Source organism: Ahaetulla prasina, chromosome 2, assembly GCF_028640845.1.
Source record: "Ahaetulla prasina isolate Xishuangbanna chromosome 2, ASM2864084v1, whole genome shotgun sequence".
In the NCBI taxonomy this organism is placed as follows: Eukaryota; Metazoa; Chordata; class Lepidosauria; order Squamata; family Colubridae; genus Ahaetulla; species Ahaetulla prasina.
In genome coordinates, this window is record NC_080540.1 from 18399142 (window position 1) to 18543320 (window position 144179).

The 144179-nt window shown below is 41.6% G+C and overlaps 3 protein-coding genes across 4 annotated transcripts; 1 reads left to right on the plus strand and 2 right to left on the minus strand.

Moving 5' to 3' along the window:
- Positions 1-5379: 5379 nt before the first annotated feature.
- LOC131193218 (cholinesterase 1-like) lies at positions 5380-21609 on the minus strand. The gene is made up of 4 exons (XM_058173201.1): positions 20879-21609; positions 9497-11018; positions 7151-7305; positions 5380-6478 (listed from the first exon to the last, which is right to left on the minus strand). Exons 1-4 carry the CDS (start codon positions 21183-21185, stop codon positions 6444-6446), a joined length of 2019 nt encoding a protein of 672 aa, XP_058029184.1. The 5' UTR covers positions 21186-21609; the 3' UTR covers positions 5380-6443.
- A 3285-nt stretch (positions 21610-24894) lies between these two features.
- GTF2H4 (general transcription factor IIH subunit 4) lies at positions 24895-46112 on the minus strand. Of its 2 annotated transcripts, none has more exons than XM_058169690.1 (14): positions 45997-46112; positions 42920-43093; positions 41950-42054; positions 41215-41346; positions 40349-40445; positions 37071-37159; positions 35445-35556; positions 35256-35324; positions 33375-33458; positions 33042-33174; positions 31702-31832; positions 30565-30612; positions 29491-29569; positions 24895-26467 (listed from the first exon to the last, which is right to left on the minus strand). In XM_058169690.1, the coding sequence occupies exons 2-14, from the start codon at positions 43051-43053 to the stop codon at positions 26295-26297; spliced, it is 1386 nt and encodes a 461-aa protein (XP_058025673.1). In that variant the 5' UTR covers positions 43054-43093; positions 45997-46112; the 3' UTR covers positions 24895-26294. The 2 variants fall into 2 exon arrangements, with proteins under 2 accessions (XP_058025673.1, XP_058025672.1); XM_058169689.1 differs by lacking the exon at positions 45997-46112 and adding an exon at positions 45122-45207.
- VARS2 (valyl-tRNA synthetase 2, mitochondrial) lies at positions 46088-87817 on the plus strand. The gene is made up of 31 exons (XM_058167722.1): positions 46088-46173; positions 48412-48788; positions 49714-49717; positions 50006-50271; positions 51607-51688; positions 53764-53864; positions 55165-55286; positions 55797-55863; positions 56571-56668; positions 57758-57839; positions 59414-59533; positions 59616-59727; positions 59968-60056; positions 62229-62319; positions 62424-62551; positions 62721-62824; positions 63330-63411; positions 64437-64513; positions 65328-65415; positions 65526-65634; positions 73058-73128; positions 75826-75951; positions 77709-77813; positions 80152-80220; positions 80306-80384; positions 80732-80859; positions 83400-83645; positions 83795-83906; positions 85184-85365; positions 86926-87060; positions 87218-87817. Exons 2-31 carry the CDS (start codon positions 48540-48542, stop codon positions 87287-87289), a joined length of 3396 nt encoding a protein of 1131 aa, XP_058023705.1. The 5' UTR covers positions 46088-46173; positions 48412-48539; the 3' UTR covers positions 87290-87817.
- Positions 87818-144179: the final 56362 nt, after the last annotated feature.

Sequence of the window (144179 nt, forward strand, 5' to 3'; positions counted from 1 at the left end):
ATGGTTGCTAAATAAAGGACTATTTGTATCTTTTTAATTCCATTCATATGCAAAAACCCTGTAGGCATATTCAAGGAAACCAAGAATATAGATGAAATACAATAAGTCTTTAATACATTTAATATAATAAAATCCAATTTCAAAACTTTTTTCCAACTAGATTAACCAAATTTTTGTTTATATGTTGGTTGCAGAAAATATGATGGTGATGGTGGTAATGAGATCCTTTATTTAAGTAAACAGAATACTGTGTTCGAAGAAATATCTAGGTCCAGTTCCAAGCCAGGAGAAAGTCACTAGAGACAAAATGGAGGCTGATTGGAAAAAGAGTCCATTTATTGATGAAGCAGAACTACCAAGCACATGGTTCTGGGCAGCTGACCACATGGAATTGAGAGTGGGGGGTATTTATACCTTCTCTTGGGCTTTGCACTTGAACTTCCTGTTCAAGAACATGTATTCTACTGGCTGTTGTCAGACTCCCATGGGGCCATGTACAAATCCTAGGAGTTTGTCTGAGCTAAGCTTGGTTGAAGTTTCGTTGATACAATGAAGGGGCTTGTTGGGCAATTCCTATTGTGGCTGAGGGATAATCCTACCTTTGTTCAGACCTTGCTGCAGGGAATTTGCTTCTGAATAGAGCTACTAGGTATATCTTTATCTCTTAAGTGCTGACATCTGCTGTTTGCTATTAAGAAAGGTGTGGCTGTTTTCCAAGAGCATTGTTTGTCCATTTCTCATCCAGGGAAATATCTAGTATTCTGCCTTTGTAATATTTCCTAAAATATTTCATTCTTCCAGCAGAGGGGTGGGTGCTAACTTTCTACAACTGGAAACTGGAAAAGACAAAACTGGTTTGACATGTTATTTTTGACTGAATTGGCATATAACAATCTGCTCTCTTACTCAGACTTTCCAACTGCCAATGGCTTTTGTCTCATCTCTTCTTTCTCACTTTGATTCTATGAACACCCACTTTTTCACAAGTACTTCAAACAGTGCAGCTATTTCCTCAAAGAATAGAATAGAATAACAGGGTTGGAAGGGACATTAGAGGTCATCTAGTCCAACCCCCTGCTTAGGCAGGAAAGAGAAATAGTTATCTAATCTCTTCTTAAAAACTTCCAGTGTTGGAGCATTCACAACTTCTGGAGGCAAGTTGTTCCACTGATTAATTGTTCTAACTGTCAGGAAATTTCTCCTTAGTTCTAAGTTGCTTCTCTCCTTGATTAGGTTCCACCCATTGCTTTTTGTTCTACTCTCAGGTGCTTTGGAGCAGCGGTCACCAACTGGTGGTCCGTGGACCATTGGTGGTTCGTGAGAAAATTTTGGTGGTCCCCAGAAAAATTATTTGCATTTTTTATATTGCACTAAAGCAGGGGTCCTCAAACTACGGCCACTGGGCTGGATACATGCAATGAACGTTTGTTTGCTGCAGAGAGCCTCCCCCTTCGGGGTCTTTTTGTGTGGGTCGGAGGGGGGCAGAAATTCGAACTTGGGGTCTGCTTCAGCCTCCTGGTGCGGGGCTTGCGCGAAGGCTGGAGGGAAGCACTGCTGGTGGCGAAGAACCGGAGGGCCTTGTTTCAGTGGGACTGCCTCATGGCCTGGAACTGGCTGACCATCTCAGTCCACTGAGCTTCCAGGCACCGGTACCTGGCCTTGCACTCCCGCAGGTCTTCCCTCTGCTTGGAAAGCCTATGCTCGTAGTCCTCAGTAAGGTGCTTCTGCTGAGCCTCCTTCTCGGTTAGATCCAATTTGAACGGAGTCTGCTATTTTGCCAACTCTTTCTTATGGTGGCTGCTTAGCTCTAGAAAGTGCTTCCTGTTGGGGCCCTAAGGAACCCAGGCGGGCAGGTGAGGAGTGGTGAGTAGAGGCTGGCAAAGCGCCCCTCCACATGAGTGACATTGAGTTGGCCATGCCCACCCAGTCACATGGCCACCTTGCCACACCCACCCAACCAGTCATTAGGTAGATCAATGTGGTCAGCGGGATTTAAAATTATAAATTTAGTAGTCCCTGAAGTCCGAAAGGTTGGTGACCCCTGCTTTGGAGAATGGTTTTATTGATTAAATTAAAATTAATTAAATAAATAGTTTTATTAAAATGTATGTAGTTTTGTGGGTTGGCATTAGTCCTAAGGGCCCTGAGTGCCTCACTCTGTTAACTTGCAGGCTTTGGGATTAATAGAACAATGGTTTCAACCTTCTGTAGTTGCTGGAAATGTCTTTGGAGAGTTTTCCACCTTTTATCTGATAGTCACAGAGAGGTAGAATAATGTTGAGACATGGGAAGTCCTCCCAGGTCAGTCCCATTAGGACAAAACTGTGACATTGTTGAAAACATAGACTATGTGATGGGGCTTTTCTTCTGGCCTGACTAGCTGGCCAATCACGTTGACTTTAATAATGCAAAGGCTGGAGGTAGAAGCCCACCTGATGGACTTGCAAGGGCATGAAAGCTTATTCTTGTATAATATTCTCTCTCTGCATGAGTGCTGTGCTTCAAGCCTGTGCTGACCCCTAGCGACTGCCTCAAAATTCCTGCACTTTTCTCTGCAAGACTTTTTCACTAGAAGAAGACCCACTGGTGGCAGTAAAAATAACAATTGCAAATAAAAACTAAGGCGTCAAGAGTGTAGGAGGTGAAAACTGCCTGGTTTTTTTTAAAAAGCAGATTAACTTCATTAGAAATTAATATCAAATTATGAGGAGACATGGACATAGCAATAACACTTAGACTTAGATTCCACTTCACAGTGATTTACAGCCCTCTCTAAGCAGTTTACAGTGTCAGCCTATTGCCCCCAAACAATCTGGGCCATCATTTTACCAACCTTGGAAGGATAGAAGGCTGAATCAAGCCAGTCAGACTCAAATTGCCAAACTGCTGACAGCTGTTAGTCAGCAGAATTAGCCTGCAGTACTGCATTCTAACCACTGGGCCACCATGGCGCCAAATCCAATATAGTAGAGTACAGATTAATCCAGTATAGTATGTATGGTGTGTAATTGTATGGTGAGATGTATGTGTGGTGTGTGGTGTATGATGTGTGGTGTGCATAGTGTGGGTATAGTGTGTTGAGGTGTGAGTGTGGTATGTGTGGTGAGGTGTGTGTGTGGTGTAGTGCGGTGTGTGGAGAAACATTGGGAGTAGATAGTTGCTAAGAGGAAAAAAGAGTTGAAAAGCCCAACTCTTAATGCTATGAATTTCTGCTGGTTGGGCAACACGTGGGCCTATCTTTCCAAACCAGGACACATGGATTCCATTAACTAGTATCTGAAACTATCTGAGATCGAAACTGTTTTTACAGCACATGAGAAAAAAAATTCTAATTAAATGAATCATGTCCCAATGTAAGCATCCTGCCTAAACTGGTTTCTCCATTTCAGGATATATTTTGATACCCAGAATACCAAACCTGTCTGTTTATTAGATTTAAGGAGTTCAGCCCTATGAAAAAGATATGTGAGTCAGGTTATAGCAAAATTTGGCAGAATTCCTGTTTCCTTTATTTGTTTTCCAATATTGCATCACGTTCTGACATTCTTGTGAAAATAAAGGGATTTTTATGCTAGAATTCAGACAGTATTTATTAAGAGGTTCTTTTTGAGGGAGCTGGATTAATTAAAAGCCTGTCTCAAATCAAGGTATAACAAATTTACTCCTAGCAATTTATAATTTTAACAGCAAAAGTGATGTGGGTTTTAGTTGTCTCCTTATTTGTTTCCCAAATTCCCACCAGTTAGTCCCTGAAAGGACAATGGATGCTTCTGGAAGGTTTTATTTTATTTATTTTATTTTGTCACAACAATATATGTAGGTATCATACAAAAAGATTATATAGTATATAAACACTTATATGAGTAAATATAAGGAGGTATAAGCATATATATATATATAGGAAGAAGAAAAGAAAAACAATAGGACAGGAACGGTAGGCACGTTTGTGCGCTTATGCACGCCCCTTATGGTCCCCTTAGGAATGGTGTGAGGTCAATAGTAGAAAGTTTTTGGTTAAAGCTTTTAGGATTATGAGAAGAGACCACAGAGTCAGGTAAAGTATTCCAAGCACTGATGATTCTGTTACAGAAGTCATATTTTCTGCAATCTAGATTAAAGCGGTTGACATTAAGTTTAAATCTATTAGTTGCTCTAGTATTATTGCAATTAAAGCTGAAGTAGTCTTTGACAGGAAGGACATTACAATAGATGATTCTGTGAGTTAAACTTAGGTCTTGTCGAAGGCGACGGAGTTCCAAGTTTTCTAAGCCTAGGATTTCAAGTCTGGTGGGATAAGGTATTTTATTGTTTTCAGAGGAATGGAGAACTCTTCTTGTAAAATATTTCTGGACACGTTCAATTGTATTGATGTCAGAGATGTGGTGAGGGTTCCAAACAGGCGAGCTGTATTCTAGAATTGGTCTAGCAAATGTTTTATATGCTCTGGTTAGTAGTGTGGTGTTTTTCGAAAAGAAGCTACGCAAGATTAGGTTTACAACTCTTAGAGCTTTTTTTGCTATGTAGTTGCAGTGGGCTTTGGCACTTAGATCATTTGACATGAAAACTCCAAGGTCTTTAATGGGATGGGGGTCATCTGTAAGGTAATGTCCATCTAGTATGTACTTAGTGTTTGGGTTCTTTTTTCCTATATGTAAGGTTCTTTGGTGCAGCTTGTCATCATTTCCCCAGGCTGGTTGATTCCTGAGAGAAATAAACACACAACCGTTATTCTGAACCCAACAAAACTGCAGCTAGGTTTTCAAATGGTGCCTTTGAGATATGGGTGCCATTTTCAAAGAGGTTCAACCTAAGTGGCAGCCTTCATAGTAGGCCAGTTCAAGACACAGGCAGAGCAGAGATTCCAGGATGCTGTTCTCTTTAATTAGTTAGAATAAGAGAATTTGATTTATTTTTGTTTATTATATATATTTTGCCTTTATTATTTTTACAAATAACCCAAGGTGGAGAACATACCCCTCATTCCTTCCTCCTCCTATTTTCCCCAAAACAACAATCCTGTGAGGTGAGTTGGGCTGAGAGAGAGTGATTAGTCTAAAGTCAGCCTATTTAGTATAAAGGGAACACACAGCACCTTAGATGGGTTTTTGAGATTAAGGCACCAGACTAAACGTTATCAGACTTTGAGTTCTAATTCTACCTTTCTGACTTTCATGGCTAAGGTAGGATTAGAACTCACAGTCTCCTGATATCTAGCCTGGTGCCTTAATCTTAACCTTAAAAGTCCACCTAAGGTGCTCTGTATTCCCTTATACTAAACATGGAGAAGTTTATGGAATCAAAATGCAGGACCCAAAGCATATAATCAAGGTTCTCTGCAGTATTTACTGTTAACAGAGTCCAGTGGAGAAATTTCCTCGAGAAAATAGTGGGAGGAACTCCTGCAGAGGAAAGGATGCTGTCAGGCTTGTCCCAGCTTGGAAGATTAGGAAAGAAAGACGCTCAAATCCATTTGCAGCAAAAGGTATACTTTTACTAAACTCAAGTGGTTACAGTGCAAGAAAAGCTGGATCTGAGTATTCCTGTGCAAAGCCTGCCTTTTCCCCTTCTCCCAGGTCTTCCCATCATGACCAGGTTTAAGACTCCAATATTATTAGGAGTTTTGGTAACAGCTTTAAGGTTTGGTGCTGCTTTGGTGGAGTTTCGCATTCCATTCTCATGCTCATGATGTTGGATCAGCCAGCTTGTTGCAGATTGACACGTCTGGTTTCTGTCATCCTGTCATCCCCCTTCCCTAAGTCCCCATTCTCCTCCTCCCCACATTTTATGGCAGGCTGAAGCGATTACAATGGCAGACTTGACAGATTCACTCATATTTATATATTTCAAAATGGAGGGGGATTTTTATGCATGCATACACATTGGTAATTAATAACCTAACTGATCTCAAGTTACTTCCTGCCCTTCTGTTATCTAGAGAGGACAATGGTCTTCCTTAGAAGAAATATTTGTATCTTGAGATTTAGGGATGCCTATGGAAATATTCTGATAACATTTATCACTGGGCTACAAGGACACATTCCCAGTGTCTCCATCTGTCTATTAAATAGTCCCATTCCCCCACAGGCTGAATTTCATTCTTATGCTTTCTCTTTCGCAGCACTGCGTAATCTTCTCTGTAAGTTACTCTTGGTGGCTCCTTCTTTCTTTCCTTCCCTATGCCCAAGATCTGAATTTGTTTATGCTGAGATCTAGAGGTTTCTCCAGGTTCCTCTTCCACAAAGGCCATTGGCATCAGCTTGGAGAGCTTCCATTTCACACAGTGAAGCTGAGCCACAAAAGCGCTACTTAAAAATGGTTTGAAATACCAATGTGAAACTACTGTTTAGAAAGAAGTCTAGCCCCCTTCTGAAATCTTCCAACTTTATCCCAATTCAAGGCTGTTACTATAATCAAGCACTGGATTTCTACCTCCTGTCTTCTTCCTAGTCCGATGAAACAGAATCACCTTCAGACTTCTCTGCAGAACAAAGAAAAATGAAATATCAAAATAAGGTGTACATCTTATCACTAAAGAATCCGAATCTAGAAGTAGGATTCTGAGGATTCCATGATTCACAGCATAATATATATTTATATATATATATATTATATATTCACATGGTCAGCCAGATGTTTGGACTGGATATGACATTTTTTGTCCACCTACTTTGTCCTTCATAAAAAACTGGAATGGGCAGATGTTTTTTGATGGTGTTAAAGGTATCATTGCAGGATATAATCTGTTCCAACTAAAGCTGCCTTTTGCAATTGACTGAGAGGGATTTTGTCAACACTGATCATGGTCAAATGGTGAGATGTTTTGGGATTCGTTATTGTTGTTGTTGCTATTGTTGTTGTTATCTTTATGCGAGCAATTAAGGCTTACTTAGAGGATATTACCAGAGACCCAATTCATGGTACATCATGAAATATGCTTGCTCTACAAAATTTATCACTAACATTACAAAATTGCCCAGTGCAAAATCAAATGAGTATGTTTCAGCAAAGACTGGAAATAAAATCAATTTTTAGAAATTGCTCTATGAGTGAGATGGGTGATCTCTATATTTGATATATAAATGATTTTCAAAAACATCTTTTTCATCAACCATTACTCCCTTCCAAAGGCAGAACTAATAGCTGAACTTACGTGTCTCTTCAGCCTTTGAAAAATGGCTTTTTAAAAAATCACAGTGCTCTTTCACCCTTTCCTGGAATGGTTCAGTATTAAGAAGGAAGAAATTCTGCTCTGTGGCATTATAGACTAGCCACTCATCCTTGCTGGCTGCTAACCCAGTGGGATTCCTAAGGACGAAGAAAAGGACATTGATGGAAACTAATCAAGGGGAGAACCTTAAGGTCTGACTTAAGCATAGTACACAAAATTACTGTATCTGCTACAACATCCTACCTGTCAATGACTATTTCAGATTCAACCGCAATAATACAAGAGCACACAATAGGTACAAACTTAAGGTAAACCACTCCAAACTTGATTGCAGAAAATACAACTTCAGTAACAGAATGGTGAACGCCTGGAATGCACTACCTGACTCTGTGGTTACTTCCACAAACGCCCGTAACTTTAACCTTAGACCAGGGGTCACCAACCTTTCGGACTTCAGGGACCACTAAATTCATAATTTTAAATCCCCCGGACCACTAATATGATGTACCTAATGACTGGCTGGGTGAGTGTGGCAAGGTGGTCATGTGACTGGGTGGGTGTGGCCAACTCAATGTCACTCATGTCGAGGGGCACCTTGTCAGCCTCTACTCACCATTCCTCGCCTGCCCGCCTGGGTTCCTTAGGGCCCCAACAGGAAGCAGTTTCTAGAGCTAAACAGCCACCATGAGAAAGAGTTGGCAAAATAGCTGTCTCCGTTCAAATTGGATCTAACCGAGAAGGAGGCTCAGCAGAAGCACCTTACCGAGGACTACGAGCATAGGCTTTCCAAGCAGAGGGAAGACCTGCGGGAGTGCAAGGCCAGGTACCGGTGCCTGGAAGCTCAGTGGACTGAGATGGTCAGCCAGTTCCAGGCCATGAGGCAGTCCCACTGGAATGAGGCCCTCCGGTTCTTCGCCACCAGCAGTGCTTCCCTCCAGCCTTCGCGCAAGCCCCGCACCAGGAGGCTGAAGCAAACCCCAAGTTGGAATTTCTGCCCCCCTCCGACCCACACAAAAAGACCCCGAAGGGGAAGGCTCTCTGCAGCAACACAAACATTCATTGCATGTATCCAGCCCAGTGACCGTAGTTTGAGGACCCCTGGTTTAGTGCAATATAAAAAATGCAAATAATTTTTCTGGGGACCACAAAAATTTTGTCACGGACCACCAGTGGTCCACGGACCACCAGTTGGTGACTGCTGCCTTAGACTGTCTACTGTTCATCTCACCCCATTCCTAAGAGGTCTGTAAGTGGTGTGCATAAACGTACCATTGGGCCTACCGTCCCTGTCCTACTGTCCCCATTTATTCGTATCCTTATCCTGTATTCATAATCATGTTTATACAGTATTTATATCTGTTACATTATATGTGTCTGGCAAATAACGAAATAAATAAAAATAAAGAAATCAAAAATAAAGAAAGAATCAACCTAGAAATAAGGAGAAATTTCCTGACAGTGAGAACAATTGATCAGCGGAACAGCTTGCCTTCAGAAGCTATGTGAGCTTCATCGCTGGAGGTTTTTAAGAAGAGACAACCACTTGTCCAGAATGGAATAGGGTTGGATTAGAAGACCTCTTCTGTAGCTCTTTCCCAAAGAGACTTGTTTTGACTTGAGAAACTATAACCAAGGGGAACTCCCAAAGGGGACTTTGAGGGAGGGATGGAGTTTGGCTTGGTGAAATCTCTTGGGTCTCCTCCTTGCTGATCCAAACCCAGATCAGCTCCTTGTAGACTCTTGGATCTGCCAATCCCAATCCTCACACCCTGAGCACCCTCCACCTTGTGAGTTTCCCCTTCCCTACTTACTCCCTTGCAAGCCTTTGCTCGTTCTCTTAATGGAAGGGTAATGCTCTGTTTCTTATCTCCCTTTTGCCTCCTCTATTGCACTTGGAGAAATAATGTACCCTGGAATATATGTGATACTACTGAACTCATAAAAGAAAAATTATCTATGAGTGACATTATTAAGAATCCTTAAAAATTTCAGGGCTGTTTCCAGTACAGGTAGTCCTTGACTTACAACTATTCATTTAATGTCCATTCAAGGTTACAACAGCACTGAAAAAAGTGACTTACAACTGATCCTTGCACTTATGATTCACTTATGGTAACAACTGTTTTGCTTAGCAACAGAAATTCTAGTCCCAACTGTGGTCGTAAATCATGAACTACTTATATTAACACAACCTGTAAACATATGCAAAAGAATACCACGCAATTCTTTATGAGTGCATTAACTTAGACATAAAGTACATTTGTTGAATTGGGGGGGCTTTCTTTATATTTACAATACAAATTTATAGAAATAAAATGAACCACTTACCCAGTTCTGGCAAACTCCGCCCAGTAGTACATCATCTTACGGCTCAGCCTGGCTTCAGCCTCTGTGTATGTTTGATTGACAGGCAGCCCTGATTGAAGGGTTCCAAAAACGTAAGAAACCTCAGCACCGTGGGATGCTCCAATCCATTCAGGCCAAACTGACCCTGAAGAGCGATGCGCGAATAAATAGGCATATACAGGACTCCCAGTTTTCCTGATATTTCTTGTAGTTTCAATCAATGGACATGCGATGATCCGATCTGTATAGAAGTGGGACAGAGCGGAGCGGTATTGTGCTGGGCCATGATTTCCTTCACTGTACTTGAGCGCAATAGTCTCAATAAAATCTTCAGTTGCATTTGGCACCAACAGCTGTATCCCTTTCAGAAGCTGCTCCTGATCGATGAGATTGTCGGTGATGTTAGGGAAAACATAGTGGACAAATGAGGCTGCTTCATCAGAGGTTTCACCTATGAGGACTGGTTTGAACTGAATTTGCCCCTCCTCCATGAGCTTTTCTGGATCACCAAGCAAAAACTCCCCATCTGTGGTTGGCCTGAAGGGAAAATTTACAAGGAAGCCACCTTTGAAGAACAGAGATATTTCATGCCGAATAAATTCAGAAATATTTTTTGTTTGCAGACAATGCACTATGCTGATATTATTGTCCTCGGAGCAGCCTAGCAGATGAACAAATTCCAGTGATTTTTCTTTGGCTTCCTGAGAAGGCCTCCAAGCCCAGAAGGCATTGGCTGTTCCGCTCTGGATCACCGCTTGGGCAAAAAGATCCTGACTTTTTGGTGCAAGAAGATGGAAATTCACACAAGCTCCTCCAGCACTGTGGCCAAAAATGGTCACCCGAGAAGGATCTCCCCCAAAGGCAGCTGCATTCTCTTTTATCCACTTCAGGGCCAGCTGTTGGTCCCATAAGCCTAGGTTCCCTGGAGCAGCTGGTGGCAAGTACAGAAAGCCCAGGGCTCCCAAGCGATAATTGAGGGTGACTACAATGACATTCTCAGCGGCAGCCAAATGTGTCCCATTGAACAACTCCAGAGTAGAGGTGCCCATTAAATATCCCCCTCCGTGTATCCAGACCAAAACAGGGACTGGTGAAGAAGGTTGTGGATGTGGCACCCAGATGTTGAGGGAAAGGCAATCTTCTGACAGTGGTGTTTTAGGAGACCATATCTCTGCTTCGGGGACATCCCGGAAAATAAATTGAGGACAGGAATTGCCAAAACTGGTTGCTTCCAATGTTTGCTTCCATGGCTGATGTGGAAGAGGTTTCTGGAAACGCAACTTCCCCAGGGGAGGCTCAGCATAAGGAATGCCTAGATAGGCTGTCACAGATCCAAGGTCAGCCAGGAACTGCTTGCCCTTAATAGGGCCACTGCTGGTTATGACCACTGTGTCCTCATTAGAAGCAGAACTAGAAGCCAGTGGAAAGAAGAGGAGGAGGAGGCAGCACAAGAGAGACGGGCATAGCAGACAAGGCATTGCAACAGTAGGACGAGCTGGTGGACCTAGAAAAAGTTACAACCGATATGAAATTATTCCACTTACTGTATAAGCCCACCTAATGCCAATTCATCATTAATTTACTGTGATGGTGGGACTCTGTTCTTGTTGAGGACACCAATGGTGAGTGCAGGGACTGACCTAGTCACCTTTGCCCTTCTCCATGATGTGGTCTCCAAAGTTCCAGAAGAACCGCTTAGAACTCCTGGTTACCAATCCCTTTGCTCAGCGAATGGATAGTTTTGACGTAGAATTGCTAGTAGATTTTCTCCAGGGTTCCCAATACAATTTTGTTATATATTATTTTTGTTATGGATGTCTCTAATTTATTCCAAAATCCCATTCTGGAAATTAGTGTACTCATCCCTATCTAGTGGATTATGGCTAAGATTTAATTGAAATAAATAACAATGTAAAATGACCTGAAATCAACATTTTTCCTGTTCCAATCCTGTTTTAAATCAACAAATGTACAGTTGCATTTCTCTCTCACACACACACCTCCATATTTTTTTTTTAGTTTGGTATCAGATGTGATTTTTTATCTGGGATCAGCCTATTTGTAGACCATCATAATTTTGGGCAGTGCTCTTTAGTTTTCAACATCTCAAGAAATTTCCATATTTTTTTTTTTTACTGAGTCATAAAGCTGAAGTTGTTCAGTTGTAAACATTCCGAAAACCCTGTTAGCCTTTCAGAGGGCCCTGAAAATGTGGTTTTCCCAGCAACCTTGGGGAGCTCAGGGGGAGCCTGTGTAATAGTTATATTATGTTTAGATGGATGTTTTTCCTCCCACAAGGTTGGTTTTCTTTATTTCTTAAGCTTTTAATACCTGTGACGTTTAATTGTTGGTTGTACACATCATGTTCAGTGAGATGGATGGCCATATAAATGTGTTAAATAAAGACATTTTATTTTTATTTCTCACCTTTAAAAGGCCACCCAGCTCACAAAAAGTGACTCTGGGTGGCATATATCCATCAATAAAAATAAATGAAATAATTTCCAAAGTAGAGAAAGTAATTGAAAAACTGAGCTTTCAACTGCTATAGTCCCTTCACACATAAGTGCTAACTTCGATTTGTCTGAAATTCCCCTTTCCGGCCAGAGTTGGTCAAACCACTGAAAATGAATAAACTTCGGATATTTTATTTGGATTAGATGACACCAGTGAACCAGATATCACTAAGATTCATAACATCATTGGAAGCTATAATACACCGACCATCTCCCCTGACAAAATCATCAAAGTCTCCAGAGATGGACCAGAATACAAAAACAGTGATGGCTCAGTGGCCCCAAGATTCTGTAGAGTCATTTGCAAAAATGAGACCAGCAAACAAAAGTTCATTTATACTATAAATTCAATTGCCAGAACCAACCCCAACCACAGCAAACTTCGATCACGGCCTGATTTATCCTTACTGCAATGGATCCGCTCCTGTGAATTCCACACAGAACTCAAAAGATGCCTAGACGAAGGGGAATCTAACCTATACATCGACTACTGTGCTGACTGCATAAAAAGTAAAACCTACAATCAGTTGCCCAACATCCAACCCTCCGTCACCCAAAACATCCAACCATCCCTCGTACAGAACTTTCAATCAGGCCATCATCCAAAACTAGTTACGCACGCCCCTTATTTCCTCAATACCAACCACTACTGAACATAAATGCAAACTATTTCCCCTCTTAAATGTGCCCACAGTAGAGGGAGTCCTCAACTTATGACCCATAATTAAGCCCAAAATTTCCACTACTAAGCAGGACAATTGTTAAATGAGTTTTGCCCCATTTTATGACCTTTCTTGCTACAGTTCTTAAGTGAATCACTGCAGCATCTACCTAGCATCACTGAGAGTATATGCATCAAGACAAATTCCTTCTTTGTCCAATCACACTTGGCCAATAAATAAATTCTATTCTATTCAGAATATCCCATTGATTTTTTAATGGGTCTTATTGCTGGATAAAGATGGTGGAAATTTGCAAACACATATCTGAACCTGGACGAAATGGCAGCCCAGTATGGGCTTTCTCTTCACTGCTCTTCTTTTCCACTCTTGTTCTCTGTGTCTCAAACTCTATCAGGCATTTCCTATTATGGCTGAAGAAATGCTTGTCTCTTTATGTATGTTTAGCCTGGAATAGAACTAACTAGCCTAAATAGAGTTAACCAACCCGAAAAAAACAGGAAATTCGAGTCCCTTTCCTAAAAATCATCTTCTAATTTTCTGAAAAAAACCTGTTCTTTAAAAATTCTACAGACTTACTCACTTGTCAGATTTAACGGCACTATTTGTTATTTGGAAAGCAGCTTCAGAGATGACCAGGCTCAGAAAAAGACTGATCATGAAGAGAGCAACTTTATCTATTGCAGGAAGGTGCATTGACCAACTGGATTCTGCCCATAAAGGGGGAGGAAGCTGCAAGTATTGGGAAAAGGCTCCAATATCAAAGACATGGAAAAACAGAGAACTTCCTTCAAATGGGGTGAGAGAACTCTAGAGCAAAGGACAGTCTCTATCTCTGGTAGGCAGCCTTGAAAAGAGCCATTACAACATCTGTCCAGATTTCAAAGCAACTAAAGAACCTGAAAGCAAATAACAGATACCTGCGGTGACCCTAATTGGGATGACTCTAAAAATGTAGGACAGACAGCATCACCAGCAGATAGATTTTTGGTTGGCTGACCAAGTGCACTCAGCAGGTATCATGAACAATTGTGGGAGTTAGGTATGTCTAGTGGCTAGCCTATTAAAAAGAAGGATTAGAGGAGACATGATAGCTGTCTTCCAATACTTGAGGGACAGTCACAAAAAAAAGTGGGATTTACTCATTCTCTAGGGCACCAGAAGACGAGAAGAAATAAAAGGAGGAAGCTTTTTGAATAGAATAGAATAGAATAGAATAGAATAGAATAGAATAGAATAGAATAGAATAGAATAGAATAGAATAGAATAGAATAATAGTTGGAAGGGACCTTGGAGGTCTTCTAGTCAAACCACATGCTCAGGCAGGAAACCTATACCATTTTGGACAAATGGTTGTCCAATCTCTTCTTACAAACTTCCAGTTTTGGAGCATTCACAACTTCTGGAGGCAAGTTGTTCCACTGATTAATTGTTCTGTCAGGAAATGTCTCCTTAGTTCTAATTTGCTTCTCTTCTTGATTAGTTTCCATCCATTGCTCCTCAACCTGCCCTCAGGTACTTTGGAGAATAGCTTGACCCTCTCTTCTTTGTGGCACCCCTGAGATATCAGAACATTGCTATCATGTCACCCCTAGTCTGTCTTTTCATTAAACTAGACATGCCAATTTCAGCAACCGCTCTTCGTATGTTTTAGCCTCCAGTCCCCTAATCATCTTCTTTGCTCTTCTCTGCATTCTTTCTAGAGCCCCAACATTTTTTTTACCTCATGGTAACCACAACTGGATGCAGTATTTCAAGTGTGGTCTTACCAAGGCATTATAAAGTGGTACTAACAGTTCATGTGACCTTGATTCTATCCCTGTGTTAATGCAGTCTAGTAGTGTTTTGGGTTTTTTAGTAGCTGCAGCACACTGCTGGCTCATATTTAAGCAATTGTCCACTAGGACTATGGATATATCATTTACCCATCTTAAAAAATAAAAACAGAGGACATATGGATATATCATTGGTTCAGGTTTTCTTAGGCCTCACAGCCGGGAGAACTTGACTTGACCTTTTTCGGTGCTACATGACAGACATGATTTATAGTACCCATAGTTTTGATTTCCCTGAGTTAGGTTTCTATTCCGCTGAACTTTCCCTGCTTTCCCTGAGTTAGGTTTCTATTCAGGTAAAATGTATAATTTCCTGAAAAACACGTGGTATTTTGCTAATACGTATACTCTAAACGCTCGCTGATTGGTAGTATTAACTTTCTATATGCTAATTCCCTCCTTGCTGTAGTTACCCCTCCCTGCTAAAACTGCATAATAAAAGAGACTGTTGCGATCTAAGGGGATCTTTTTACAACCCTTTTTTCGTGCTCTCTCATCTTGAAAAACTCCTGGTGTGGTGTCTTTTATTTGGCTTCTTTTGTCCTTGCAAGGACCTCCTAAATTGTCTCAGCGAGGGCTGAGACTCGTTCCTGCGGGAACCCAGGACAACATCAACAGGGAACCTAGGACAACAAATACGTGTTGCAGACCAACAGCAACATCTGGGGGCTCGTCCTGTCCTGTTGTGTTGTCCAGAGGCGCGATCGTTGTCTAGCGGTGCGTCACCTTCACCCTCATTGCTTACCCGTCCGGACGCGACACGTGCACACGTAAGTAATGGGCTCCTCGAACTCGAAAGTCTCATCATTGATAGGAATGAGCTTTACTCTCTGGTGAAGAAGGCTAATTGTTTGCAAAAAGTTAATGGCACCACTGTCTATCCTCTTTCTAAGAAATCTCTTACCTCTTTTCTAGTCTCCTTCTGTCTCTGTAGCTGCCTCTGCTCCCCCTGCAGACACAGCTCTTTCTCCCCCTGCAGCGTCTCCCCCTCCGCCGGAGGATACAGACACGGCTGCAGGCACTCTTTCTGCCTTGGTTGCCTTTTCTTCTCTTTCTCTAAGAACTGAACCCCCGATATCGGCTTACCCTTTAAACCTCAATCCAGCAGGAGGGGGACAGCCGATACACGAGAACATCAATGTACGGGTGCTTAAAAATTTAAAAGAAGCTGTTACTTCCTACGGCATTCACTCTCCGTTCCTTCAGTTCCTATGCCTGCTCATTCCTTTCCCTCCTCCTCCCTTTCCCCCCACTCTGAACCTTCAAAGCATATTGAGCTAGAAAGCATATTGTACCAAATACCTGTTTCTTCCATCCCTGCTTTGAAAACTGCCTCCTTTCCCCTGCCTGCCTCCCTTCCCCCAGAGCACCCCTCTCTTTCCCCCATGGGTGCGATCGCTCACATTAACCAGCAATTGATTTGGTTTAATTGCTTCTCTATATCTGGAAACAATCTGGAAAAGAATTTGCTCACAGCGACTACATGGGAAACATTGGGAACTTTTTTCCATGAAAGTCCAAGAGCCCCTGCAAAAATTTTGTCCATCTGGCACATGATCTTTGAATGCCTCATTTTACTTGCAGACGTCACTTAGAGAATCAGGACCTCTGCCTTATCAAAAATGACTTAAAAGGATCCACAATCACAGTCATGATTTAAACTGCTGAGTTTTCTCAGACAAGTTCCCCAGGTCTGTAAATGTTGTTTGATGATGTGTGTGCTTGTGTATGTATGTATGTGATCATTTTCAGACCTGCATAAGAATTGTAGAGATAATTGTGATGCTTGATTTGCATGGAATGTGTGTATGTGCAAAACTCATTGAGAAGGTGTGAAATTTCTGTGTTGTCTTTTGGATTTGCAAGAAATGTATGCATGTGTGAGAAATTGTCTCTGCATGTGTGTGTGTCCAGTGTGTGTGTCTTTATGTGTATCTGTCTGCATAAATTCCGTATGCAAGCAGCCAGGTACTTTCGGAAAAATAAAAAAATGTATTTTTCCTTTTGCAAGCAAGTGAGTTACTTTTGGACATTTTTTTTTCTCTTCATATGCATGAGAGTGTCTTTCCAGTGAGTTACTTTTAACTTTTTTCTCTGCCCTCTGGCTTATCTTAACTACTCCCCCCTTTGTTCCTTGCTGTGCCAGGGAAAAGGGTGGGCTACGGGGGATAACCATCCACCCCCACTCCATTTTTTTTTCTCTCTTCTTTCTTGTCTGAGAAGGGAGGGACAATTAGGCTCTCTGGAAGCATTGCTTTTGTAAAAAGCTATGTAAAAAACTATGCAGATATATTTTCTTTTTCACCATGAAAACAATTTTGATTTTAATTTTTAATCATGCATACAATTTTGATTTTGCTTTTAATTTTAATTTTTTATCTTTTCTGGAACTTTTTGAGGTTTAACCTGCCTGATTAAACCTATACCTTTATAAATGTTTTCAAAGCACTGAGTTGACTAAAAATGTTTCATTTAGCTTTGTATTTTTGCAGCTGTTCACATACATCATAAGAGTTGGAAGGGACCCTTGGAGGTCTTCTAGTCCAACCCCCTGCCCAGGCAGGAAACCCTACAGCATTTCAGACACATGGCTATCTTCTTATGTATGATTTTTTTTAAGCCTGGATCTCTATTTTGGAAAATGTACACAGGTTTTCTACATAAACAGCCTCACCCAAAACCTTACATGTTTTTCTTTTTAATCAGACTCAGTGTGCCCCTTATTTGCTGTTTGTATTGTTTCTTTTTCTTTTTTAGCAGCACAATATGTGCCCTGTTTTAGGAACTATTTCAGAGATGAGTTAGAAAGTTATAGGATGTGATAAGTTAGAAGGTTACAGAATGTGAAGAGAGAGTTAAGAGGATACTAGTGCTGATGAGTAAAGTAAGACAGATGGTGATTTTGCTAAGAATGTGGTTTGTTTTTGGAAGTTTTTGATAGCATGGATTTGTTAGTGACCAACTTCCACACATGAATAAAAAGGGTGGGAGTTGGGTTTTTATTGATTGATTGTCTTTTTCTCTGTCTTCCACATAGTACCTTTCAACCTCATCTTAGACAGTCTATATGTTACTCAAATAGTAAAACTATTTTCAATCTTACTTGTCCCCTTCTCTTGATTCTACTCTCACTTCTCTTTTCACAACTTTACAGTCTCTCATTTACAAATGTACACATCCCTATTTTGTTATGTAGCAGACCCTGCGGCCTCCGCCTCCTCTCTTTTGTCACTTTCTCCTGTCTCTCCTTGGGACAGTCACTCCTATTTTCATCAAAACAAAAAGGCGCTCATGAAACAATTTGGCTTCACGGCTGCTGAGGCATCTGATCATACATCAATGCCCTACTTGCAGCCGCCAAGGTAACTCTCTTCCAATGGGGGTCAACCCCAGAGGAACAGTGCCCTGTCAACTATGGCAAATGGATGTAACTCAATATCCATCCTTTACCCCTTGGAAATCCATTGATACATATTCAGGTTTCATCATGGCAACCTTGCAAAGGGGTGAAACCGCAAAACAAGTTATTAATCATTGTATTCGGACTTTCGTAACGTTGGGATGTCCAAAAACTCTAAAAACTGACAATGGACCAGCCTATACGAGCTCTGCCTTTGCACAATTTTGCCATCGCTGGTCAATAATCCATAAATTCGGCATTCCTTTCAATAGCCAGGGCCAGGCCATTACTCTTAAACAGGCCTTGGACAGACACTTGGGGTCAAAAGGCATCAGCCCCCCGACACTCCCGGCGTTGCAAAATGTATTAAATGTTTGCTTGTATTCATTGAATTTTCTTAATCTAACTGGATCTCCTGCCTCCACTGCTGCCTCGAGACAGTTTTCCGCTCCTCCCCTCCCCTCTTCTCGTCCTCTGGTATATTATAGGCATCTTCCGGATCCAGCTTGGAAAGGTCCAGCTCAATTGATTACCTGGGGAAAAGGCTACGCTGCAGTTCAATTGCCTGATCGAGTCCTGTGGGTTCCGGCTCGCTGTGTTCGCCCCTGTCATCTCAATCAACCAAAAAAGAAAGATGAAGATCCTTCTGATTCTATCCCTGATCTCTCTTGCCTCTTCTGTCTCTAATGCCTCTTCCTCTCTTCCTAAATGTACATGAAAATTTCCCTTCTCTCTGCTACCCATTTCTCCTCTGGCGTATTTCGCTCCTTGCCCTCTTCCCACGTTTCTACCCCTGCAGCTCTCCGTTCGCAGCGCTCCTTATCCGGAGCACAGCAGAACCTGCATCGTCCCGCAAATTATACTTGGACTATTTTGGACTTCCAAGGAAGCGTCCTTCATTCCATCTCTAATCGAACTCTGTGGCCTTGGTTTCCTGCACTCTACTTTGACTTTGCTGAAATGCTGGTCGGCGCCCATGGATTTAAACATAAAACAAAATGTGATCCTTCCCCTCGGGACGTCTGGACAATTGGTCCAGGCCTGTATATCTGCCCAGGACATCTTTCTGATCTCTCCCACCTAGATGAATGTGGGACCATCTCTGATTGGTACTGCAAGTCCTGGCAATGTGTGTCAACCGGAAAGATTTGGTGGACTGCTCCCTATACTACTGACTATATCAAAGCTATACTAGGCCCTGATAACAATTTGCCTTGGAATTCCTGCTCCAATTGGGCCTGCTGCGGCGTTCGCCTCAATCCTATGACTGTTACTTTTACATCTCATGGAAGGAGTCTTCCGATTACTGAATGGCTTAAAGGGAAAAGATGGGGGGGAAGGTCGAACGATAATTCCGACTACAGACATCCAGGAAATATATTCATAATTCGTCTTACCATGTCCTTAGAAACATCCCCACCTGTGGGCCCAAACAAACAAGTCAATTCGCCCTTTTTACAGCCCTTGATTAAAAGCAACAATCCATTGGTGTCCCTGGTCTCCTCTGCGCATGATGCCCTTGTAGCAGCCCGTACTTTTCCTAACAATGATAGTAGATGTTGGCTGTGTCTGTCTTCTCAACCCCCTTTTTATGAGGCCATAGGTTCCGCCCTACCTTTTACCAATAGCACCTCAGATACTGGTTGCAGGTGGTCTAACTCTTCTATAACGGTATCCTCAATTGAAGGTCAAGGTTGTTGCCTTGGGTATGTACCCTCTAACTTTTCTCACTATTGTATCAATGCCTCCTCGGATGCCTATACTTCCTGCACAATATACTTGTCCAAAGAAAGGCTAGGACTTGACACTGGAGGGTGGACTATAATATACACTACTCTATCAACTGCAGATTGAAAGATAGAGAAAAAGAGCGTTCTCAATCCCACACGTGGTATCAGGGAATGTTTAATCTCTCTCCCTGGTTGACCACCCTCCTCTCTGCCCTAGTTGGTCCTCTGATTTTGTTGCTCCTTGCATGTACAATTGGCCCATGTGTCATGGGGAGAGTTCTAGCATTCTTGAAACAACGACTAAACAGTATTGGAGATGATGTCCTCTTGCTAAAGCACACTGTTGAAAATGAATATAAACAACCTCTTTTAGAATTAGCCTCTGAGGCTGATGAAGACTCTGAATCGGGAACCATTCCTTTGGAAAAGCGTACTGGCTCCCTGCGGGCTCTCCCGGAGGGGGGATCCACTGGGAATGTCATAGCTTTAGAAGAATATTACCCATCTTAAAAAATAAAAACAGAGGACATATGGATATATCATTTACCCATCTTAAAAAATAAAAACAGAGGACATATGGATATATCATTGGTTCAGGTTTTCTTAGGCCTCACAGCCGGGAGAACTTGACTTGACCTTTTTCGGTGCTACATGACAGACATGATTTATAGTACCCATAGTTTTGATTTCCCTGAGTTAGGTTTCTATTCCGCTGAACTTTCCCTGCTTTCCCTGAGTTAGGTTTCTATTCAGGTAAAATGTATAATTTCCTGAAAAACACGTGGTATTTTGCTAATACGTATACTCTAAACGCTCGCTGATTGGTAGTATTAACTTTCTATATGCTAATTCCCTCCTTGCTGTAGTTACCCCTCCCTGCTAAAACTGCATAATAAAAGAGACTGTTGCGATCGGAGGGGGATTCTTTTTACAACCCTTTTTTCGTGCTCTCTCATCTTGAAAAACTCCTGGTGTGGTGTCTTTTATTTGGCTTCTTTCGTCCTTGCGAGGACCCCCTCAAATTGTCGCAGCGAGGGCTGAGACCCGTTCCTGCGGGAACCCAGGACAACATCAACAGGGAACCTAGGACAACAAATACGTGTTGCAAACCAACAGCAACATCGGACTCCAAGATCCCTCTCACAATTACTACTGTTTATCCAGGTACCACATGGTTTTTATTGACTAAATATAGAACCTTACCTTTTTCACCACTGAATTTCATTTTGTTAGATAGCACCCAGTGTTCAGGTCTGTTAAGATCCTTCTGTATCTTAAGCCTATCTTCTGAAGTGTTGGTTATTCCTGCCAGATTGGTGTCGTCTGCAAATTTCATGAGTTCCCCATCTATCCCCTCATCCATATCATTGATGAAGATGTTGAAGAGTACTGGGTCTAAAACAGAGCCTTGAAATATCCCACTGGATCCTAGAAGTAAGGCGAATTTTTTTGATAGTGAGAATGATTTATCAATGGAATAGCTTGCTTCCCAGAGTTGTAGGTGCTCCATTAGTGAAGGTCTTCAAAAATAGATCGGAAAACCATTCAACTGGTTTGGTATGGTATAAGGTCCCCTGCCTTGAAGAGTGGTTGGACTAGAAGACCTCTAAGGACACTTCCAGGGAACATAGCTAACTGAACACATGCCCAGGGAGAGATCTCCGAAGGATTTTTCCCTGGAGTGCTGCTGTTCTGCCTTCTAACTGAAGGGACTGGCATTCCATCAGCTTTTATGACCTACTGTGGCCACTGTGTGTCAAAGAACTTCCCCTCGGAACTCTTCAGTATAGCTGTAAGCCAGCAAACAGTTTCTGGAGTTGAACTCCAAAGCTATCTGCATGCCAAAAGTTGGGAGGGGAAGGGCTGCAATCTGTTCGGGGTGGGTGGGTGGGTTTGAAGGAGCTGTTGTTTTGAAATTTACCTTTCAAACAAACAGTAAGTTTATGCCTTCCTCTTCTTAATCACCTTCAACGATTATTATTCTATTTTTAGTCAGCTTAAAAGAGGCTCTTTCTAGCAACAGCCTGCTATACCTGTTTGAAGACTCATGCCATTATAGGGATCTCTTTTTGCCTCAAAGAACAAGGAAGAAGACAGCTAAGGCAAGCCAAATAAGGAAGTATGCTGAGAAAAAAAAAAGCTGATGGAGAAAGATTGAAAATGTATTTGAGAGTACCTGTATTAAGAGAAAGTTAAAGAAAATGATGTACCACTTTAAAGAAAAACCCTGTATGTTAAAAAGGATATTTATAAAAGAAACAACATAATTCTATAACAGTAGTTTGGAAGGAGGGAGCTAAATGCAATACTGAAATTCAAAGCTTATATGTTAAGAAGTTAAAGAAAAAGATGTATTAGAAAGTTTTGATTTTTTTAAAAAGTGGTTTTTTGTTTTTTGTTTTTAAATTGTAGTAATTTGAAGGAAAAAAGGGATGGGGGGGAAAGGGTCCCTCCCCTTTTTTCCCCCAGTAAGGCCAAAGAATTTAAAAGAATAAAATACATTTTGTAAATAAAAATTGTGGCAGTTCAAAGATTCCTCGGTGGAAATAGAAATACACATTATTTCCATAGCAAGGAAGATAAAGCAGGAATGGCTAAATTGACTACTTTATTTAAAGAGGAAAATATGTTTGGATATCACTTCTGGAATTTGTGCTTGTGAAGAAAAGAATGAAACTTTGGTCTTGGTTTTGTTGGTTAGCAAGATTTGGGGTTATAGGAATGGCTAGTTATATATTAATGTGTAAAAGCAGAAGGTTGGAATGTGTTTATCTTGTACTGTGCCAGGAAAAATTGGACATTAATGCCCCCTTTTCTTTCTTTTTCTCTTCTCCCTTGTATCCCACACCCCCTTTTCCCCGCTCTCTTTCCCTCCCTTTTAATTTCCTGTTTTCTTTTCTTCTTTGTATTTTATATAATAAAATAAAAATGATAAATGTGATAGAAGACCTCGAAGGTCCTTTCTAGCCCTATGATTCTACGCTAATTGATTTGTTTTTAAAGGTCTTATGTACATAAGCGATGACACTCTTCAACTTGATAAAGAACTATTTAGGCTGATGCTCTGCATATGGTTCTCCATTCAATTGTGGACTCACCTTACAGCATTGCGATTCAAACCACATTTCAACAGCTGGTTAATTTGTCACATGCAGCCTGATGCATGATGCATTACTGAAATTGAGGTACATTCCAAGCCTTTTATCGATCAGACTAGTTACCTTGTCAAAGAAGGAGCCAAGGTTTGTTTCACACATCTGATCTGGGCTGTGTTTTATGAAATTAGCCAGAAAAGAGTTTACAGGGTTTGATGCCTTTCCAGAAGGTCAAAAGGTGGGAGCAGATCTCAATTCAGGTGGGGAGATAATCCATGGAGTGGGGCCTCCCCAGCCCAAGGACGTCTGAGGCTCCAGTTTGTAATATGCCTTCCGCAAAGAAATGTTATTATTATTATTCAAATTTCTATACCGCCCTATCTCCCGAAGGACTCAGGGCGGTTTACAGCCTTATAAAACATAAAGTATAAAATAAATACATGTTAAAACAACATTTAAAAAACTTATACCATTAGGCCAAATTTAAAACTATAGTTAAAAAATACAAAACCCCATTTAAAATTAATTTTAAAATTAAACCCTAGGCCAGCCCTGCACAAATAAATAGATGTGTCTTAAGCTCGCGGCGGAAGGTTCGAAGGTCAGGAAGTTGACGTAATCCTGGGGGGAGCTCGTTCCAGAGGGTGGGGACCCCCACAGAGAAGGCCCTTCCCCTGGGTGTCGCCAGTTGATTTATTGTTTGAGAGAAAGTAGTACCCTACAAATGCAACTCCGGCATGTATACAGCCAAGATTAGCTCAGTTGGATTTCCTGCCATGATAGTAATGTTTGCCAATAACAAGGTCAATGGCAGTAAATTGATCCTTATAAACCCCTTACATAAGCAATCTTGTGTGTTTGGGTGATTAGTGTTAAATTATGGCATTCCCTGTGACACTCTATGGAAGCAAAAGTTGGAATTTAAGGACGCAGGATAGGAAGTATGGACACTTTTGAACTTTATGTTGGAGAAGACTCCTGGGACCTGGGTCTACCATGGTCAACCAGGAAAAGAAACCAATGGATCTTCAAGCAAATCAACCCAGCATTCTCACTTGAGGTACAAGTGACCTGGGTCAAATTATTCTATTTCAAAGGAGAATAGTTGTAGCTCAGAATTGATATGAGTCGTCCTTGGTGTCCTCCGAACTTGGTTGTTTTCTTGCAGACAAATGGCCGGTTTGTCAGAGTGCCAGTCAGAGGACATGATGAAACCTCTTTAATTTCACAATTTATGGACTTAACCATAGTTTCAATTGAGAAATGGTGACCATCCTAGTCCAAGCCAAGTCCAAAAATACTAGAGAATTCCTGGGAGCCTGGCACTGTGACAAATCGGCCATCAGCAGACACGTAAGTAACTTCTACCTACTGTACAAAAGACAATCCGGTTGAAGGAGGGCTATTCAATTTTAATGTAGAAAGCCTCTTTGGCACCTCTTTCAAACCAGTGGTCCTCTCCATCCAGATTATGGACGTTGCTATCTTCAAAAGAGTGGCCTTTGTCTTTCAAATGCAGATGGACTGCTGAATCTTGTAAGGCAGATGGACTGCAAAATCAGTCATAACTGAAGCAGCGTCTGGGATGATTAGCTCAAGGTCACCCATCTGGTTTTCATGGCTAAGGTAGAATTCACAGTCTCCCGGTTTCTAGCCTGGTGCTTTAACCACTAGACCGAGCTGCCTTTTGTATCACCACCTTCCTTGCTTAATTTCCACAGGGCGGCCCATCTGTTTGGGAAGTTGATGCCTTTAAGCTCATTTCAGAAGGACTGGTGGACAGCAGAACACAATTCCTACATTCTGGCCAATCAAGGAAGTGAGGGGAGATTGACCTATCTGGAAACATTTCCCAAAGAAGATGGGCAGGGGAGTTTCTATAAAGTTATCGTAAATTTGTATCACAATAGGAAAAATTCATGAAAGCAATTTGGCAAACCTCAGATTGAGGAAGGAATTCCCTTTTTTCCGGGATATAAAACCTGTATCTATGAGAACCAGAGATAACTAAGAATTTTATTAGCTGTCTGGAATGAGAACTTCTGCATCATTCATCTCTAGCAATTGCTAACATTTGCTAGCCTTATTCTTTAGAATGACAGATCCTCTGCGTACAAGGATACGCCCAAGGTACTTTATTTCATTTTATTTTTTAAAAAAATCATTTTAATCTGTTTGATGTACATAAAAGATTCCCATTTCCTCTTTACAATCACCCATAAGCCACCTAGCGCAGCTACCCCAAATATAAAATACACGGTTTCCTCTGCAATGTTTGGAGATGCCAAATTTAGGATGAAGAATAAAAACCTGAAGATATTCCCACAATTTCTCAGCTAGTTTTAATTCAACATCTGAATTTCAGATAGAAGAGGTGGAATGAGGAACCTGTTGACTTGACCTGTCCAACTCAACAGAGGTTTCAACTGTGCGTACAGGATACAGCAAGTTCACCAACACAGGACAGATTGGTGAACAGGCAGAAGGGGAACAAGTAAAATCACAGCATCTTCATGCTGGAATTACAGCGTTGAGTGACGGTGAAACATCTGAGTATTTGGCACTGGTTTAAATGGCAACCCCATGATGGAATATCAAATTGGTATCAAATTAGATAAATCACCAGATCAAAATAGAGTGATTTGGTGTGCTAAAGGCATTATGTGAGGGCCAAACTAATCACAATATGGGTTAGTGCAATGTGTAAACCCAGCTTCTACATAGAGATCTGCCTACATTAACACATGGTTAGAAAAACACCTTGAATCCCCCCCTATAAAAACACACGTCTTATTAGAACAAGGCAATCTGAATGTAAGTTGTGCTTTGTTACTAATTAGCAGTTTCTATAAAACTAAAATGAAAAGCTATCTCTTCTTTCTGTACCCGTTGAGCTGAGAGGGCCAAGCCATTTAAAGAATAAAAATGATAAGTGCTTAACACTTTCTTTGGACATCCTTCTTAAAGTGTTTGCATTCCAGATGTACTGGGCTCCAATTTCTATCATTCAGATCCAGACAGGTCTCAGGAAGATGGCCGCAAGGAACTAAATAGTTGGATGGCACCAGGTTGTAGACAGTCTGATACTAGAACTCGTTTGCACCTTGTAGATTCAACCATGTAGGAAACATCCTCTCAACTTTAGGAATTTTCCACCAACAAACTTTTAGTTTGGTGCGATGGCTTTGCCCCTGCTATTTCTATTTTTTCAAAACATTTCATTGGACTTCTAACCTATTTCAATGCCAGTGTTATTCCAGTTAGGGTGTCATTCCTACCAGAGAGAGTTGATGGAAAGCTGACGCTTAGACTGAATCAATGACCATTTTTGTTCTTTTTTTAAAAACAAGTTTCGAATCTCTTTTTGGCTGAAAAGGGATAATCAGTCAGCCATCCCCATTTTCCCTCTCTCCGCATGTCTTGCATCCACTCAAAGTAAATGGGAGGAAAGATATTCCTGCCTTTCTGTTTGGTCCACTTTCCAACAAGCATGATCAGAAGAACACGGAGTGCGATCAGTGTCTTCAGGAACTATGTTTCTGACGCTTCCAGAAGCGTTTGACGTCCGAGTGGCCGGCAGGAGTCACCACCATGAGACGCTTGATTGGGTTCTCAAAAACGAGGACCCCAAGTTCCTTGGCATGGTCACGGAGCAGCTCAAAGTCCACCTGGGATAAGAACTGGTTGTACAGGACACCTGTGGGAAAAGAGTTGGAGAAACAGATGAACAGGAAGGCATGCAAGGAGAAGCTGCTGGAGGAAAAGAAAGAGACTGGTGTGGAAAGGAGGCGGGGGCAGCATTTCCACGTAGTCTGCACTGGCTACCTGTGGTCTTTCGGGTGCGCTTCAAGGTTCTGGTTACCACCTTCAAAGCGCTCCATGGCTTAGGGCCCGGGTACTTATGGGACCGCCTGCTGTTACCTTATGGTGAGATCATCAGTGGCTTCGGTGTGAGGTACCAGCTGTACGCTGATGACACCCAGCTGTACTTTTCCACACCGGGCCACCCCAATGAAGCTATCGAAGTGCTGTCCTGGTGTTTGGAAGCCGTACGGGTCTGGATGGGGAGAAACAGGCTCAGGCTCAATCCCTCCAAGACGGAGTGGCTGTGGATGCCGGCATCCCGGTACAGTCAGCTGAGTCCACGGCTGACTGTCGGGAGCGAGTCATTGGCCCCGATGGAGAGGGTGCGCAATTTGGGCGTTCTCCTGGATGAACGGCTGTCTTTTGAAGACCACTTGACGGCCGTCTCCAGGAGAGCTTTCCACCAGATTCGCCTGGTGCGCCAGTTGCGCCCCTTTCTAGACCGGGATGCCTTGTGCACAGTCACTCACGCCCTTGTGACGTCTCGTCTGGACTACTGCAATGCTCTCACATGGGGCTCCCTTGAGGGGCATCCGGAGGCTGCAGTTAGTCCAGAATGCAGCTGCGCTGGTGATAGAGGGAGCCCTCGTGGCTCCCGAGTGACACCTATCCTGCGCAGGCTGCACTGGCTACCTGTGGTCTTCGGTGCGCTTCAAGGTGTTGGTGAACGCCTTTAAAGCGCCCATGGCATAGGGCCGGGTTATCTACGGGACCGCCTGCTGCTACCGAATACCTCTCACTGACCGTGCGCTCTCACAGAGAGGGACTCTCAGGGTGCCGCCGGCGCGACAGTGTCGCCTGGCGACACCCAGGGAAGGGCCTTCTCTGTGGGGCTCCCGCCTCTGGAACGAACTCCCCAGGACTTCATCAACTTCCGGACCTCCGAACCTTTCATGAGCTTAAAACCCACTTATTCATCTGCACTGGACTGGGTTAGTTTTTTAAGCTTATGGGTTTTTTAATGGGTTTTTTATTTTTAAATTTTAATTATGGCCTATTTAATAAGTTTTTAAACTGTATTTTAATATTTATAGTGTATTGTGTATTTTTTACTTGGCTGTGAACCGCCCTGAGTCCTTCGGGAGAAGGGCGGTATACAAATTTAAATAATAAATAAATAAATAATAAATAAATAAATAATAAATATGCCTCCCATCGACCCGTACGCTCTCACAGAGAGGGTCTCCTCAGGGTGCCGTCGGCGCGACAGTGTCGTCTGGCGACACCCAGGGGAAGGGCCTTCTCTGTGGGGGCTCCCGCCCTCTGGAACGAACTCCCCCCAGGACTTCATCAACTTCCGGACCTCCGAACCTTTCGCCGCGAGCTTAAAACCCACTTATTCATCTGCACTGGACTGGGTTAGTTTTTTAAGCTTATGGGTTTTTTAATGGGTTTTTTATTTTTAAATTTTAATTATGGCCTATTTAATAAGTTTTTAAACTGTATTTTAATATTTATAGTGTATTGTGTATTTTTTACTTGGCTGTGAACCGCCCTGAGTCCTTCGGGAGAAGGGCGGTATACAAATTTAAATAATAAATAAATAAATAATAAATAAATAAATAATAAATATGCCTCCCATCGACCCGTACGCTCTCACAGAGAGGGTCTCCTCAGGGTGCCGTCCGCCAAGCAATGCCGGCTGGCGGCCCCCAGGGGAAGGGCCTTCTCTGTTGGAGCACCTACCCTCTGGAACGAACTTCCCCCCCGGTTTGCGCCAAATATCTGACCTTCGGACCTTTCGCCGGGAATTAAAAACTTACTTATTCATTCAAGCGGGACTGGCCTGATTTTTAAATTTTTTAAATTTTAAATTTTAATCTTTTGTAATTTTATATGGGGTATTTTAGATTAGGTCAATTCGATGGTTTTAATTCGGCCATTATTGAATATGTTTTTTAAACTGATATTTTAACTTTGTATACTTACTGTTTTTATCTTTGGCTGTACACCGCCCTGAGTCCTTCGGGAGAAGGGCGGTATAAAAATTTAAATAAATAAAAAAATAAAAAAATACGCCCACCCCAGCTTCCCAAGGTCAAACACAACCCTGATGAGGCCCTCAATGAAATTGAGTTTGACACCCCTGGGCTAAGGAAATATATTTGGACCATGGCAACTGTAAGATGTATGGACTTCAACTCCCAGAATTCCAAGCCAGAGAGGCTGGCTGTGGAATTGTAGGAGTTGAAATCCACACATCTTAGTTACTAAGGCTGAGAAACACCCATCTAAGTAAAGCTAAAGAAGTCAATGACCAAACCTGGTGCCCTTGATATATAGACGGTCCTTGATTTATAACCATTCGTTTAGTGACCATTTGAAGTTACAGCCGCACTGAAAAATGTGATTTAGGACTGGTCCTTACACTTATTGCTATCACAGCATCCCTATGGTCATATTATCAAAATTCAGGCACCTGGCAACCAGCATGTATTTGTGACAACGCAGCATTTCAGATTCATAGGATCTCCATTCGCAGGCTTCGGGCAAGCAAAGTCAATGGGGGAAACCAGGTTCGCTTAATGACCATATGATTCACTTTACAACTGCAGCGATTTGCTTTAAACATCGGGGCTTTAAAAAAGGTCATAAAATTGGCTGCAATTCACTTAATAACTGCCTTGTTCAGCAATGGAAATTACGGTCTCAATTGTGGTCGTAAGTTGAGGACTACATCTATACTGGACTAAAGATTAATGCCCGGACGGTCAGGCTAATGGCCGCATTGGGAGAGGAGACCAGGTTGTGGAACTTGCCAAACTATAATTGATCTAATTTGACATCCTATTAGATTCTTTTCATGATTATCGCTTCCTCTCCTGACCACCTGTCCCATCTCTTGGAGATGCTCACCCTCAGAAAAGCGCAGTCTGTCCCGTTCCAACTCCCACAGCCGGATCTGATCTGTGATTGTGGGGGGCAGCACAGGGGTCTGTGGGGAGAAGAGTGGAAAAGTTAGAGACCACAAAATATCTATTTCCTAAAGAGCAGGGAAACAATCTCCACACTGCATTTTTCTCTAGAACTGACAAACACCTACGTTACCTGAACCTTTTAATCCAGAGGTCCACAACCCCAGGGCTACGGCCCACTACTGAGTCACGGCCTGTTTGTAACCAGGCCGCGAAAAACATCAGACGACCGCATCTGTGTGCACAGCTTCCCTCACACGAGCGACGGGAGTTTGCATCCCCTCTCATGTTTGGTGGGTGTATGCACCCACTGCTTGCACAAATGGAGGTGAGCGCACACACGTCTCTCACACAGAACCATCCCCTCTCGCCCCCGTACAGGGCACCATGCCGGAAAGGTTCAAGACCGCTGTTTGAATCCACATTTCATATTTGGGATCAGGGTTAAGCCCCGTATTGGGCTTTCTCCCCATAAGGCTTAGCAATTTTCTTCTATACATACATAGTTTCATAAGTTCTCTACAGCAGGGGTCTCCAACCTTGATCACTTTAAGCCTTGTGGACTTCAACTCCCAGAGTTGAACTTCAACTTCTGGGAGTTGAAGTCCACAAGTCTTAAAGTGGCTAAGGTTGGAGACCGCTGCTCTACAGTGTTTTATTTATGTCTTTTAAGTTTTGCATAGTGTTTATTTTTTAAAGATTGTAAACCACCCAGATTTAACCTGTGGAAACATGGGTGGCCAATACATTTTACAGATAAAAAAATAATGGTTCAGGTGCCAACAACTTGTAATTTTTTAACTGACACTAGACCAATATATTTTTTGAAAACTTACCTTTGGGGCTCTGGGGAAGCTGGTTGGGATGGCTTGGGTGCTGCATTACTTAAACTAGCATAAATATTGCACCAGCTTTATTACACAGCAAATAAACTGTTACAAAGGGCAACGTTTTTCTTGGATGCCCTAATCCCCCAGGTGTCCTCTCCCTTCATCTCCTGTAGCCGTTTCCTCACCTGTTTCAGCATCACAGCATGAGCTCTTGTCCGTAGGAAGTGAATGATCTGTAGCAAAAGAGGATAATGAACCTTGGCACATTTGGGATTTCGTCCTTAAAAGTTTTAATCCCCACCCAAACAACCGAGAGAAGCAGAGCACGACTCCAAAGTCCCCTTTAAACTTATTCTCACGTAGGGCACTGGAAGATGAAGAAAAAAATAGTAACCATGAATATAAATAAATATAAAATTTAAATGATTTGTGAAATTAAAAATCAGTTTAAGAGGAGAGGTGAAGGGCTATCCAGAGAAGGGGAAAATAAAAAGGGAAATAGCACATAAAAGTTGAGGAGAGTAAATGGAAGAATACTGAAAACAAGAAGGGTAAAAAAATAATAATAAGGAGGGAAGGAAGAGACAAGGAAAGAAAGAAAGAAGGGAAGGGAAAAATACAAAGTCAAAGGACTACATAGGGACTAATAGAGAAAAACAAAAAATGGGGGAAGGAAAGTAAAGGATAATGGATAGAAATACAGGACAAGCAAAGAGAGCAAAGAATGTTAAGAAAAAAGAAAAGAAAGGAACTGAAATAAATGATGCGTTGAAATACTAATGAGATTTGAAATATATAAATATTGAGATTTTTTGAAAGGATGAAAATGTTTGAAGGTTATTATGTTTTTAGTAAGAAAAGGTAGAAGTTAATTTGGAAAAAAAATAGAGTTTTGCTTGCTTTTTATTTTCTTTATAGGATTATGGATAACAATTTAAAAACTGTCATTGAACTGTAAAGATATGATTGATGCTGATGTTATGCAGAAGATTTAAAAGAATGAAATTAGTAAATGGGAATATAAGGGTTTAACATAAACGGGAATAGAAAAAAAAGGGGGGGGAAGAGGGATAAATTTGATTAAAGATTAAAATTGGGGGTGGAGGGTAAGATTAGATCTTATAGAGAAATGCAAATAGGGAAATAAAAAAGGGAAGGAAAATATATTGATGAAAGCATATAAGAAGTGCTGGGAAAGACCAAACTGGATGTAAACATGTACCTGGCTGATATTTTTGTTCAGAAAAGATACAGTGTATGTTGTTGTTTATGTGAAAAAAAATAAAAAAAATATTAAAATAAATAAATAAACTTGTCCTCACCTGATCAGCCGTGATCCCATTGGCAATGGCCTGTTGTGTGCTCTCCCGGGTGACTTGTGCCACCACCAAATTAGGGAAGCGATACAGCATCTCAGAGAAGAGGGCAATTAGTGCAATCTGTAGTTCTGAATCTGGAAGTAAGCACAGAGAGAGGGAAAGGCAACATTTGAAAAAACGGTTTTTCAAACTCAGCCAGTTTAAAGGTGTGTGGACTTCAACTCCCAGATTTCCCCAGCCAACATGGTTTGGCTGAGGAATTCTGGGAGTTGAAGTTCACACATCCTAACATGGCTGAGCTTCAGGAACACTGTTTTAAAATATACGAGCAGCCTTCCCCAGCCTGGCGTCCTTTAAATATATTGGTGTTTCTCAACCTTGGCCATTTTAAGATGTATGGACTACAACTCCCAGCAATGCCCTCCCCCCCCCCAATCCAAGAGGGCAAATTAATACTTAATTTTGGATTACATCTTTTGGTACAAAATTTAATCTAAAAGATGCCTTTTAAAACAGAGGGATGGAAGGTAAGTTTTTTTTTCAAAGAATGGAAACTTCCCTGCTCTTAAAGACACAAACCTAGCAAGGGGGGGTGTATTTAATGTGTGTGGTCCCCACATTTTCTTTCAATTCATTTTTTGAATTACTGTATTTTTGGAGTATAAGACGCACCTTAGTTTTTGGGGAGGAAAATGGGGGTGGGGGGAATTCTGCCTACCAGATATTCATCTAGCTAGTCCTTAGCCTGATCAGCTTCACCAAATTAGTTCACTTGCTGGTTTTGAGGTTGGGGCTGGTTGGGGCTAAAAAACAGCTTCTAAAGCACAGCTGATCATCAGAGGGAGCAGCAATTAGAAAAGCAGGCAAAGCACGGAAGATCCCTTTGCTCATGTTGGGGCTGAAAAACAGCTTCAAAAGCACAGCTGATCTTGGAGGGAGTTCCAGTGACTAAAGCAGGCAAAGCATGGAAGGGGTAAGAAAAGGCAGCAGCTGTTCCAGGCAGCCATTCTGGACACCACACGCTGGGTTACATTCGGAGTATAAGATGCACCCAAATTTTCAGCCTCTTTTAGGAAGGGAAAAAGGTGTGTCTTATATACTCCGAAAAATAGGGTATATCATGATAGCAGACAATTTGAGAAATATTGTCCTATGTCACATAAAGAAAGCAATCCTGGCTAAATACGCTTTCCCCCAATCAGTAAAGCAAAATCTCAGCTGTCTTTTGTTATACAACCAAGAGATTTTTTTTTTAAAAAAGTGGGTTTATTCCTGATTCCCAGTTCTGAATTAGAAGAAGAAGGATGGGCCTTTGAAGAATAGAAATCGGTGCGGTTTCAGACCTGTGTATGCATAGATCCTGTAGTTGGTCTCCACCACGATGAAGCCTTGGTTATGGGTATCCACGGTGGTACCTGAGATGCCGGAGGAAAGATTAATAGCTAAGCGGGTAGGATAGTAACGCCTGGATTTTCTCTGTAAAGAAAGAAGGAAAGACATTAGCAAAAAGTTTGTGGCAAGTTCAGAGCTGTCTGACAATTCATCTTTCAGAAGACAAACCTACCATTTAAGCTCACAAGATCCTTGAAGAAGTCCTTAATACCTCTAACATCTGACAATTTGTGTTTTTTAAAAACTCTGGTTCAGCTCCTCATATAATCCCCCTACTGTTGTACCTTTCTTTGAAACACCAGGCCAAATTCCCGGAGATGCTGAAGGAAATTCAGGAGCGAATCACTCATTCCTTCCACAGAATAATCCTGGGAATAAAGAAATTGGAAAAAGAATTTATTCACAGACAAGTATGTTGCACAAACATCTTGATTGGTCAATGCTTAAGGACCAGTAGATGAATTGCTATGAATAGCCAATCAAATCACATTGAGAGGCCATGAAAGAATTCTTCTGCTGATTAACCTTTATCATCAGTGGAAGATGCACTTATTAAGAGGATGAATGCTCTGGGCACGTGTCATTCATGCTTTGTTTCTTGAACAATTAAGCTATGCTCATGATATGATCATAATTTAAATTGAGCATTTAGCTAATGCACCATTCCTGCACTGAACTAATGTCTTGTTTTCAACTATTTGCTCCAATTTTCTAGATTCTATGCTTGTAAGATCCTATGCCTCTCTCAACATCACCCCTCAAAGACTATTGTTTAACTTAGTAATTTAATAATGTGTAGATGTGAGACTTTAATTAGGGTTAGTTCAAGGACCACGCTTACCCCTAATCAAAGCCAGTATGCATGGTTTCGTGAATCAACACGAATCAACAACAATCCTTTAATTCATGGGAAGAAAGCCAGGTTTTCTGTTATATTCATAACATCTGCTTTCTTCATTTCTAAATTCTCACTTTTTCTTTGAAAGCTTTTGCTACACGAGTGACTTTCTTCTAATGTTACCCACACAACAAAAACCCTTTGATGTAGGGTTCAGGCTCAGCTTGAGTGATTGGTTCAGAGTGATCCAGTGGTTCTTTTATCAAGCAGGGACTTGAAACAAAATCTCCTTTAAGTCTAAGTCTCCTCTACTTAAGAGCTGTGGTGGTGCAATGGTGGGCCTCAGTGGCTCAGACTGGTAAGACAGTCTGTTATTAACAGCAGCTGCTTGCAATTACCGCAGGTTCAAGCCCCACCAGGCCCAAGGTTGACTCAGCCTTCCATCCTTTATAAGGTAGATAAAATGAGGACCCAGATTGTTGGGGGCAATAAGCTGACTTTGTATATAATATACAAATGGATGAAGACTATTGCTTGACATAGTGTAAGCCGCCCTGAGTCTTCGGAGAAGGACGGGATATAAATGCAAAAAAAAAATATGGTTAGAATGCAGCACTACAGGCTAATTCTGCTGACTGCTGGCTGCCAGCAGTTCAAATCCCACCAACTCAAGGTTGACTCAGCCTTCCATCCTTCCGAGGTGGGTAAAATGAAGACCCAAATTGTTGGGGGAAATAGGCTGACTCTGTAAACCACTTAGAGAGAGCTGTTAAAGCACTGTGAAGTGGTACGTAAGTCTAAGTGCTACTGCTATTAAGCCACTATAAATGGAGACTGCCAATCCCCATATTCAAGATTAAGCCTACTGTTCTGTTCTATAGAGGACCTTGCCCAACACTGATAAACTGATAATAAATACAAGCCATTTTATTGACATGACAAGTTGTCAAAAGTGATCTCTTGAATCTCAGTGCGAAGGGCTACGAAGCCTTCATAGATATCAAAGAAGCAGTTGCAATTGGAATATTTCATATTCTACTGGGATATTGCAAAGGTCACCCAAAATGATCAGAATGGCTTATTCAGGTTTTAAAAAATTACAAGGGATGATATTGTAAACAACATGGAAGGGGATGAATGGAGATATTTCCCCAAGAAGATGGTCCAATTATGGTCCATCTTTTCCATACTTTTCCTTTTCCACAGTGTTCTAAACTTCTTCAGAGCACCGCAATAGCAACAACTACTCTACTCAGTTATTGTCTTGATATGTAGCCCAACTTCTCACCAACGTATGTTGCTGATAGATAAAGAAGTTCCTTCTCACCTTGCCAAGTGTGGAGAAGCTGAGCTGAAAGAGGAAGGAAAGAATCTCCACCAAGTCCATGCCTCTGGTCTGTAGAGTGATGCAAAAAAAAAAGATGGGGGGTGGGAAGGGAATTAGAAGCAGAAAAAGGAAATGGACAGAATAACCAGAACTGAGATAGCAAGCAGTCAGGTCACTGTTTCTCCTTACCTCCGCTGATTGGAGATACTGGAGCATGAAGTACCACAGCTGTGATGAAGTATCCAGCAGCAAGAACTGGAAGCCAGAGGATGTGATACAGGGAGGTTCCCCGGGCTCACTACTAGGAAGAAGAGGGGTAACTCAAGAAAAAAAAATCCAGAAAAGAAACATTCGTTCTTAGTTTTGCAAAATTGTATCCGATTTCCACATAGTTCACACTGATGATGGCTGCTGTTCCCTGATGCTACAGGAGACTGATATGCTGTGTATCCTGCCACTATCTGAGTGTTCATGCCTGACAAAATAAAGAGTGTTGGAAGGGACCTTGGAGGTTTTCTAGTCCAACCCCCTGCTCAAGCAGGAGACCCTATGCCAGAGGTCTGCAACCTTAAACATTCAAAGAGCCATTTGGACCTGTTTCCCACAGAAAAGAAAACACCGGGAGCCACAAAACCTGGATGGGCCACAAAACCTGGCAGGCAAAACACCAGTCTTTACCTAGACCACGGGTCTCCAAATTCGTGGTTGGCTAGGGAACTGGCTTGATTTAAAAAATTTTAATTTGCTTTTATGGGTTTTAGATTTTTGTAAATTTTTATAGGGTGTTACTGTATTTTAAAATTTTTGGCCAATCGAATAAGTTTTTTAAGGGGTTGTTCTTAATATTATATGTACTGTTTTCTTTGTATTTTATTCTGGCTGTGCACCGCCCTGAGTCCTTCAGGAGAAGGGCGGTATACAAATTAAAATATTATTATTATTATTATTATTATTATTATTATTATTATTATTATTATTATTATTATTATTATTATTATTATTATTATTATTATTATTATTATTATTATTATTATTAATTCTGGAAGTGAAAGTCCACAAGTCTTAAAATTGCCAAGTTTGGAGATCCTTGATCCAGACAAGCCTGACCAGGATTTAAAAAATGATTCCTTTCTCTCAGTTGCTCAAAACCCCATGGCTAGGAAGGTCTTAACCCAGTGATCGCGAACCTTTTCAACACCGAGTGCCGAAAAGGTCGTGCGGAAATGTCACTTGCACTCGCCGAGGCTGCGCTCTCGAAAAGACGAACTTCCGGGTTCTAGCGCGCACGCGTGCCCAACAATCAGCTGGCTGGCATGCATGCGCATGCCGGTTTTTGCCACTGCCATGCGCGCAACAGCATCGTACTCCGGAAAATCCGAACTTCCGGGTTGCAGCGCACATGTGCACCCGACAATCAGCTGGCTGGTGCATGCGCACACTGGTTTTTGACACTGCCGCGCACGCAAAGGAAAGCTGATCGTCATGCACACATGCACACCAGAAATCTGGAAGACAAACAGGCAAGGCCGCGTGTCCCAGGCGACATGGCTTTGCGTGCCACTTTGGCACACATGCCATAGATTCGCCATCACTGTCCTAACCCATAGTTTGAGAACTTTTCCACTACATAATCAGAGGGTAAAAATGTTGTCTGAATGCTACCCCGGTCTTTCTGCATGGTAGTTCTTTTTCTCCTTATGTCAAATCTGAGGATTCTCAACAGTCCTTAAAACAGACAATGGACTTTTTTTTTTAAGGCTGGAAGAGATACTTTGGGAAGGTATCTGCACGTCTGTCTCTCCCTGAGACACCTACCTCTTCATCAGGCCAGCTTCAATCAGCAGTTGAGCCAGGTCCTGACTCACCGCTGCACTAGGAGATCCTACCATGAAATGCAGGATGACCTAAATGGAACAATGTGGAGAAAGGGAAGAAAATTGTGATCTCTGTGGAACTACGTCCACAATGGTGTTTGGTAAAGTCAATTCATTGTGTGCTACACACCATATGCAAAGGCCAACCAGTCACTGCAGACTCTACAAATGGTTGCAATCCCACTCATGATTCATCATCATGTCTATTGCTTTGATGGGCAGAATTCTAGGATAGAATTCTAGGAATTCATTGAGGGAACCTGGCTTGTAATGGCAACTATTCCCAGTTGAAGCAAGGAAGCAATAGACAATTGCACATGCTACTAAAAGACCATAAGACCCAGTGGTGGGTTTCAAATTTTTTTACTACTGGTTCTGTGGTTGTGGTTTAGTGGGCGTGGCATGGCTTGGTGGGTTTGGCTTGGTGGGCGTGGCAGCGGAAGGATACTGTAAAATCTCCATTCCCTCCACAATCCAGGGGAAGGATACTGCAAAATCCCCATTTCTTCCCGATCAGCTGGGTCTTGGGAGGCAGAGAATAAATGGGGGCGGGGCCAGTCAGAATTTTTACTACCGGTTCTTCGAACTACTTAAAATTTCCACTACCGGTTCTCCAGAACTGGTCAGAACCTGCTGACCACATTAGCTAAAGGAAGAGTTAGTAAGGAATTGAGAAACATAGATGCCCATCCTAGGCCTGGTGAAAAGAAAACGCAACAGAATTCCATCATGAATGAATTTAAACAGGAAGATTCGGGAGCTTAATCCTCCATAGAAGGAAACACACCATTTTAAATACTCTGATTCCAAGAACATTTAATTTTGTCAGCCACAAAATCTTCTTTTTGCATGATTAACCTGCTGTTTTCCCAAAAGGAAGGCTTTTGAACTAAATCCAAGCAAGGAAGGAGAGGAAGCAGCAGTCTTGCTGACTTTACTGGCAAGAGGTGGGAGAACACTGCAAGAAAGTGAGTCATTTGAAAATTAATACAGGCAGTTTTCCACTTATCATCACAATTGGGACCAGAATCCCTGTGGCTAAGCAAGGTGGTTGTTAATTGAGTCACACCCAATTTTTCGACTTCCTTTTAAGCGAATCACTGCAGCTAAATAAATCATACAGTCATTAAGTTAATCTGGCTTTCCCCCATTGACTTTGCATGCTGGAAGCCAGCTGGGGAGATTGCAAATGACAATCCTCTGATTGTGGGATGCTGTGCAACCATCTTAAATACATGCCAGATGCATGTATGTAATTTTTTTAACATAACATAACATCAGAGTTGGAAGGGACCTTGGAGGCCTTCTAGTCCAACCCCCTGCCCAGGCAGGAAACCCTACACCATCTCAGTCAGATGGTTATCCAACATTTTCTTAAAAATTTCCAGTGTTGGAGCATTCACAACTTCTGAAGGCAAGTCGTTCCACTTATTAATTGTTCTAACTGTCAGGAAATTTCTCCTTAGTTCTAAGTTGCTTCTTTCCTTGATCAGTTTCCACCCATTGCTTCTTGTTCTACCCTCAGGTGCTCTGGAGAACAGCCCAACTCCCACTTCTCTGTGGCAGCCCCTGAGATATTGGAACACTGCTATCATGTCTCCCTAGTCCTTCTTTTGTTAAACTAGACATACCCAGTTCCTGCAACCGTTCTTCATATGTTTTATCCTCCAGTCCCTAATCATCTTTGTTGCTCTTCTCTGCACTCTTTCTAGAGTCTCAACATCTTTTTACATCGTATGACCAAAACTGGATGCAATATTCCAAGTGTGGCCTTACCAAGGCATTATAAAGTGGTACTAGCACTTCACGTGATCTTGATTCTATCCTCTGTTTATGCAGCCCAGAACTGTGTTGGCTTTTTAACAGCTGCTGCACACTGCTGGCTCATATCTAGATGGTTATCCACTAGGACTCCAAGATCCCTCTCACAGGTACTACTATTGAGCAAGGTACCACATATACGGTACTGGTGCATTTTGTTTTTTGGCCTAAATGTAGAACCTTACTTTTTCACTGTTGAATTTCATTTTGTTAGATAGCGCCCAATGTTCAAGTCTGTCAAGATCTTTCTGTAACTTGAGCCTATCTTCTGGAGTGTTGGCTATTCCTGCCAGCTTGGTGTCATCTGCAAATTTGATGAGTTCCCCATCTATCCCTCGTCCAAGTCATTGATGAAGATGTTGAAGAGTACTGGGCCTAAAACAGAGCCTTGGGGTACTCCACTGCATACTTCCTCCATGTGGATGTAGTTCCGCTGAGGACTACACGTTGAGTGCGGTTGGTCAGCCAGTTACGAATCCATCTGGTGGTGGTGCTGTCTAACCCACATTTTTCTACTTTATCTAGTAGTAGGTTATGGTCTACTTTATCAAATGCTTTACTGAAGTCCAAGTAAATTATATCAACAGCATTCCTCTGGTCTACTAATTTTGTCATTTTGTCAAAGAATGCGATAAGATTAGTCTGGCATGATCTGTTTTTGACAAACCCATGTTGGCTTTTGGTTATTACTTTGTTTGCTTCTAGGTGTTCCGTGATTCGTTGCTTGATTATCTTTTCCAGAATCTTCCCCGGTATTGAGGTCAGACTGATAGGTCTGTAGTTTCCTGGATCTGTTTTTTTTCCTTTTTTGAAGATGGGAACTACATCAGCTCTTTTCCAGTCCTCTGGCAGCTCCCCTGTGCTCCAGGATCTTTGAAAGATATAGTTCAGTGGTTCTGAGATCACGTCTGCCAGTTCCTTCAGAACCTTGGGGTGTAATCCATCCGGTCCTGGTGATTTGAACTCGTCTAAGGTAGACAGGTGTTCACTTACCATTTTCTTCCCTATTTTAACTTGTGTTTCTAATCTGTTTTTTGTAGTGCTGTTTTTGATAGGTTGGATTGTTTTTTCCTTTTGTGTAAAGACAGATGCAAAATATGAGTTAAGTAGATCTGCTTTCTCCCTGTTGCTTGTCATCTTCTTGCCACTTTCTCCCAGCAATGGGCCAATTGTTTCCTTGACTTTTTTCTTGTTTTTAACATGTTGGAAGAATTTTAATTTTAATCATATGACCATTGGGCTGCTGCAACAGTCATACGTGTGAGAGCTGGTCATAAGCCACTTTTTTCAATGCCACTGTAACTTCAATCAGTCACCAAACAAAAGGTTATAAGTCAAGGACTACCTGTAAATACATCCATAAAAAATCAGGCTGCTTAGACAAGGCAAAATGCTCACCTCCCACCTTTCTTCTGCATACTTGTCCAAAGACGGGACATCTCGGGCATGCTTATCTGGGCCCAGTTGGCTGGTATCATCAGACCAGGCCTTACCTCTGTGGACACAGAATTGAGAAGTAAGAAACTCCATTACTATTTATAGGCTTTAACTTAAGGATAAAAAGGTAAAGGTAACGGTTCCCCTCACACATATGTCCTAGTCATTCTCGACTCTAGGGGGCGGTGCTCATCTCCATTTTAAAGCTGAACAGCCAGCACTGCCCGAAGACGTCTCTGTGGTCATGTGGCCGGCATGACTAAACACCAAAGGTGCACGGAACGCGGTTACCTTCCCACCAAAGGTGGTCCCTATTTTTCTACTTGCATTTTTTCCGTGCTTTCGAAACTGCTAGGTTGACAGAAGCTGGGACAAGTAACAGGAGCTCACAGGAGTTACGCGGCACTAGGGATTCGAACTGCTGAACTGCCGACCTTTTGATCAACAAGCTCAGCGTCTTAGCCACTGAGTCCCTATGTAACTTAAGGATAGCACTAACTAATGTCTTATTCAGGAGTAAGGATTCTTAAACCAGATAATAGGCCTTCTGTAGGTATTAAATGCAAAAGCAATTCCTATAAAGGAATTATTGAGCCTGTCATTTGCACCTCTTGACCTTTGGGACAACCATGACCTGGATGGTCGAGAATCTCCATAGACATTTGACCTATTAATAGATAGTTTTCTCCCTTTCTGTGAAGTGGCAGGATCCCAAAATCAACCCTTTCAGAGAACCGAAATTATCCTCATCTTCAGCCAGTGCAGTAGTTTCTATGAACTTCTGCCTTCACTCTCCAACCTTAAGAATCTGAATGGCCTTCACTCACCCTCCCAAGAGAGCAATCCGCAGGTTTTCTTTGAAGATGGGGTTCAAGACGATCCCTTCGAGGCCTCCTGGGAGCAGCTGCGTGTGCCAAAGTCGCAGTCCCAATAGGATATCCGAGCTCTCCTCTTGTTCCCTGAAACACCAGAGCCCATCATGAATTTAGGAAATGTAGTTCCTTGATTAAGGTAGTTACCGTAGTTAGTTAAGTTTAAGGCAACCAAGAGTAAATACGGTAGTTCCTTAATCAAAGAACTACGAAGAAGAAAACAACACTCCCACCAAGACTGACAGGGCAAGTGGATATAAACAGAGAGCAAATCCCATTCCTTTCTCGCACTGATGGTATTACCTAGTTGGGTAATGAAATGTTTGCAAGAAAAAAAACAAGCTCTGAGGGCACCAAAGACTCCACAGGTCAACACTCACCTACAAATATTCTCTTCTATTACTATGTTGCTACTGTTGTGGCTTTTGAGGTTTTTTTTCTTATTTTAATCCTAATATGTAAAACGTCTCAAGCTGTCATTGTAATTGAGGCTGTGAATAGGTTTATTAAATAAGTGAAAATGAACACGAGCTTTATTTATACCAGCCGGGCCACGTTTCTGCTTTATGGAATATCTCAATGCCACGTACACTTTCAATCTTACAATGTTCATTTGAGCAGTAATCGTATTGGAGTTTTTGGTTTTTTTTAAACTTTGCTAGACAATCAGGGCTCGAGCTATAAACTTACTTGACATATTCCTTCTTCACCCACAGGGCCACAGCTGCCTGACGAAGCGGCTGTTCCAGAAAAAGCATCCGCATGACATAATTTTTGGCTAACCCAGGCAGTTCCCTGCGAAGAGAAGAATGTAAGATCAGTGACACGCACAAGATATGTTTTTTCTTTTTTTCATAGCCAGGCATGGTCTGCCAAAGTCTGTGTCAGCTGCCACCTTAATGCTTGCTTGCACTTCGGTGACATACTGCTATGAACTATGGGGAGGGGGAAAAGCAAGGGGGAAACCGAAAGTGAACACTATATCTCTTTGAGACTATGCTTCAAGGTCACATGACATACCAGCTGCATATTGTCCTGAGCAGGGACTGGTCGTTATAAAAATATCCTTTCTGAACCTGCCCCCTTGCATGTGTGTGTGCGTGTTTGTGACACTGAGCTTGTCAATCGAAAGATCGGCGGATCAGCGGTTCAAATCCCTAGTGCCACGTAACGGGGTGAGCTCCCGTTACATGTCCCAGCTTCTGCCAACCTAGCAGTGCAAAAGCACTTTTGATGGGAAGGTAATAGCGTTCCATGCACCTTTGGCGCTGAGTCATGCCGGCCACATGACCATGGAGACGTCTTCTGACAGCACTGGCTCTTCGGCTTTGAAACAGAGATGAGCACCACCCCCTAGAGTCGGGAACGACTAGTACATATGTGTGAGGGGAACCTTTACCTTTACCTTTAATGGGAGTTAGCTAAGGGAGGGAAAAGTTGAATTTAGGGATTTTGGCAAGCGAAGCTCAGTTCTAGCTATGCACTACTGCAATGCACTTTTCTTCTAAGAAAACCATATTTTTCTCAACAAATGGAGTCAAGGGTCATTTCTATTTCAATACATGAGGTTAACCTACTTGCATTTTTATCCCCGGTCTGACCCTCACCTGATACAAGGCCTAAATTCTAATAGTTGAGGACAGGCGAGATTCTCACTTACCGAAGGACAGCAAGGCAAGTGGCAGGATGATTATACAGCCGATCCAAAATCCCAGGGCTGAGACCCCGCAGGTATTCATGAAGGTTCTTGCATTTCAGCTGAACTCTCTGGAGTTTCATCAGTGACTCTGTCATGACAGCTACCCTTCATCACTGGGACATATTTCTGAAAAGGCTGTGATAGTTGAAAGATAAAAACATCTGGTGAATTCAGTAACACAGTATGTTCACTGTGGATGGAACCAGCACCTGGATAAGCACAAAACCACATTTTTTAAGGAAAGTCTATGAATTAAAACACACAAGTAAAAATCTGTGGTATAATATTTAACATCGCCTGTAGTCTTCAGCTTATAACCATTTGTTTGATGAGCAAAGTTACAATGGTATGGAAAAAAGCGACTTGTGACCAGTCCTCACAGTTATGACAATGGCCACATCCCATGGTCCTGTGATCAGAATTTGAGTGCTTTGCAACCAGTATGTATTTACGATGGTTTCAGTATCCTGGGATCATGTGATCGTCATTTGCAAACCATTGTCAGCCAGCTTCTGACAAGCAAAGTTGATGAAAGAAACCAGATTTGCTTAACGACCATATGATTTATTTAACAATTGCAGTGATTCACTTAATAGCCAGAGCAAAAAGGCCATAAAACTGGACAGAACTCACTTAACAATCATCTTTCAATAGCAATGGAAATTCTAGTTCCAATTTTGGTCATAAATTGAGGACTAACTGTACAGCAAATTTGACACAGTGGTAATAAGAGGGAATCCATTTGCAACGTCCTGACAAACTTGACTTTTTCTGGGCTAATTTTCCATAATGAAAATGAAAATGTTTTGCTGCCTGACTGTTCTCCTTCTGGTCTTGCTTCCAGATGCATTATGGCAGGTGAAATCTTCCACCAACGAGGAGAAAGTTTTAATGTTTAAAACAGGCAGTTTAGAAAACACAAGCTACAATTTGTAGGCAAAAGCTCTCTGCCAACTTCTGGTTGTTGGGTTTTTTAATCTCTCAAGAAGAGAACTATACCTAAGGATCTGTTTGCAGATTTTCCTATTCTAAATGCTGTGACTTTAGATGCCATCATTTGGTCACCACACCATAAAAATATGTTGAGACTCTAGAAAGAGTGCAGAGAAGAGCAAACAAAGATGATTAGGGGACTGGAGGCTAAAACATATGAAGAACGGTTTCAGGAACTGGGCATGGCTAGTCTAGTGAAGAGAAGGACCAGGGGAGACATGATAGCAGTGTTCCAGTATTTGAGGGGCTGCCACAAAGAGAAAGGGGGTCAAGCTATTTTCCAAGGCACCCAAAGGCCAGATAAGGAATAATGGATGGAAACTGATCAAGGAGAGATTCAACCTAGAAATAAGGAGAAATTTTCTGACAGTGAGAACAATAAACCAATGGAACAGCTTGCCTTCAGAAGTTATGGGAGCTTCATCAGTGAAGGTTTTCAAGGGGAGATTGGAGTGCCATTTGTCAGGGAGGGTCTCCTACTTGGGCAGAGAGTTAGACTGGATAACTTACAAGGTTCCTTCCAACTCTGTTAATCTGTTAATCACCCATGATTTACCAGTTCAATAGCTTGGAGACTGTTTAACTCAGTGTATTTCACTGTTTGGGGAATTCTGGGCTTAGAAACCCCCACCACATCTTAAAGTAGCCGAGTTTGAAAAACACTGATTTAAAGTGATTTAAAAATTTAATGCCAGAATACCCCGTGCTTTGAAAAGCTATTAAGACTGACTCTTGGCATCTCTTCAAGACTTGACAGGTTAACAGGTTATTTATTGTAACCAAAACAATATTTCAACTTTCAAAAGAAAATAAAAAAAACTAAAAAACAAAGAAGGGAAAGAAAAGAAAAAAACCCCACTAATATCTTATACTTATCAATAGCCATTGGATTACCAATAAATTTGCTATTATAAGCTGAACAATGTATTATTATAAGAACACAGAATCTCTGCCATAGAAACACGTTGCTGCAACCTTCGATTAGTACAAAATATTGCCTTTTCCAAAACAGATAGATCACAACGCTTCATCTCTTGAATAATACCACTTTTCTAATTTCTCAATACAATTCTTTTGCATGTAGTCCTCAAATTACAAGTTCATTTAGTGACTGTTCGAAGTTACAACGGCACTGAAAAAAGACATTTGTGATCTTTTTTTCACACTTACAACGGTTGTAGCATCCCCATGGCCACATGATCAAAATTCAAGATGCTTGGCAACTGATACATATTTATGACGGTCGTAGTCTCCCGGAGCCAGGTCATCCCCTTTTGCAATCTTCTGACAAGGAAAGTCAGTGGAGACACCAGATTCACTGAACAACTGTGTCAGTCACTTAACAACTGAAGCAATTTACTTAACAACTGTGGCAAGAAGGGTCATAAAATGGGGCAAAATTCACTTCATATCTGTCTCACTTAGCAATAATTATATTGCTCAATTAAAGTCGTAACTTGAGAACTACTTGTACAGCCACAATGAGGGAATGGTTGGGTTAATTAAATGTGGTTACAATATGGGGAGCTACATAAATCGTTTAAGATAGATAGATGGATTTATGCATGAATAGATGACAGATAGATTACATGATTAGATAAAGACTAAACAAAGAGCCAGAGGTTAGACAATAGGCATAAAAGAGAGACTTACGGCGGGAAAAAAATCTGTATATGAATTGTTGCTAACGGTGCCTACTTGGTGCATTTTGGGATCATATATCTTTATACGTTTTCTTTTTCAATCGGATTGCTGCGTCGGGGATATCAGAACTTCATAGGACTGGAGCGACTTATCAAGCATAAATACATTCGGTTTGTGATCTTCCTACACTTTCCCACGCTGGCATAACAAAACGCGGCGCTCCCTTCATCAGGGTCTCCTTCTCCGGAGACCCCGGGATGATGCCCAGGGCTGCGAGAAGCTCCTCCAGGGCTTTATTCTTGGACAGGGCGGCGTTGCCAACCCGCTCAACCCCGGATCGCAAAGGTTTCTCCAACCCGGCTGCTGCGGGGCGCTTGCATGTTCCGACCCAAAGGACTCACCTTGACCAGGAGCGCATCGGGGACGGGGACAAGGATCCGCGGGGCAGCGGCTCTACACCAGCCGGCCCTCCCGGCGAGCAGGAAGCGATCGGCGCACTCCACCTCTCGGCGTCGGCTCCTTTTCCTGTGTGAGTTGCATGTCGGGAGCGCGGAAAAAAAAGGCCCGGGTTGCGAGGGGTAAGCTTGGTTTTGAATGTGTCCCCCATCGTGGTTTTGGGGAGGTCTAGATTAGGGGGAGGAGGTCGGAGTGGGAGGGAGGAAGGCAGTGCAGTGCATTCACAGTTACAGAGAGGAACGGGGCGTGCAAAACTAGTGCAAAACTGGGTTCTGGGAATCGCAAGAATGTAGTGTTGGGGGCGAGGGGGGAATGTGTGAACCTCTTAATTACCGGGTTTTCCAGATGTTGTGCTCAGACGCTACCATCCCTGGCTGTGTTGGCTAAGGGGCGTGCATAAGTGCACCTGCGTACCTATCGTCCCTGTCCTAATATTCCTTTTGACTTACTCTTTTCATGTATCCAAATTATGTTTATGCTTTTACCTGTTATTTTATATATGATTTACAAATAAAAGAAAAGAAAAGAAAGAAAGAAAGAAAGAAAGAAAGAAAGAAAGAAAGAAAGAAAGAAAGAAGGCGCATGGGATTTGGAGTAGTCCCTCCCCCCATTTTCTATTCCTATTCCTAATCCAATCCCTAATCCCAAAATTCTGTTTTTGGGACTTCCATTCCTTTGGCATACCATTGTTACTCCTTTTCTGCTCTCTGTGTTGCTTATTCAAAAGGGAATAGCAGTGCCTGTTTGTGTGTGTGTGTGTGTGTGCATATTTGTCAGTGGTGAAATCCAAATTTTCCAAGTTCTGTGAGCGTGGTTTGGTGGGCTTGGCAGAGGAAGGATACTGTAAAATCTCCATTCCCACCCCACTCTGGGATCGCCAGAAGTGGTATTTGCCGGTTCTCTGAACTACTCAAAATTTCCACTACCGGTTCTCTGAACTGCTCAAAATTTCCACTACCGGTTCTCCAGAACCTGTCAGAACCTGGTGGATTTCACCCCTGATATTTGTAAATATGTACATGCACATAAAATGATTGCCGTAGGATAGTGTGGTCCGAGAACCCCTGCCTGGAGGTCCCCGGACTGCACTCAGCGATCTGGAAAATCAAAATTATTTGGCAGCCTAGGTTAGAAAATAACACAATATTGAAGTCTCATCAAATAATCCTGAGAAGTGGTAGCGGCAGCAAATGTGTCAGTTTTAAATTTTAACCCGGTCAATATCAATTAACCAGTACAAATAAAAGTTTATTTTGAAGTCCTCTGAAATTTTTAAAAGTGGAAAGGGGTCCTGACAGAATAAAGTTTAAGAAATGCTGTCTGAAGGTAAGAAAGTAATGCATGATAATTCCATATAATTATAGTTACAAGCCTCAGATCATGCAGCTATTTACTGTGGCTACCTGACACAGACCAATAGATTTTGAAGGGACGAAAAATCTCTCCCTCCCTCTCTCTCTCTCTCCCCTTCCCTCCGTCCCTCTTTCTGTTTCTTTCACACAACTAAATTGTATTATTGCAAAAGTGCTTTTTCAAGAGGCAGCTGGACTTTCTGGTTTTTCTTTGAAGACGTTTTGCTTCCCATCCAAGTAGTTTCTTCAGCTCTGACTGGATGGTGGGGAACGGAAGGATTTATACTCCTTGCAGACAGCTGGTCATTTGCAGTCTTTTTAAGGAGTCTTCAAGGCCACCCATATGACAAGTGGAACATTTAGTAGAGAGGTGATACAGGAACAGTAGTAGAAAGAGGTGATACAGGATGTATTTTCCATTGATGTAGGGAGCCATGGAGATGGTCTTGAGCAGGGGTGTCAAACTCAAGGCCCGGGGCACGGATCCGGCCTGCGGGGTGTTTAGATCTGGCCCCCGGGGCAGCCCTGGAAACAGTAAAGGACCGGCCCATGGTGTCTCTGCCAGGGAAAACATAGCTCAGAAGCCCATTTTCACTGACAGTGCTCCGGCCATCACAGGCGCCCCTGACACTAGTGACGTCGAGCTGGCCACGCCCATCTTGCCCCCCTCCCAAGGTCGAACAAAACGCTGATGAAATTGAGTTTGATATCCCTGGTCTTGAGGGAGCTATTCAAAAGTGACTGCAAAATGAAAAAGGACAGAAGTCTGCTTTAAGCCCTGGGAAAGGAAAAAATACATTTAGGCTGGTTCCCCCCTAACTCTCTAGGAGTGTAAGAGGATGGGAAGAGAAAATATCAATAGACTTGCAAGATTGTGTTCCTAAGTCTTAATTCAATAAACCATGGGTTTTTAAAAACTTGTAGGGTCTGTTTCCTGATCTGGACCAGTGGCCCCCAACCTTTTGAGTAACCTTATTCATATGATTTCTTCGGTATTTATTTCTGTAGGCCCCATCAGCAATATAAGGGATGGAAAAGTGACTATTGGAAACATGTGCGTTTGGAACCAAAGGGAGAAAAGTGGTGTGCTTTTTTCTACCCGGGTGCAAGGGGACTAAGCACACCTACATTCAAACATGCCTTCAGCCCATCTTAATTCTGCCTCCCACTGGAATATGTCCCTTCTTTGCCGTCTGCTTCTCTGGGCAGAGAAAAAGCACTGGGGTGGATTTGGTGGATGGGGGAGGAGTTATTCCCAAGGAAGTAAGCCCGATCTTAATAAGCAAGTGGGTAAAATGGACCATCTAAAAAATAAGGAACAAAGACAAAAGCGGTTGTGGAAGAAGATGGAGGCTATTGAAGCTCAAATGGCTGCTGGGCCCAAGGTAAGACTGCTTTATTTTATTTTATTTTATTTATTAAATTTTTTAACGGGAACTTGCTTAACGGGAACTGATGTTTGGTTATTAATTTGGTGAAAACCAATGGCCTGATTTTTTTTAAAAAACTTCAACATCTCCCTATCAAGGCTAGGGTGAATTCTGCTTTGTTGTTTGTAGAACTTGCTATGATTTTATCATACTGATGGTACAATGGTGGCATTCTGGTGACTGGCTGCTACAAATATTGTTTGTCAGCTGTTATTCAGATCCGCCTGTACTAGACCTACACAGAATCCCTGGTAAATGCAAAGATGTAGAAAGAGAAAATGAGCAGCAATTCATTCCCTCAGTAACTTTACAATGTGGGGAATGGAAGGATTTATACTCCTTGCAGACAGCTGGTCATTTGCAGTCTTTTTAAGGAGTCTTCAAGGCCACCCATATGACAAGTGGAACATTTAGTAGAGAGGTGATACAGGAACAGTAGTAGAAAGAGGTGATACAGGATGTATTTTCCATTGATGTAGGGAGCCATGGAGATGGTCTTGAGCAGGGGAGTCAAACTCAAGGCCCGGGGCACGGATCCGGCCTGCGGGGTGTTTAGATCTGGCCCCCGGGGCAGCCCTGGAAACAGTAAAGGACCGGCCCACGGTGTCTCTGCCAGGAAAACATAGCTCAGAAGCCCATTTTCACTGACAGAGTGCTCCGGCCATCACAGGCGCCCCTGACACTAGTGACATCGAGCTGGCCACGCCCATCTTGCCCCCCTCCCAAGGTCGAACAAAACGCTGATGAAATTGAGTTTGATATCCCTGGTCTTGAGGGAACTATTCAAAAGTGATTGCAAAATGAAAAAGGACAGAAGTCTGCTTTAAGCCCTGGGAAAGGAAAAAAATATATTTAGGCTGGTTCCCCCCTAACTCTCTAGGAGTGTAAGAGGATGGGAAGAGAAAATATCAATAGACTTGCAAGATTGTGTTCCTAAGTCTTAATTCAATAAACCATGGTTTTTTTAAAACTTGTAGGGTCTGTTTCCTGATCTGGACCAGTGGCCCCCAACCTTTTGAGTAACCTTATTCATATGATTTCTTTGGTATTTATTTCTGTAGGCCCCATCAGCAATATAAGGGATGGAAAAGTGACTATTGGAAGCATGTGCGTTTGGAACCAAAGGGAGAAAAGTGGTGTGCTTTTTTCTACCCGTGTGCAAGGGGACTAAGCACACCTACATTCAAACATGCGTTCAGCCCATCTTAATTCTGCCTTCAACTGGAATATGTCCCTTCTTTGCCGTCTGCTTCTCTGGGCAGAGAAAAAGCACTGGGATGGATTTGGTGGATGGAGGAGGAGTTATTCCCAAGGAAGTAAGCCCGATCTTAATAAGCAAGTGGGTAAAATGGACCATCTAAAAAATAAGGAACAAAGACAAAAGCGGTTGTGGAAGAAGATGGAGGCTATTGAAGCTCAAATGGCTGCTGGGCCCAAGGTAAGACTGCTTTATTTTATTTTATTTTATTTATTAAATTTTTTAACGGGAACTTGCTTAACGGGAACTGATGTTTGGTTATTAATTTGGTGAAAACCAATGGCCTGATTTTTTTTAAAAAACTTCAACATCTCCCTATCAAGGCTAGGGTGAATTCTGCTTTGTTGTTTGTAGAACTTGCTATGATTTTATCATACTGATGGTACAATGGTGGCATTCTGGTGACTGGCTGCTACAAATATTGTTTGTCAGCTGTTATTCAGATCCGTCTGTACTAGACCTACACAGAATCCCTGGTAAATGCAAAGATGTAGAAAGAGAAAAATGAGCAGCAATTCATTCCCCTCAGTAACTTTACAATGTGGGGAATGGAAGGATTCTACCATCCAGTCAGAGCTGAAGAAGCTTCTTGGATGAGAAGTGAAACGTCTTCAAAGAAAAGCCAGAATGTTCAGTTGCCTCTTGAAAAAGCATCTTTGGGACAACCATGATCTGGATGACCAAAAATCTCCAAAGTTATCTCAACTTTGCTGTCTCTTGGTCCTCTGGGATGCAGCCCCTCCCTCCTGAGAATCTACCACCACCTACCACTGATCTCCAATATTTCCTATGGTCCAGCTTGTCTTATGGTCCATGATGGATGCCATCATGATCTGAATACGTTATGGGGCAATACATTTGTGTTAGATTGATGGTTACATTATTTTTAGGATTTTACAATTATCACAATGACTTAAAAGTGATATTTTAGTGTTTCATTATTTACCATGGGTGACTTAATACATCACGGTTAACTGCCATGTGTCCTTCAGGACTTGGCATTATACAAGCCAAATAAATATGAACCCAGGTAGTCCTCGGCTTGCAAAAGTTCATTTAGTGACCATTTGAAGGAACAGCAGAACTGAAAATAGTGACTTATGACCATTTTTCACACTTACGATCATTGCAGCATTCTTGTGCTCATGTGATCAAAATTCAGACCCTTGGCAAGTGACTCATATTTATGACAGCGTGTCGGGGTGTGTGTGTGTGTTTGTGATGTGATCACTGTTTGCAACCTTCTGACAAGCAAGGTCAGTGGGGAAGCCAGATTCACTTTACAGCCATGTTACTAAATTAACAACTGCAGTGATTCACTTAACAAGTGTGGCAAGAAAAGTTTTAAAATGGGGCAAGACTCACTTAGCAACTGTCTCACTTAATGACAGAAATTTTGGGCTCAATTATGGCTCTAAGTCGAAGACTACCTGGAGATAAATAAGAAAAAAACTGCTTCCTCTTCTAAAAACTTTTTTATACTCCCCCCCTTCCTTTTTCCCTTCCTCTTTGAAGGAACCTTCAAATCAAAACAAGACCCTTTCCTCAAGAAACATCACGGAATATGACATCCCAACTATAGCCGGACAGAAAAAAGGTAGGATGGGAATCGCTTGGTTCAAATGGGCTTCCAGGATTTTCCTTTTTTTTAAATGTTGTTGAAAAGAAATTTAGCTTGTATTTCTTTGTGGAAGAGGTAACTTGGTGGCTAGCATGGAATTCTGGCTTCTTCATGGGCTCGTAAGAGAAAAGGAATAGACGAGAAAGGAATGGAGCTGTGGTATAGCCAGGATTGGATCTAATGTTGAGATTTGTTCCATTTTTACGGTCTCCATATATTTGTATTAAATTCCTCTCTGTATGTTTGGCTGTCAGAAAGATTATTAGGCAGTTGATTAGAAAAATATCACTTTTCCTGCTCCTATTTTATCTACGCTACTTTGGGAAAGCAGTTGATTTGATACCCCCATTCTAAACTCATAGTGGTATACAGAAAACAAAAACAAGATTAATGTTTAAAAAAATAATTTTTATTAGACTTTTAAAAACAAAATAAGAAAAATACAACAAAAAACAAAACACATTAAAAACACATAACAGACATATGTCTGTTACGTGTTATATCTTATGAATGTGTCCTTTTTAATGTTTCATTAATTTATTTTGTTTTCAGAGAAATGTTTATTTCAAAGAGTGTGTCAAATGAGTAAGAGAATTTTTAGAAGAAAATGGCAATCAACCTTAAAACCTGACTCTGTTCCCACATCTGGAATTAATTTCTTCATTAATATATCTGTGGTGTCCTGGTCATATGGTTTATCACTTTGGTTGTTTTAGTCCAGGTTGCCTATTTCTCTGTAGTTAATTGTATTTCTAGACTTTGTATTTTATCTAGAATCTAATAGAGTGGGCAACTACAACAAATTTAATAATTTGATTAACTTAAATTCGAACTTCTAATGACATCAACCCCACACTGAGTTAGAAAATCAAGGAGTATATGAAACCGCCTGCCCCACCACATACATTGGACAAACCAACAGAAGAATAAGTGCACGCATTGAAGAACACAAGAACTCAGTCAAAAAAGAGAAACCAATTTCTTCCCTGGTCCAACACCTTAAAGCCACAGGACACGATATTGACTTTAAAAAGACCAGAACTATCGCCAAAACTGAACACTTTAACAACAGAATAATCAGAGAAGCCATCGAGATAGAAAAACGCCCACACAGCATGAACAAACGAGATGATACCTCCCGCCTACCAGCCATTTGGAAACCCGCCCTTATTGACAAACGAGTCCCTAACACGAGGAATGACACCAGACCCACACTCACGAGGTCCATACAGGATGTCACCACCACACATCCACCCAGAAAGCAGACCCAAATCCACACTAATCATGAAGCACGACCAAGGACCAGAAGCCAGACTGCAGCTGCAACATTAGCCATTTCAAACCCCTCCAATCCATACATGCAGCAGACTGACACCCACTATGAAGATGTAGCACCACCACAAAGCCAAACAACAGCTATGCAGCTCACCAGCTCAAATCCCCCTGCAGCACAGACTAGACTGAGCACAACCAAGCCCCCACCAACACAGGACACACCCCCATCCAATCAGAGCACAAAAAACCCCCCCATCCAATCAGAGCACAGCCAAGCTCCACCCAATCAGTTCAAACCCCCACTAGCAGTTAAACAGGAAGAAACAGCTGCAATCACACATTGCTCCCAGAAGCACGAAGCACGAAGCTGAAGCCTGAAGATGACGAATGAGACTTCGTCGAAACGTCGCCAAGACACTTCCAATCTTACACGGGAGAAAACCCGAACAACCAAAGACCTATATACAAACACCCGTGAAAACCTCAGAAAACCAATATATATATATATATATATATATTAGCATATTTGTATGCTCAATTAGCATACTTTTGCATGGAGTTGTGCTTCTATTTTGTCATGCTGTTAAAGATCTGAGATTCTATCCACATTTTCTCCAGATGCTCTTGTCTTGATCATCCTTATTAACATCCATGAGAATTTTAAAATGGTGGTTTCAGGGTCCCGTGCTCAGTTTTGCTGCACTCATTTTGGACGTACAGATTACACAGGTGCGTGTTTTAATTATGGGATCTTAGTGTGACTTTCTTTCCCATAGATACCTCAGCCCCTTTGCCCGCCTCCTATAGTCCACGCTATGTTGAAGCTGCTTGGTATCCTTGGTGGGTGAAAGAAGGTTTTTTTAAACCAGAATGCCAGGTAAAAAATTGTTTCTGTAAAATTATTAATTTTAGACTTTGTCATGAACAAATGTTCCAACTTTTGATAGATGAAAAAGTTGGTAAAAGTTTTTTCTTCCTTTTCTCATAATAGTAACTATTTGAGTCCTCCAATCCAATTGACTGAGGATAGAAGAAGCATTTCACACGATTTCTCATGCATCTGTGGCATTCCTTAGATATGATGAGTTCAAACAGATTCTCTTTGCGGTCATGTGATTTGCATTTTGGTTATCCAGCAACCGGACCACATTTATGTCCATTTGCAGCATCCCACAGTCATAAGACTGCAATTTACGACATTTTTGTGCCAGAAACCAACTTCTATTTCCAGTTTCCAGCAAAAAACACCCATTGTGGACTTGCTTAACAACTGCTCCAATAAAGTGTTATAAAATTGGATTGCTACTAGCATGATTTATGACGTAGCTACTAGCATGATAATTCCTGGCTCAATTACAGTCGCTAAATCAAGGACTAACCGTACAAATTGGAATTAAATGAGTTAAGAATGGAGTTTGTTCTTCACCCAGGAATTGCTTGTATTTCTCTGTGAATACTATTTTCTGTGGGAAATGCTAGTCAAACTCTTTTTATGCTTAGTGGCAGCATGGAAGCTTCCGGACTAATATGGCTTCCAAAGCTGACAGCTGTCTCAAGATGGGACGGATGGTGATTGGAGCATGTGATCGACTGAGGAGTGAGGGGATGGTTTTGGGGGTTTTGATTTACTGAGGGAAAACACGGACCTCTTTTTTTTTTTTTACATTTATATCCCGCCCTTCTCCGAAGACTCAGGGCGGCTTACATTGTGTAAGGCAATAGTCTCATTCTATTTGTATATTTATATACAAAGTCAACTTTTATTGCCCCCAACAATCTGGGTCCTCATTTTACCTACCTTATAAAGGATGGAAGGCTGAGTCAACCTTGGGCCTGGTGGGACTAGAACCTGCAGTAATTGCAGGCAGCTGTGTTTAATAACAGGCTTCTTACAGCCTGAGCCACACCGCGGCTCTTAGATTTGGGTTTTCCCAGATGTGCCAGTTTACCTATTCTAGTAGATGGAACTTTGAAAAATGCTTGCTTCAGAGTTTTTACATGGAGTTGGGGGGTTTTCTGGAACGCTGACACTCTGTTTATGAACTAACTGGAGAAGAAGGGTCCTTCCCTCACATTTTTAAGAGTTTCAAGATTTGTAATACCAGCATGGAACCTCAATAGGGATGGTATGGAGGCGAACTAGGACCGATGCTAAATCCCGTTCCTCTTTTTGACAGCAACACCTGCCCCACAGGAAGCCAGAAACGTTTTCTATCTCTCTTCCACCACCTAATGTCACAGGATCCCTTCACCTGGGGCATGCCTTGACTGTGGCTATTGAAGATGCTTTGGTACGATGGTAAGTGTGTTTCTGGAGACTTGGGAAATGGCTGTGCAGATTTTCTAGCATTAATAGTGATGGACATCACAGACTTTAAATTCATTAGTGATGCATTTAGTCATGCCGTATCACTGAGAACTATAGATAGCTACAAAAAGACTGGCAAAAACCAAAAAATGGCATTACTCCTGAGAAATTAGAGTCATGTGGTTGAATTGCTTTTATTGGCAATGATTTGGCCTCAATTTCAAGTGAGGGACAACCCATTCCTTAATTTAGTGTTTCTCGACCTTGCCAAGTTTAAGATGGGTTTATTTCAACTCCCAGAATTCCCTAGCCAGAATTGAAGTTTACCCGTCTTAAATCTAAGTTTGAGAAACATTGCCTTAGCTGACAGCAGTACTTTTCCCTTCCTGTTCCTCTGCATTTTGGGCATTTCTGTTTGAATCTGGAAGCCATCTAAGGATTTGGAACTTTTAAAGAAGAGGGTTGAATTCTAGATTTGTTTTCCTTCTTGATGTGTTCCAGGAGACGAATGCAAGGCTATCGAGTTCTATGGCTCCCAGGTTCTGATCATGCTGGAATTGCAACTCAGGTGAGAATCAGCAGTCCAAAGCTGAATCTTTTAATCCTGAATAACCATGGAGCAGTCTTCTGCTTCCTGTAAGGAATTAACTGGAAGAATTCTTGAAATGGAAAACGGTGTGGATGTGAATTAATTTGCATATTTTAACATGACATTTTGCCCCAAGAGGAAGACTCCTCATTCTGCCAAAGCGGCTCTGAATCAAAGCAGAAAACATAAAAAGAAATCTCAGCACATTTAAATATACAGGTAATCCTCGACTTACAACCATTTTTTTAGTGACTGAAATTATAACATCACTGCAAAAAGTGCCTTATGTGTTGTGTTTTTTTCACACTTATGACTGTTACAGCATCCCTATATTCACATGATCAAAATTGCCAAGACGCTTGGTAACTGACATGTATTTATGATGGTTGCAGGATCCCGGGATCATGCGATCACCTTTTGTGAGCTTCTGACAAGTGAAGTCAATGGGAAAGCCAGATTCACTTTACAAGTGTGTTACTAACTTAACAAATGCAGTGATTCACTTAACAACTGTGGCAAGAAGTGTCGTAAAATGGAGCAAAATTCACTTGTCTTGCTTAGCAATGGGAAATTTTGGGCTCAACTGTGATCGTAAGTTGAGGACTACTTGTATACTCTTTGGATAGATTCTTTATTTCCCTTGTGAGTCTCTCACAAGTTTTTATGTTCTTCCTTCACCTGACCAGGCGGTGGTAGAAAAAAAGATCTGGAAAGAACGGGGAGTTTTGCGGCAAGATCTCTCACGTGATGAATTTCTCCAAGAAGTTTGGAAGTGGATCGAGGAGTGAGTATTTAGAGGTGAAGAGCCTGCAATGTTTGGATGGAAGTAGTGGTGACAATTTTCTGAAATAACAGTAGTCGGAGTCTCTTGAAGCAGGTGTCCCCAACCTGTGGGCTGCAGCCCACTGCTGGGCTCTGGCCTATTGGCCACTGGGCAGTGTGAGTGGCTGGCCTGTGTGTGTGCTTGTATGCTTGCACTGCCCACATGTGCTAGCATTGCGAGCATCACACAACTGTGGCTGATTTGCATTGAGCCCATTCATGCGTTTGCATGTGTGTGTAAAGGCATCTGATCCTTCCCCCACCCCCGGGCTACCAATCCAGAAAGGTTTGGGAACTTCATCTTAAAGGTTTAAGAGAGCCAGTTTGGTGTTGTGGTGAAGGTGCTGGTCTAGAAACCAGGAGAGTGTGAGTTCTAGTCCCACCTTAGTCATGAAAGCCGACTTGGGCCAATTACTCTCTCTCTCAGTCCAATCCACCTCACAGGGTTGTTGTGGGGAAAATAGAAGGAAAAAGGAGTATTGTAAATGTTTGCTTCCTGGATAAATAAATATATCTCTTTTTTGTGCTTATTTGAGGAAAAATATTTTTTAAAATGTTAACAAAACTTTAGCATTTTACTTTTTTGTATATTGTTTTATATTTTGAAGTTTTATAGAGTCCTGCTGTGAGGGAAGATGGGCAGTTTAGAAGTGTGAAATAAAAATAAATAATACTGTGGAAACTTCCTTCTGGCCTCTTGGGGCTGCATAAGGTCAGTGGGGAGGAGGACTATCTGTATCTGGCAGGTGGCTAATTCTGGTTTAAGGATAGAATAGATAGAAATGATTTAATGTTAAAGTTACATAGATGAATAAATTAGTGGTTTTCACCTTGAGTAATTTTAAGGTGTGTGGACTTCATACTGGCTGGTGAATTCTGGGAGCTGAAGTCCAGACCTCTTAAAGTTGCTAAACTTGAAAAATACTGAAATAGATTATTAAACGTAGGAACTGAGCAATTTATCTCTGAACAGTTAACGCTGTCAAATGCTTTGTGTTTTTCTTTGTATTTCTAACCGAAAAAGATTTATTTTGTTTTTCTGAAATATCAGGAAAGGGAATGAAATATTCAAACAGCTGAAAGAGATGGGAGCATCTTTGGACTGGGACAGAGCCTGTTTTACTATGGACTCAGTGAGTAGTTGATATCTTCACAGGCAATTTTTTTCTATATTCTTTCCTCCCCTTCAGAGAGCAAACACAGCCAACCCTCGATTTAAAACTTAGCAGATTTAATATGCAGCAGACAAAATTGTATCTGTCCGTGGTAAGCTTTGCAGTATATAAAATACACATGCACGCAAATAGTTTGATTTACAACCATAAAAGGGATGTGGTGGCTCAGTGGCTAAGATGCTGAGCTTGTCGATCGAAAGGTCGGCAATTCAGTGGTTCGAATCCCTAGTGCCGTGTAATGGGGTGAGCTCCTGTAACTTGTCCCAGCTTCTGCCAACCTAGCAGTTGGAAAGCATGTAAAAAATGCAAGTAGAAAAATAGGGACCACCTTTGGTGGGAAGGTAATAGCGTTCCGTGCACCTTTGGCGTTTAGTCATGCTGGCCACACCCTGGAGACGTCTTCGGACAGCGCTGGCTCTTCGGCTTTGAAACAGAGATGAGCACCGCCCCCTAGAGTTGGGAACGACTAGCACATATATGTGCGACGGGAACCTTTACCTTTACCATAATGGAGTCTGTCTGTTATGATCATAATTTATGATGGTTATAAAGTAGGTGATCTACATGCTGCAGTTGTTAAGACAACCTGTTGTGCACTATGGTGTGGTTTTGCCAAGCCCTGGAAGTAAATGCCGGTTTTAGACAAAAAAAAAATGTAATAAATTGTGGTCACATTACCTCAGAGTGCTGTAAAAGGTCACAAATGCGGGACGGTTGCCAAGTGTCTGGAAGGTGGTCATGTGATGTGACTGCAGGCTGTCAGAACTGAATACCTCATGGGGGTGTCCATCCTAACTTCAAATGGTCATTAAATGGTCATTAAACAGCCAGTCATAAGTCAAGGGCTATCTGTAAATGTCCATTCTCATTTTGCATAGGCCCAAAGTGTAAAAACAACATAGTTAAATGTCTATGGAGATTCTCAGTCACCCAGGTCATGGTTGTCCCAAAGGTGCTTTTTTCAAGAGGCAACTGGACTTTCTTGTTTTTCTTGGAAGACATTTCGCTTCTCATCCAATAAGCTTCTTCAGCTCTGACTGGATGGTAGAATCCTTCCATTCTCCACCATCTAGTTGGAGTTGAAGAAGCTTCTTGGATAAGAAGTGGAACGTCTTCAAAGAAAGACCAGAAAGTCCAGTTGCCTCTTGAAAAAAAGAACCTTTGGGACAATATAGTTAATTTCTCCTTTTCCCCACTTGAACCACTGAACCCATTGTCCACCAATCTGACTTGTTTTGGGAAAACAGTCTGCGCCTTTGGAAGGTTCTCATCAGAACAGCTTTGAAGTACCAGGATCTTCTCGGGCTGCAAACGGCTCACATAAATTCCTCATTTCCCTCCCAGCTACCAATACATTTCAACCATTCCTTTCCCCTGCTCCCTTCGTTTTTGTTGTCAAGTTGCAAGTAGAAGTGCCTTACGACTCAGCCTTGGCATGAATTCTGGGAGTTGAACTCCACACGTCTTAAAAGTTGCTAAGTTTTGAAAAAGACTGGGTTTATTGTAACAACCCTCCTCCTCTTCTTGTCCAGAGTTTCTCTCAAGCCGTGACAGAGGCCTTTGTGCAGCTCCACGAACAAGGCCTGATATATCGAGACAGGCGCCTGGTGAACTGGTCTTGCGCCTTGCAGTCGGCCATTTCTGACATTGAGGTACGTGGTTGGAGTAGAGCCCCAAATAAACACTTTTGGTACTATTTAGAGACTAGAAACCGATAGACTGTATTCTTGGCAGGTGGAAAATAGACAGATAAAAGGACGGACAAAACTCTCTGTGCCCGGACTTGAGGACAAAGTGCTGTTTGGAATATTGGAGACATTTGCTTACAAAGTAGAAGGAGAGGAAGGTGAGTTGGCCTCCCTGAGGCATGATGATAAACTTAAGCATTGCTGAAGGCCACAGGCAAATACTCAGAATAATATTTGTGTTTGTTTATTTATTCGGCTTTTATAGCCAGCCATTTCAAAGAAGTAACTTTGAGTAGCAAACAATCAGGGAAAACAATCAGTTACAATAATGCTGGACGACTCTTTTAATTTATTTATTTTTCATTCTGATGACATTTATTTTTCTTCGATGAAAACAGGCATGGAACTTCCTGTGTCTACCACCCGTCCCGAGACCATGTTTGGTGATGTGGCCGTCGCCATTCACCCAGATGACTCGCGCTATTTGGTAAGGCTCCTCTGCTCAGGTCCTCCTTTCTGGGTAAAAGGAAGCTTTGGTCCATCCTGAGACCAGATTTAATGTTACTCTTATCTTGTAACTGTAATGGCTTGGATCCTTTTCTTTCTTTCTTAAGGAAAGACAGAAAAATAAAGGAAGCCATCTTGAATTATACAGTTAAGGGGTTCTTTCTGACTCAGATCCTTGACCAGGAAGGACATAAGTAGGAGGACTTCTATCCCCCCACTCCCAAGATTACAAGAGATTGGGGAGATACATGGCGTCTCTCTTCTGCCAACTTAGCAGCTTGAAAGCACGTAAAAAATGCAAGTAGAAAAATAGGGACCACCTTTGATGGGAAGGTAACAGCGTTCCGTGCACCTTTGGTGTTTAGTCATGCCGGCCACATGACCACGGAGACGTCTTCGGACAGTGCTGGCTCTTAGGTTTTGAAACGGAGAAGAGCACCGCCCCCTAGAGTCGGGAACAATTAGCACATATGTGTGAGGGGAACCTTTTACCATATGGCATCTCTGGAGGGAGAAAAGCTGGAATATTGGTGTGGGACTGTCAGAAAGGAAGTACTAAAGCAATGATGGTGAACCTTTTTGGCACTGGATGCCCAAACCGGAAGGTGCGTGGGCGCATGTTCATGGAACCCCAGAGTTCCGGAGTCCCGGAAACTTGAAGACCAGCTGGCCTGTGCGCATGCAAATGCCAGCTACCTGGTCTTCTGGTTTCCTGCGCTCTGGCCAACAGGTTTTCACATGTGCCAGAGCATGTGTGCGTTGGAAACCAGAAGAGCAGCTGGTGATAGCACACATGCCCACAGAGAGGGCTCTGCGTGCCACCTCTGGCACATGTACCATAGGTTTGCCATCGCAGTACTAAAGTGCTAAACCTTTGGGAGCAAAACTTACCATTTTTATACTTTTTTAAAAAAAACCTGTATGGTGTAATGTAGTGATTTGTCCTGAAATTTTGCCCTGTGATTTTGGAACATATAAAAACTGCCAAAAGTGGTTCAGGAAGCCATATATAAACTCTGGATTTCAGTTGATCCATCCTTACTCTAAAGCAGGGTTTACCAACCTTTCAGACCTCAGGGACCACTAAATTCATAATCCCACGGACCACTAATCCCACGGACCACTAATATCTGCCTAATGACTGGCTGGGTGGGCGTGGCTAGATGGTTATGTGATTGAGTGGGTGTGGTCAACTCGATGTCACTCACATCGAGGAGCGCCTCGCCAGCCTCTACTTGCCCCTCCCCACCCAGCTACTCCTCGCCTCCTCACCTGAGCTCCTTAGGCCCCAACAGGAAGCAGTTGTTGGAGCTAAGCAGCCACCATGAGAAAGAGTTGGCAAAACAGCTGGCTCAGTTCAAATTGGATCTGACCGAAAAGGAGGCTCAGTAGAAGCACCTCACTGAGGACTATGAGCATAGGCTTTCCAAGCAGAGGGAAGACCTGCAGGAGTGCAAGGCCAGATGCCAGCTCCTGGAGGCTCATTGGGCTGAGATGGTCAGCAAGTTCCAGGCCAGGATGCAGTCTCAATGGAACAAGGCCTTCCGGCTCTTCACCACCAGCGGTGCTTCCCTCCAGTCTTCATCCAAAGCCCTGCACCAGGAGGCTGAAGCAGACCCCAAGTCGGAATTTCTGTTCCCCTCCGACTCCCACAAGAAGACCCCAAAGGGGGAGACTCTCTGCAGCAACACAAGCATTCATTGCATGTATTTAGCCCAGTGCAATATAAAAAATGCAAATAATTTTTCTGTGGACCACCAACATTTTCTCACGGACCACCAGTGGTCCACGGACCACCAGTTGGTGACTGCTGCTCTAAAGCAATGTTTTTCAACCTTGGCAACATTATGATGCATGGATGTCTACTCCCAGAATGCTTCAGCCAGGAAGATGCTGAGTATTCTGGGCGTTGAAGTCCATGCATCTTAAAGTTGTCCAGGTTGAGGGAGATCCTGAAAAACCAGTGCCCATAATACTGGCCTTTATCACTTTATACCCTAGAAGGGGATAAAGCAGCTTTGCGTATTCTACCCTGTTGAGTCCATGGGAGGCCATATTGTCACAAAGTTTTGCCCATCTATTTATTTCAGGCAGAACCCCTTGACCCTACACATATATGACTTGAACTGTCTTTCTGGCATGTTTTTGGCAGCACTTGCATGGCAAGAGTGTGTGCCATCCATTCACCGGACGTCTCCTTCCTATCATTACGGATCCAGCAGTGGAGCTGCAGATGGGCACAGGTGAGAAACACATCTCTTTCCCACCTGGCAGAAGCCAGATGTTGGTGAGGTGAATGCTTGCCTCGAGGGATGCCTCTCAACTTGGGCTTCACACCATCTTTCAGGGGCTGTGAAGGTCACTCCAGCACACAACCATGTTGACTACAAACTGGCCCAGAGGCACAATTTGCCGCTCATTTCAGTTATTGCAGAAAATGGCACGATGACCGCAGAATGTGGAGAATGGGTGCAGGTAAGACCATTTTTGGTGTTTATAATGTTTCTGTTATGACTCAAGACAGCTGAACATGTGTTTGGGGTGGGTGGGTGAGGTTGCCCCTTTTGAAGAGGCAGCACAACCAATTGCCATAGTAAAATAGATGCCGCTGAGTTGGTTTGGACATGGGTGGTTCCTTTTTCAGGGACTGCATCGATTCCTGGCTCGAGAGAAAGTGTTGGCTGCTTTGAAGGAGAAAGGACTCTATCGGGGTGCTAAAGACCATTGTTTAGTCCTTCCTATTTGCAGGTAATGGGACCCTGAAATGTCCCCCTTTGCCTCCCTCCCTTCAGGGTCATGGGACAGATTTTGTGGGAAGCTGCCAAGAGTCACAGGAGGTCAGACAGGGTAAAAAATTGACAAATATACATATTATATTACATCATATGTTAGCACTGATGATATTGCCTAGTTTGGTAATGAAACGTCTGCAAGAAAACCATCAAGCTCAGAGAGCACCAAGGACCCCATAGGTATCTTAAATGTACTTTTCAAAGGTCTTCCAATGCCATACTTAACTTTAATTGTACAATTCAAGCATCCTTTTAGAAGTTGTACTGATAATGTAAGCTTCTCTCCACCTTAATTTTAAAGGTTTAACTCCTCTACTTCCTAGCTTTGTATCGTTAACTCTATTCTGTTTTCATGTCTAAATTGTAGCTGCCTCACATGCTTATCCAAATGGAAAGATGGGGCCTAAATAAAATTAAAAGGGACAAATAGATTGCTTTTGGTTTATTTTTTTCTCCCACAGCCGCTCTGGAGATGTGATTGAAATCGTCTTGAAGAACCAGTGGTTTGTCCGAAGTGAAGCTATTGCTCAAAGCGCCTTAGAGGTAACGCTCCAATTCAAGGATGGACAACTATGGCAACTTGATGATCTGTGGACTCCAACTCCCAGAATTCCTGAGCCAGCTGTGGTAGGCTCAGGAAATCTGGGAGTTGGAGTCCACAGGTCATCAAGTTGCCATAGTTACCAACCCCTGCTCCATTTTTTTTGGTCTGTTTGAAGAATTGATGGGCCTGTCAATATCTTTTTATTTTGAGAATGAATCTGCAGGCAGTCCTCGAATTATGACCATAATGGCGCCTGCCTGTTACCATCGTAAATCATAACAGTCAGAAAATAGGTTGGTCACAATCATTTAGCAAACACGATCATTGTTAAGTGAACCCATCGTTTGCTATGGCATGTTTTTTGGGAAAACTGGAAGGAAGTGCTGGTTTTTGGCAAAACTTGTAAAATGCAGTCATGTGACTGTGGGATGCTGCAAACAGCTATAAATGTGGTTGTGTTGCTGAACTCAAAGTGCGGTGACGTGACCACAAGGAGGGGTGACTGTCAGAACTTCGAATCCAGAACATAAATCCCCTATTTTTAGATCCATTGTAACTTTGAACTTGGTTATAAATTGAGGACTACCTGTAATAAATATTTATACATGGCAGCCATGTTAAATGTTTTATCTATGGTCTGCTGGAAAACGTCTGTGGTCTGATTCTAAAAATTATTGCTACTATCATAGCAATCAAGTCCACATATATTTCTAAGCTAAAATAAAACAAATGCTATTATGGCTTCTTGTGACCTCTGATTCCAGTCATAGAAATGAAAGCTTTGCTGTAGAACAGGGGTCTTCAAACTTGTCAGCTTTAAGACTTGTGGACTTCAACTCCCAGAATTCTCCAGCCAGCATATAATTCTGGGAATTGAAGTCCACAAGTCTTAAAACTGACAAGTTTGAAGACCTCTGCTGTAGAGGTATATGACAATGTTAAATTGTATGGCTCATAAATGCATTTATGAAGAAGATAAACAATAGGTTCTATAAGAATTCACCTCTCCTGTTTATCTCCCAAGGCTGTGGAATCTGGATCTTTGAAGCTCATCCCCCAATTTTATGAGAAAAGCTGGAGGACTTGGCTCTTGAGCATCAAGTAAGACAAGGGAAATTTCCCATGAATGGTTTGCGTGTTCTTTTTATTATCCTCTGCTTGGCTGGGTGGGATTCACATTTTTGAAGATTGGCTCAGCATTGTAACCTCCGTGTCCCTTGTAGGTTAAAAAAAATGGCCTTTATTAAATAGTTTATTGGCTTATTCTGCGTTTGGTCACCGGAGTCCACAGGTCATCAAATTGCCATAGTTACCAACCCCTGCTCCATTTTTTTTTGGTCTGTTTGAAGAATTGATGGGCCTGTCAAGATCTTTTTATTTTGAGAATGAATCTGCAGGCAGTCCTCGAATTATGACCATAATGGCGCCTGCCTGTTACCATCGTACATCATAACAGTTGTTGGTGGTAGCATTGCATGGTCTCTTGAGCTGAGCTTTTGTAGATGTTTAGAGATTGCAACTCCAAGGAAATTATGTAAAAGAATTATCTTAGTTTAAGGAATTAAGGGCTGTAATAGCTCAGGCTGTAAGGAGCCTGTTATTAGAACACAGTAGCCTGCAATTACTGCAGGTTCAAGCCCGGCCCAAGGTTGACTCAGCCTTCCATCCTTTATAAGGTAGGTAAAATGAGGACTCAGATTGTTGGGGGGGCAATAAGTTGACTTTGTAAATATACAAATAGAATGAGACTATTGCCTTATACACTGTAAGCCGCCCTGAGTCTTCGGAGAAGGGCGGGATATAAATGTAAATAAAAAAAAAAAAAGGAAGATCCAGCTAGATGACCTAACATGATGCAGCAGAGTCTCTTATCTTCTTAAACTCCTCATGCTGTCTTTCTGGTGTCCTTGCTTAGTGACTGGTGTATTTCTCGACAACTGTGGTGGGGTCATCAGATTCCAGCCTATCGGGTCATGCTTCCTGGATCACCTGGCCTAGAAGAGGTAAGCATCAACCTTTCTGACTGAATGAATACTTGGGTGAGGGGGAAGGGAGACATGTCTGCTTCTCTCAGCCACCGTGCAGCTTATATTCCTCTGTGTATGCATTTCAGCGGAAGGAGAACGATGGGTTATGGGTAGTGGGCAGGACGGAAGCAGAAGCTCGGACAAAGGCAGCTGGCATGCTGGGAAAAGCTGAAGAGCAGCTGGAGCTGGTGAGAGGTAAAGTAACAATATCGGAGCTTCTAGGTAGTCCTCGACTTACGACAGTTTGTTTAGCACTGAAAAAAGTGACTTATGAGCATTTTTCACACTTACGACCATTGCAGCATCCCTGTGCTCAAGTGATCAAAAATTGGATGCTTGGCAACTGGTTCATATTTATGAAGGTTGTAGCGTCCCAGGATCATGTGATCATGTTTTGCAAATCTTTTTTTTTATTTATTTAAAAAATATTAACATAATAATCATATATTTACTTGTCTCTCTTAAAATATCTTCTTTATTTCATCATCTTTTTCTTGTTTCCCTGTTTTTAACTTCCATTTTTGTTATCTAACCATTGATAAAATAAGTCTCATGTCATATAATACTCAATTTGTTCTTTCTTCTTAATTGCAAGCGTTAATTTATTCATTTCTGCACATTCTAGTATTTTCCTGATCACACTCTCATTTGTGGGGAATGCTTTGCAAATCTTCTGACAAAGTCAATGGGAAAGCAAATTCCCTTAAAAACTGTGTTACTAACTTAATAACTGCAGTGATTCACTTAACACCTCTGGCAAGATAGTTCATAAAACAGGGAAAAACTCTTGGAGATCGCATGTTTTTTGGCAAGATTAGAGGAGCTGAAACAGAGTTTTTCTTAATGGCTCCAATTATGTGAATGTCAGGCTTTGCCGCAATATGATGGCCTTTGTCAGTGTTCCGAATAACGATCCGCCAAAAGCAGAACTCCAAGGCAGGTAGATTCCTGAAAGAACATATTTATTGGATACATCATATTGGCACAGCTAGTGAAAACCAACTCTAAAAGTTCCGTGGTTTTCCCAAGAGCAAATTCCCTTAAAAACTGTGTTACTAACTTAATAACTACAGTGATTCACTTAACACCTCTGGCAAGATAGTTCATAAAACAGGGAAAAACTCACAACAGTTGTCTCACTTAGCAACATGAAAATTGGGGCTCAACTATGGTCATAAATTGAGGATTACTTGTACATTTCTGTGAGGAAAAGAGATATTTGCATTCCCAGGAAGACATTTTAATGAGTATTCGCAAGAGGCCTCTGAGAGCGAAAAGGAGGCCAGAGGCAACGCATGCAAGTGAGGTGAGTCAGTGGATGACATCCCTCCCCACAAAAATAAGCCCTGGTGCCTTTTTTGGTGGGGAAAAAATATAAGACGGGGTCTTATTTTCGGGTAAACACGGTATTTCTATGAAATGTTTTCCACAGACATCTGAGTCTTTTAGAATCAAAGGGGCTGTGAGGTGTTTTTAAAGGCAAAATTTCCATTTGTTCCATCTCTTCTCTAGATTCTGATGTCTTGGATACTTGGTTCTCCTCCAGCCTCTTTCCTTATTTCTGTCTTACATTAGAGAGATTCATTAACTTTTTAATTCCAATGTGTTATGTCCAGATCATCCTATTTTTGTGCCCTCCATCTGACTGAATGAATACTTGGGTGAGGGGGAAGGGGGACATGTCTGCTTCTCTCAGCCACCGTGCAGCTTATATTTCTCTGTGTATGCATTTCAGCAGGAGAACGATGGGTTATGGGTAGTGGGCAGGACGGAAGCAGAAGCTCGGACAAAGGCAGCTGGCATGCTGGGAAAAGCTGAAGAGCAGCTGGAGCTGGTGAGAGGTAAAGTAACAATATCGGACCTTCTAGGTAGTCCTCGACTTACGACAGTTTGTTTAGCACTGAAAAAAGTGACTTATGAGCATTTTTCACACTTACGACCATTGCAGCATCCCTGTGCTCAAGTGATCAAAAATTGGATGCTTGGTAACTGGTTCATATTTATGAAGGTTGTAGCGTCCCAGGATCACGTGATCATGTTTTGCAAATCTTTTTTTTTTTATTTAAAAAATATTAATATAATAATCATATATTTACTTGTCTCTCTTAAAATATCTTCTTTATTTCATCATCTTTTTCTTGTTTCCCTGTTTTTAACTTCCATTTTTGTTATCTAACCATTGATAAAATAAGTCTCATTCATATAATACTCAATTTGTTCTTTCTTAAGGAAAGACAGAAAATAAAGGAAGCCATCTTGAATTATACAGTTAAGGGGTTCTTTCTGACTGAATGAATACTTGGGTGAGGGGGAAGGGAGACATGTCTGCTTCTCTCAGCCACCGTGCAGCTTATATTCCTCTGTGTATGCATTTCAGCGGAAGGAGAACGATGGGTTATGGGTAGTGGGCAGGACGGAAGCAGAAGCTCGGACAAAGGCAGCTGGCATGCTGGGAAAAGCTGAAGAGCAGCTGGAGCTGGTGAGAGGTAAAGTAACAATATCGGACCTTCTAGGTAGTCCTCGACTTACGACAGTTTGTTTAGCACTGAAAAAAGTGACTTATGAGCATTTTTCACACTTACGACCATTGCAGCATCCCTGTGCTCAAGTGATCAAAAATTGGATGCTTGGTAACTGGTTCATATTTATGAAGGTTGTAGCGTCCCAGGATCACGTGATCATGTTTTGCAAATCTTCTGACAAAGTCAATGGGAAAGCAAATTCCCCCTCCCCCAGGTGTCACAGGTCACATTGTTCAATGAAAGTAGCTGCCAGGCTGCTTGGTCACACCTCTCCTCCTTCACTTGCCACCTGTTGGGATGACCTTGGTTCCCACAAGAAAACTTTTGTTTTGACTGGTAGCTGGTCTATCTACTTTCCCCCTCCCTTCCCCCTTTCAAAATTTGTGGCAACTATGAGGCAGGAAAAGATGGCTTTAGCCAGGTTCGCTTCAGAGTTGACAGGCCTGTAGAGAACAAGGAAGATGATCTTGATGAAGACCTACAGGAGCTGTTACCTAGGCAAAAAAGGGGCCGACTCATAGTTTAACTCCAGAACAGCCATTCAGAAGTAACTTGGACAGATATCTCCCTAATTCATCAAATGATAAGGAGGAGGTACAGCCCAATCAGACTTTTAAGATCCTGCCATTATTATTGCCAGTCTGAATAATAGTATTTTTAGTCTTCTTGTCGACTTGGTTTCTTGGTCTGGTCTAGCTGCTGACATGGCCTTCTGAAAAACATTGTACGAATAATTGCTTTGGTGATGATTGATTGATTTAAAAATATTAAACATAATAATCATAATATTTACTTGTCTCTCTTAAAATATCTTCTTTATTTCATCATCTTTTTCTTGTTTCCCTGTTTTTAACTTCCATTTTTGTTATCTAACCATTGATAAAATAAGTCTCATGTCATATAATACTCAATTTGTTCTTTCTTCTTAATTGCAAGCGTTAATTTATTCATTTCTGCACATTCTAGTATTTTCCTGATCACACTCTCATTTGTGGGGAATGCTTTGCAAATCTTTTTTTATTTAAAAATATTAAACATAATAATCATATATTTACTTGTCTCTCTTAAAATATCTTCTTTATTTCATCATCTTTTTCTTGTTTCCCTGTTTTTAACTTCCATTTTTGTTATCTAACCATTGATAAAATAAGTCTCATTCATATAATACTCAATTTGTTCTTTCTTCTTAATTGCAAGCGTTAATCTATTCATTTCTGCACATTCTAGTATTTTCCTGATCACACTCTCATTTGTGGGGAATGCTTTGCAAATCTTCTGACAAAGTCAATGGGAAAGCAAATTCCCTTAAAAACTGTGTTACTAACTTAATAACTACAGTGATTCACTTAACACCTCTGGCAAGATAGTTCATAAAACAGGGAAAAACTCTTGGAGATCGCATGTTTTTTGGCAAGATTAGAGGAGCTGAAACAGAGTTTTTCTTAATGGCTCCAATTATGTGAATGTCAGGCTTTGCCGCAATATGATGGCCTTTGTCAGTGTTCCGAATAACGCATCCGCCAAAAGCAGAACTCCAAGGCAGGTAGATTCCTGAAAGAACATGTTTATTGGATACATCATATTGGCACAGCTAGTGAAAACCAACTCTAAAAGTTCCCGTGGTTTTCCCCAAGAGCAAATTCCCCCTCCCCCAGGTGTCACAGGTCACATTGTTCAATGAAAGTAGCTGGCAGGCTGCTTGGTCACACCTCTCCTCCTTCACTTGCCACCTGTTGGGATGACCTTGGTTCCCACAAGAAAACTTTTGTTTTGACTGGAGCTGCCAAGAGACCCTGCCCATATAAATCCCACATCCAAGTCTGTCCTCTTTTCTCTTCAGAATCAAGCCAAGAGTTGAATTGCTGATCTTTCCATTTCACAGTTTGGGCATGGAGATTTAGGCTGGATTCACCCATCATTGGAAAACCATAAATTGGTTTAGCTACAGTAGTTTAATGACTGAGCTGGAGATGACTGGGATGATCAAGAATGTGAAGGCATCAATGTGCAGAAATGGATAAGATGACGCTGGAAATTAAGGAAAGGGAAGAGTCGGAATACTATAAAGTGTGGAACAAATTATATGATTGGTTAGAAAAAAGAAATCAAAATAATAAATTGGAATATTAATCTAATTAAGTTAAAACTAGGAAGTGTAAGTTACTGAATAGTGTTAACCGGATAACGACAGTTCTGTAAATAGACACCAATGTAAATATAAAGCACGTAGAGGAACGATTGAATAAGAACAAAGATTATAGGCGATTGCGTTCCTGTTGGTGAGGGTGGCCTGATTTGCACGGTAAGTGGGAGGGGCAGATATGGCGGAAGGGGGGGATCATATCGTTCTGGGGGGGCGCGCTCGGTGGTTGCAGGCGTTCGCGCGCCCGATCCTCGCCCTTTCCTGCTCCCCGGATGGTCAAGACCTCAGAGCCTGGGCCTCGGCTGATGTTATGCAACGCACGGTCCGTAGTAATACAAGGCCCCTAATATACGATCTTATTCAGGGGCGCCATGGACCTTATAGGCGCACGGAAACCTGGCTGGGCACGGAAGGGGTGTGCCCTTGTTGAGATGTGCCCGCCGGTTTGCATTCCATCAGCCGAGGGCTCAGGTAGGGGTGGGGGTGGCGGTTGTGATTAGAGAGAGTCTAGAGCCGAGGGAGACCACTGTACCTCAGATTGCCGGGTGCGAATCCTCTTGTGAGATGGGGTCATAGGTGTCAGATGGGTTTGCTGATCACGTACCTGGCTCCTTGCTGCGTGACAGCTGCCCTGCCCGAGCTCCTGGAGGTGCTGGCTGGGTGGTAGTTGAGACCCCAGACTTTTAGTCATGGGGACTTTAACTTGCCATCTTCCGCTCGCCATCGACGGCAGCTCGGGAGTTCACGGCTTCCATGACGGCCTTGGACCTGACCCAAGTAGTTGATGGCCCTACTCACATTGGGGTGGCACTCTGGACCTGATTTTGTCTCTGGTCAGTGGTTGAGAGATCTGGACTTGAAGGAAATAGTCATTGAACCTTTGTCATGGTCAGATCACTCTTCTTCGCCTGGACTTTCTGACCGCCATTCACCACCGCAGGGAGACGGAGCCGACACGCTGGTTCCGGCCCCAGGCGCCTGATGGACCCGGAGGGGTTCCGGACGGAGCTTGGTCAATGAAAGTAGCTGGCAGGCTGCTTGGTCACACCTCTCCTCCTTCACTTGCCACCTGTTGGGATGACCTTGGTTCCCACAAGAAAACTTTTGTTTTGACTGGGAGCTGGTCTATCTACTTTCCCCCTCCCTTCCCCCTTTCAAAATTTGTGGCAACTATGAGGCAGGAAAAGATGGCTTTAGCCAGGTTCGCTTCAGAGTTGTCAGGCCTGTAGAGAACAAGGAAGATGATCTTGATGAAGACCTACAGGAGCTGTTACCTAGGCAAAAAAAGGGGCTGACTCATAGTTTAACTCCAGAACAGCCAGAGAACATTCAGAAGTAACTTGGACAGATATCTCCCTAATTCATCAAATGATAAGAAGGAGGAGGAGGTACAGCCCAATCAGACTTTTAAGATCCTGCCATTATTATTGCCAGTCTGAATAATATTTTGGTTTCTTGGTCTGGCCTAGCTGCTGACATGGCCTTCTGAAAAACATTGTACGAATAATTGCTTTGGTGATGATTTATTTATTTAATCGGTTTAATATCGGGGGTCAGACTCAAGGCCCGGGGACCGGATCTGGCCCGCGGGATATTTAGATCTGGCCCATGGGGCCGCCCTGGAAACAGTGAAGGACTGGCCCGCGGTGCTTCTGCCAGTGAAAATGGGCTCCCAAGCTCCGGTTTTCAGCTCCCATGGCCTCCTGCACACGGCCCTCCCAAGCTCCATTTTCACTTGCAGGGGGTTGCAGGAGGCCGAAGGCAGCTGAAAACAGAGCTCTGGAGCCTGTTCACGCTGGCAGAGCGCTGAGGCCACGACAGGAGTGAAGTTGAGCTGGCCGCGCCCACCCTGGCCACGCCCCCACCCACCCCTGAGGTCAAACGCAACCCGGATGCAGCCCTCAATAAAATCGAATTTGATACCCGTGGTTTATATGATGCTGTCTTATTGGCCTTGGCTGGTATCTAATTGTGTGGTTTTCCTTTTATGGTATGCTATGTGACGGGTATAGTGATATTGATTATAATTTAAGTACAATAGGGATTTGCTCTTCCCATTGATGGTTTAATCTGGTGGCGCTGATGTGGTTTAGACTTTTCATGCCCCTATTATTTATATATTTATATTCTCTCATAGCTGCTTTCATTAAAACATTTAGTTGAATCCTGATGAGACTTTCTCCCAAGACTTTTAAAGACTGGGGGAGGCAGCTAGAAAGAGCACTTAAGAGAAATGGGAGACTTTTCAGAACCGGCCCCTGTTGCCTTCCTGAAGATATATTGATATATCTTATGGATATATGTGTTTCCCCGAAAATACAACCTACTCAGAAAGTAAGTCCTAGCTTTATTTTTACACATGCGTCCAATATAAGCCCTACCCCCCAAATAAGCCCTAATTAAGACCCCAGCCACTCCAGAGTGCACGGGTAAAAATTAAGGTAGGGTGGGGATGTGGGTGTGAAGGTGCCTTACTATTTACCTTCAGATTGTTGCAGCCATGCCTTGCACACCTTGGCCCATTTCATCTGTGGCCAGCAAGGCTTTCCTGAAGGCCTCTGTAGCCAATAATGAAGCTCTGTTATCGGCTACAGAGGCCTTCAGGAAAGCCTTGCTGGCTGCAGATGAAACGGGCCGAGGTGTGCGAGGCCTGGCTGCAACAATCCGAAGCCCAAGAAGTTCCTGAAGGCCTCTGAGAGCGAAAAGGAGGCCAGAGGCGACGCATGCAAGTGAGGTGAGTCAGTGGATGACATCCCCTCCCCCACAAAAAATAAGCCCTGGTGCCTTTTTTGGTGGGGAAAAAAATATAAGACGGGGTCTTATTTTCGGGTAAACACGGTATTTCTATGAAATGTTTTCCACAGACATCTGGCTACACTGAGTCTTTTAGAATCAAAGGGGCTGTGAGGTGTTTTTAAAGGCAAAATTTCCATTTGTTCCATCTCTTCTCTAGATTCTGATGTCTTGGATACTTGGTTCTCCTCCAGCCTCTTTCCTTTTGCTGCCTTGGGCTGGCCCCACAAGGTTAGTAATCTTTGGAGAAACTGTTGGCTTGCATTGACCATATTTGTGGTAATCTGGACAGGAAACCAAAGCCATAAGTAGTAAGAATATCTTTATTTATTATTTATTAATCTTCTCATCATTCCCATCACCCATTTCCTTCCACTTATGACTGTATGACTGTAACTTTGTTGCTTGTACCCTTACAATTTATATTGATATTGATTGTTTCCTGATTGCTTATTTGTAACCCATGACTATCATTATAGGGTACCGTTATAAGGTTGTACCTTAGGATTCTTGATTAGGATTCTTTTCTTTTCTTTTATGTACACTGAGAGTGTATGCACCAAGACAAATTCCTTGTGTGTCCAATCACACTTGGCCAATAAAAAATTCTATTCTAGTCTATTCTAGTCTATTCTATGGTTATGGTAACAATCTTGCAAGCCTTTGCTTTCCAGAGAATTAAGGAGGGTCCCTTCTGAGCAGCTTTGTCCATCAGCCATGTGGGCTGAGATGTCTGTTATGTGACCATTGCCCAAGCTGTAGCTTTTGCTCCTGTCTCCCAAAGTTATTCTCACTAGACTACATTCAGCTTTCCTACATATTGGATCCAAACACCCATCATCCCTGACTCTTGTTCAGGCTTACTGGAAATCATACGTGCAAATCAAACTTCCTCTCTTATTGTCCATGGCTGTTGGCATTTCTGGATGCAATGTGTGAATTGCAATCCACAATCCAGGATAAGCCTGTTTTGGCCGCAACATGTTCTACTACCGGCTGTTTCTGATAAGTCCTTCCCAGAAATGATAAGAGAGTCAGAATGTTTGAAGAGGGTGGCATTTGGGTACTTGACAGCTTTCTTGTGAAAATTGTCACAATAGAAAAAAAAAGCATGTTTTTAAAAACTTTGGTTGACAAGGATTTTGCAGCTTTCGACACAACCTGGTCCCCTCCAGATCTGATGAGACTGGAGCTGCCAAGAGACCCTGCCCATATAAATCCCACATCCAAGTCTGTCCTCTTTTCTCTTCAGAATCAAGCCAAGAGTTGAATTGCTGATCTTTCCATTTCACAGTTTGGGCATGGAGATTTAGGCTGGATTCACCCATCATTGGAAAACCATAAATTGGTTTAGCTACAGTAGTTTAATGACTGAGCTGGAGATGACTGGGATGATCAAGAATGTGAAGGCATCAGTGTGCAGAAATGGATAAGATGACGCGGGAAATTAAGGAAAGGGAAGAGTCGGAATACTATAAAGTGTGGAACAAATTATATGATTGGTTAGAAAAAAGAAATCAAAATAATAAATTGGAATATTAATCTAATTAAGTTAAAACTAGGAAGTGTAAGTTACTGAATAGTGTTAACTGGATAATGACAGTTCTGTAAATAGACACCAATGTAAATACAAAGCACGTAGAGGAACGATTGAATAAGAACAAAGAATATATATCTATGTCGATACAGCAAGTTGTAAAATAATATATATGATGTAATGTTAGGTTTTTAATGTGTTTTTGTTTTTTGTTGTATTTTTTTATCTTGTTTTTAAAAGTCAAAAGTTTAATAAAAATTATTTTTTTTAAAAAAATGTAAAGGCATCAGCACTGACTTGCAAAAACCACAGTGGCCCTTTCCACCCAAAATGCTAAAATAATACAAAAATTATATTATGGTTTAGAACAGGGGTGTCAAACTGGATTTCTTCAAGGGCCGGATCAGCATTGTAGTTGTCCTCCATGGGCTGGGGGGAGGGGAGATCAGGGGATGGGACAGATGTCAGACGGGGCGGATGTCTCCTGCAGGACCCTGCCAGCCAAAATGGGGCACGGGGGGGCTGCGCAGCCCCCCTGTGCCCCGTTTTGGCTGGCAGGGTGCTGCAGGAGGCCTTCCAGGCCGAAAATGGGGCATGGGGAAGCTGCCTGTACCCCGTTTTGGCTGACAGAGGCACCAGGGCCAGTCCTTTGCTATTTCCAGGCCCCGTGAGTCAGATCTAAGCACCTTGAGTTTTGACACCCCTGGTATAGTATATTCTGTGGATTAATCATTTTCCTACCAGAGGTTCCTGGGATGAATAAACAAAAAAGAGAAAAATGCCCGTTTGGTTTCTAAAATGTGTTTTATTTTACAGATTAGCTGTACCACCTACTCAAAAGAACTCTGAAAAAATATGCAGTGTAAAATAATGTAAAACACAATCCCTAAATAATATCCTGTATCTTGTATCCAGTCAGCCCCAATATAAAAACAACAGCAAGATGTCACTCAGCGGCTGCCCATCCATTACCTGATTATGTATTCAGAGTGTGCTAAAAAAATGAAGTGTCTTCTTTCTCCAGTCTGGATTTTTACAATTCGTGGACAATTGTATCAGTGGGAGCAACAAGTTTCACAACATCGGGGCAATCACCCCAAAGTCTTGCTCCTGGGTTCACTCTTTTCACCTCTTGTGAACATGGGACCTTCAGCACACACTCTCTAGATCAGGGGTCTCCAACCTTGGCAACTTTAAGCCCGGCGGACTGCAAGTCTCAGAATTCCTCTGAGACTTCCTCTGAATTCTGGGAGTTGCAGTCCTCTGGGCTTATAGTTGCCACGGTTGGAGACCCCTGCTCTAGATGATTTCCCAAGATAGATAGGAACCTTGTGAATAAGGTGTTCCCTAATGGTGATGGTGATCTCAGAGGCATCTCTTGTTTCCCTCAGGTGGAAGATCTCCAGCAATTCTTTCCCAACAATCTTTTGGAAACTGGGAGTGACCTTCTGTTCTTTTGGGTCGCCCGGATGGTGATGCTGGGAAAACAACTAACTGGAGAACTGCCTTTCTCTCAGGTAAGGGCTGGAAACCAAGTGCCTTGCCTTTTGGAGCTCTTGGGTTTCAGGGACCTGAGGGCACAGTAGGAAATAGCCAACAGAAATAGGAGCCAAAGTATCCATTAACACTGAGAAGTTTTGCTTAGTCTTAGCTAGGTTCTTCGTTAGTTAATACTGTGTTCTCCCTCACCGTCTGCATTTTCCCCGTTGAATTCCATTGCTTAATTTTTCTGTCATCCTGAAATCATTCCGGTTTGGGCTGTTACATTGATTGACATCCATTGTATTTGTCACACTGAATTCAGCTTAGATTGTTATTTAGACAGTCCTTGGCCTATCACTGGTCGCATAGTAGTTGTTTGAAGTTTGAAGGCTCCCTTCATGATCATGTGACCAAACTTTAGACACTCGGCAACATGGCTGGATGACTGAAATTTAAACACTTGGCAACATGGTTGCATTTACAGCCATGTGCAGCATCCCATTATTACATGACTGCAGTTTATGATGCTTTTTGCCAAAAACCAGCAGTCCTGGTTTTCAGCAAAACTGTGCACATAACAAACCATTTTAAACAAGTTTTTTTTTTAATGAAAGCAATGTTTGCATAAAAACCATAGCATCTGCTTTATGACTGCCACATTCATTTAATGGCTGCTAAAAAAATAATAAAATCAGATTGGCCATGTGACCAACCTGTTTTGTGACCATGGGAACATATGACCATAGTGGGCACACTCCATCATGGTCCTTTGTCAAGAATGACCTGTGTTGTACTTTGTCACTCTGGATCATAACTAGGGGGCTATCATGACTTTTTGTTGTCTTCCCAGTTATATGGTGTAAATTAGAAATAAAGAATTCAGCTTGATTGCATTCCACCAGCTACAGCCAAAGTCAGTGAAGTGAAGTGAAGAATTATTAAAACCATAGCATCCGCTTTACGACTGCCACATTCATTTAATGGCTGCTAAAAGAAAATAATAAAATCAGATTGGCCATGTGACCAACCTGTTTTGTCACCATGGGAACATATGACCATAGTGGGCAGACTCCATCATGGTCCTTTGTCAAGAATGACCTGTGTTGTACTTTGTCACTCTGGATCATAATTAGGGGGCTATCATGACCTTTTATTGTCTTCCCAGTTATATGGTGTAAATTAGAAATAAAGAATTCAGCTTGATTGCATTCCACCAGCTACAGCCAAAGTCAGTGAAGTGAAGTGAAGAATTATAAAAACCATAGCCTAAAATAGGGAACATCATATCGTTTACCTCAGTTTTTGTTGAAGAACCATAATATATCCACCACAGGATAGGCAGTTTAGTTGGGGCTTTACATATCCAGAATGTAGCTGATGACAAGGAGTCATAGTTATACAAATAATTTAGAGGAAGTCATGTTCCTGTCTACTGTTCAAGCACTCCCACACTCCTAGAGTCGAGGATGTGATCTTAAGTTGCAGGAGGACAGTTCTTCCTCTTATGTCAGAAGGGTTTTCTTAAAGTATTTGTTCATCAGGGCAACTAATTAGGTAGAAAGCTGATGGGCTTCTCTCTTGGATGTCCTTGATATACAGAAGACACACAGCCGTTGATTAGAGAAGCTTGAACTTGGATTGAGGAGAAGGTAGGACTTAAGTTACCTAACTAAGCTTGGTTACATCTTAGTTCTAGGATTTTACGAATTCCGTGTCTGAGAAAAAAGAAACCAAGGTGAAGATTTTTAGTACAGTTTTGTGCTTCATCCTGTCTTCTTTCTCTCTGCTTCAGGTGTTCCTTCACTCCCTAATCCATGATGCTCATGGCAGGAAAATGAGCAAATCTCTTGGGAACGTGATTGACCCTTTGGATGTTATTCATGGGGCCTCTTTGCAGGTATTTTGCTTTTATTTATTTAGATTTAAAGGAAATGTAAAAAAAGTCAGAAGAATAACGAAACCAACAATTTATTATTGACTTGGCCATTGGTCAAACTCTCGGTAGTTGGCCAACCAAGGAGGCTAGAATGATACAGATTTTGGAAAAAGTCTCTTTCATGCTGGTCTGATTGAAAATATAACCTTGAAAATTGTAAGAGTCAAATCCCATTGAGACTTACATTGAATTCATTAAGGTGACCCTCCTTCCCTCCCTTTCTTCCTCCCTCCCTCCCTTCCTCTACTCTCAGAATATCAGCACTAGATTTGGTCTCCTCCACAGCTGAATACTGCGCCCCTGTTTGGCTTAATAACTGTCACACTAGCAAGATCAATGCTAGACTAAATGATACATTGAGGATCAAAAGCAGCTGCATAAAATCTACTCCTACTTGCTGTCTCCCCATCTTGAATCACATTGCACCACCAGCTCTATGAAGGCAGGAAGCCTTAGTGAAAGAGTATGACAAAATTATGAGAAACCCACTTCTTCCTGTGCACGCTGATCTTCCTCATCTATCAATTGGCAGGCTTAAATCCAAGAAGCCCCCTCTGGCACTCGCTCAACAGCTGTCTAACAACTTTGAAATGCCCAGATACAGGCAGTTACATAGATGACCCTACGCAAAAGGTGCCAGGTTTTGACCTTCCTTGCTAGCATTGGTCAACTCTGAACAGGATCCGTACCCAACATGTTGTCTGCCAAGACTCATTGTTTAAGTGGGGTCTTGTCTCTACCCCTCAGTGTGACTGTGGTGCTCCTCCACAAAATAACCATCTCATTGTGTCCGAATGTCCATCAAACGCTTACACCAGCCCAATGTCTGATTTTTTCAACATAGACCACCCTGTCCTTGAATGGCTGGATGGACTGGATATTAACATTTGAACCACTATAAATTCATGTATTTGCCATACTCTTGCCATTATGACTGTAACTTTATTGCTGGCAATCCTTATGATTTATATTGATATATTGACCATCATTTGTGTTGTAAATGTTGTACCTTGATGAACGTATCTTTTCTTTTAGGTACACTGAGAGCATCTGCACCAAGACAAATTCCTTGTGTGTCCAATCACACTTGGCCAATAAAAAAAATTCTATTCTATTCTATTCTAATTCTACATAAAATAAAAATCCCTTTTTAAAAAATGCTTTTAAAAGGTTAAAAAAAAGGCTCTGACGATCCCAGCTTAGTTGCCTGATCGTCAGAGCCTTTTTTTTTACTTTACCCACCAGGTGTATCTCCCTCAGGGATGGGACCTGCAGCATTCCCTACCTCCCTGCTCTGATGGGTCAGGTAGATATGAGGATATTTAAATGTTTCCTTTGTAGTTTTCGCTTGAGTTTTAAAAATCCTCCCAACTGGGCTTATTTCTGCAACATGTAGAATGTAGGATAATAGCCTGGAGACTCAGAAACTTCTTAGAGAAGGGAATAAGGAGTGCTTCATCTTAAAGTACCTTTAAAAATGCTTTTAAAAGGTTAAAAAAAAGGCTCTGAGGATCCCAGCTTAGTTGCCTGATCGTCAGAGCCTTTTTTTTTACTTTACCCACCAGGTGTATCTCCCTCAGGGATGGGACCTGCAGCATTCCCTACCTCCCTGCTCTGATGGGTCAGGTAGATATGAGGATATTTAAATGTTTCCTTTGTAGTTTTCGCTTTGAGTTTTAAAAAATCCTCCCAACTGGGCTTATTTCTGCAACATGTAGAATGTAGGATAATAGCCTGGAGACTCAGAAACTTCTTAGAGAAGGGAATAAGGAGTGCTTCATCTTAAAGTACCTTTAAAAATGCTTTTAAAAGGTTAAAAAAAAGGCTCTGACGATCCCAGCTTAGTTGCTTGATCGTCAGAGCCTTTTTTTTTACTTTACCCACCAGGTGTATCTCCCTCAGGGATGGGACCTGCTGCATTCCCTATCTCCCTGCTCTGATGGGTCAGGTAGATATGAGGATATTTAAATGTTTCCTTTGTAGTTTTCGCTTTGAGTTTTAAAAAATCCTCCCAACTGGGCTTATTTCTGCAACATGTAGAATGTAGGATAATAGCCTGGAGACTCAGAAACTTCTTAGAGAAGGGAATAAGGAGTGCTTCATCTTAAAGTACCTTTAAAATGCCTGGTGGCTTATATATGTAGATGGGGGCTTATATCTTGAAAAACATGAGAAAAATGTTGCCAAAATTTGGGTGCTATGATTTTGGGGAAAGGTTTTGGGTAGGCTGTAACAATGGCTTTGGGTTGCATGGAGGTGGCTTCCTGTCAGTCATTGGCTGTTTTTATTCCTGTTTCAGGTCCTACAGCAGAAGCTAAAGGACAGCACTGTGAGTCCACGAGAGCTTGTCATTGGTTCAGAAGGCCTGGTAAGCCCTTTTCCTTTTTGCCCCCACCCCTCTCTATTCTCATGGCCCTTGTGATCTCACTGCTCTCCTCTCTGCTCCCTTTCAGCTGCAGAATTTTCCTCAAGGAATTGCTGAAAGTGGCTCTGATGCTCTAAGGTTTGCTCTCTGCCGTTACGATGCCCACGGTGAGAAATCCATTCATTCAGTCCTTCTCTCATGATGTTGAACTCTTGCTGGCCCTTTAAGAACTCCTAACAAGAATAACGAAACCAACAATTTATTATTGACTTGGCCATTGGTCAAACTCTCAATAGTTGGCCAACCAAGAAGGCTAGAATGATACCGATTTTGGAAAAGTCAGAAGAACTAGGAAATCTGGGGTGTCAGGAGAGATATTATGGGAGGAATCAATAAGCACCAGTTAGTCCTGACTTCATGATAAAATACAACTACTGGTTGTATAAATTAATGATAACTGTCTATCATAGGTGTGCTTGAAAATTTAGACTCTGCTTAATTTATATTCCAACAGGCACCAGTATTAATCTAGACATGGCGGACATGGAAAAAGCCTCCCATTTCTGTAATAAGGTGTGGAATGCCCTAAAGTTCACTTTTGCAGCTTTGGGAGAAGAGTTTGCCCCACTGGATCCAGAGCAGGTAACTGGGTGTGACAACTGTGATAAAATTGTGGGAAGATGTTAAAAAATGGCACTGTTTTTTATTGTGTGGGTTGAAAACACTGTTGAGACATAGCGGTCATGTGACCACAGGGCACTGTAAACGGCAGAAAATGCACTCACATGACCATGTAGGACAAGGGGATGGCCATTGGAACTTCAAAACCAGGTCATAAATACCTTTGGATGGTCTGTCATAACTTTGAGCAACCAGTCATAAGTTGAGGATGTCAGTGCTCCAAGTAATGCACCCATTGAAAAATAGATCCTCAGCGGCAGGTAGATCCTTCAAAGAACAATTTATTGGATACATTATATTGGCACAACTGGTGAAAACGGACACTGAAAGTTCCCGTGGTTGTCACCTGATTAAAAACTGAAAGTTTTCCCCTTCACCCAAGTCATCAGTCACATGGTCCAATCAGTGCACCGTCCCAACTGGAGATGCCTCCCAGTCACAGCACTCCAGGTGCAGGCCAGCATGTCCTTGACTCTCAAAGAAAAGAATGTTATTATGGCTAGATATCACTCCACTCCATACCATCCCCCCTCCCAGTTTCCTATAGTACTAAATGTGGCAGCCCTGAAGATCCAAAGTAAAAGATGGGCTCCAGGCCTCCAAGAATATGGGGGATTTGATTTTTTTTTCATCTGAGATTGCTCATTGGAAGCCCACATGGAGTAAAGGTAGTCCTCCATTTACAACCGCAATTGAGCCCAACATTTCTGTTGCTAAGCGGGACAGTGGTTAAGTGAGTTTTGCCCCATTTTATGACCTTTATTGCCGCAGTTGTAAAGTGAATCGCTGCTGTTGTTAGGTTAGTAACACGGTTGTTAAGTGAATCTGGTTCCCCCATTGACTTTGTCAGAAGGTCGCCAAAGGGGATCACATGACCCCGGGACACTGCAACCATCATAAATATGAACCAGTTGCTTAGCGTCTGAATTTTGATCACGTGGCCATAGGGATGCTGCAATGGTTGTAAGTGTGAAAAATGATCCTAAGTCACTTTTTTTAGTGTCATTGTAATTTCAGGCGGTCACTAAATGAAAGGTTGTATGTCGAGCACTACCTGTAAGTAGGTTATTCTATGTTGGGCTCTTTTTATGTGTATTTACTGAAAGACCTGGATGTGTTGGATTACAGCGCCCAGAAGGTATGCCTTATGTTAAAATGGGCTTCTCTAAGCTGATGCCAATTCTAGGAGTTGTGATCTAACTCCTGCAGAGCTCATTGGGGTGTGTGTGCTAAACCTTTCATGGCCCCTCAAGTTTTAGAGCTCCATGTAATGACCCTGGGCCTGGTATGGAAGCAACATAGCCAGAGAACAGATCTAACTCCCCTTTATTGCTCCAACGTTGCCCCCAAATGTCCCCACATTTACTACAAGTCCTGGAGCAAAGCTCTCACATGCCCCTTCAACAGCCTCTGGCTGCGAGTAGTCCAGTAAGCAAGGTTTGCTAACCAGTAGCCAGGGCCAGCAGTCCAGTTAGCATGGTTAGCAAAAGAGTAACCCAGAGCCAGAAGTTCAGCAAAGTAGGCAAACTGGGCAAGCCCCACAAGACAGAGCACAATAATCTCCAGACTTCGGCAAATGCACACAAGCCTCCACAGATTCAACGCTTGTTCCCGACAAATGCCCCTCCCGCCGGCATCTCCTTACATCTCAGTCTCCAGGTGTGCCTTACGAAAGAGTGGGGGGCAGGGCACTCTCCTCCCTCATAGCCTGCTCAGTCTGTGTTGTTCCCACCTTCTCTCTTCTTGCTCTAGGATCAGGAGGGACTAGTCCCTGCTCATCGCCTGAGTTCTGTCTCTCCTGCTCCTCCCTGTCTACAATCCTTTCTGATCCTGAAAAGCCCTTCCCCAATTTCCTCCTAAAGCCAACGGAGCCGCTCTGTTGATCTCTGTCGGCTCCTATTTCAGCTCATTTTATTGTGATCCAGGCCCAAGTAGGTAGTAACAAACTTAGTCCGTAGAAAAATAAACTTTATTCAAACAGCTGAGAATTACTTCATTCCCAGCACTGTTCAACTGAAAGTAAAACAAATGCCTCCCAAACACAAATTCTTCAATTATCTCACAAACCTTAGTCCAATTAGGCAAACTGCCAAAGGCCCTTCCTGGTAAATGTCCAGAAGTCACAAAAACAAAGATATTCATGAAGCAGAGGACGCAGCTACAACGTTATTTTCCGGCAAGCTGAAACACCGGTGCTGGTCTGTTTTAAGCCTTATGGGAGGGGACAATCACCTCTTGGCCCTACTCCCGAGTCGTCCTCTGCTTGAGCTACTCTTGCCTTTTGGAAGCTCTTCTCATGTGTGTATTAGGAACAGGCTCCTCCTGTTCCTCTGCCTCACTACTATCAGTCTCTGGAGGCTCTAGAGTCCGCACATCACTCCCTGATAGCCCTGGCCCCATCTCAGCCTCATCGCTGTCCGACTCCGTTGCCAGTTCCGCAGGCTGCTGACGGACCACAACATATCTTCCCCCGCAGATTCAGGCTCCGACGGGGGGCATGACACTCCATCACTAATGTGTTGCCTCTCTCTTCCAAGGAATCTGTTAAGCCCATCCTGAGGAGTGGAGATCCAGTTCGTCTTTTGTCTACTCGGCAGACTTTGTACAGTTGTGTAGACCTGGCTCTGCGCCTCCTGTCTCCCTTCATGCCTTTTGTCACTGAGGAGCTGTGGCAGCGGCTTCCCAAGACAGACCTGGAGACATCTCCTAGTATCTGTGTGGCCAGGTATCCAAGCCCTGAACGTCTGGTGAGTACAACTTTCACATGGAAGCTCCCTTGGTGACCTCCATTACATGGGGTAAACCTAGTTCTTCCTCGAATAAATGACAGTGAAGTTCCAGAATTTGACAGCACGAAAAAGATATCTTTTCAAGAGCAATTTTCTTCCACTTCTAGAGACATTGGTGTAATCCCGAGGAAGAGGCTAACTTCTTGTTAGTGCAGCAAATTATCCAAGTGATACGCTCCATGAGGGCAACTTACCAGCTGACCAAAGCTCGACCAACAGGTGAGTCTGAATTCTCTTATTTTCTATCAAACCTTGTAGATACATGGGGTTCCTTCTAACAGGGTATCACACGGGTAATACTTCATGGGTAGCACATAATCATAAATAATAAATAGAGTGTACAACTTAATGCATGTACAGCTCTGGGGCAGAAGTAACAAATGAGAGCCCTGAGGATGGTAGACTCAGGTAAAATACTATCTAAAGCAGGGGTCTCCAACCTTGGCAACTTTAAGACTTGTGGACTTCAACTCCCAGAATCCCTCAGCCAGCAAAGCTGGCTGAGGGATTCTGGGAGTTGAAATCCACAAGTCTTAAAGTTGCCAAGGTTGGAGACCCCTGATCTAAAGACCCCTGATCTAAAGTAAGCCACAAACCTAGGTTGCATCTTAGCAAATTGAATAATCAACCATTATAAAAAGAATCTAAAAAACAAAATTCAAGGAGCCCTGACACAGCAAAGAAAGCGTAGATATTATCTAGAACAGGGGTCTCCAACCTTGGCCACTTTAAGACTTGTGGACTTCAACTTCCAGAGTTCCTCAGCCAGCAAAGCAAAGCTGGCTGAGGAATTCTGGGAGTTGAAGTCCATAAGTCTTAAAGTGGCCAAGGTTGGAGACCCCGGATCTAGGAAGAGCAATAAAATGCCTCAGAGTTTAAAACATTTCTAGGGTATCACCAGGAGTGCATATGGCATTTAGTACACTATAGTGAAAATGAATAGCAGAACCTTAAAACTAGAACCTAAGTGCTAAAACCAAAATGACAACATTAATTAAGCCATAGGTGTAAGGATTGTAACACCTGCACCAGCAGATGGGGTCCGTTCTGTCTGTTCTGCATTTTCAAGAGATACTTTAAAGCCACTTCAATTCCAAAGATATTTGAACAAATACAGGCATATTTTGTTTTATTCACTTTTCTTGATAGTGCTTCACAGAAATCGCAATTTTTTTTACAAGATTTTCCACCAAAAAGGTAACAATTCGCTGAAGCTCAAATGATGATTAACATTTTTATCCCTAGAGTATTGTTAATTAAAAGTATATAATTGTGGGTTTTGTTAAACATAAGAGATGTTTGTTGACTTATGTTTATTTGAGGAGGAAAGTTTCTCCTTGCAAAGTTTATTAGACATTTATTTATAGACTTTATAAAATATATCCAACTGAGAGTAATAACAAGGTTCCCAATCAAAAGTATGTTGGTTTCTTCTTTTCTTGGGGTCTTGACTTGAAAAGTGGCAGTTATAGTTATTTCTTTCTATTTGTTCCCAGTGTATCTGGCTTGCTCAGAAACAGCCCCCTGGGCTGCCTATGAGAAATATCAGGAGCCATTACAGACATTGTCTTTCTCTGGATCTGTGAATCTTCTCCCCAATTCTGAGGAAATGGAGCTACCTCTGAATTGCCTGGCTGTGAAAGCCAATGGTCATACTAGCGTTTACATGGATCTGCAGGTGGGTTACAATTTAGCATATTACTAGCTTCAAGATTTATGGGGAGTCAAAAAAAGGAGGTGATTGAAAGGACTGTGGAAAGTTTATGGTCTCTCATCAGGGAACATGTATAGGCCAGTGCCTCATAGATAGATGATAGAAGGATGGTGTTGTGTCTTGTCCGCTCTCACAGGATGGATGGATGGATGGATGGATGGATGGAGAGATATATAGCCCTGGCTCCATGCCCAAGCAGGCTGCAGAGGAGGAGCATCCTGGCCCCAGCCCTGGCTCCATGCCCAGGCAACTGTGGTAGACCCCTCCCTCCTCCACAGCATGTGAGCCTGAGGAAAGTTTACTTCCAACAGCTGCTGATTGGAGTGACCCTCGCATCAGAAGACTGGATAGGCGGAGGCAACAGAAGGAAGGGAGGGGCAGGCCTTAATGAGTGCTGAGTCATGGAGCCACACCCCATGGCCTATATAAAGGATCTGCTTTCTGGCAGTCTCTGAGTCAGGCAAAGTCGAACTTATCTTGCTGAAGTCACTTTCTGGTCTCCTGCCTGCTCTGAGGACTTTGCTAGGACTTTGGGCAGAGGTGCAGAGGCAAGCCTGATTCGGATTTCCCTGACCCGGCCGTCAGCGGAGGAGTGGGACACGACAGATGGAAGGCTGAGTTAACCTTGAGGATGGATGGATGGATGGATGGATGGAGAGAGATATATATATATATATCGTAGAGAGCAGAGGTGGTATTCAGCTGGCGAACCGGTAGCGGCAACTGTGGGTCCCCCCCCTCCCGGTTTAATGCTGTCCTGCTTAGCCACGTTTAGGCCGGCGCATGCATGGAAGGCCGGGCGCATGCGTGGAAGGTGTGCTGGGCGAACCGGTGGTAAGAATATGTGAAACCCACTGTTGTGCCTCGCTCGCTCCCCCCGCCGCAGCCGGGCCCCTCTTATCTCCTGCCAGACGCTGATAGTGCTGAAGAATGTCCTGGCATGCCTCCAGCCCCCAGCCCTGGCACCATGCCTGGACAAACCGAACAAACAAACCTCCCTCCGATAGCATGTGCGCCTGAAGCCAGCCACGAGCTGGGATTACCAACAGCTGGAGACAAAACGATGCAATGGATAGATCCACGCTTCCGGAGAACGGAGAGGCGATGTCACCAAAAGGAAGGGAGGGGCAGGCCTGGATAAGTGCTGAGTCATGGAGCCACACCCCATGACCTATATAAAGGATCTGCTTTCTGGCATTCTCTTGAGTCAGGCAAAGTCTAATCTGGATTGCTGAAGTCACATCTTGGATTCCTGCCTGCCCTGAGGACTCTGATAGGACTTTGGCAGAGCTGCAGAGGCACGCTTGATACGGACTTCCCCGACCCGGCCGTCAGAGGAGGAGTGGGACACGACAGATGGAAGGCTGAGTTAACCTTGAGGATGGATGGATGGATGGATGGATAGACAGACAGACAGACAGACAGACAGACAGATAGATGGACCATAGATGGAGAATAGAGTGTTTAGAAGCTGGGTTATATCTTCCACTACAGTTTTTTTTTCTGATCCCCCCCCCATCCTAGGATTTGGTGGATCCTCACAAAGAACTCCTCAAACTGACATCTCGGCAACAGAAATTGAAGCAACAGCTGGCAAACCTCACAGAAAAACTTCAGAAGCAAAACTCCTTAAAAGCCAAAATGAATCACGAGCAAAAGGTATCAAGAGCTTCATGCTGAGATTTCTGACGGTTTCGTTCCACTGGCCCGGTTGACGTTTTGAAAGCATGTCATATAGGGCTCAAAGAAAGCCATTGCCATGAGGATGGCAAGGCATGGCCCACCTACTTACTTAACACTCTCTTTTTCTCCACAGATTTCCTTGCTTCGTTCAGAGCTGCAGCACATAGAACAAGCGTTTGCCACTTTTCAGAAAATGGCCAAATAGCAGGATGCTCAACTGACTAAGGAGACCTAGTGGATTTACCCTGTTCCAGATAGCAGAATTAACTCCAAGGCAGAGGATGTTGAGCTTTAGGGCAGATCCTGGAAGGTTCACCAGAGTTTAGGCATCACCTTCTATGGTGGGAATTGATTTTAGAGTTATTACTCAGGATTTGTTGGCACCAGCTCAATTTTAGAAGCATCAGTAATGATGGCGGCTGAAAAAAATATTAGACCCATCATGGTGGCATCTGCCATGAAACCTCTCTTCCATATGAATGATTTGCTTAGAAATTGTTGGGGCAAGGATATGAATGTCTGAAATATGTCATGGTTTATTGCTCTAATTCTTTAATAAAGAGGAAATGGGCATTGTATTTTCCCCCTAAGGATAATTTCCTTTCCATTAGCAGGGATCATCAAAAGGGTAATATTTTTGGTCCTTTTGACTACGCAGTTCAGATTGCTTCACTTGGCTTGTAGTATAATATTGTTTGGTACCCTAATAAAATATTTATCTTTTTAAAACTTGTTATACTTTTTTTTTTTAATTAAAGGGCTGGTTCTCCAAGTTTGAGTCTATGGAGATCCTTTGTTGAAGGGCAAAGGAGTTCAGGACCATGGACAGAATTCACGCCAGCTGGTCATAAAGCCAAGCTGTAGTTGGAGAGTTGCCCTAATAAGGTAGTCCTTGACTTAAGTGACAGTTTGAAGTTCTGATGGACCTGCCTGAGGAGTGCTTACGACCTGGATTTAAAATTCTGGTGGTTGGTGCCCCCTCACGGTCACATGACCACATTAGGTACTCAGAAGTCAAGCCACATTTTCAACTGTTTTCAGTGTTCCGTGGTCACATGACCTCATTTTATGAAAGAAAAAAATAGTGTAAAGTATATAATTATAACTTTATAATCTAGATGTGTATGTATGACCCTTCAAGTCAGTTTTGATTTCTGGCTTCACAAAATTTATAGGCCTATGTAATTTTTCCTGTATGTCTTTGTTGCCATCTAGTGGACACCTGGAATATTATAGCCCAGATCCAATAATTCAGACTCTTTATTATTACTGCTTTGGTAAATTTGTAATTTTACCAGCAGGAGGCCTGGTTGTCTCAACAGAGAAGCAAAAGAGTCTTGTCAAAAGAACCATTTCTAAATTGCTGGCTTATTTCCACCAAGATGTCAATCTTCCATTAGATTGACATCTTGCAATTTGTCCTGTCCATGATGAGCTGATGCATTGACTATAGAATCAAATCCGGCCATATTGATGACACATTCCTACTTTCTGTTGGCCTCAATTGCCTTGCGATATACAAGTAAATCCATCCTGGTTCATTGTACAGGATCACTTGGTAATGAACGACTTCATCAAAAGCCATAGTCAAGAAAGCTGCTGCTGATTTTTAAGGATGCCTGACTCACTACATCAGTGCCTTGCAAACTTTTTTCTTCATTACCCAAAACCACTTATCAAAAGTCTTATCAAACTTCAAACTTCCTTTCTTTCAGCACTGGTGTAACCTTGAATGATCGTTGAATGAATGAACATAACCCAAGGATTATCTTGAATTTTATCAAACAATAGCATAGATGCAGGGGTGAAATGCTCCCGGTTCGGACCGGATTGCCCGATATGGTAGTGATGGCGGTGGGTGGTTCAGAGAACTGGTAGCAAAAATCCCTGCCCCCCACCCCACGCTGAGTTGTGCAATCATCAGAGTTTTGGGGTTTTTTTTTACTTGTAAAAGCATTTTTTCTTTGGCTGAAAAAATGCTTTTAAAAGTAAAAAAAAAAAAGCTTCTGATGATTGCGTGCCTCAGCTGGGATCCTAGTTTAAACTCTTTAAAAGCATTCGGCTGAAGAGGTTGTAGAAAAAATGCTTTTAAAAGGCTCCTCTGGCAATCCCAGCTGAGTTGCCTGATCATCAGAAGCTTTTAAAAGCATTTTTTTACAACCTCTTGCCTCAGTTTGCAAGAGTTTTATTTCTGTGATAACAAATCCATACCTTATTCCATAAAAGCTACACACACACACACACACACTTCCAACGCAACTCATGGGATTGATATTGATTCACGGGGGTCATTTAAGGTGAATTACTCCTTGTCGTTCAATCATGCTTCATTTCAGTGCAAACAGAAATTGCCTGCAATCCAGATGCTTAAAAGATGGAAATCTGTTTGGCTCAAGTGAAAATGTAGGATTGTGGAAATCGTCTCACCAGGACTGCTTCTGACAACCCAAGAAACAAGCATTGTTTACTTATTTACTTATTAATCACCTTTATGAATGGGTGAATGGGTGGGTCCCCAACCCCCCTACACCCCCTACATTATTATACTTCCTTAGATACTATCCTCTTTTTCCTCAGATTCCCTACTGCATCAAAATCAGACAACCTTCTGCCATCTCATGTAGTTCATTACCTCGATGTTTCATCTAGACTAGAGTGATACTTCTCTGAAATTCCAGAATAAATTGTCTCTAGTGATGACCAACTTGCTGTCTTTCATTACATTCTTTGCAGCTGCCCACATTGGGTGTATAATTTGTTTCTATCTAAACAGAATAGCTTGAAGGAAATAAAATATAATTTTTACAGATCTAAAAAGTTAGCAGGTAATGGTTCTTTTCCCTCAAATCACATTGGATGGAAACAGGAAATCCAATAAACTTCAATTGGATTCATTTCTAATTCCTCCCTCCTTGATTTTAAGTCCATGTTCTCTTGTATTTTGCGCATCATTATGTGAAATTGTTTTAAAAGCTGCCTGAAAAATTGTCTGCATTTAAGCCTGGCAATTTGTGATAAAAATTATCAGCTAATTGTTACCTAAGTTGGTCATTACACATATTAATGATAAAGCAGCTTGTTTCCACATACCATATAGCACTTTTCAAAAAATCAAAAGAAAATAATCTGAAAACTATGGGGACTAATATCTTAATTAGCAGTGGTATTAATTAGGCATTGCTTGCCTGCCACTGGCTGAACTGGATTTCTAATTGAAGCAAAAAAATAATAAAAGAATTCATGTCTTTTGGAGAGAACATTTTTACATTATAAAAAATCGGAGACTAAAGCTTTTATACCTGTTGTCCCACATTATACCCTGTTTCCCCCAAAATAAGACATTCCCTGATAATAAGCCCAATCAGGCTTTTGAGTGGATGGCAATAAGGCCAAGCTTATTTCAGGGTTCAAAAAAAGATAAGACAGGGTCTTATTTTCGGGAAAACATGGTATACAGCTTCAATTATCTTAAACTGGTCTAATTTTCTTTAAGGGTTTGTTGTAGAGAAAAATAGGATAAAGAAGTTCTCAGCCTGGAGTTATTTGCAAAAACAATAAAAATGTGATACAAACCAACAAACAGTCCTTGACTTACAACAGTTTGTTTAGTGACCGTTCAAAGTTACAACAGCACCGAAAAAAGTATCAAGACTTTTTTTCACACTTACAACTGTTGTAGCATCCCCATGGTCACGTGATCAAAATTCGGATGCTTGGCAACTGGTTCATGTTTAGGACGGTTGCCATTTCCTGGGGTCATGTGATCACCTTCTGTGACCTGACAAGCAAAGTCAATGGGCAAGATGGATTCACTTCACAACCGTGTTACTAACTAACTTAAGTGGTGATTCACTTAACAACTGTGGTAAGAAAGGTCGTAAAATGGGGCAAAACTCACTTAAGAAATGTCTCACTTAGCAAGATAAATTTTGGGCTCCATTGTGGTCTACCTCAGGGGTCTCCAACCTTGGTCCCTTTAAGACTTGTGGACTTCAACTCCCAGAGTTCCTCAGCCAGCTTTACTGGCTGAGGGACTCTGGGAGTTGAAGTCCACAAGTCTTAAAGGGACCAAGGTTGGAGACCCCTGGTCTACCTGTATCCTGGGTTGGGAAATTTTGATCTCTGCTGCCATCTAGTGATCACCTGAATTTTTATAGCTCAGATCTGAGGTTTTCATATCTGTGTGCATGTCATTGTTGACCCGGGGCAGAGGCCTGAAAAAATCCCTGCAGTTTTCCAGGTGAGACTTCAGAAGTGGCTTGCCATTCCTAGGGCTGAGAGAGAGTGACTGGCCCAAGGGCACCCTGATGACTTCATGCCTAATCTAAACTCATGGTCTTCCAGTTTCCAGCCTGGCACATTAACTACATCATCAAACTGGCTCTTAGATCGGGTAGCCCTGTTCTAAAATACAAGTAATGTCACCCTTCCCAGGGATGAAATCCAGTAGGTTCTGAAGAACCGGTAGCAGAAATTTTGAGTAGTTCGGAGAATCAGCAAATACCATCTCTGGCTGGCCCCAGAGTGGGGTGGGAATGGAGATTTTGCAATATCCTTCCCCCAGGAGTGGGGAGAGAATGGAGATTTTGCAGTATCCTTCCCCTGGAGTGGGGTAGGAATGGAGATTTTGCAGTATCCTTCCGCTGGCACGCCCACCAAGCCACACCACGCCCACCAAGCCATGGCCACAGAACTGGTAGTAAAAAAAAATGAATTTCACACTGACCCTCCCCTTCATCACATTTGTGCTACATTTAATCAAAATGATGTTAACTAATTGCGGGGTAGTTCGTTTATTTCTTTATTAGACTTTTAACCCTGCCTTTGTTACGTTATTGGGTATGTTTCAAATCCAGAGACACCAATAACCGCCGTAATATTCCTTTGCATCTTTCCAATTGGCCAACGAAGGGTTTGATGTCACAATTCTTTGTATTTGCATATAGGTAGGAAGGATGGACGCCTCATAGATACATATTATGAAGCTCTCCGGCTGCTACGTCACAAGGCAGTTGCATTTCTCTAGCCAGCCAATCACACCTGTCCTTCACCGAATCCAATTCCCAGAGGTGGCAAGAGGACAAGACGCCTGTGTCCCTAAGCCCCAGAGCTGGCAGCGAGAAAAGGAGAAGGAAAATGGCTGCTGCTGCTGCCCAAAAGGGAAAGAAGAAGTCTCATTCTCAGAAGAAAGCACAACAGCTTCCAGGAGGGAAGGCCCCGTGTAAGATAATACAACCCAAGGAGAAGAAACCAGAGCTCAGACAAAGCAAACGGGACCAAAAAACACCAACTGTGAGGCCGGGGAATAAGAGGAAGGAGATGGCGGAGGCTTCCGGTTTGCCTGCACCTAAGACGTCTCGAATGGTCCACCAAAGGAAAGCTCGCTTGCCCGCAAAGGGCAATGGGAAGACAGCTTCCTCCACCAGGAGCGGTGCCACCCGACGGGCCTCCTCCAAAGCTAAAAGGACAAACATTGGCAGGAATCTCTGCTTCTTCAGTTCCAAAGACCTTCAGTACGAAGTGAACGAGTTGATGCGCAAGGAACTGACCGCACGCATGTTTTCCAGCAACCCGCATGGCCATCACTGACCAAGCCGTACCCCTTTCTTCTTGGGGCCCGTTGAAGCAGACACTCAAGGCGGGGAGGAAGAGAAGCATCAACTGGCCAGAGCAAAATCCCATCTGACATTTCGATTTAAGGTGCCTAGAAACCCAATCATCTCTTAAGTCTCTAGAAATTATTTTGTCATGCTGCAGCCATCCTTAGAACTCACAGTAATCTTCCCTTAAATGCAAGAGAAGCACATACTTACCCAAATAACTTCAGAGAAAAACATTCCACGTATAGAGAAGTTCCTTCTTTTCATGGAAAAAAAAACCCTTTTGCTTTATGGACGCTTTTTCAAGCGTTATATAATTTTTTTCAAGAAAGGAAACTGTGAGTTATTTTCACGCTAATAAAATGGGATTTTAGAATGAGTCCGTTTACGTCTTTATTTAGCTTTCCACCAAGAAAATGTTTCAAGAAATATCCTTCTGGGTTCGGTTCCAAGTGGGGAGAAAGACACTGGAAGCATGGTGGCTGCTTGGAAAGATGGTTTTAATGGTGGACAGGATCATGATGTTGGGTGAAGAAGAAAAGGGGCAGAGATGCTGAGAGTGCCTGAGTTTTATACTCTCCCTAGGCTTTTGAATTACAGGGGGGCGGGGGGTTTTCTACTTACCTTTACTACCGGTTCGCATCGTGCCCGCGCGCATCATGCCCACGCGCATGCACAGAAGCTTCTGCACATGTGCAGATCGTTTTTGATGACGTTCGGGTCAGTGGGTGGAGCCTCTTGCTGGTTTTACTACTGGTTCTATAGAACTGGTCCAAACCAGGGGCAACCCACCACTGGGGGTGGGGGTGGGCTGAGTTTCTGCCTCCCTTTTAGGGGAAATATTCTGTCCTTTTAATATCTCCTAACATATTTCATTTTTCTAGGAGAGAGGTGGGTGCTAACTTCCTACAAAAATATATGAGTTTTTGCTGCAGACATGGCATATGGTTTATCATATTCTTTCTCTCATCTCCTAAGAAAATATTCAGGGTAATTCATTGTGCATAGTGAGAATGTAATTAAAAATAGGCTGACAGTTATTTCTAACTATATTAAGACTTTCTATTACTAAATAATCTTGTCCCGGACTCTAAAGTATACATTGTGAATAGGACTACTAAGTTTGTAATTAAGGCAATTGAGCTAAGAACCTGTTATAACAACAGACTGGGGTCTCCTGTAGAGGTAACACATTTATTCTTTTTATTTATCACATATGAATTTTATTACTGTATTTTCTTTTATCTATTTACCCTGGAATTAGATTCTCTATTTTATTTTTATTTTTTAATATAGTTGTAGCTATTATATCAATTAATAAACTATCTATTAAGTAGGTAAATAAAATTTATTATAAAATGCTAAAACCCTAAAGTAGCTTCAGGACAAACTGTTTAACAAAACAGAACATTTTAGCAACAGTTCAGCTTTTCTTTTATAAACAGCCACGGTATAATTTTACAAAACAAATGATTTCAGATATGTGCATTCTCTCCTATACATGGCTGAAATAGTACAAGATCTCCAAATCTTGGAGAATTTATGTAATCTCTGTTTCCATCTTTTATACATTCTCAAGACAATACACCAAGAGCTCACCCAATCTCACCTCTAACTTTGCAAGATCTTTTACAGGAATTGTGGTATCTCCTGAGATTTAGTAATCTTGCCACATTTCTGCCATTTCTTTTATTTTTGAAGATCATGTACCGTCATTCTGGGAGTCCATACGTGTCATCTTGGAGCATTGTGAAGGACTGAGCAAATACATTCTATATGGTTGTCTCCTGATTTTTGTCACAATCATCTGGTTTTTAATGTGCTGTAGAGGTTTTTGCCACTCTTTGACCAAGATCTGGACTGAGACCAACAATAGCCAATGACTTACCCACCCCAGGATGATATTCAGTGTTTCTCAACTTTGGTTGTATTAAGATATGTGGACTTCAACTCCCAGAATTCTCCACCCAGCAAGTCTACATATGTTAAGCAGCCAAAGTCAATCAATCAGAATAGAGCTGGAAAAGGGACCTTGGAGGTTTTCTAGTCTCTTGCTCAAGCAAGAGACCCTATATAGTTTGAGATGAGGTTGAGAAACACTGTTGTATATAAAAACTACAAAGAGGACAAATCAGGTTGTGTCCTGAATCAAATAATCTTCATCATCCTTGCCTCTGTAAAGGTAAAGGTAAAGGTTCCCCTCGCACATATGTGCTAGTTGTTCCCGACTCTAGGGGGCGGTGCTCATCTCCATTTCAAAGCCGAAGAGCCAGCACTGTCTGAAGACGTCTCTGTGGTCATGTGGCCGGCATGACTAAACACCAAAGGCACATGGAACGCTGTTACCTTCCCACCAAAGGTGTCCCTATTTTTCTACATTTTGTACTTGCTTTCGAACTGCTAGGTTGGCAGAAGCTGGGACAAGTAACGGGAGCTCACTCCATTACACGGCACTAGGGATTCAAACCGCTGAACTGCCAACCTTTTGAACTTGCCTCTGTATTGAGCAATAAAGATCTATTCACAACAAATTGTGCTATTTGCTGGGTTATTTTCTGACACTCAGAATCTTGATGTTTATAGCAGAACCAGACCTGATGGGGGCTACCAAAGAGGTGAATGGACTTTATCCTTCCATTTGTAGCTTCAGGTGTTTATGACTGTTGTTAAGTTGTTCCTGCAGCAAATACCAGCTTTGAAATCATGATATTCAATGGAACTATAACATGGAGGGTAGAATTAAACATGCATTTCCCCACACAATGGATCTAACATGGATGGGAAGAAAGGATGTTTGTTCTTTAAAACACATCTTAAATACAATGTGGCCTTTGTGCTATTAGCACAAAGTGTCACATCCATCATACACAGCATCATCTCTCATATGCTCCAGTTATTCTAAACGGCTGAAGTATGGTGACACATGGACTTCCCTATCTAATAAGCAGTTACATGGAAGACTGGGCTTGCCAGACATGAAGCAAACAAAATAAATACCAACTTTTAAAAAATGATAATTAGATCTTATCTCAATGGGATTTATCTTAAAACATAAATTATTATATTAACTAGTTAAGGGAAATGCATACAATGGCCAGGGTTAGCCATATGTTATAACTTCAAAATAGAATGAAAGAGGGAAGGGAAGGGAAGGGAAGGGAAGGGAAGGAAGGAAGGAAGGAAGGAAGGAAGGAAGGAAGGAAGGAAGGAAGGAAGGAAGGAAGGAAGGCTGGCTTGGAAATGATCCCAAACATTCCAAGAAGTTTGATATATTATTATATTAAATATTATATTCAATATATAATTTATATGCCTTTTGGTCATAGACCCTGGGCAACTCACAGCAATCAAGATAAAACAAGCATAAAGGCAGAAACATAAAATTCAACAACAGCAAAATCTGTCAATAAACATAACATGAACATACATACAATTAAAATATAGCTCAACATCTCCTCCTTTGACTTTTTCTTTAAAAAAAAAAGGTCGACAGACAAAATGAGCAGCCTACTGATGGCTGTCAGAAATGGAATATGTCTTCCAGTGTTGGCCATCCTTTGAGTGAAAACGTCACAACTGTTAATTTTTCCCCCCCAGTAAAATCCAGACACTGGAAATGTATCCAAACTTAATATATCTATTCTTACATTATGGTGCCCCTGGTGTAGGCTTATGTTCATACTCTGTGAATTTCAGTCCAAACCGCACTCATAATAAGACACACCTACAAAGAATGTTCCAGCTCCAGAGTTACTTTTCCACAAACAGGATGACTGCGTGACAGGATGGCACTTCCTAAACATTGTGGAGGTGTTGCAATAATAGTTTATAAATACAAGCTTATATGGGAGTTTGCTGAAGAAGAGGTAAGATGTTTTCCTATTGTCACTTGTGAAAAAGTTCCACAACTTTAAGAAGGGAGCGTAAGTTAATGGTCAGCATATGATTTCTATGCAGAAGGACCAATTCAGATATTCAGTTTTCAACATCTCCAGATTGGCCTTGAAAAACTTCCAAATGACTTCACTGGAGTCATTGAAAACACGGAGAACATGGAGTACATCACTAGAGGTTTTTAAGAATAGATACAGACAGCCATTTATTGGAAATAGTATAGGATCTCCTGGTTGAACAGAACAGGGGTCCCTGAGCCGTGGGCCGTGGGCCACTACTGGGCCTGTTTGGAACCGGGCCATGCGAGTTTCTCTTTTCTCTTGTGTGAGTGGAGCTGTGCACACCTGCACAGCCCAGTTTCCCTCTCTCCCTCCCCCCCCCACCAAACCAGCTTGCCAAGCCACAAAGTTTGCGGACCGCTGAACTAGAAGATGTCCAAGGCCCCTTTCAACTGTGTTATTCTATGTTCACAGATTACATCCTCCAAGTCAGGTGGAAAGCTTGACTTCCTCTTTTCTTTTCTTTTCGATTTGTGTGTGTGTGTGTGTGTGTGTGTGTGTGTGTGTGTGTGTATATGTAGGTCTTTGGTTATTCGGGTTTTCTCCCCCGTAAAATTGGAAGTGTCTTGGCGACGTTTCGACGAAGTCTCATTCAGGCTTCAGCTTCGTGCTTCTGGGAGCAAATATATATATATATTTGTTTTCTGAAGTTTTTGTGGGTGTTTGTATGTAGGTCTTTGGTTATTCGGGTTTTCTCTTGCGTAAAATTGGAAGTGTCTTGGCGACGTTTCGACGAAGTCTCATTCGTCATCTTCAGGCTTCAGCTTCGTGCTTCTAGGAGCAATGTGTGATCACAGCTGTTTCTTCCAAAGGATCACACATTGCTCCTAGAAGCACGAAGCTAAAGCCTGAAGATGACGAATGAGACTTCGTTGAAACGTCGCCAAGACACTTCCAATTTTACGCGGGAGAAAACCCGAATAACCAAAGACCTACATATACACACACACACACACACACACACACACACACACACACATACATTATATATACATGATATATAAGTAAGTAATTGTTTCACATCATTTACAAAGAGTTCTATAAGAAAACAATTCTAAAGAGTGAATTGAGGCCAACCATAGCCAATGTCTTATCCACCCCAGGTTCAGTGTTTCTCAACTTTGGTTATATTAAGATGTGTGCACTTCAACTCCCAGAATTCTCCACCCAGCACGGCTGGTGGAGGAATTTTGGGAGTTGAAGTCCACGTATGTTAAAACAGTCAAGTTAATCAATCAATCAGAACGGAGCTGGAAGGGACCTTGGAGGTCTTCTAGTTTTTTGCTCAAGCAAAAAATTGTTCTTCATTGTTTCACATCATTTATAGATTCCAAAGTAATTCCTCAGTACATCACCATAAGGATTTCACATTAAGTGGGATAGAGAAAAGAAGAAATAAGAACACCAAGAAAGAAAGAAAAAAGATTGGCTGAAGATGGACCAGGTCACCAGGTCTATTTAGAATGGGAATTTGCAATGTTCTCTTAGTTTTAAAATAAAAAAAAATTGCATATTGTGGGAACGATTGTGTCAGTGCTGATAGAATTGTGGAATTATTCCAGACACGGATTATTAAAACATTCTTTGGGTGAATTATTCATTGGGTAACCTATGTGATCAAGCCAAAATATTTAGCAAAGACTATGGACAGTGCAATGGTCTGTTAAATTAAGAACCACTGGCTCAATACACACCTAGAGAATGCATGCTATTTCCTATGTAAATATATGGATGCCCTGTAATTAAAACAGAAGAATTATTGTAAATAACTACAAAAACAAAAGATGAATCTCCTTCTTCTTGCTAGACTTCTAAAATACCAGAAAGGTACAGAAAAGCTTTCTGTAGGGATGATGGGATGATGATGAGCTCAGATGATGTTGGATATTCCTGTATTATGGTGCTCTCTGAGTTTGGTTGTTTTCTTTTTGATGTTTCATTACCGGTACTTATCACCACTGATGATGCTACCTAGTTTGGTACTGAAACGTCAATAAAGCAATCAAGCTCAGAGAGCATCAAGGACTCCACAGTTCAACCCTGAGTTACAAATATCCTCTTCTGATCAATATTCCTGTATATTTGGAGTTTCTCTGGAAATACTCTGCATAAAATGAGGACCCAGATTGTTGGGGGCAATAAGCTGACTCTGTAAACTGCTTAGAGAGGGCTGGCCCCCATCTTCACCAATATTTTCAATAAATCACTAGAGATGTGTTATGTTCCTTCTTGCTTCAAATGTTCTACCATCATCCCAGTGCCGAAGAAGCCCACCATCAAGGAACTGAATGACTACAGACCAGTTGCTTTAACATCTGTAGTCATGAAAACCTTTGAAAGGCTAGTGCTTTCCTACTTGAAAACCATCACGGATCCGCTGTTAAACCCCTTGCAATTTGCATACCGAGCAAATAGATCAACAGATGATGCTGTTAATATGGCTCTGCACTACATCCTATAGCATCTTGAGTCTCCAAAGACTTATGCAAGGGTCCTTTTTGTAGACTTTAGTTCAGCATTCAATACCATCATTCCAGACATTCTTCTAACTAAGCTAAACCAGCTACAGGTACCGGAACAGACTTGTAAGTGGATCACAAGCTTCCTAACAAACAGGAAGCAGCAGGTGAAGCTAAGCAAGATCACATCAAATACCTGTACAATTAGCACAGGGGCCCCCCAAGGCTGTGTGCTCTCCCCACTTCTCTTCTCTCTGTATACCAATGACTGCATCTCCAATGATCCATCTGTTAAGCTACTGAAGTTCACAGATGACACAACAGTGATTGGTCTCATTCGAGACAATGCCGAATCGCATATAGACGAGAGGTCGAATGACTAGCCTTGTGGTGCAACCAAAACAATCTGGAACTGAACACACTCAAAACCGTAGAAATGGTGGTAGACTTTAGGAGAAACCCTTCCATACTTCCACCTCTCACAATACTTGACAACACAGTATCAACAGTAGAAACCTTCAAATTTCTAGGTTCTATCATATCGCAAGATCTCAAATGGACAGCTAACATCAAAAACATCATTAAAAAAGGACAACAAAGAATGTTCTTTCTGTGCCAACTCAGTAAGCTCAAACTGCCCAAGGAGCTGCTGATTCAGTTCTACAGAGGAATTATTGAGTCTGTCATTTGCACCTCTATAACTGTCTGGTTTGGTTCTGCAACCCAACAAGAAAAACACAGACTTCAGAGGATAATTAGAACTGCAGAAAAAATAATTGCTACCAACCTGCCTTCCATTGAGGACCTGTATACTGCACGAATCAAGAAGAGGGCCGTGAAAATATTTACAGATCCCTCGCATCCTGGACATAAACTGTTTCAACTCCTACCCTCAAAACGACGCTATAGAGCACAGCACACCAGAACAACTAGACACAAGAACAGTTTTTCCCGAAGGCCATCACTCTGCTAAACAAATAATTCCATCAACACTGTCAGACTATTTACTGAATCTGCACTACTATTAATCTTCTCATAGTTCCCATCACCAATCTCTTTCCATTTATGACTGTATGACTATAACTTGTTGCTGGCAATCCTTATGATTTATATTGATATATTGACCATCAATTGTGTTGTAAATGTTGTACCTTGATGAACGTATCTTTTCTTTTATGTACACTGAGAGCATATGCACCAAGACAAATTCCTTGTGTGTCCAATCACACTTGGCCAATAAAAATTCTATTCTATTCTATTCTATTCTATTCTATTCTATTCTATTCTATTCTATTCTATTCTATTCTATTCTATTCTATTCTATTCTATTCTAAAAGCACAATGAAGCGGTATATAAGTCTAAATGCTATTGCTATTATTAGCAGCCCCAAATGGGTTATCAGCACTAAAATACATGTGATCCAAATAATTGTGTGCATAAATCTGTCCTAACCAAGAAGGAATCAGATCAGTCAAATATGATGTGCTTCCTGACTTCCAAATCTACAATTCTAATATAAGGATATGTACATATGGACAATTTAATGCTACAGAGGGCATGTAAATCTATCTCCCATTTCTCCTATCCATACATGGCTGTGATGCCATCTTTATCAATAGCTGAGGAATATTGGAAGTGTAATCATGATGCATTGGAAGGTGCTAGGTTGGTCTGAGTTGAGTCGGTCTTATTTCTTTCTTTGAGGGGGTTTATTGATTGCCTCCGTCCAGAGGGATTTTAGGTTGAGAGGTGCATCCTTGCCTCTTCAAGCATTGACATCTCAGTGCCTTCTCACCAAGACTGAAGTGAAGCCACCTGGGAAGAAATCTCATTCCCTGCCCTTGTTATCCTAGGCATTCTTGAGGTAGCAGGTAATAAGGTAGTGGTGAGTTTTTATAAAGACCGGGGCTATATACAGAAAAATAATAATAGGACACTTCAGGAAAAGGTTGGTCATTTCCAGAAACACCCATAATTCAGTTAAACTTGGGTTCATTCCAGCTTGGTTATTAATCACACTGTTAATTTTTGCCTCTGTAATTAACTGCATGGGGCTAACCTACACTGCAATTTAATGCATCTAGACAATATTTCTTTCTCTCTCTCTTTTTTTTCCAGCTCTATCTTTTCCATTAACTGAAGGAAGATGACAAAAAAAAATATCCAGATTTACAAGTGAGTTATAGGTCCTTTCCTGTTTTAATGCGCACACATATATGCATATTTTGATAAAATGTGACAAATGTTTCACGCATTAGACACTTATTTTCTTGAAGAAGTATTGCTAAATTAGGAAAGACTTGGCTGTTGCAATCGCTTATATATAAAAGGGTTGCAAATATTACAGGACACTTGCCAGAAACTGACCGCTGCACCCAAAACGTCTGCTCTCTGCACTACTGTGCTACTATGGAGAAGAAATGGAAATGCTTCAAGGGCCCTCCCTGGATTTTCTGTATATTTACTATCTCGTTCCTCTGTGTAGCAGGTGAGCATCTTTGCCCCACGTTATTTGGATCAAGCCATCTGGAGATCAGACTTTGCCAACAGTTGAAGAACATTTCAATGTTTCAATATCGTTAGGCAAAATTACTTGTGATGCTTGAGTTTTCACTCTCAATAGTGAAAATAGTGTCCTTTCATTGTTGGCAAGATCCAATATTTCTTCACTGGGAGTCAGAATCTGGAAGAAGATACAGCTGGGGAAGGGTGGGAGGTTGGGAATTTCCAGCAGAAAATCAAAGGTTCAGTGGTAAGTTGAGCTGCCATGTTGCCTGAATCTTTCCCTGCCTGAATGGACAACAATTAATATTGTATTAGCTTGGCAAAATGGATGAGAGAAAGTTTGATGAAAGGTGCATTTCTACTTCAGAACTTACAGAACAGGGCCTTCTGAGTTGGCAAAAGGGCTATTTTATTGGAACTAGCCGAAGTGCAGAATTTCCTTCCTCAGCCTCTAGTGCCATATGAAATAATGGGAGGTATTTGGAGAAGGATAGACGGTCAGAAGCAGCCACCACAGAGTCTCAGTTTATTTATTTTATTTTATTTATTTGTCAAACATATATAAGATAACAAATAAAAGTATAAACATAATTTGGATACATGAAAAGAGTAGGTAAAAAAAGGAATATTAGGACAGGGACGGTAGGCACATGGGTGTACTTATGCACCCTTACAGACCTCTTAGGAATGGGGTGAGATCAACAGTAGACAGTTTAACCTTAAAGTTTTGGGGGTTTGGGGAAGAAACTACAGAGTCAGGTAGTGCATTACAGGCATCAACCACTCTGTTACTGAAGTCATATTTTCTGCAATCAAGTTTGGAGCGGTTTACCTTGAGTTTGTATCTATTATTTGCTCGTGTATTGTTGTGGCTGAAGCTGAAGTAGTCACTGACAGGTAGGACATTGTGGTAGATAATTTTAACTACTATGCTTAGGTCAGATTGAAGTCTGCGTAGTTCTAAGTTATCTAAGCCCAAAATTTGGAGTCTGGTGGCATAAGGTATTTTATTGTGAGCAGAGGAATGGAGGACTCTTCTTGTGAAATATCTCTGGACTCTCTCGATTGTCCCATATGCAGTGCGGGTTCCAAACAGATGAGCTGTATTCAAGGATTGGTCTAGCAAATGTTTTGTATACTCTAATTAGTAGTACAATATCACCAGAGAAGAAGCTACGCAAGATTAGGTTAACAACTCTTAGTGACTTTTTGGCAATGTTGTTACAGTGGGCTCTGGCACTTAGGGAGAGGTTGCTAATGGAGAAACTCTCTTTCCTTAGTGCCTATCTGTAGATCTGTGCAGAAGAGCCCTCGCCTCATCTTCAAGCACCCTAAACTCTAAAAAGCAGAGGCTGTTCATTTCTTTAAAGTTATCATTGCCAAGGGGCCCTCTGGTGGCGCAGCAGACTAAGTCTGTCTGTTATTAACACAGCTGCTTGCAATTACTGCAAGTTCAAGTCCCACCAGGCCCAAGGTTGACTCAGCCTTCCATCCTTTATAAGGTAGGTAAAATGAGGACCCAGATTGTTGGGGGCAATAAAGTTGACTTTGTATATAATATACAAATGGATGAAGACTATTGCTTAACACATTGTAAGCTGCCCTGAGTCTTCGGAGAAGGGCGGGATATAAATTCAAATTTAAAAAAAAAGGGCTTCTGGTAATTCGATATTTTCTCAGCTCTCTTGGATGTTGACATTTGTGTGGTAGGACTCATCTCCAGGGGGGATGAGTCTGCCTATTGAGATGAGGTGGACCAGTTGCTTTCGTGATGTGGAGACAATAACTTGGTCCTTAACATCGATAAGACCAAGGAGCTTATAGTGGACGATAGAAGGAATAGATCCAGCCCTTATTTATCAATGGAGACTAAGTGGAGCAAGTGGCCAGTTTTAAGTTTCTGGGTGTTATCATAAAAGAGGACCTGAACTGGGGCGCTCACATTGCAACACTGGTCAAAAAGGCCCAGCAGAGATTATACTACCTGAGATTTCTCAGGAAACAGCAACAGAATGAAAAAAGGCTAATGACCTTCTACTGCTGCACCATAGAGCAGCGGTCACCAGCTGGTGGTCTGTGAACCACTGTTGGTCCATGAGAAAATTTTGGTGGTCCCCAGAAAAATTATTTGCATTTTTTTATATTGCACGAAATCAGGGGTCCTCAAACTACGGCCCCTGGGATGGATACATGCAATGAATGTTTGTGTTGCTACAGAGAGTCTCCCCCTTCGGGATCTTTTTGTGTGGGTTGGAGTGGGGCAGACATTTCAACTTGGGGTTTGCTTCAGCCTCCTGGTTTGGGGGTTTGGGCAAAGGATGGTGGCAAAGAGCCGGAGGGCCTTGTTCCAGTGGGATTTCATTATGGCCTGGAACTGGCTGACCATCCCGGCCCACTGAACCGCCAGGCGCTGGTACCTGACCTTGCATTCCTGCAGGTCTTACCTCTACTTGAAAAGCTTATGCTCCTAGTCCTCGGTGAGGTGCTTCTGCTGAGCCTCCTTCCCACTCAATCCAATTTGAACTGAGCCAGCTCTTTCTCGTGGTGGCTGCTTAGCTCCAGCAACTGCTTCCTGTTGGGGCCCTAAAAGGCCCGGGTGGGCAGGCGAGGAGTAGCGAGTAGAGGTTGGCAAGGTGCCCCTTGGTGTGAGTGACATTGAGTTGTCCACACCCACACAGTCACACGACCACCTTGCCACACCAACCCAGCTGGTCATTAGGGAGATCATATTAGTGGTCCACAGGATTTAAAATTATGAATTTAGTGGTCCCTGAGATCCAAAAGGTTGGTGACCCCTGCCATAGAGAGTATTTAAACTTACTGCATCTGTGTATGGTTTGCCAATTGCACAATGGCAGATAGGACAGCACTCCAGAGGATTAACATGATTGCCCAGAGGATCATTGGTTGCCCTCTCCCCATTTTGGAAGACCTTTATAGCTCCCACTGCTTTAAGAAATTTCAAAACGTTCTTAAAGATCCATCTCATCCTGGGCACCCCCTCCTTTGTTTTTTTTTGAATTATTACCATCTGGCAGACGGTACAGGACAATAAAAACAAGGACAAATAGGCTGAAAAACAGCTTCTATCCCCGGGCAATAACTATATTGAATTCTACTGTATAGTGCAATATTAATGCAATATCAGGTTTTCAATTCAATTGTATAGAATGTGAAGAATGTGTGTTAGTGTTTTATTTTTATGGCATTTAATTTCATTGCACGAGCTGCAGTGACAATAAAGTAAACATTTCTGCTATACAAAAAGTTCAATTAGGTCCCTCCATCTTTGGTCTTCTTTGAACTAGTGGCTCCCAGGGATAACACCTTACCAATAAACCAAAATCAAGAGGCTTAAAATCAGGGGTGAAATCCACCAGGTTCTGACAGGTTCTGGAGAACCGGTAGTGGAAATTTTGAGCAGTTCGGAGAACTGGCAAATACCACCTCTGGCTGGCCCCAGAGTGGGCAGAGAATGGAGATTTTGCAGTATCCTTACCCTGCCCATGCCCAAAGAACCGGTAGAAAAAATTTTGGATTTCACCACTGCTTAAAATCAAACCAAAATTTTATTTATAGTCCGAGACCAAACACAAAGCTTAAAAACAGTCTTCAATGCTTGAAAACACAATAATGATGAGTAATGTTGATTTAGGACAAATGATATCAATCCCATTTTTTTTCTTTTCCATTTGCCAGGATCTCACCACCCACACACAACCACAGGCTGTGAGGACAATCCTCCTCAGGAGTTTTTTGGGCTTCAGAAGATTAATGCCACGGCTGCAACTTTGACTCCAGAAGCCATCCATAAAAAGATAACTTGCCCAACAACCAGCCCCAGTTCAATAGCTACAATAAATGCCAATGAAACTTACAATGCCACAGAAAATGCACCAGAAGCCACTAATTTACCCTTCTACACGTCACCTAATAGCACTGGTAAGTCACTCAAATGGGTCTTTGTTGGAATTGTCATTTAAAATCCATATTTGAAAGTGGTGCAAATAATATTTGGTAGTATTCTCCTTCTCCTTAGGAGTATGGCCTTCCAAGTAGATAAATTTGTAGACTTCTGTAGAATATTTATCATAGAGGAACATGGATGTAGAAAATTTAAGATGCAGAAATTCTGGTAGAAAGTTTATAATTGAAAGAAGCAAAATAAAAATACGCTTCTATTCAGTTATATGGAAGTCAAAAATGGGTATGTGAAAAAAATTAAAAAGTACATGAAGTAAAAATGGGGAACTTAGAATGAGTGTTCTGAAACGAGAATAACCCTAGATCAAATAGGAAAAAAGAAGGAATTAGTCAACAGTATTTGTAGAGAAGACAAAGTTTGACTGGATATTGTTGATAAGAATTCGAAAGGACTGGTGAGAAGCTTAAAGAACATAAAGTATGAAGCAGTGTATGAATATGCTTGAAAACGGTAGAAAGGTAGGGAGAGGTTTAAGGACTGAAATTGATATAAAATAGTTTCAGTTTTATTTCTTTTCTATATGCATTTAATTTGCTTTGCTTACTATTTATGATTTTTTTGCACTTCACATATCACTGATAGATTATAAATGATATCACCCATTGTATTCCAGAAGTGATGGGTATGTATTCTATTCCAGCAATTTGTGCATTATTTTTTAGATGCTCATAGAGTGACTACTACATAACCTGGTGCAGAATCTTGCCTAATCTTGGCATGTATTGACTATATTCACCTGTCCATCTCCAATCATTTTGGCTCTCCCCAAGCAGTTGTTTTAAATATTGCAAGCAGAGGTTGTGAAAAGCTCAAACTCATCTGGGTCTCAAAATTCAATATTCTGGTATTCTCATTTATTCTGGCTAGAGATTCCTTCACCTGTTGCTTGGTCCATTTGGCCATGGTTGAACAGTCAACCAGTCAGAGGGTTTCAAACTGAGCTGAAACATGAACTGAGCTCTGCTTTTTCTCTGTGATTGGTTAACATTTTGGTAAGCAGAAGAACTTCCTTGATCTTCTCCTTCTATAGATATCCTACAAAGTTCTTATTTTTAGCCTCCTATAGAAATCCCACAGCTCAGCAGTTAAGATGCTGGGCTTTATTGGTTGGAAAGCTGGCAGCCCAAGTTCGAGACCCCAGCACCATGCGGCTGGGGTGAGCTCCTGCCAACCTAGCAGTTTGAAAGCATGAAAATCAGCGGTGGGATTCACTTACCTTCCCAACTCACACTTCGCTTGCATGTGCCTTATCTGTGCATGCGCACAACCTTCTGCACATGCCCAGTGCTCACACATTACAGCTGGGCGGGTGGGGGGAGCCTCCCGCAATCGCCGCTATCGATTCGCCCAATCTGGAGAGAACCGGCTGAATCCCACCACTGATGCAAATGCAAGTAGATAAATGGGTACCATTTTGTTGTGAAGGTAACAGTGCTCCATGAAGTCATGCTGGCCACATGACCATGGAAATGGTTTTGGATGGCTTTGACCTTGAAATAGCCTTGAAACGGAGATGAGCATGGCCCCTTATAGTCAGCAATGAATAGTGGAGTAAAATCTGCAGGAACCCCTTGACTTCTTTTATTTATAGAAATCACAACATACCAATGATTCTTCACCTGCTTGTCTCCTTCCTTTTTGAAGCTATTCTAATTTATTAATATAGTACATATTATTAATATCTACTGGGTTAATATCTTCCGCTTCCCCCCTCTAAATTTGCTCTTTTAAAGTTCTACCTTAGTTATTCCACTGAGCACTTCACCATTATTGAGTAATTCTGTGAAAATTGGAAGAAGCACAGTCCCCTTGTAGGCGAGATGGCAGCATTTAAAATAAACAAACAAACAATGATTTGATAACTATTGCTAGATAGTTGACGTGGCTACCAAAATCATAGATCATAGAGTAACTATGTTGTGCAGGTGGGTGGTTCCTAGATTTCAAGAAGTAAAAAAAAAAAAAGAATGAACGATTTTTAAAATACATTGTTTTATTTCATTCTTTCTTCCCTACAGACATCAGTGGGCCATCCAATCCCACCTGTCTGCAAGGCTGGGCCATTTTTCTTATCTTCTTATCTGCCCTATTGGCAATGGTCCTCCTAGCTGGTCTCCCAATTATGGTAAGTTACCCACAAACACCTGCTCAAGAATATGCCTGGCTAGGTGGCTCAGGGGCTAAGATGCTGAGGTTGTCGATCAGAAAGGTTGGCAGTTCGGCGGTTTGAATCCCTAGTATAGGTCTCCTGCATGAGCAGGGGTTTGGACTAGATGACCTCCAAGGTCCCTTCCAACTCTGTTACTGTTATAATTTATTTATTAAATGTCTACACCGGGGTAGTCAACCTTTCTATACCTACCACCTACTTTTGTATCTCTGTTAGTAGTAAAATTTTCTAACCGCCCACCGGTTCTACAGTAATGCGCCATGTATCATTGTCTGCACAGGCCTCTCGTGCATCGTGGATTGGGTTGGGGGCGGGCGCCGGCTACCAGCTCCGCTTGTCTGTTACACCTGGGTGGTGTGGGAGGAGATGCGCGAGCTATTCAGGGACGAGGCTCTTTTGTTTATGGTCGCACTATAGCGCTATTTAGTTTCATGTAACGTGAACAAAACTTATGCGCGGGCGATACAAATAGTATATTTTCAGAAATTTAAATTGTCACAGGGAATTTTATGAAAACCTAATGAAAATGTTTTTAAATAATGCTATGAAATTTTTTTTTAAAGTCAATTAAATTAAAAAAAAGAAGGTGCTTCAGTATCGGACAAAATTCCTACCACCCACCATGAAAGCTGGAACGCCCAATAGTGGACGGTAGGGACCAGGTTGACTACCACTGGTCTACACCATCCATCTCACTTGGGTGGTTTACAACAGCATCACAAAACAATATATAAGCACCTGAATAAAAATGGAGTTAAAAAAAGAAGTCAAAACATACAAGTTAGAAGTAAATGTCAAAGTTAAAAATTCAGAAGGCTAAAAAGAAGATTAACAAGGGAGCAGGAGTGCCCTCAAACTACCAGCCATTCCAGCCATTCCAGCCATTACCTCATACCCTTAGATCCTCATGCTAATTGGTAGAGCCAGATTTTAATTTTTGTAATTTTAAATTTTAATAATTTTTTATCATTTATCATTTTAAATTTTAATAATATTTTATCATTTTAAATTTGAGTATTTTTTATCATTTTAAATTTTAATAATTTTTTATCATTTATCATTTTAAATTTGAATAATTTCTTGCTGCTGAGGTTAATGACTTCCCACCATCATAATAAAACAAATTAAAACTCTTTGTATTTGTGTTCTCCAGCTCTGGTACTTCTTTCACCGCCGACACTTACGGGCTCAGGAACCGTGTGTCCGATATAACCATAATGTCTATGTGGCTCCAGAGGAACAAAGCCTACCGCTAGAATGAATAGAGATGAAGAAGAAGATCCAATCCCAAGGTCTCCAGTGCTCCAACTATTTTCTGACACAAACTAGACATTTGTTTTCAATTCATTGTTTGCAAGGCAACAACAACAAGAGATGGAAGCTCAGGAAAGTAGACATGTTTTTGCAGAAAGCTGATGTGGAGAAGTCTTCAAGCAATTGGCATTTTGACTGTTGATGGAACATCAAGTACCAACCTATCTTCTGCTCCCTGTATTTAATCTAAGTGAACATACAGGAAAAATCCATCCTAGTGTACCTATACATGAACTTTATCTTTATTTAAGATAAAAAAAAATTCAGAAGATGCCTCCCCTTTTTCTTCTTCTTGATGATGGAATCAGGAGATCATGGCCAGCTTGCTGGGAAATGAGGCTGGAGGCTGGGTGGAGAAGAAGAAACCTTAAATTTTGGGAGATCAAAAGATAAACATTATTAGGCAGATGGAGAAAGAAGCATCTACGGCATTTCTCCCCCAAATGCAGTTATGTAAAGGGTAGGAATTTAGGATTAAAATGCATTATTATTAGATAATAATATTAATTAATTCCGTGCACCTTTGGCATTGAGTCATGCCGGCCACATGACCGCTGAGACGTCTTTGGGCAGCGCTGGCTCTTCGGCTTTGTAATGAAGATGAGCACCGCCCCCTAGAGTCGGCAACGACTAGCACGTATGTGCGAGGGGAACCTTTACCTTTACCTTTACTATTAGATACTCTAGGGGAGTATAACTGGGGAATGGGTAATCCTGTTCTTTTGCACCTTGGAATTGGAGTTAATTGGACTTACCCCCAAAAGCATGTGCTGCTTTACAAGGCAAATGGAGCATCAACAATATATTTTGACCCTAATAAATCAATGTAAGAATTCTTTCCTCGATTAGAGGGATTTCACATCATTCCACCTAAAGCAAAGGCCAGCAGATTAAACCCAACACCAAAGCAAATCTACACTAATGTTTCAAATTTAAAGATTTTCCTCTTCCAGGAAATCTGGTAGGATGGGATACAGAATGGGACAATAAAAAGGGGGTTTTATTAAATTGAGTTTAATCCACCAAAAGACAAATAAACAACACAGGATGTTATAAAGAAAGAAAGAAAATTAAACAAAAGAGAATTCTCTGTTGGTTGGATGGGCAGTTATTATTGGCAATGGCAGATCCTGTAACTTGTCAATGATTCATACCAGTGCTGGGGTTCAAATTTTTTTACTACCGGTTCTGTGGGTGTGGCTTGGTGGGCATGGCTTGGTGGGCATGGCAGGGGAAGGTTACTGCAAAATCCTCATTTCCTCCTAATCATCTGGCACTCGGGAAGCAGAAAATAGATGGGGGCGGGCCAGTCAGAATTTTTACTACTGTTTCTCTGAACTACTCAAAATTTCCGCTACTGGTTCTCCAGAACTGGTCAGAACCTGCTGAAATCCACTTCTGATTCATACACTTGGATGGCATGTCCGTGATTCCATTAAAGGGTGCCTTGTTGTTGTTTTTTTCAACCCCTCTAAAATGTGCCTTGAAACATACAAGATTCTGTTCCATTAACTTTACAATAAAAGTAATATTGACCTACATAACTTTGGTTTCCTAGTTTGGTCTGCTTTGAAGGGCCGACAAAAACCCATCTGTGAGAGGCCTGTGATAGGTTTTTGCTTTCACCGCATGAGTGAAATGGGTAAAGAAACAGGAGAATCCACCAATCAATCTGAACATTGCTGAACTTGGACACTGCTGTGGTCAAAATAGAGGAAGAGTTTGAAATACAAAATAGATTTCTTCAACCAGATTCATGCCTATCTACTGGGCCCACAAAAGTCCATCAGCTTTGAGCTGCAGTGCAGAAGGGCCTTCCATTTCTCACTGAAATATCCTATCAGATTGATACAAATCAAGAAATTCAGCAAAGCAGATCAATCAATCAATCAAACAATAATCAATTACTGGCATAAGGCTAGACAAAATAAAATATCTAATAATAGAACTGTTAATGCTATATACAAGTGTCCTCAACTTATAACCATGATGGAGCCTGTCTATTATGGTCATATGTCATGATTATTGTAAAACGGGGTCATCATGTGACCAACCCAATGTTACAAGCTTTTATTGTGGAGGTTGTTAAGCAAATCACCAGGGTGATTCAGTGAATGTGCGGTTGTTAAATGAAGCTATGGTTTGCTATGGGGCATTTTTGCCAAAAATTAGAAGTAAACACCAGTTTTCATCAAAAACGTCATGAATCACAGTCACTATGGACCATGTGACTATGGAATGCTGCAAAGGGGCGTGCATAAGCGCACAAACGTGCCTACCGTTCCTGTCCTATTGTTTTTCTTTTCTTCTTCATATATATATATATATATATATATATATATGTGTTTTCTGAGGTTTTCACGGGTGTTTGTATATAGGTCTTTGGTTGTTCGGGTTTGCTCCCAGAAGCACGAAGCTGAAGCCTGAAGATGACGAATGAGACTTCGTCGAAACATCGCCAAGACACTTCCAATTTTACACGGGAGAAAACCCGAACAACCAAAGACCTATATACAAACACCCGTGAAAACCTCAGAAAACAAATATATATATATGCTTATACCTCCTAATATTTACTCATATATATGTTTATATACTGTATAATCTTTTTGTATGATACTTATATATATTGTTGTGATAAAATAAAATAAATAAATAAAAAATGGCAGTACATGCACACAAAATACAGTCACGTGGCTCAGGAGGTCCATCATAACTTTAGAACCAGGTCACAATGTCGACTGGCGACTCCCAGGAGGAGGGCCTTCTCTGTGGGGGCTCCTGCCCTCTGGAATGAGCTGCCTTCGGGGCTTCGCCAACTCCCCGACCTTCGGACTTTCCACCGTGAGCTGAAGACCCTTTTATTTCATCGAGCTGAGCTAGCCTGAATAAGTAATTTTAAATGGGGTTTTAGTTTTATATTGTTTAGTTTTTAATATTCTGGCCATTATGTATATACATTTTAGTCTGTTCTTAATTTGTATTTATTGTACTTTTTAACTGGCTGTGAACCGCCCTGAGTCCTTCGGGAGAAGGGCGATATACAAATGTAATAGATAAATAAATAAATAAATAAAATAAGTACCTTTGTGGAGGGCCTGTCATAACTTTGAACAGTCACTAAGTGGTCAATCCTACATTGAGGACTAACTCTATATAACATTGCTTCTCAGCCTTTTGGCTAAGATCAAGAATAGCATCAGCAAAACAATCAATATTAAGAGAGAATTCAGAAGGAAGTTTTTGTTACAAAAGTCAGGATCCATGATATTGGTCATGAAAAGCTAACTAAGAAAGTCATACTAGAAATAATCGTTTCTATAGCTTGGAGCCCACCTAGTCAGGAGCAACTGATTTGGAGGGAGACAGGAAATGGGGAGAGCTTCAAATAAAGAAAGGAGGCTGTGGAGTGAACCACAAATATAGAGTAAGGTACAGTCCATAAAAGGACTATTACATATGTATCAGGGACGCGGTAGCTCAGTAAAAAGATGCTGAGCTTGTCGATCAAAAGGTCGGCAGTTCAGCAGTTTGAATCCCTAGTGCCATGTAACGGGGTAAACTGCCGTTACTTTTCCCAGCTTCTGCCAACCTAGCAGTTCGAAAGCACGTAAAAAATGCAAGTAGAAAAATAGGGACCACCTTTGGTGAGAAGGTAACAGTGTTCTGTGCACCTTTGGCGTTTAGTCATGCCGGCCACATGACCACGGAGACGTCTTCGGACAGCGCTGGCTCTTCGGCTTTGAAACGGAGATGAAAACTGCCCCCTAGAGTCAGGAACGACTAGCACATATGTGTGAGGGGAACTAACTCATATTTATAATGGTTGCAATGTCCTGGGGTCATGTGATCCCCTTTTGCAATGTTTTGACAAGCAAAGTCAATGGGGAAGCCAGATTCACTTTATAACTGCATCAGTAATTTAACAACGGCACTGTTTCACTTAACAACTGTGGCAGGAAAGGTCATAAAATCAGGCAAAATTCACTTAAGAAAATGTCTTGTTAGAAACAGAAATCGTGGACTCTACTGTGATCATAATTTGAGGACTGCCTGTATAGAATAATATAGACGCATAGAATAAAACTACTACTACATGTGGACTGCAAACTTTCAGATTGCCACTAGTTGGCAACAAAGAGTTTTTATTTTATTTTATTTTGTCACGAGAGTATACGCAAACATTGACATAAAACAACAACACATCATATAAACATATATATAAGCAAAAGTGTGCAACAACTATATTAATTGGATATAATGAAAGGGAACAATAGGACAGGAACAGTAGGCACTTTTGTGCTCTTATGCCTCTTAGGAATGTCCTCTTAGGAATGGGGTGAGGTCATTAGTAGACAGTTTTTGGTTGAAGTTTTTGGGATTTTGAGAAGAGACCACAGAGTCAGGTAGTGAGTTCCAAATGTTAACAACTCTGTTACAGAAGTCATATTTTCTGCAATCAAGATTGAAGCGGTTAACATTAAATTTAAATCTATTGTTTGCTCTTGTATTATTGCGATTTAACGTTTTCCATCTCTCTTTGATGTTTTCTTGCAGTCCTAAAGTAGCCCCATTTCAAAAAGAGCTCTTGGCTTATTCAATCAATTAAATCAAGGGTGTATCATAGGAACTTATGCCTCACAGTAACATTTGTCAGTCAGAAAAGTTGCTACTAGAATCCAAATCATTTGACCCCATAGGCTAACATCACTTTCCTCCTACATCAGTGTTTCCAAAAACTTGGTTAAATTACCCTAAACTGGGTAAAAGTGGTTTTTCTTTGTGTAATAAAACATGAACTCATTACCCATCACTTCAGGGACATTTCGGTTGACTTAAAGATTGCCACACGCACTAAAATATATTTACAAATTTCCCAAAGTATGCCTATTAAAGTGAAAATTGAATAAATTATGAAACCAGTTTTGGTCACCACGATGTAAAAAAGATGTTGGGACTCTAGAAAGAATGCAGAGAAGAGCAACAAAGATGATTAGGGGACTGGACAAAGAAGAGGGGGACAAATTATTCTACAAAGCACCAGAAGGCAGGACAAGAAACAATGGTTGGAAACTAATCAAAGATAGAAGCAACCTGGAATTAAGGAGAAACTTTCTAAAGTGAGGACAATTAACCAGTGGAACAACTTGCCTCCAGAAATCTTGGACACTCCATCACTGGAGGTTTTTAAGAGGAGACTAGACAGTCACTTGTCTGACATAGTATAGGTTCTCCTGCTTGAGCAGGGGGCTGGTCTAGAAGACCTCCAAGGTCCCTTACAGCTCTATTCTATTCTAACACTGAATCAGAAGTACACAAAGCAAATTGCAGTTAGAAATGTACATTTCCTTTTCCTCAGCTCCTCTAAAATGGCAGGTTTATATTGCCATTTACATTATCAAGTCCAGGCAGTACCCCAGGAGTCTCCAAACTGTCTGGCTGAGGAATTCTGGAATTCCTCAGTCAGCCAATTTGAGTGGTCAGTACCTGGAATGCACTACTTGACTCTGTGGTTTAATCCCAAAACCCCCAAAATTTGTTGACCTCACCCCATTCCTAAGAGGTCTGTAAGGGATGTGCATAAGAGCACCAGCATGCCTACCATCCCTTTCCTAATGTTCCCTTTATTTGTATTCATTTTATGTATTCAATTCATGCTTATACATAAAAAGATAAAGGTTCCCCTCGCACATACGTGCTGGTCGTTGCCAACTCTATATATTATCTAATACAGGGGTCTCCAACCTTGGTCCCTTTAAGACTTGTGGACTTCAATTCCCAGAGTTTCTCAGCCAGCTTCTCCACCAAGGTTGGAGACCCCTGATCTAATACATACTTGACAAATAAATAAATAAATAAATAAATAAATAAATAAATAAATAAATAAATAAATAAATAAAATCAGTTGAATCCGCAAGTCTTAAAGTTGCCAAGTTTGCAGTATCCAAAGAGCATTTATCTCTGATGATGGTGACTCAGATTGGATCCTTTCACCTCCATTTCTTAAACCCTTGCTCAGGGATCACATTGTAAATCCCCATTTAATTGCATTCACCTTTTGTATTCATTCCTAGGTATGACATCACCAGGTTATTAGGTGCTATTGGTGCTATATCCTAATGCTTCGTTTACTATTCCTTGGTTTTAACTCCATGTGATGATTTAGCCTCATGGTTGAGACGCTTCCTTTCCAAACCTCTGCTTGTGGGTTTAAGTTAAGTAGAGTTTTTCTTATAAAAACCTGTGCATATTTGTCATATTAAAATGATCAGTGTTTCAAAAGATTCTTTATAAAACCTTTCCAAACATTCCCATGGAGTAAAAAAACCTTCAAACATTGCAACATTGCTGTCATCATTCAATAGTATAAATCATCTCTAGGCAGGATGGGCAACATACAAGATAGATAGATAGATAGATAGATAGATAGATAGATAGATAGATAGATAGATAGGTTGGTAGATAGATTCCAACACATGTGGAGAGTACCAGGTCAGAGACGTTTGGACTAATTCAAAGTCTAATAATATCTAGGGGTTATCATTATATGATGACCTCCTATGTGACATTCGTTCATTCCTTTATTCATTCTTTCATCACATTTTTATACTGTCTATCTCATCTAAGGGACCCTGGGCAGCTCACAATAAAAACATGTCGCACAATATAAAAGCATAAATATGAACAAAGTTAAAAAACAGAATTAAAAGATAGGGTGACAGTAGGTACAGTAGGACATGTAGGCTTTGAATAAGTCAATTTTTACTCAACCTGGCATTCTCCAGATGTGCTAGGATCACAGCTCCTAGAATATCCAGCTGGCCAAATCAAAAAAGTCCTTTAGCTCTGCATGCATGGGGCTGATAAAGTCTCCATTAATCAAAGCTCTAGAATTACAGCATTCTGTAAATACATAACACTGCAACACTTCATTAGCCAAGTGTAACCAATGACCAACAACTATATCTAGACCTTATGAACCGAATAACAGAATTGGAAGGGACCTTGGAAGTCTTCAACCCCTTGCTCAGGCAGGAAGCCCTATACCATTTCAGACAAATGGTTTTCCAGTCTTTTCTTAAAAACTTCCAGTGTTGGAGCATTCACAACTTCTGCAGGCAAGTCGTTCCACTCATTAATTGTTCTAACTGTCAGGAAATTTCTCCTTAGTTCTAAGTTGCTTCTCTCCTTGATTAGTTTCCACCCATTGCTTCTTGTCCTGCCCTCAGGTGCTTTGGAAATAATTTGACTCCCTCTTCTTTGTGGCAGCCCCTGAGATATTGGAACACTGCTATCATATCACCTGATAGTCCTTCTTTTCATCAAATTAGACATACCCAATTCCAGCAACCATTCTTTATATGCTGTAATCTCCAGTCCCCTAATCATCTTTGTTGCTCTTCTCTGCATTCTTTCTAGAGTCCCAACATCTTTTTTACATCGCGGTGACCAAAACTGGATGCGGTATTCCAAGTGTGACCTTACCAAGGCATTATAAATTGTATTTTGTCTTTTTTTTATCCTGCCTTTCTTATTATTATAACTAAGTCAAGGTAGTGTCCATACATAATACTCCTTTCTTTTGCTATTTTCCCCAGAACAACAACCCTGTGAGGTGGGCTGGGCTGAAAGAGACTGACTGGTTCATCTTCTCTGTTCAGTACACTCTATAGTAGAAAGATATCAAACAAATGGAGCAGAATTGGCCATATTGGTTGAACTCCAGAATTGCAAAGCAGCACTTGGACCCAAGGACTGGAATTAATATCTGAATATTAAATGTCTGCGGGATGTGGTGGCTCAGTTGCTAAGATGCTAAGCTTGTTGATCGAAAGGTCAGCAGTTTAGCGGTTCGAATCCCTAGTGCTGCCATGTAACGGGGTGAGCTCCCGTTACTTGTTCCAGCTTCTGCCAACCTAGCAGTTCAAAAGCACATAAAAATGCAAGTAGACAAATAGGAACCACCTTTGCTGGGAAGGTAACATTGTTCCGTGCGCCTTTGGCATTTAGTCGTGCCGGCCACATGACCACAGAGATGTCTTTGGACAGCGCTGGCTCTTCGGCTTTGAAACGGAGATGAGCACCGCTTCCTAGTGTCGGGAACAACTAGCACATATGTGTGAGAGGAACCTTTATCTTATCAAATGTCCGTGTCAAATCCCATCCGTAGCCCCCACAAATAAATCATGCCATCTTTAAGATGTACTTTATAATTATTTTGTGAGACGCCACATACAAGGATTTGATTTTTACAAGTGTTAATTGGCATGTTTCTGGGTGTACTAGTGTTCTTCTTTGTGTGCTTAATACATCATTTCCCCACATTAATCCAGAATTATTTTTCTTAATCCCTGTGTCTACATGGAATTGTGTGTCAGTTTCCTGTGATAGGCACTTCTGGAATGAATAGACAGGGATTCTCTTCCCCTTCTTTTTTTTTTTTTTCCTTACAAAAATACCAAAAGTCAGGAATCTTGTCAGGCAAAATGTATGTCAGCAGCCCCATCTTATGATAACAGATTGAACTGGTTACTTGGTGGTAGAGCCACTTTATCCAGGATTATTTAAGGAAGGATAAAACTGGAGACAGGGACAAGATCTGAAAGTAGGCATCTGGTAACCACCTGCCTTCTCTCTTTTCAACTCATCAGCCATGGATCACCCCAAAAGATCACTTTTTTTCTTCTCAACGCTGTGCCTCTGGATTGCTCTATGCCTTCAAGGGACATGTAAGTCTTTATTTCTTGCTAAACAGGGGTCCTATCGCTTCTGAAGGGAGGCCTGGTAGGACAAAAGTTTGTACATTTGTATTGCATCTCACTGCATCTTCTCTGAGTAGAGCTAGAAGTTCTCACATAGCAAGAGAGGCTGCTGTGAGTTGGTCACACTTGCTTCATAATTCTCGTCTCATCATTCTAACCTTCCATGAAGCCTACCACGTTCACTGCTACGAACAGATATTTCTGTGGTTTAAATCCTACATTAATCTATAAATACGTGGGCAAATGTAGGTTATAAACTATATAATAATGAATGTTCTTGATGTCTTTTGTGCCTTTTCTTTTGTCAATGGAGCTTCCGTTCACCCTATTTCCACCTAGCAAGTTCTCATTTTGGGTAGCAGAAATGTTGGGGATAGGGCGATATGCAATGGAGAAAAAGGTTAATTCAATAGTTAGGATAAATTCCATTGAAGTGTATTTTATAATCTGATTAGATGGTCTATATGTTTTACTACTCTCTAACTATATTCTGACCATTTTAATTAGAGATGCCAATAAATGTAAGTTTTCTAAATGTGTAGATATCAACTCCCATAATTCTCCAGACCTTACTGAGAATTCTGGGAATGGAAATCGAAAGCCACATATTTGGAAGCCATTCAAATTAAAGAAACTTGTCTCAAGAAGTAGACATTTTCCCTTAAATTCTACTTGCTCTAATCCAACATTCTGTTTCTAGAGTTATACAATTTCAAACCTGGTTTATTCAGCATTATGAATATCTTGTATAACCTATTTTATTTTTATTACTGTTACTGATCTGTAACTCATCTATTTAAGTTTATATTCTGATAGTATATTTTACAGAATTAATCCTTATGTTTGTTTGGCATTTTTAATTGTATTTAGCATACATCTTCCCCTTCACTGTACTCTATCCATATATATAATTCTAACATACCATGCCCAATAGTTAAAATACCAGCTGCTTTAAGGCCAATGACATAAAATGATTCAATTTTTTATGACAACTTGTTCCAACTTGGTGAATTTTGGCTGTATTAATGAGGAATTATTTTCTAGCCAAATCCAAAATTTGATTGGACTGAAGAGTTGAGGAAGTTGATAGGTAATTATACCTGATCCTTATGCTTCTAATCTAGTGTTTCTCAACTTTGGTAACTTTAATACATGTGGACTTCAACTCCCAGAATTCCCCAGCTAGATATGCATCTAAAGTTACCAAGGTTGAAAAACACTGTTCTAACTTAATTAAAGGTAAAGGTAAAAGTTCCCCTCGCACATATGTGCTAGTCGTTGCCGACTCTAGGGGGCGGTGCTCATCTCCGTTTCAAAGCCAAAGAGCCAGTGCTGTCCGAAGACGTCTCCGTGGTCATGTGGCTGGCATGACTCAATGCCAAAGGCGCACGGAACGCTGTTACTTTCCCACCAAGGTGGTCCCTATTTTTTCTACTTGCATTTTTAGGTGCTTTCAAAACTGCTAGGTTGGCAGAAGCTGGGACAAGTAACGGGAGCTCACCCCGTTATACAGCAGCACTAGGGATTCGAACCGCTGAGCTGCCGACCTTTCGATCGACAAGCTCAACGTCCTAGCCCCTGAGCCACTGTGTCCCCTTTTAATTACATCATGATAAAGTGAGCCATTGTTGATAGTCATGATTTTTGGCCCTGTAGGCATGTCACTTTCTGTTCTGGTAATACCTGGGTAGATGACAAATGTGTCTGAGGGAATAACTGAACTGTGTGTCATCATAAGATCTGATTCAATAATATGTCAGGGCAAAACAGGATCTTCTTCAGACTTTCACCTGACAGTATCATAATTCCTAGAACATAATGTCCAGGCCTTTTTTTTTTTTTTAAAAAGGACAACCAGTATAGATGACAAAGGGAACAATCAAATGTTAAGTGCTTGTGTGACCTACCTGTGGCACCAACTCCCAGGTCCCAAATTTTTCATTCTTTTCTTTCTTTTTAATCTGGGTACGGTTTCCATTCTTTTAAAGAAACAATATATGATCTATTTTTTAAAAAAAGAGTGGAAGTGGATATGTGGCAAGAGAGTGGACCAGGTCCCCACTAGCCAAAATAAACCAGAAGCAGTTCTGGATATTAGGGGAAGATAGTCAGTTCTTCAGCTCTTTCACATGTTGGTTATTGTTACTTCCACTATAAAGAACAGATAGTATGGAGACAAAACAGTATTTCTTTATTGGGTGAGATCACTTCAAGAAGGAAAACACACCAAGCAGCAATTGAGCTGAATATGCAAACAGTACTGAAGTGGGCCTGTAAAAACCTAGTTATTAAAGGAAATATTTCCATGAAATTCCTTGTTCTTCTCAAAAAAAGAGTATTTAGCTCTGAATTTTAAACAAGTAGACCATTCAGAAGACCTTTGTTATTAGAGAGGAAAAATTTTTACTGGCCTTCCGCAAGTTGTATTGGGGAATCTGCAAATATTGCCATGTTATCTGGGGCTGAATTTTTTTATTTGATATGCCAGTCAAGTGATAAATGACCATTCTGGATCAAAAAAGATATTTCCTGTCAGAGGATTAGCCATGCCTCCTTAATGGAACTAAAGCAAAGGAGGCCCACATACAGACTCCATGGTGTAAAAATACTTGTTGAACTGCAGAGAAATAGGTTATTCCCATGATTCCTGCAAGCCCAAGTTGGTCTACCTATAATTTACTATAGTTATTTTTTGCTTTGTTTTAATATATTTGTTGCTTTTGAGTGTGTCTAGGTGTTTTTGTTAATTTTGTGAACCACCCTAGAGCATAGATGCAGCTCACATAGGTTGAAATAACTAAACAAAGCAAATATCCAGCCCACACTTAGTCACACTTTTTAAACAATCTCAAGTATTATTTTTTTTCTAAGTGGTTAAGCTTTAATTTTGGTTCGACTTTTGTTTATTTCAACTTTGCTAACACCCTGGATTTAAAAAAAAAAACACAGGATGACATAAAGAACACAAAATATGAATTGCTTTTACTAAAATTAAACAACTGGCTCTGTTTGGTGTGGAGATAAAGCCATTCCAAATTCCTCAGAAAAAAAAAGAGATTGAGCTATCCCCCCACCCCCAAAATACAAACTGACTTAGAAAATAAACCGTGTGTTGCCAGCTGCCTGATTAGAAAATAGACTTGACTTCAATCAATCTGGCTGCTGGTTAAAAGTGATGAAATCTGGATACTTAATCACATTTCAAGCGTCTCATTTCAATATGTACCCTGTTTCCCCAAAAATAAAACATCCCCTGATAATAAGCCCTCCCCAACAATATTTAAACCCAGAGCTGGAAATCAGGTAAGGCAGCAAGAGGAGCCCCATCTTGCTCCACACGTCCCAAAATAATAAGATCTCCCCAAAAACAAGGCCAAGCACTTATTTCAGGGTTCAAAAAAATATAAGACAGGGTCTTATTTTCGGGGAAACACGGTATATATGCATAAACTTTTAATTAAAGAAATTTTAAGGGAAAATTGCATGTTTTGAAAAATAAATAGGTAAGTAATAAATAGGTAAATAAAAAAGAGAAAAGGAAGGAAAGAAGGAAGGAAGGAAGGAAGGAAAGGAAGGAAAGGAAGGAAGGAAGGAAGGAAGGAAGGAAGGAAGGAAGGAAGGAAGGAAGGAAGGAAGGAAGGAAAATAGAAAAGAAGAAAAGAGGTTGTTTCCAAACTTTTTAACAGCAGTTGCAAGTACATTTATTTATATGTTACCTTCTTGCTAAGGTTACATTATAATTTCCTTCTTTCCATCATCATCAAACCCATAAATCACAAGTTCATATTTTATTCCAGCAAAAAGTTCGTAAGGGGTTTCCAATCACTAATAAATGTGTTTATTGCTCTTTCCTTAATCAGACAAGTCAATTTTGCCATGTCTGCTAAATCTGTCATCTTCCATGGTTCTTTTTCCTTAACAGCTGCCCAACTCCTAGGAGGTCTTACAGGAGGAGGATCATCAGGAGGTGGTGGTGGATTGCTCCCCGGTACTGACCTTTCTCTGGGAGGAACACCAATAGTTGGTGGCGGTGGAACAGGAGGAGGAATTGGCGGTAATGTAGGAGGAACACCAATACTGGGAGGTGGAGGAACACCAATAGTAGGAGGTGGTGGAACAGGAGTTGGTGGAACAGGAGGTGGTGCAACAGGAGTTGGTGGTGGAGGAGGAGTTCCTTTCACTACTACAACAACAACCACAGGAGTGCCCGTCACTACCACCACCACTACCACCACCACCACCACCACTACCACCCCAGTGACAACAACTGGTAAGCATTCAACCATTTGTGGGACATCTGATGGAAACCCCTGTAGGTTTTCACCTCATAACGGAGAAGAGGAGAAGTCTTAGGAGATGTGATAGGGTGGTGGATCTTGTGATTTTCTTTTCTTTCCAGAGTTGCTGGGACAGAGAACGAGACCAATTTTGTGCTACCGAAATACTCTAGCGGGGATGCAATTCAGTTTTACAGCCGTGCTCACAGAGAGCACTATAGGGATGGGACGGGGGATGACCTTTGGGAGTAGGGGCAAAATTGGCTACCACTATTGCCATGCCATCTAGAACAGGGGCATCAAACTCAAGGCCCGCAGAGTGGCCTGGAAACAGCACAGGACTGGGCCACGGTGCCCCTGCCAGCAAAAATGAGCTCCGTTTTCTCTGGCAGAGGGTTGCAGGAGGCTGTTGTGGCTTGGGAGCTTGATTTCACTGGTAGAAATCAAGCCACAGGCAGCCCCGAAACGAGTGACGTGAAGCTGGCCACGCCCACCCTGGCCACACCCCCGCCAGCTCCCCCCCCCCGAAGTCAAACACAACCCTGATGCGGCCCTCAATGAAATCGAGTTTGACACCCCTGATCTAGAATATCTCATTTATTCCCCTCAGAAGCTCCTCCAAAAGATGCAATGGGAAAGTTTTTTGAGGTGGTTTTGGAGAAGTAAAAATGGTGGTTTGGGCAAGGAATATTACTGCAACAAAACAACTTGCGGTTGTGAACGCCAGTCTCTTTCATTTTAGCTGCACAGTAATATTTCACCTGATGGGGTCGTTTTTAGGGTTGTCATTTGTAATTTGAACTAATCACCCAGTTATATTTATTTTAGTATTTTCACCCCTGATTTGTTTTTCTCTCCTAGGAGTAACTGGGTGCCATACAACTTATGCTACCACCACAGGTAAGATGCATATTGACATAACTTGTGGATTCCATAGGGATAGACAATCTCCAAATCTTCGCAGTCTTTGGGGCCCTTCTAATCATAGTTGCTGAAAACAATTCGGTTTCCTGCCCTGTTTTAATAGAAGTCTACCATGGCTATACAAGTAGTCCTCGACTTAACAACAGTTCGTTTAGTGAGCATTCGAAGTTACAACGGCACTAAAATATATATGATTTTTTTGACATGTATGACCATTGCAGTATCCTCATGGTCACGTGATCAAAATTCAGACACTTGGTAATTCCCTCATGACGGTTGCAGTATCTCAGGGTCATGTGATCACCATTTGTGACCTTCTGACAAGCTAAGTCAGTGGTGAAACCAGATTCACTTAACAACTGCGTTACTAACTTAACAACTACAGCATCTCACTGTGACAACAAAGTTCATAAAATGAGATAAAACTCACTTAACCACTGTCTCACTTAGTGACAAAAGGTTTAGGCTCGGCTGTGGTCGTAAGTCAAGGACTATTTGTATTCCCATTTTAAAATCTCCAAACTCCTCTCCAAAATGCAGATAGGCCCATATGTATGATATATCCCCAATTTCACTTGAGGGTTTCAACCTCCAAAAAGATCACATCATGTGTATGGCCATCTGAAGTTTAACCCAGTTAGAATGATGGAGTAGGAATTAAGAAGACAAAAAATTATCACAGCCACAACATTCACTGGATGACTGGCCATTTCTTACGTTAACACAACTATGCATCAAGATGAGATTGGGTAGAGGACCCAAAGAAAACGTTCTAATAAATCAAAGAAAAAAAGAAAAATCACAGATAAGGCTCATGAGTTTTGATAGGATCACTCTTATTCCTGGTCTCTATTTACTTTATATCCCTTTGAGATTAAATGTCTCAAAGATCTTCTTTGAGCAAGAGGGTTCAGATTCATATTTTCCAGGGGATCAAACAGATGTGCTTTAGACATGAGAAGATCTGGTGTTTTCAGAGGCAGATCCAAAAGACACATAATATTGAGGAGCGGAATATCTCTAGGTACTTCTGTAGACCTAGCATTCCATGCCAACTGAACCAGGCTTGGTGTGTCTAGTCCATTTGTTTAAAACTTCGGTCCCATCTTCCTATTACCACCTTCCTTCAAGCACTATTCATTTGAGCAGCCTCATTTAGAGTCAGGCTGTATCTTTTGATGTTGCAAAACAGTCAAATTGCCTTGCCTTACGTACGCAGGCAAGGCAATGCTCCTCAAAATCAGCCTAGACTAAATTCATGTCTCTCTCTTGGCTGCACCTCCTTTGGAATCGTAGAAGAACAGACATAGGTTTGCCTTGAAACTGAAGTTCTGTTACCTTTTTGTTTCCTAACCCTTGACAGATGAAGTGACCCTCAGACCCTGGGAAATTGCGATGATTGTTCTGGGCTGTTTATTCGGAGGCATGATGCTCTTGGGATTGATATGCATGGTAAATATATGGTTATTTGTTTGTTGCTTCTGCACTGATCTCCAAGGGAAAATGGACCAGGATCTGACAGTGAAAAGAAGGGATAAAAGCTTTTTCTTGAAAAATTTAGTGTCTTAGATGCATAGATCAATTGGTCCCAGGGAGGCATGTAATTCATTGAGATACTTTATTATAGGGATGGGGAACAATGGCCTTTTTATGACCTGTGGACTTCAACTCCCAGAATTCCTGATCCAGCTGGCTCAGGGATTCTGGCAGTTGAAGTCCACAGGTCATAATCAGCCCATTGTTCCCCATCCCTGCTTCATTATGAAAAGGATACATCCTTTTTATCTTTCTCCTCTCTTCGTATTTGTGATCTTATCAAACGCGGCAAGACTAGCTGCTAATTGCAGTATGGATTTCATGCTTAGATTCTTGAGGGAGTGGACAAATGGGAAGAGACTTGTGAAAGACAGAACAGCCATTTCCAGGGAGTTACAGAAAGACAAAATGGAAACCATTATGACCTGAAGTTTACAAAGCCTTTCTTGTTTATTTTAGATCTGCTACTATCTGAAGAAAAGATGTCCCATGCAACAGAGTACCTGTGTAACAACAGGAAGTTACATCCCTCATTCTGTGCAATGTGGACGGTGTTGAGATGTTAAACAACGGAAAAGGCATTATTGGAACAAACTGTGTTAATCGTCTCTTCCTCTGCTGCTATTCTGCAGTCACAGCAGTAGTTGTGTTAAAAGGAGTGGCTGCCGAACTCACTTATACAGTATATATATTCAGGACATTTTTCTTCTTCCACATGTAGATGTAGATTATAAATAATTTAGAATATGGACTCTACATTGGCTCGGAAGCCAACCATGATGGTCTTTGATGGACATCTGTTGTTTGGTGTCAAAATCATATTTTTTTCAGAACATCTCACTTCTGTTGGTGACTGTTAGTTAATTAATAATTCTTAGAACTTTTCTCCATCCGTTGCCTGCTCTTGCTTACCACCTATCTACTTTCTGTTATGTAGTGCCGGCTTAAAAGAAGTAAAAAGTATTCTTAGATTGGAACGAGACAGAGAAGCTGATGATAGTTCTGTGACAGTAAAGAATAAAGAAGGGAACCCATGGAGTTCTGGAGGGACCATCTTTGGCTAACTAAACATCCCAGAAGTTTATTGATCAGTACTAAAGTTTGTATCTCATTCACGAAAATGCAAAGGCTAACGAGAGGGAATAAAAGAATGGTCTGAAGAGGTAGGGTATGATGCATATTTAGAGCATACCAAGAAGAGAGAGAGAGAGAGAAGAAAAAGAAAAGAGAGAAAGAAAGAAAGAGAGAGAGAAAGAAAGATGACTTGCTAATGATTGCTATAAAATGGTAGTAAACTTTACAACTGTACTGACTTACAATGGAAAATTCTGTCGCAATTGTCCCAATTTCAGTTCCAATTGTCCCAATTCCAGTCCCAATTGATGATTACTGGTAAATGCTTTGGAATGTAAGAGCTTTGTAGGAATCTGAAACGTGAATTTTCTTCCTCCTGTAGTACATTAGTGCTAAATTACCTTTCCTGCTTGCTCTAATGGTAATTTGTTTCTACCTGCTTTGTATATTTGTAAATAAATAGATATTACATGGCAATGTACGTTTTTCTCTCTTCCTTTTCGGTCGCATATTTGTGCATCAGAATATCTTTTTTAAAAATTTTAGTAGACATTTTAAAAATATAATCAAGACAAAACACTTAACTAAAAAAAGAAAAAATAAGAGAGAAAAGGGATTTATAAGACCGATTAAGAATTTCAAAATAACATTAGGTTAGTATTGCACATTAAAATACATTATATCAATTTTAAATTCAAGCTAATAGTCAATAATTAATTAAAATAGCCAGTATAATATAAATCAGGATGATAAATTAACAATTTTTGTCTCATGCAGAGGTTCTCAAACTTTCTTAGATCATGGTACCCTTAGTATAGCAATAGCAGTAGGACTTAGACCTATATACCACTTCATAGTTCTTTACAGCCCTCTCTAAGCAGTTTACAGAGTCAGAATATTGCCCCCAATAATCAGTAAATAATTTTACCCATATCAGAAAGATGGAAGGATAAGTCAATTTTGAGTCGGTGAGAATCGAACTGCTTACAGTCAGCAGAATTAGCCTGCAATACTGCATTCTAACCACTGTGCCACTATGGCTCTTGATAATTATTTTACAGTGACATCTAGGCCAACTAGTACTGTAGTTCATGTTATGTCTGAGAGATGTTGACTATTACTATGTTTCCTTCAAAAATTTAAAATATTTTGCGGTGTCCTGTCACTTTGCTGTGGCGGAGTGCAGCACCATGGCACACAGGTTGGGAAATGTGGGTCTAAACCAGTGTTCCTTAAATTTTGTAACTTCAAGATGTGTGGACTTCAATTCCCAGAATTCCCCAGCCAGCAACCAGCATTGCCATAGCTGGCTGAGGAATTCTGGAAGTTGAAGCCCACTCATCTTAAAATCACCAAGTTTGAGAACCACTGGTGTAATCTAAGACATTTACCCTTTTTTTTAAAAAATTTACATTTATATCCCGCCCTTCTCCGAAGACTCAGGGCGGCTTACAGTGTATAAGGCAATAGTCTCATTCTATTTGTATATTTACAAAGTCAACTTATTGCCCCCCCCAACAATCTGGGTCCTCATTTTACCTACCTTATAAAGGATGGAAGGCTGAGTCAACCTCGGGCCGGGCTTGAACCTGCAGTAATTGCAGGCTACTGTGTTCTAATAACAGGCTTTACCAGCTTGAGCTATTACGGCCCTATACCCTTATTAATAAATAATAAATAATAAATACCCTTATTTAATAAAACAAACAAAAGCTAATATATTAAAGCTTTATGTGAAGAAAAAGTGTAACTTTGAAAGCTGTACCATTCCCTAAGTGGAATCCCTAAGTGATTTCTAAATTGATTTACATTTTGTATGAAACATATTCCTCAAATATGAGATTATTTTTGACAGAGATGCAAAGACCTGAACAACACAGGAATAGGAACATTCATAAAATTTCTTCTGGGAAACAAACAGAACAGGTTTGTTTAAGTAATAAATTGCTGGGAGTTCAATGTCATATAATTGTAATAAATTATTATTATTAATGTGCAAGAAAGCAAATTTGACCTTTCATTCATCCCAGCCTAGAGTTCTGGATGATTTGAATTCTTCAGAAGGAAGAGATGCTTTCTGAATCTAAATTTCCACCAGCTTCTCATATATATTTTTTTAACTACAAGAGAGATTGCGCTTTGCAAAAGAACTTAGCACTAGAGAATAGAATAGAATAGAATTTTTTTATTGGCCAAGTGTGATTGGACACACAAGGAATTTGTCTTGGTGCATATGCTCTCAGTGTACATAAAAGAAAAGATACGTTCATCAAGGTACGACATTTACAACACAATTGATGGTCAATATATCAATATAAATCATAAGGATTGCCAGCAACAAGTTATAGTCATAGTCATAAGTGGAAAGAGATTGGTGATGGGAACTATGAAACGATTAATAGTAATGCAGATTCAGTAAATAGTCTGACAGTGTTGAGGGAATTATTTGTTTAGCAGAGTGATGGCCTTCGGGAAAAAACTGTTCTTGTGTCTAGTTGTTCTGGTGTGCAGTGCTCTATAGCGTCGTTTTGAGGGTAGGGGTTGAAACAGTTTATGTCCAGGATGCGAGGGATCTGTAAATATTTTCATGGCCCTCTTCTTGATTCGTGCAGTATACAGGTCCTCAATGGAAGGCAGGAGCTTGCTTAACTGACTCACCACCATTCAGACAACGCACTTCCTGTGTTACTTGTCGGTAATTATTCTTACATCAACTTGGATGTAAAGTTGTTATATGGCCTGGTTTGATTTGATGTAATGTCAAACAGGTCCCATTTGCAGCATATAAACTGCCGGCCAGATTGGTCACCCACTGTCTACTTGCTACGACGCAAATATGTCAACCATCAAAATACACACACACACACACACACACTCCCCAACAAGGGATATGAGATACTACCAGAATTGCAAGATTCAGCAACTGATGGGCACAAATCTAAAGACAATCCTGGAGATTTTAGTTGTTATGGATCAAACATAGTATAATAAGCTGATCACATACTTCCTAACAAGAAAAATTATGGAAAGGATAAAAAGTACGGTTGTAGCTGTTCTTAGATCTCCTTTGTCCTTTGTTCCTTTGTTCAAAAGGAAACCTGGCAGTCAAGCTTGACATGTCTTGGGAGCATCAATGATTTCTAATCCTGACTTCTGGGAGTGTCTTTGATTTTGTTAATTTTTAGATAGCTTCACGAGGAGTATCATTTTAAGGAGTAGGTCCTGGAACTCCGTTTATATCTCATAAATGCAGCCAAGACAGGATATACAAGCAAGTCAGGGCGAGACCTAAAGTTTTGGGATGAGTAAAGGAAATGAGCAACTATGGGAGAGGTCCATCTTGGGGTTTTTCACTGCAGTGTCCCACTTACACAAAATATACTGGTCATTCAGATGATGCTAATGTCATCTGTAGACTGATGTCTGGCTGTTGTCCCCTCCAGTCCTGGACAACTGCAGGAAGAAATGACACCATGCTGGCCATAATGACCAATGTTTAATGTCTTCAAAAAAGAAGCTGAGACCTTAGAAAAATTGCAAAGAAGAGCAACAAAGATAATAAGGGGTCAGGAGGCTAAACTGTATGATGGACAATTGAAGGAACTAGATATGTCTAGTCTAACAAAGAGAAGGACTATGGGTGAAATGAAAGCAGTCTTCTAGCATTTGAGGGGCTGTCACAGAGAAGAGGGGCATGGAGGTTAATGTATTCTCCAAAGCACCTGAGGGAAACAGGACAACAAATAGCAAATGAAACTAATCAAGAAGAGAAGCAACCGGGAATTAAGGAGAAACTTCCTGACAGTGAGAACAATCAACCAGTGGAACGATTTGCCTTCAGAACTTGTGGATGCTCCATCACTTGAGGCTATTAAAGAAGAGACTGGACAGCTACTTGTCTGAAATGGTATAGGGTCTTCTATTTCAGCAGGGGGTTGGTCTAGAAGGCCTCCAAGGTCCCTTCCAACTCTGTTAATTTATGTTCAATGAAAATTATGTGATTTCAGGTGATTACACAATGACCCACATTGCATCTTCCTGGCTTGTACCGGATGACTGTTCTCCTCATTTCTTTCTATGCTATTTTTTTATTTATTTTATTTTTATTTATTTCGATTTTTATACCGCCCTTCTCCCGAAGGACTCAGGGCGGTGTACAGCCAAGTAAAAATACACTATATACAGATTAAAAGAAATTAAAAGAAAACATATTATATTGTGCCCGAAAATTTAAAACAATTTAAAATCTTAAAATATAAATAACCCCAATAAAATTTTAATCCAGTCCCGCTTGAATAAATAGGTGCGTTTTCAGCTCACGGCGAAAAGTCCGAAGATCAGGCACTTGACGTAAACCAGGGGGAAGTTCATTCCAAAGCGTAGGAGCTCCAACAGAGAAGGCCCTTCCCCTGGGGGCCGCCAACCGACATTGCTTGGCGGACGGCACCCTGAGAAGGTCCTCTCTGTGTGAGCGTACAGGTCGGTGGGAGGCAAAAGGTAACAGCAGGCGGTCCCGTAAGTACCCGGGTCCTAAGCCATGGAGCGCTTTAAAGGTGGTAACCAAAATCTTGAAGCGCACCCGAAAGACCACAGGAAGCCAGTGCAAACTGCGCAGGATTGGTGTTACATGGGAGCAACGAGTTGCTCCCACTATTACCTGCGCAGCTGCATTCTGGACTAGCTGCAGCCTCCGGGTGCACTTCAAGGGCAGCCCCATGTAGAGAGCATTGCAATAGTCCAGGCGGGAAGTGACAAGGGAATGAGTGACCGTGCATAAGGCATCCCGGTCAAGGAAGGGGCGCAACTGGCGCACCAAGCGTAATTGGTGGAAGGCCCTCTTGGAGACTATGCTATGACGATTGAGACTGTTTTTCCCTCAAAAACACAACAGCATTCCATTCCATTCACTTCATCCTTCAAAATATCCAGACATTTCAACATTTCAAGCACACTTCACTCCTGCCATTGAGCAATTAATCATCGGGCAGGCTTCCAAACCTCTTATGCTGGGTTTACAGTAATGAAATTATAGGGTTGCAGGAAAGAAGCAAAATAATATAATTTTTTAAAAACAAATTTTAATTAAACCCAAGGTACAGTAATGCTTATCTGAAACAAAGACCTGCAGATAGTGGTAAGGCCAATTTTAACTGGGCAGCCTAGAGGGAAGTGAGATTGTTGGATAATCAGAAAAAAAATGCTAATATTTGATATTTGATGTTAATGGAATGAGTGACATGATATGTATGTTGCATTAATAGCAGAAGTCATGGAAAATATAATGCTAATTCCTACATATTTATGTGCAATATACAGTAGAATAGAATTTTTATAGAATTTTATTGGCCAAGTGTGAATGGACACACAAGGAATTTGTCTTGGTGCATATGTTCTCAGTGTACATAAAAGAAAAAATACCTTAACATAACATAACATCAGAGTTGGAAGGGACCTTGGAGGCCTTCTAGTCCAACCCCCTGCCCAGGCAGGAAACCCTACACCATCTCAGTCAGATGGTTATCCAACATTTTCTTAAAAATTTCCAGTGTTGGAGCATTCACAACTTCTGAAGGCAAGTCGTTCCACTTATTAATTGTTCTAACTGTCAGGAAATTTCTCCTTAGTTCTAAGTTGCTTCTTTCCTTGATCAGTTTCCACCCATTGCTTCTTGTTCTACCCTCAGGTGCTCTGGAGAACAGCCCAACTCCCACTTCTCTGTGGCAGCCCCTGAGATATTGGAACACTGCTATCATGTCTCCCCTAGTCCTTCTTTTTGTTAAACTAGACATACCCAGTTCCTGCAACCGTTCTTCATATGTTTTATCCTCCAGTCCCCTAATCATCTTTGTTGCTCTTCTCTGCACTCTTTCTAGAGTCTCAACATCTTTTTTACATCGTGGCGACCAAAACTGGATGCAATATTCCAAGTGTGGCCTTACCAAGGCATTATAAAGTGGTACTAGCACTTCACGTGATCTTGATTCTATCCCTCTGTTTATGCAGCCCAGAACTGTGTTGGCTTTTTTAACAGCTGCTGCACACTGCTGGCTCATATCTAGATGGTTATCCACTAGGACTCCAAGATCCCTCTCACAGGTACTACTATTGAGCAAGGTACCACATATACGGTACTGGTGCATTTTGTTTTTGGCCTAAATGTAGAACCTTACTTTTTCACTGTTGAATTTCATTTTGTTAGATAGCGCCCAATGTTCAAGTCTGTCAAGATCTTTCTGTAACTTGAGCCTATCTTCTGGAGTGTTGGCTATTCCTGCCAGCTTGGTGTCATCTGCAAATTTGATGAGTTCCCCATCTATCCCTCGTCCAAGTCATTGATGAAGATGTTGAAGAGTACTGGGCCTAAAACAGAGCCTTGGGGTACTCCACTGCATACTTCCCTCCATGTGGATGTAGTTCCGTTGAGGACTACACGTTGAGTGCGGTTGGTCAGCCAGTTACGAATCCATCTGGTGGTGGTGCTGTCTAACCCACATTTTCTACTTTATCTAGTAGTAGGTTATGGTCTACTTTATCAAATGCTTTACTGAAGTCCAAGTAAATTATATCAACAGCATTCCTCTGGTCTACTAATTTTGTCATTTTGTCAAAGAATGCGATAAGATTAGTCTGGCATGATCTGTTTTGACAAACCCATGTTGGCTTTTGGTTATTACTTTGTTTGCTTCTAGGTGTTCGGTGATTCGTTGCTTGATTATCTTTTCCAGAATCTTCCCGGTATTGAGGTCAGACTGATAGGTCTGTAGTTTCCTGGATCTGTTTTTTCCTTTTTGAAGATGGGAACTACATCAGCTCTTTTCCAGTCCTCTGGCAGCTCCCTGTGCTCCAGGATCTTTGAAAGATATAGTTCAGTGGTTCTGAGATCACGTCTGCCAGTTCCTTCAGAACCTTGGGGTGTAATCCATCCGGTCCTGGTGATTTGAACTCGTCTAGGGTAGACAGGTGTTCACTTACCATTTTCTTCCCTATTTTAACTTGTGTTTCTAATCTTCTTTTGTAGTGCTGTTTTGATAGGTTGGATTGCTTTTTCCTTTTGTGTAAAGACAGATGCAAAATATGAGTTAAGTAGATCTGCTTTCTCCCTGTTGCTTGTCATCTTCTTGCCACTTTCTCCCAGCAATGGGCCAATTGTTTCCTTGACTTTTTTCTTGTTTTTAACATGTTGGAAGAAGCTTTTTTTATTATTTTTTACTTTTGTCGCTAGCCTTTGTTCATTGTGAGCCTTAGCTTTCCTCACTTCATCTTTACAGGCTCGGGCTATTTGCTGATATTCTGCCTTAGTTATTTGCCCCTCTTTCCATTTTTTATATTTGTCCTTTTTGTCTTTCAATTTGTCAGATAGTTCTTTATGCATCCATGCTGGTTTCTTTTGTGATCTACTATTTTTCTTCTTCATTGGTATTGTGTTAGACTGTGCTTTTATAATCTCACTTTTCAAAATTTCCCAAGCTTCTTGAGTTGTTTTCCCCCTGAGGATTCTCATCCATTGAATCCTTCTCAAGATCTCTCTAAGTTTATTGAAATTAGCTCTCTTAAAGTCCAAGACTCTAGTTTGACTTTGTTCTACTACTTGTATTTGCTTAATGTTGAATTCCAATATTGCGTGGTCACTTGCCCCAAGGTTCCTGTAGCTTCAACACCTTCTATCATTTCATCTCTGTTAGTGAGAATTAAGTCCAATATGGCTGATCCTTGTCGCCTTCTCTATTTTTTGGGAAACAAAGTTGTCTGCTAGGTTTGTTAGGAACCTGTTGGATCTTCCACTTGGTGCAGAGTTTGTTTCCCAGTTGATGTCAGGGTAGTTAAAATCCCCCATTACTACTGTGATGTGCTTCCTACATACCTTAGTTAGCTGACTAGCAAAAGTTCATCTACTCCCTCTATTTAGTTGGGCGGCCTACAGTATATACCTATGTCAATATCATTTTCACCCTTTTATATTGACCCAAATACATTCAAGATGATTTTCATCATTGTTGTGCTCTATTTCTGTAGAGATGTAGTTATTTCTTATATATAGTGCAACTCCACCTCCTCTTTTATTTGGTCTATTTCTTTTAAATAATTTATATCCCTCTAGCTGTATGTTCCATTTGTCAGTTTCATCCCACCAAGTTTCCGTAATGGCAACAATATCATATCTACCCTCATTTACTTGGATTTCTAATTCACCCTGTTTATTCCTCATACTACCTTCATTCTACCTTCATCAAGGTAGAACACTTACAACACTTACAACACTTAATGATAGTCATAGGGTACAAATAAGCAATCAGGAAACAATTAATATCAATACAAATTGTAAGGATACAAGCAACAAAGTTACAGTCATACAGTCATAAGTGGAAGGAGATGGGTGATGGGAACGATGAGAAGATTAATAGTGCAGATTTAGTAAATAGTTTGACAGTGTTGAGGGAATTATTTGTTTAGCAGAGTGATGGCGTTCGGGGAAAAAACTGATCTTGTGTCTAGTTGTTCTGGTGTCTCTGTTTCCTTAAACAGAATCATGGGCCTATGAGACTTCTGGTCACTTAGCATTATCTTATCCAGAGATGGACCCTCGCAGGTTCGAAGGTTCTATGAGAACATCCAAGATTCTCCCTCTCTGATTGGGATAGGTGATTTCTAAATTTGATAAATAAATACGATGCTATGAATAGCATTTGGCACATGCACCCCACAGGTAGTATTCAGCTGGTTCAGACTGGTTCGCCCAAACTGGTAGCGGAAATCACAGGTGGAAGGGCTCTATGACATCCTATTTAGGCACATTTTTGAGGCCGGGCGCATGTGCAGAAGGCACTTGCGTGAGGGAAGCACATGCATGGAAAGCCAGGCACATACACAGAAGGCAGACGCCTGTGCGAACTGAGGGAGGCGTGCTGCAAACTGGTAGTAACCTAATCTGAAACCCACCGCGGATGCACACCCTGGTTATAAACAAACAGAGACTGAAAGAACTGCTGGTTAAACAGTTTGTTGTGAGGGCCCAGAAAATAGTGGAACTGTAGATCTGCCACACAACAATTCATTCTGATTGTTAAGCCACAAGAAACGTTTGCCGTTCTTGATGTAGCACTGGCCCTTGTCTTTCCCAGTCTTTCTGCTTCTGTTTATCAGGATTGCATGCAAAGAGTCCTTGCACTAAAAATAGGAAGTCCCGAACCTACAATTTTCTTCCTGCCAAGGATGTGCTTTGGTACCAAACAGACACTTGGCATGATGACATCAATGTAACTCACACTGAAACTCATATTAAACAGCAAATGAGCCTCTCTCTCTCGCCTGAAGTTTTGAATCAATCAAATATATACAGGTAGTCCTCATGACAACAACTGGACCCAAAATCCATGTTGCTACATGAGACATTTGTGAAGTGGGTCTTGTCCTATTTTACAACTTTTCTTACCACATTTGTTAAGCGGATCAGTGTAGTTATTAAATTAGTAATGCGGATTGTTAAGTGAACCTGACTTCCCTCGTTGACTTTGTTTGTCAGAAGTTCGCAAAAGGTGATCACGTGACCCCCGGGACACTGCAACCATCATAAATATGAAACCAGTTGTCAAGCATCCGAATGACCGTGGGGATGTGCAATGGTCATAAGTGTGAAAAATGGTCAGAAGTCACTTTTTTTGAATGACGTGGTAACTTCAAATGGTCACTAAGTGAGCTGTTGTAACTTGAGGACTACCTATAGCCTCATTTATGAAATGCATGAATGTCAGATGCTTCCGTTTGCTTTCTCTTGTATCTTGTCTTTTTATGTACACTGAGAGCAGGGGTGAAATGCTCCCGATTTGGACCGGTTCTCCCGATCCTGTAGCGATGGCGACGGGTGGTTCAGAGAACCAGTAGCAAAAATCCCTGCCCCCACCCGCCATGCCCAGCTGAGCTGCGCAATCATCAGAGGTTTTTGTTTTTTTTACTTTTAAAAGCATTTTTTCTTTGGCCAAAAAAATGCTTTTAAAAATAAGAAAAAAAAGCCTCTGATGATCGTGTGGCTCAGCTGGGATCGTCAGAGGCTTTTAAAACCTCTTCAGCCGAACAGGTTGTAGAAAAAATTCTTTTAAAAGGCTCCTCTGATGATCCCAGCTGAGTTGTCTGATCGTCAGGGGCTTTTTTTTTCTTTTAAAGGCAAAAAAAATGCTTTTAAAAGAAAAGAAAAGCCTCTGACGATCAGGCAACTCAGCTGGGAGAGGAGACTTTTAAAAGAATTATTTCTACAACCTCTTTGGCCGAAGAGGTGGTAGAAAAAATGCTTTTAAAAGTTAAAAAAAAAAAATTGGCCACACCCACCCAGTCACATTACCCCCCCAAGCCACACCCACAAAATCAGTAGTAACAAATTTTACATTTCACCCCTGACTGAGAGCAGACTCAAAGACAAATTCCTTGTGTGTCCCATCACACTTGGCCAATAAAGAATTCTATTCTATTCTATTCTATTCTCAAAACACAGAGGGCTAAAGGTCTCTTCGGCCTCCTTTGCAATCAGAAAGCCCACTTTCCTAAAATGTTCCCAGTTGAAAGCCTGTAGTAAGAGCCAAATCACTGTCATTTCAAGCGCTGTCTAGCCATCAAGTTACCAAAATAACCTAATTATGTGTTTGTGTCAAAAAAAAGAAGAGGAGGAGGAAAGAAACAACTCCTCACCCTTTCTAAAATAGTTCGTTTGGAGGTTCTGCTCTGCCTCTTCGGCCCAAGGTGCCAGCAGAATTGGAGAAGTTCAGGGGTTATTTTAAGCTAAGCCCAGCCTAACCCTTCCCCATTCCTTCCCACGGCTAGGAGTGAATATTCCAGTTTCCCTTGCAAAGGGATCTATTAGCCTCCGAGGGCAAGATGGAGCCGGCCGTACGGAGTTATTTTGTCAATGCTTCAAGAGTCCCAGCAATTATAGTAATGGGTATCTTTCTTCAATTAGCAGGTAAGCATTTGGGTCTCTTTTCAGTTCGGACATATTTTGCCTGCCCATCCCCACCCTAATGCAGTCTCTGTGAGCAATCATGCCTTCCGGAGAAACCAAAGAGCCATCATTGGCTCAGGGAACCCACCCAGAGTGTTATTTTACATCCTTTTTCAAAGACCACATTGCTTTGGAAGGGAACCATGAGTGTGCTATTAATGGTAGGCAGAGCTTAAGCAGGTGGGCAGAGGCAAAAGCGCCTCGCTGTCAGTTTCTGATCTGCCTGGCAATCTTATTTCTCTTTGTATATGTTTCAACATTCTTCGAGACAAGTGTTAAACAGTTCTCTGTCAGTTTTTGAGGCAGCAGAAAAAACATCCCAGCAGCAATTGTACTGACTTCTTTGGTGATCCCTACTTGGATGGAAAAGAGTATTGTATTTGCAATACTATCAGAAGCCAGACTAATAAAAAGGATTGGTAGATTCCAGTGGTGGGATTTAAATAATTTAACAAGCGGTTTTCTGCCCTAATGACCAGCTGGGTAGCTCAGTGGTCATGTGACTGTGTGGGCGTGGCCAACTCAACATCACTCATGTCGATGGGCGCTTCGCCTTAGCTGTTACAATGTAATAAGGGTTAACCAGAGAGGCAGTTTCTGTAAGCAGGGCAATAGAATAGAATAGAATAGAATAGAATAGAATAGAATAGAATAGAATAGAATAGAATAGAATAGAATTTTTTATTGGCCAAGTGTGATTGGCCACACAAGGAATTTGTCTTGGGTGTATATGTTCTTAGTGTACATAAAAGAAACGATACGTTCCTCAAGAATAATAAGGTACAACACTTAATGATAGTCATAGGTTACAATAAAGATTAGGCAAGAAACTAATTCCCAAAATCCCCAAAGCTATAACCAAAAACTGTCTACTATTGACCTCACCCCATTCCTAAGAGGTCTGTAAGGGGCGTGCATAAGAGCACAAGTGTGCCTACCATTCCTGTCCTATTGTTTCCTTTCATTATATCCAATTAATATAGTTATTACATACTTATGCTTATATATATGCTTATATATTGTATAGTTATTTCATGCTTATGCTTATATATACTGTTGTGACAAATAAATAAATAAATAAATAATAAAGAAAGAAAGAAACAACACCAGAATGTTTCCTTCCTGCCTTCTTACAGGATTAGCCCTGTAAAGTGGAAAAAAACAAAATAAGATTTCTTCCAACAATAGGTTCTCTGAACTGCTTAGAAAGTTAACAACCGGTTCTCAAGAATAGGTGCGAACTGGCTGAATCCCACCCTGGCAGATTCCCTGGCTTCATTTCCCCTCCTGCCCATATGCCATGCCAGCAGTAAAACAATTATGAAACTCTCTCTCTCATGCCAATTTTAGAGACTCATAGAATAGTGTGTTTTGCCTCTTGTCCAGCTGCTCAAGTAACAGGATAACAGAGTTGGAAGGGAACTTGGAGGTCTTCTAGTCCAACCCCCTGCTCAAACAGGAGACCCTCTATCATTTTAGAAAAATGGTTGTCCAATCTCTTGGGCAAAGCCTGCAATGTTGAAGCATCCACAACTTCTGGAAGCAAAACATTCCACTGATTATTTGTTCTGTCAGGAAAATTCTCCTTAGTTCTAAGTTGATTCTCTCCTTGATTTGTTTACCTCCATTCAGGGATGAAATCCAGCAGGTTCTGACAGGTTCTGGAGAACTGGTAGCAGAAATTTTGAGTAGTTTGGAGAACCGGTAGCGGAAAAATTGAGTAGTTTGGAGAACCAGCAAATACCACCTCTGGCTGGCCCCAGAGTGGGGTGGGAATGAAGATTTTGCACTATCCCTCCCCCAGGAGTGGGGTGGGAATGGAGATTTTGCAGTATCCTTCCCCTGCCACACCCACCAAGCCACACCACGCCCACCAAGCCACGCCCACAGAACCAGTAGTAAAATTTTTTTGAATTTCACCACTGTCTCCATTGCTTTTTGTCCTGCCTTCAGATGCTTTGGAGAATAGGTTGACACCCCCCCTCTTCTTTGTGGCAGCCCCTCAAACATTGGAATCCTGCTATCATATCATCCCTAGTCCTTCTTTACACAAGACTAGACATACCGAGTTCCTGCAACCATTCTTCATATGTTTTAGCCTCCAGTCCCCTAATCATCTTTGTTGCCCCTTCTCTGCAACTCTTTCTAGAATCTCAACATATTGCTGAGGAGAAGTACAGGGTGAAATGGAAAGATGTTTTCCTAATGTTCTTCCTAAGGCCCACCTTTGCATCTGTCACCTATTAGTTGAGGTATTTCTGAGCATGGATCGAGTACTCTTTCAAAAGAGTGCTAAATTAGTACAGTCAGCCCTCGACTTACGACTGTTTTTTATTTATTTATTTGAATTTATATCCCACCCTTCTCCGAAGACTCAGGGCGGCTTACATTGTGTTAAGCAATAGTCTTCATCCATTTGTATATTATATACAAAGTCAACTTTTATTGCCCCCAACAATCTGGGTCCTCATTTTACCTACCTTATAAAGGATGGAAGGCTGAGTCAACCTTGGGCCTGGTGGGACTTGAACTTGCAGTAATTGCAAGCGGCTGTGTTAATAACAGACAGACTTAGTCTGCTGAGCCACCAGAGGCCCTGTGACTGTAATGGTTCCTGTCCATTATGATATTAAGTTGTGATGGTTCACCTGATTTGGTGAACTTTTTTGCGGTTGTTAAGTGAGCCCATTGTTTGCCATGGGACTTTTTGGGTGAAAATCAGTAGTAAATGTTGGTTTTGGGGGGAAACTTTATAAATCGCCGTTATGTGACCGCAGGATGCTGTAATGGCCATAAATGTGGATGAGTTTCTGAGTGCTCGAAATTTAATCACATGACTGCAAAGGGGGAAGATATTGGAACTTTGAAACCAGGTCATAAGTACTCACTTTGGGGGGGGGTATTATAACTTTGAATAGTCATCAAGCATTGAGTTGTAAGTCAAGGACTACCTGTAGCTCAGCTGACAGGTAACTGGCATGGAAGACAGTGTGAGGAAAGTGAGGAGAAGTGCTTCTCATTCTTCTTCTCCAGACCTGTGACCTGTTAGGCTATTTATGAACATGGACACAGTTCTCTTCTGAAAGAACCCTAAATTATGTTCAGGAGTAGCCTCTGGCTGTCAGTAAAGAGGGCCAAAATAACAAGGCAGGGAGCAATTAATAATGATCAAGGTCCATCTTTGACATGCTTCAAGAGAATGGCAGTACTGACCGTTATGATCAGGAGATCGCAATTCTGACCCTGTGACTGGAAGGCCCTGGAGGTAACCAGTGGACAGCTACGGAAAAAAACGCAATTAGCCTCCAAGTAGGAACAGCAGTGATCACTTTCTGTCTCTCAGTACTACAGGGCTAACTCATTTCTCATTCCAGGAGTTCAATTCTGAACGACTCAAGGTTGACTCAGCCTTCTAAGTGATACTGCTATTGCTCTCGCTCTCGCTCTCTGTCTCTCTCTCTGTGTCTCTCACTCTGTCTCTGTTTCTCCCCTATCTCTCTCTGTCTCTCTGTCTCTCTGTCTCTCCCTCCCTCTCTCTCTCTCTCTCATTCACTCTGTCTCTGTCTCTCCCTCTCCCACCCCTCTCTCTGTCTCTCTCCCTCTCCCCCTATCTCTGTTAAAATGAATTTATATGAGTGCCCAACTTACCCAGAGTAACTCTGGGCAGCTTACAGCATTAAAAATCCACAAAATGAAACCCATAAAACCTCCCCTTGCCTCTCCCTGTGGCAGCAGCAAATATACTCACACTAGCCAGTGGCTAGTGGCTCCATATCACCCTGGGGTCCCCAGACCCACCGATGGAACCATGTCTTTAGGACCTTCCAGAAAAGTAATAAAATGGGAGCTGATCTTATCTCCAAGGGAATGATATTCCATACAAAGGGACACTAACCTTTAGTAGGTCCAATGATAGCACACATACTTAGGACTGTAATAGACAGCTGGCAAAATCCAGTTCTCCTTCCTAGACTAAATTTATTTTGGAATGCTTCTCTTATTCAACACTTTTCAAGGATGACATAGAAATTTGGCTGGGCAAGAAACAGAAGGTACAATAGTTATGTTTGTATGTTCACATTTGTTATTTTCTGCCAGGATCTCAAAACATTGCTTCAGACATTTTACTCCCTATCAAGAATGCTACTGGGAATATTTCTATTTCTATCATTTCTACTGGAAGTGGAGATTCCAGCACATCTGAAGATCCCAGCACTTCTGCCCAGACTTTGGTTCCTTGGGTCACCAGATATGATTTCCATTTTGAAGAGGCTTCCATCACTGAAAGAAGAAGCATGACTTCAACAACTAGTAGCATCTTCTTCACCCCTCCTGTCATTCACAGCACAGATGCCTCCATCGCCACATCAGAGGCTTCCAGGAAAAATGAAGGAATCTCTACTTTTGTATCTGATGTTACTACTGTGGGGAGTATAAATCAAGACTTTACTGGAATCCCAACCAAAGAGAACATCCAACAGGAAGCAATCACCATTTCTTTGGATTCAAAAGCTAATACTATGGTCACTATGCCTGTGAATTCTACTATAGGTATTGCCACAGGAACCACTGTTGTGATGGCATCCAGAAGCAATGATAAAATGTTTACTTCCGTGACTACTGAATTTGCCACCAAAAGCTCCATGAACGAAACACTCAATGATGTAGGCTCAACTGGAACCACTTTCCTTGAGATAGTGAATGGCAGTACCACATTTACGCAATCCAGTTCTGGAACCAAAACTTCCATTTCCGAAGCTCCTGATAATGGTGATAAAATTTCCACTTTCATGGCCACTATTGCTGCTTCAGAGACCACCTCAGGTAGAGAAACCATCAATTCTTCAGGTTCAAAGGCTCACACAGAAACATTTGTGGCATCTGGTTTTGCTGCGGTGTCCTCCAGAAATACTGTCCAACCTTCTCTTTTGGCTAACTCCCCTACCACGTTATCATCCATCTCAGCCGCTTCTGAGACTTTGACTAGTTTGGACTTCATCAAGGGCATTGAAGTATCCATCTCTGAAGCTTCCATTACTGAAGCAACTGTTCCTACACCCAACATCACTAGCACAGAATCCTCTCTTCTGAAAATACTGTTTCCTGTTTCAGATATCAGTACTACGAAGGCTACCTCTGCTGGTAGCACTTTACCCACCTTGGCTTCTACAACTAACTATGAAGATACCGTTCCTTTGGATTCCTTTGGAGGTGATGTCTCCGCTTCTACCATTTCTGGAAATGATGATGAAACATCTCTACCCTTTGCTGACATCACGGTCTTTGGAAGCATCATACCTGAAACAGAGTCTTCAAAAAGAAAAAGGCCCATTACCACAGCTGTTGGAAGTACTGTTGAAATACCTTTCATTTTGACTAATGTCACTAGAGCTGAAGAAAGTATAGAAGAGCGCTCTAGTTTTGTGGCTCCAAGAAATAGTCCTGAGCCTACTTCTAGTGCAAGTTCCAACGCAGTACCTGATATGTCCACTCCGGTGTCTTCCGTAAGAGTTACTAACACATCAAATTCTTCATCTAACATTGCAGTTACTGAAACTTCCGCTTCTATGCTATTCAGTACTAATACAGAAATCTTTTTGGTTTCCAAAACTGATGCCAGAACCCAGATTTCCATTGAGCCTGAAATTTCTAGTTCATTACCTTCCAGAAATGATCCTGAAATCTCTGTTTCTACAGATAGCACTTTTCAAACTTCCATTCTTTCCAGGGCAACATATACAACCATGGGCACAATTTCTGTGGCTCCGAAGGTAGCAACAACTTCCAAAACTCACACAACTGACTCAAATCCCACTCTCTCTAGAGAGATTCTGGAAGCTGCTACTGGCACCAATGGGACAAATGTGACACATCAAGTCCCCATCCCAAAGGCAATGCCTGCCCCTACTATTATGACTTCCACCATGACTTCAGGTAAGATTATCAGGTGTATTGATGGAAGGGAATATTTGTAGCTCAGGGCGGAACTGTGGTAATGAACATTTCATTACCAAACTCAACCACATCATCAGTGCACTGGAGATACTACCTAGTTGGGTAATGAAACATCTCCAAGAAAACCACCAAGTTCAGAAAGCACCAAGGCCCCCAGATTATCAACTGTGTTTTCAAAGGCAGGGTGAAATAGGTTAGAGAACATTCTTTGTTTGTTAAAATGTTTTCCAATTAGGGTTTTGTAACATGAATTGGGAGTGTGTTGAGAGAAAAGCCCACGTAACACCATTGTAATTGTCATTTGGATAGACATAGGAATAGGAATATAGATAGGAATAGGAACAGGACGCATGGAATTGGGAGAAGACATGGAATAAAAGAGGCTACCTACTTAGGTATGATTAATGTGTGCCCAGACATAGAGAAAAATCTTGGAATCTCATTAATTTAATGAGATTAATTTAATTTAATCTTAATCTCATTAAGGGCCTCTGGTGGCTCAACAGACTAATGCAGTGTGTTATTAACAGCAGCTGCTTGCAATTACTGCAGGTTCAAGTCCCACCAGGCCCAAGGTTGACTCAGCCTTCCATCCTTTATAAGGTAGGTAAAATGAGGACCCAGATTGTTGGGGGCAATAAGTTGACTTTGTATATAATATACAAATGGATGAAGACTATTGCTTGGCATAGTGTAAGCCGCCCTGAGTCTTCGGAGAAGGGCGGGATATAAATGCAAATTAAAAAAAAATAATTTCCATATACATCTAAAAAATTGGGGAGAGACAAAATATTATTTGAATGCAATTCCTGTTCTTATCCATTTTATTATCTGTCATTTTCTTTAGGTTTCGCTGGGCTGCCCCTATGGGCCATTATCTCAATCTGCCTGACTACGGGCTTAGCCCTGTTGCTTCTTCTAAGCCTTCCTTTTTTGGTAAGTAACCCAATCAACAGAGCCATTTCTTTGGTGAGCCATTGCATTTAGGCAAAAAAACACAAAATGCAGAGGTACCATATATGTGGTACCTTGCTCAATAGTAGTACCTGTGAGAGGGATCTTGGAGTCTTAGTGGATAATCATTTAGATATGAGCCAGCAGTGTGCAGCAGCTGCTAAAAAAGCCAACACAGTTCTGGGCTGCATAAACAGAGGGATAGAATCAAGATCACGTGAAGTGTTAGTGCCACTTTATAATGCCTTGGTAAGGCCACACTTGGAATATTGCATCCAGTTTTGGTCGCCACGATGTAAAAAAGATGTTGAGACTCTAGAAAGAGTGCAGAGAAGAGCAACAAAGATGATTAGGGGACTGGAGGAAAAAACATATGAAGAACGGTTGCAGGAACTGGGTATGTCTAGTTTAATAAAAAGAAGGACTAGGGGAGACATGATAGCAGAGTTCCAATATCTCAGGGGTTGCCACAAAGAAGAGGGAGTCAAGCTATTCTCCAAAGCACCTGAGGGTAGAGCAAGAAGTAATGAGTGGAAACTGATCAAGGAAAGAACACAGTAGCCTGCAATTACTGCAGGTTCAAGCCCGGCCCAAGGTTGACTCAGCCTTCCATCCTTTATAAGGTAGGTAAAATGAGGA

Coding starts and splice junctions, on each gene's coding strand:
- LOC131193218 (XM_058173201.1), bottom strand. CDS start 21,185: ATGGAGCACCTACAACTCTGGGAAGCAAGCTATTCCATTGATAAATCA. Junction 7,306..9,496: donor GCGGAGTTTGCCAGAACTGG/GTAAGTGGTTCA, acceptor CTTCGTCCTTAG/GAATCCCACTGGGTTAGCAG. Junction 6,479..7,150: donor TTCAAAGGCTGAAGAGACAC/GTAAGTTCAGCT, acceptor TTTGTTCTGCAG/AGAAGTCTGAAGGTGATTCT.
- GTF2H4 (XM_058169690.1), bottom strand. CDS start 43,053: ATGACAGAGTCACTGATGAAACTCCAGAGAGTTCAGCTGAAATGCAAG. Junction 41,347..41,949: donor GTGAAGAAGGAATATGTCAA/GTAAGTTTATAG, acceptor CTGGTGTTTCAG/GGAACAAGAGGAGAGCTCGG. Junction 33,459..35,255: donor GCTTCTCCACACTTGGCAAG/GTGAGAAGGAAC, acceptor CTTTATTCCCAG/GATTATTCTGTGGAAGGAAT.
- VARS2 (XM_058167722.1), top strand. CDS start 48,540: ATGCCTTCAGCCCATCTTAATTCTGCCTCCCACTGGAATATGTCCCTT. Junction 56,669..57,757: donor GTTTGGAAGTGGATCGAGGA/GTGAGTATTTAG, acceptor CTGAAATATCAG/GAAAGGGAATGAAATATTCA. Junction 62,552..62,720: donor AATGTGGAGAATGGGTGCAG/GTAAGACCATTT, acceptor TTCCTTTTTCAG/GGACTGCATCGATTCCTGGC.